Consider the following 144,179-nt stretch of genomic DNA (forward strand, 5'->3'; position numbering starts at 1 on the left):
ATCTTCGTTTGAAAACCATTTAAACAAGTTCCGACTCCCATCTGCCTCATGATTTTGCACTGCAGTATCCTGACGTACTCAATCGGCCTATTATAGAGCCCCCATGATTTTACAGAACAACCGTTACTGTTTCACTTCAAGTTCACTTCAAGTTGGGACTCCCCCAAACTGACAACACACCCTGTTTAATTTTGATATTTTAACAGATGCTAGAAAAAATTTCTTGCCGTTTTTTTAATGTCATCACCATCAATATATTTTTTCAGAAAGCCGGATTCAGTTTTTGCAAGGGTGAATTAATTTTACTTACCATGTTTACTCGATTAATGTTGTAACCTGTAATTGGTAACCATTCAACTCTTCTGGAAATGCCGTATGTTTCAACCACATGTTTATCAAGGTCATCAGCTTAGGCACATGATGTATTGCTGTTATCGTATCACTTAATAATAGACACGCAGTACGCCCCTTGTTATGTTTGTGTTTATATCGTTATTCTTTAATTTTTAGATGCAGTCAACAGTTCAAAAAAGTAAAGGTGAAAACTGTGAACTCCTCCATGTAGCGATATCAACCCAAGTTTCAGATGAGAAAGCATCATGAATGTTGCGTTTTAGATATGTAAACGCTTAGCAATGAGAAAGAAACGTCATGTCACGACATTGACTTCCCTGCATCTCGATAAAATGGCAAATTCGTCCCATGAAAATTTCAGACTCTTTTTACAACTCATTAATGTGAAAACAAATTAACTTCAAAACTGCTGCATTTTTACAACTCTATGAAATATGAGAATGTGGTTGTGAAATAGATAATTCACACCCTCACGCTCTGAAAAGCAAACAATGTCATTTTAATATCATTTTGTTCATCAGCAAATAAGAATGCTTAAAGGAAAGTTGAAGTTACAATAAAATTAAAGATCTTTAAAGATCGGTTGGTAACGGGTCGTGGATTGTGCTGTAATTTACGATCAGCGACACATTATGCTTCCATGCCCGAATGACCCATCACCACGTTCCCATTGCCGAGCGATTCGTAACTGATCGCGAACATGTTTGAACCATTCAACACTGTAGGAAATGAAGTGCTAATTTAGCACTTACAGGCTTGTATAGTGACTGCACGACGAGTGCTGAATGTTATACCGAGGGTTTTTACCTGACTGCTAGGAAAGCATGAATGCCCTACGTGAGCAAGCAACCAGGGGACCAACGGCTTAAGGTCCTCTCCGAGGGACCTGGTAATGAGGATAAATGCCTTACCAAAGGGCACTAGCGCACCACTTGGGATTCGAACCCGGGTCACCGGAATCCGAATCCCCCGCTCTACCGACCGAGCTATCGCGCCTCGTGTTCTAGTTCAAATTTAAACCAGAAAATCAGCACTTGCAGTGCAGTCACTATACAAGCACTGTAAGTGCTAAATCAGCACTTCATTTTTTACACTGAAATTGTTTACGATCAGAACGATTTCCTCAACACTGATCTAATACGATCTTATTCGATGTGATACGATCATTGCGATCAGTCCACGATTAAGACCGTGGCGCCAAACGTGACAGTGGGTACTAGGTATCATCCCTCAACTAAGAAAGTTGGGTTGATTGGGGATCAGTCATTTGTGCTTTCATTGACGCATTCGTGATCATCTGATCATCTCGCGTTCAAGTAACAAACACGATGTTATCCCCACGACTTGATTTATTTACGTTAATGTATAGCGCATTGGGAATATAGGAAAAAGGAGCGAATTGCATGAATGCTCTGTGTCGTAATCATGGTCCCATGATGAACTTGATGGACTAGAGGCGCTCCCTCTAATCTGACTAAAAATTGAGGAAAGGGGGACTGATATTTGAATGAATGGTAGTGAATTAATTGCGTAATTTGACGTGGGAATAAATATTCAATTTATCATCTACTTGACTTGGGGAGAAATTGGCAGATTATATACCGTCGCCAGTGGCAAATAAGATACTTTCATTCTCCGCACTTCGGGTCATAAATATATTTTGGGCCAATATAACCAATCGAAAGGGGGAGATAAATAGAGTCATTCATTGAATGAGGATGATTGAATGGTTATGAAATTTTGTTTAAGTGTTACCAAACTTCTTCTCTATGAAGAGAAGAAAGGGGCCTTGGTCTTTATTAAGAAAATTAATAAAATTCTTGTCGGCCTACTGACATCGAATTTCTCCTGAAATCTTTTCAAAGATTGATATAACAAACTTCATTTGAAATATAATATTTCATCGCGTTTTACTGCTGAAGTAACGAAATATCGGTGTTTATCCAAGTCATACAACGTGATGCAGACTATGATATAAAGAAAGAAAGCCATTTAATACAGCTCTGGGTAATTTCATAAAGCTGTTTGTAAAATAAGAGCGAATTTAAGAACGACTGGTAATGCTTTCTTTTGGTAAATAAATGGTATAATGAATTGGCCATGGTTTAGCGCGTAAGAATGGTTCAGCAGTCGTTTCTTAAAGTCGCTCTTACCTTACGAACAGCTTTATGAAACGGCTCCTTGATCACAAACTTTTTATCAATTATCATCATCAGCAGCATCGTTTTAATTGTTGGTTGATAATACTATCTTTTACAATTTTTACATTGACATTAGTATTATCATCATCATTGTCATCATCACCACCACCACCAGCATTATATATGGATTTTATCCATATATTTCTCATTGTTAGCCTCCCATCCCCCCTACTCTACTTCCTACAATTTTATAAAAACAAACTCTTCATATTGATCATTGTAGAATCATGAAAGTGGGAGTTCCTTGGTAGAATGCACATGAAGACCAAAAAAGCCCTCTGTATTAAATCCACAGATCAGAAAACAAAATAAATACGGATCATAAGAAACGCGGGAACGGTCACTCAATCTCTTTCCAGCTACAGTCATTTCTTTCTCCCCTACTATTCGGTAGAAATTGGAAAAGTGTATCCCATCGTATAAATATTTAGCATTCTGCTGATCATGTAGCTCGTCGTCTGCAAATAATGCAGTAATTACGAGATCAGATTGAAAAACGGGAAAGGGTGAGCCGTGGGAGGGATTGTGTCACGTGATGTACTCTGGAAAATGAAGATGAGCGATAATAATGATGATGGCCGGCGTATGTCCGCTGTCTGTGCATTAACCAGAGTTAAATACCAAGAAATTGAACGTATTCTGAACTGGGCGATGTGGTGTGCGCCTGTAATCCAAGCTGTGGGGAAGTTACAAATTGATGCAGAGGTTCGAGGTTCGAGCCCTGATCACGTCTTTCGGATGGTGACGTTAAAGGTCGGTCCCAGACGTAAATAATCATACCTGATTGATACACGTCTGTCAAAAACTCAAAATACGCATATTCTGAAGTCAAGTTTAACTCAGACTATGGTCTATGTACCTAAATTAAGGGGAGTCAAAGATGAATAAATTTGTTGATATTGTGTATTTGTTAGGCATACGATTTTGTTTATTCATGCTTTAACGATGAAAATATCTGTTAATGTTATTCTAAATTCCCTGAAAGATATGCATGATTCGAGTGTCAAATAAGTTCATATTTGAATATGCGCCACAACTGGCTACCCATAGACCAGCGTTTAGATTAAACCTGAGTTCAGTATATGGACCATTGTGGGATTTTGGTTTAATTAACAAGAAAAATATAGAAAATTGAAGGTGGGATGCAGTTTGATTTAAACTAATTAATTTCTCTCCTGAACCAGTTCAGCTTGCTCTCGACAATAAATATGCATCTGTGCGGAATGTTGAATACAATGCAATATCATATTCAAATTAATCAATAAAGTGAAAATTGACTGAAAAGAATGAAGAATAAAAAAGAAAATCATCCTAACGCAGATTTTGATTTCATCCTTTCAAAAATATATCACTCTGTCATACTCAAATTTTCTTATACTCCCGTCAAAAATATCTGCCACTGTGGCTTGATGGATTTTGCTCAAATTTATCAAATCAGTTTGTTAGAATGGATTTGCCCTTTAAAGTCACTGATAGTGACACTATATGAATTACCCCTCACGGTTCGTTGAACGAGCCACTAGGGTTAATTACATTCCTTCTCCAAAAAATGATTTTATGTTTTAGTAAATAAAAAATGAAAAAATAACTCGTGGTTCTTAACAAGTGCTATACTACAATCCCGATTGTTTGCCGCAATTCACTTTCTTCTCTATGGGAGTACATTTTCCTGGTTCTGCTATTATACTTTTCCTGCCCATTCATGGACATGATGGAGGTAAAAAATAAATATATAATTGATGCAATAAGTGATTGAATTCATTTATGATCTGATATGCAAGTTCATGAATATATTCAAAACAGGTACTAAACGAAGTATTTTTGGCAGCTTGATAATTAGTATGCTACCGATGTCTCTCGAGAACGGAGCTGTATTTCATGCCGATTTCATGCAATCCTCTTTAGTAATTCACAACGTACAGTGAAACTTCAGCACACATTTCTTTAGAAATCTTTATTATTCTAATACATTATCAATTCAATCGTTTCATTATGTTATAAGTAGTGGATCAGAGAATTAACGATATTAATCATGTTAATGCTTTTAGGATGACGACTTCCCCTCCCCTCCGCCCCCCCCCCCTCCCTCTTTTCCCTGTCTCTTGCATGATTATGCCAAATTCGAAAAATCATCATCTACCTCGCCTTTTGTAAGAGTATCAATCCCAGATTAGAAACGAAATCAATATTGCAGTTGAAAATCACTTCCCTATTCAAAAAAGCGTATAGTATAACAATTTAACAAGCTCGGAGGCGATAAGACAATTTTTGTCAACATCATCCCACCTCCAAACGGCGTTGTACGTGTACTTGAACTAGATGTGTGAGAGGCGGAGTAGTATAGGGAAAGTGGCACTTTCATGAAATACACTTTAACCCAATGGACGCTAAGCACGTTCCTGCAATCCATTAATCTCACATTTGAAATGTTTCAATTTCTCCGCCAACTTTGTCCTTAAAAAATGACCGAGTACATTGTATTCTTGTAAAATCTACAGGATTGGAGCAGTAGGTAAAGCAGTTGTTAAGCAGGTATAAAAGAAAAATGTCTTTCGAATAAATTCAGCTTACAAAGAGGTAACTGGTGTATGGCGAGTGGGGAAACAACAGAGATAACGCGACAAAATGGAAACAATACAATGCATGAAAAAATATTAATTGAATTATATAGGATCCATGGTGAAGGTTTCTTTCTGTTATTTTGAAACGCAACGACCTTGTATTGACAGAAATGCGTCAATCCCTTTTCACTCTTGGCGTGCTTAGCATTGGCAATAAAATAATTATGTCGAAATTAAAGTGGGATTGAGTGAACTTTGAGTTGATTAATTAGCTGGTATGTGGGATGGTATCTGATTTATTAGTCAACCCCGTTGGTACATAATTTGCAGAATTGACGTTGTCAATTTTCACAACCTTTCTCTCGTGCATGATACTCTACACCATTTTCATATTTATATTTAATTATTTTCTTTAGAATATTTTATAGATCTGGAACAACAGAATCTCCTTTCTCTTTTTACGTCTTTACCCCTATCTCTCATTGAACTTCCTTGTTCCTTCCTTTTTCCCCTCTGTCATCACACATTAAAAACTTTCTCACTCTCCCACCCAGTTCTCGTTATTCCCCCTTATTTCCCTTTTTCTCGATTCTTCTGCTTTTCATCTAATTTCTATCCATTTATAAAATTGTATAGTCGTATGGCATGTGTCTCTCTTTCTTGCTCTACCTCTGTCGCTTTCTGAATATCTGTCTACATCATGAGTGCATTCCTCTCTCCCTCTCCCAACACGGGCGCTCACACATTCAAACACATCTGTCTTCCTTTTCTCTCCCTCTCTTCTCCCTCCCCCACCCCTCCCTCCCTCCCTTCTGTAAAAACGAGATGATGTTTTATCCGGATAGATGACTGCGATATCCAAATGAATTATCCGAAATGACCGATCAAGATACAATCGGATCGAATAATTGGCTTAGTCACAGGTCAATCAATCTCTTAGTTATAAATATATTTTTAATGACAGATGTACCGAAATAGATCGAATCCCATTCAAGGTTGTCTATACCTTTTGACAGAAATCGATGTTTAATGGGTTAACGCTTGAAATAAATATGAATGGTAAAAATAGAGAAGTAAAAAATGGCAAAGAATGTTGTACTTGTAAAATACTGAAATTATTCCTTCATCAAGAAAGGGAAACGGACATCTATTTCGTTGAAAATATTCACTTAAGGGATTTTTTTTTTAAATTACGTCTTATTTTGAAAAACACTTTCTGACGAATAAATGGTTAAATTTTAATTTTCAAAAGGTTGCAACCTAATCATGACAATACATAAAACTGCAAACTACCAATGACCATTGCTGTGTTAAATATATTTCATAATGATTTCATGTCATATTCGATCAAACTGTTGATATACATGTCAATGATGTCCAAAGAATTTATACAAATCCATTATTACAAGTACCGTTGGTACAGAATTACTGATACCCCGAATGCCCTTAGTAATAATAAAAAAAGGACATACTTATAGTTGTTTCGCACAGTTATAATGGAATAGACCAATATCTGATTATGAGAATGATCGACATTTACAAGGGCGATACAATGTTTAATAATTCAATGTGACACCGTAGGAGAAGATGGAAAACGTGATGATGGGGAATACGAAAGGAGGGGATATCCATATGCATGAAGGACAACGTAGTGATGATGATGATGATGATGAAGAGGATGATGATGATAATGGTGATGATGATGGTGATTATGATGATGATAATAATGATTATGGTGATGAAGGTGATGATGACCACGATGACGTTGGAGAAGGACATGGTGGTGAAGATGATAAAGATGATGATGATGAAGAGGATGATGATAATGGTGATAATCATGGTGATGATGATGATAATAATGATGATGGTTATGATGACGGTGATGATGACTACGATGACGTTGGAGAAGGACATGGTGATGATGATGATAATGATGATGATGATAATGACGGCGACTATGATATGATGATGGTGATGATTGCGTTCCTGCTGATCGTGTTGGTATTGGTGAACATGTTGACGGTGAAAAATGAGTTTTCATTTTGCATAATTATCACTATGATGTTGATTTGATGGTGATGGAAATGATAAAATTATGTTGACGATGATGCCAATCAGTGGCGTACCGTGGGTCACGGCATTTGGCACCAGCAAAAAAATTGAGTCACTTATTTGTCGCGTGAAGCGCGCTTAGTTGCCTGGAATACTGACCTAATGGAGACACTCAAAAGACTGTGTCATTAAACGGATATGTATCTCACTGATCAAAATAATGGGAGCGCGAAGCGAATGCTGATTTTTTTTCATATTCAGACCAAATGAATGGACATTATAAAGCAAATTTTTGTAATAATGATACACACCTTTGTCACTTAACAAACATTGCGAGTGGGAAGTGAGAGCTGAAATTGTATATATACTGAATCCAGACAGGAAGATTTTAATGACCATGTTTTAGGAATTCATGAAGAGCATACATATCTCACCACAGTCATCTAATGTGAGAGCCAAGCGCGTGCTGATTTTGTTTTTATTACACCTAAACAAATGACGCACTTTTTGTAGTAATTGTAATCGTGAACATTTTATACGTATCTCACTAATCAAATATTGCGATCGCGAAGCGCGAGCTAAAAACTTTTTACATTTAGACCTGAAGAGGGACATTCTAAGGCTTGCTTGTAGATGTTGAAGGTATTCACTAAGACCATACATAGTTTACTATCCAAACGATGCGAGCGACAAGCGCGAGCTGAATTTTTTTGATATTCAGACAAGAAAATTCCATTTAAAGACTGTTTTTATGAATTAATGAAGAGCAGGCATATATATCTTACCAACTCATTAATGCGAACGTAAGCACGGATTTTTTTTAATATTCAGACCTTAAAAGGGGGCAATCACTTTAAGAAGTAATTAATAAGAAGCATATGTCATTACAAAATCCAATGACAGCTCGAAGTGCGAGGAAATATGTTTCGTGTATATTGACTTGATAACGGGGTGTTTTAGTACAACAGGATTATATTATCCCATTAAACAGACAATTCGAGCACCAGGAATGGCGAACACATAAGCTCTAAGCAAATTATGTTTCATAAAGTTATGAAAAAAATATAATGTGATAAAATATATCATGATTTAATATACACTAATTTCTTCCCCCACTACATTTCTGTCCCCCCCCCCCTTTGGAGGGCCAACCGATTGGGGGGTACATGCCCCCTCCCCCGTAGTTATGCCACTGATGCCAATGCTTGACAGTTTTCGTTCGTCTGTATTTTAGTTCATCCATACTTTCTGACCATACATTGTTTGAGAAACATCAGGTATGCATGGATGGAAATTATAAAGGCAATATGCATACTATTAATGGGCTAGCTGATCTGACGTGGGTGTAATAAGTAAAATAAACACACGAGCAAGCGCCATTGACGGCAGGAAGTGGAGCAAGGGAATTACTAGTTCAAGGTTATTTCACGCCGTTACTATCATTAAAGATGAATAATGTAAGTGATCAAAACGAGATGTGATTAAAATAGGTATACAGTCGGCTCGAAAATGCAATGGAAACTGGTGCTTCAAGAAATGCAAATTGAGTACGTGATCTTATTATCCATTGCCAATATTTGGAAGCACATTCTTGGAAGGAACATATTCAAGCTCATCCACATACCCTTATGACCGCACTTATTCTCTCCTCTCTTTTCTTTAGGCCCCCTCTCTAGAATATATATTCATCTTCTTTTTTTTCGATTTATCTCCACCTTTTCGCATCTAACTTACTTGCCCCCTCTCTATATCTTAATACATATTAAAAGACGTCCCTTCTCTTTGTGAGTGTAAAGGGCTTGGTTAGAACATTTGTAACTCCCTCTGCTTGAAACGTCCTTCGCTTGGAACGTGTTAACGACGGAGTATACAGTAAAAGTGAAGTACTTAGAATTACTTTTTATCAAGCTGTACGGGAGGGGGGGGGGTGTTCAAATATAAATAGCGTTCGCTTGTCAAGAAAAATCACAACATTCGTTACAGATGTCACTTTGAGTTAAGTAGATAATTATTTCAACTGAAGATACGAAGACAACAAATTATTAGGACCAATATAGCGCGGGTAACGATATGTCATTACGAGAATGACACTCTCAATTACATATTTAATCGTGTCGACATAATTATAGACGATAACGATAAGGGGGTGATTATTGCTGTCGACCGAAGATAACTTTTCGAAGAGAGAAATAGATGGGATGAAAGAACCTACCTTCATACATTTAATGTTGTTCAAGGGAGGGGGTGGGGTGTTTCAATTCATTTCGAAATAAATGCAATGAACAATGGAAAGGTTATTTCTGATCAATTAAGTGTATTGTCGATAAATCTTTTTCAATGTTTGATTGAACTTCCGCACGAGAAGTTTCTAGCATAAGATGACATAATACATGCATTACTGGATCGGAATTATAAAAGTTCAAATTGAGGTAATTGACTCTATTCCCCCAAGGAATTGAAAATGTGCATGAGTCGCAGATCGACGCAAGCTGCTATCCGGGCAATAGAGATGCCGGGTATATAACGCTTTAAACACTTATGTCGACCAAAATAAACCCGTTTGATATCAATATCACTTTATCGAATTTGCCTTGCTGGCATTGTATTCTCTTACATACCTTCATTCATGAGACAACAAGCCATAACGACCCCTTTTAATCGCCACTATACACGCATTGTTGAGTGGTGCCAGCTGACTGTATGATTTTACATAACTTTTACCGGTCATTAGTAAGTACCATTGACCAGTCATCTTTTCATATAACAATGATAACTGTTGAATATTATCTTAACGAAGGAGGTACGGTCGACTTTTAGAATAGAGCCAGATGTGATGGTTGATCTGTTAAATCTTATGGTATCATGCGAAAATTGATTATTGCATAATTGCGACCAGCATATTGTTATACTATGAACTTGCAATAAAGCGCAATTGGCAAAGGTCAACTATTAAGATCACTATTTTGTCTGGATTTTAGGAAAAGAAACCATGCAGAATTGTTTTATTTTTTTTCATTGTAAACATTTATGTTACAACTGGTTACCATGGTTACGGAACCCTGATGTCCGCCAACGCTCATTGACTGAGACTAATTGTAAAGAATCTTATAGGAATCTTATTCGCTCTTACCTCCTCATGAAGTGCGGGAACCAACAGATGCCGAAGATAAAGACCAATACAAGGACAGCCTTGGCGAGACGTCTCCTAGCTCTTGCTTGCTTACTTTCTTGATGACCTTCGCCAGGCATGTCTCGGGAACTTTGAAAGAGCTGGATTGCGATGAGGCAGTAATAACACGTGATGATAGTGAGTGGGATAACGTACATGACAAGGCATCGGGCGACCTCATGGATTCGAGCTTGGAGGGTGAAGTGCGGCAGGATAAAGCAGAGCACATAAGGGTCCATCTCGTAATTGAGGTAGGCAAGAAACATGGAGGGTATCCCAAGGCATATGGCTACCACCCAGATACAGACCGCCACCACGCAGGTGCGACGGACCACTGGGCTGCGCCGCCTCTGTATGGGCCGGACGATGGCGTTGTAACGGTCGAAGCTGAGTGCTGTGAAAGTGAACACAGAGACACCTTCCGAAACAACCGGGATGAACGCCGTAACCTTGCACATGGTGAGTCCTAGAGGGAAATCGTCCTGGATGTACGACAGGATGGTCAAAGGAACCGAGAAAGACAGCACTAGGAGATCTCCCACGGCAACATTGGCTATGAGGACATTGGGAACACTCCGCATGTCCTTGTTCATCAGCACACTATAGATCAATGTCCCGTTGCCGACCACACCGCAGATACCTATCACCACCAGGACAAAGATTTCGAAGTATTCTTGGAACCCAAGCGGTGGGATATTACTATAGGTCACATTGCCATCGGTAATGTTTCCAAGAGCCACATTGAATTGGTTACCGGGTGGCATTGGATAGGGTGTGCTCCCTACCCGAGAATAGCTCACTCCTTCCATCCTAGAGCGAGGCTCACAACGTGAATGACCTCCAAAGTTGTACACAGGAACGTTGTTTCCAGATTACGATGTCTTTCTTGAATAATATATGCAACACTGTTAAAACATTTCAAGGTCTTCTGTAAAGCGAGATTTCGAGGCAAACTTGAACGTATCGTTTTCGGATGTTTCCCGCTGGACAAATATATAAAAGCAGGCAAACATTGACTCTGAGCACATTTGGATTCTTTCAGGAAATATCTCAAAAATATGATATTCTTACATCACATGAAAGTATACATCACGTACATGGAACTTATCAGTTGCCTCTCATAAAGATCTGAGGAAACATCCTTTAAATTGGTGGCATTCCTAGTAGCACCGATGCTCAATAAACTGAACTATCAAGTGACCACATGAATTCGATCTCTCCATGCATGCTCTAGATCTTGTTCCAGTTTGTGTTCGGGGACTTTCCTCGGCAGAATCGATATCACTAAGTTCTGATACAAGCTTCAATATTGTGCGATTCGTAATTAAAATATCGCTCAACAGTGATCACTGGATTAAACAGAAAATCCCTTTTCGGTCACTTACGAACTGCATATTTTAAATCCAGGTCGTGCTTATAGGCATTTCGGAACCATCCAGACATTGTTTCTCATTAGCATGATTCGAACACGTAAGCGAATCGTATAGTTTGAGTTTAAAATAATGATACAAACTTTTCTGCTCCGCCCTTTGCTCCTTTAAACTACTGTTATTACTTGTTTACTGAAAAGAAAAATTATCAGCAAACTCGTCTGGCTTCTTTTATTTTTATCGTCTTTATATGTCAGTTTCCATTTCTCACAGAATTCTTTCGTAATATTTCAGTCTTATAAAAATTGTAGAAACAGTGGATGAAGATTAGATATTGCGTATTATTACTACTACGTAGGTGCTTGATATGAGAAAATCGGTTGTGAAAATAAGAATGAAGGATTTCCCGAAGATTGTCAGTTTCCTATTCCAAACCTGCAAATATTTCTATATCGCGTGTTCTTCCATTGCCTGAGAGAAGGAGAGCTTTCGTTTGTTACCTGACGGTGTTACTGTCTTCCAGTGCGTCACTGACAAAAGTTACGGAAAATCTCTGGAAAATTGACTTTTCCTTTGATATCGCTTGACAGCTGCAATGATTATATCACGAACTGAGGATACTAACGAAGAAGCCTTTTGAAATCATCAACACCAGCCTTTTTGGGGATATACATTAATGATCAATTAATGATAAAATATAAAGGATCGAATGTAAAATAACACAGGGACCTACTGCAAGTTCGTTTCTCGTCATTCAAGTTGTAAGATACGTACACCCTTAATCATGGACCATCTAGAGTTTAATAAATCCGATGAATTATTGGTATCCCTTTTCGAAAGGAAAATGATGTGTATTAAATATCTTGGATTTACCGTTCCAAGGGGAAACGCGGGTTAACATTAGAAAGATTTTCAATTTGAATACGATAACTGATATGCAGATTCGATGAAAGGATGATACTGAGAAGCATTTAGCTGAAAACAGTTCCTTGTTCAAAAAGAACATGTGAAATAAATATTCACACGACAGCATTCAAACTGCATTCTTTATCCACGACATGACTTGTATTATTTGTTCCAGCGAATATGAATGGTCTTTGATCCCTTATTATACGATTTATGCCTGGTATAAGCAAATATGAGACACGGTCATTTGGCTGACTTTCAATACATTAGCTTCTTGCTTCAAAAGTTGTGCAAATAGTAATAAAAAGATTTCCAATTGATGTCTCGATGTTGTATCCTTCACAAGAATGTAATGATGAGTCCACAAAATAATGTGTCCACTGCAGCATGCAGCCACTGTGGATATGAAGCAGTTCTTCCTTGGTGTTCGAACCTTGATAAAGAACTTTCGTCGATTATAAATCCTTTCGTATGAATTTACCACAGTTGGAAATTTCATCCGTTATTACCTACACGGACAAGTCTACAACCGCAACTGGGACTCTGGTGGATCGGAAATGATGAATGAACAAGTTCCCTTGTGAATGACGGTGACAATTTCTAGAGCTGAGCTGCAGTCAAGTCTCCGAGCCGTGGTTGATAAAAGCGACGTTCACGGTTGTGAAATCGGCGACCATCTGAAAACTGAATCCACGTGGAAAATTAACGTTTCGGTTTGATACGAAGGACATTGCATAGGGTGCTTGATAAGCGAGTGCGTTTATTTCTTTTTTCGTACCGTGCCGCCGTTCACTCACTTACCCATTTCCGTGCGTAACGCCCCTCACATCACGTTGATATGATGGACAAGTTAAGACTACACCTCCTCCAGATCTTTGACCAATCACAGGCGAGCTGTTACGGCGAGCGCGGGAAAGAGCATGTAAGTTGCATTACGGTCAGTGCCCGCAGCAAGCATGCAAACTTTTGTCTGATCAATGAGGATGTGAAGGACAGCTAATGTGCAATTTTCTCTTCAGCGTTGTTGTTTTTTGCTTTTTAAGTTATGGAAATAAAAAGTGTCCATAATGATAACTGTTATCTTGGTCCTTATAGGCCGCACCTTGCGTGACAAACAGGAGGTAATATTGATTGTCATCCACAATTTTATTTTCTGAATATTCATAAACTGCAAACGTTGAAAGAGCACAAAAAAATTATCTCTCAACGTCTGTCTGACTCTCCCCTCTCCCTCTCCACCTCCTTTTCTCCCCTTTTCGTCCCGTTCCTCTCTCGTCCATATGCTCTTCTCGCTGTTCATAGGTGCTTCATGAAATCATTATCTTCATTATGTTTCGTCACTCTTAATCTTGAACAATATTATCCTGATTACCGTCCCTTGATAAAAGTAACATTAAGAAACTATTGTCCGTTGTCCATTAACCAAGACTTCATTATATATATATGTAGACACGATAGAGTTCTTGATGATCTGAAAGCCCTCTCCCATTCAAGGCTTCCTTACATAACGAACAGAAAATCATGTTTTGTTCGCGTTCACATTTATTTCTAATTACGAGTCCATGGGTGATAGTTGTCGTCCGTCATTTCAATTAGGGAGCATTGTTACTGTTTCAAAACATCTGAATTACTTGGACTTGATGAATAGAGAATCATGCACTTTTCTTTTAAGGAATTAATTGGGGAGACGTGAATAGGGAGGTTTCGTTCAATCCCCTAAATATAATAATGATCTAGTTTTCCTCGATAAAATTTTGTGTCAACACCGTCTTCAAAAGACTAGTTAATTTCTTTGTGTGTGTAAAGTCAATAAAAAACAAGTTTAAAAAGTGAGCATGGTGGAGGACCATAAAAAAAATAAATAAAAAAAAAGAAGGAGGAGGGAGGGAGGGAGAAAGAAATTAAGGAAAAATTAGTAAGGCGCTTTGGCTATTCAATTATTTCATCAGAATAATTTGGCAATATTATGGCCTGTTTTTTTTTTTAAGAAATAGAAATAACATGCGAGACGGGTGGATAAATTGGTTCCCATGAAATTCGAAGGACAGATCTGTTTCAATTTTAGGAGCTGAAGTCGGTGGAGTTACCAAACTCTTTTTTAACTTAACGTACGATGCCATTGAAGGGCGGCTCCGTGATTTCACAGTGATTGGGATGGGGGACCGGGGGCAGAAGAAATAAAAATGATTGATCGTTCGGCAGTTTGTTATACGGGCAAAAGATAATACAGTCCGTGGCTACATAATAATTGTAAAATGTTAGAGGGGGTCAAATACAGTTATCTACACTTTTTATGTAAGTACATAAGTATGTATGTCTGCCCACACCCCCTCTTTCTTTCCCACTTTCATTGCGCTACGCAGTCCCACCCCCCCCCCCCTTTGAAAACTTACATTTTTTTTACTGAAAATTTGCACAAAATTAACCAAAAGTAAACACGAAATCCTTTAATTTTACTACACAAAGTGCCAAAACGCCCCAATGACAAGCTCTGTCGCTTCGCTCACTCGCTTTTAAGTTTTTTTTTTCGAAAAGGCTGTCCCACAGCGAAAAAAATCTTCCTAGGGCTATGCACACTTTTTACACGTTCTCCGCTCCTAACGACTTCCCACTTAAAAAAATAATATATTGTGGAAATTAGCTTTGGCTAGAAAAAATATTTATTTAATTAAATGGATAATATCAAATATACTTCGACAGGGGAGGAGAAAAAAAGCCTATAATTGTTTTATTATAACCATTAGAAGTCGAGGCAAGTATTTATTAAAGTATACACTGTAATACATTACCGTTTTTACGGGAAAATCGTATATATTTTCAGCCCAATTTTACAGTGAAAATAACGTAAAATCTACGAAAAACCCAATAAAATAGTGAAAATAGTGGAAAAGCTCGAACTTGCTGCGGCAACATTGTGATGGCGCCGTTCGTGTTTGGAGGTAATGCGTGCGGGAAATCACTTCCCCATTTCCGAACTCGGAAACAGATTTTTGTGGCCATGGGAAGCTTAGCAGGAGTGCTAGCGGTGCTGAAGGCCCGAAGCACCCCCTAAGAAAAGTCAGGGGGTGCTGTGTATGTTATTTATCAGGTAGCACCCCCTTGGAATGAGGAACTGACAAGCAAACAAAAGTTGTACCAATGATATAAAGAAGTATGTGATTGCTTCCAAATGACGGAGATGTAGGAGAAATCACCCCTTTTTTGCTTGTCAGTTTTTTTTGTATAACGACACCCCCCCCCCCTGAACAGCCCCCTAGCGCCCCCTATTTAAAAATCGTTTGCACGCATGGCACTGTTAATGGTCCTCATTTTGTCTTTTTTGTTTAAAATATCTTTCTTTGGACAAGATCATGATCTGGGCTCCGTAAATTGCAAACCTTTGTTTTACGGAGCCCAGATGATAATCAGCATTATATTGACAGATTTTTGCTAGAAACATCAGCAATTTTCACATCATGTTTCATACTGCTGTCTAAACAAATGAGAAACTACAATTTCAAATTATATTTACTATGGGGTAGGGTGAATTAGAGATGAAAGTCTTACGTGTCGTGCGGGACATTTCTGAGTCCTGTACGACTCACAACATTTTCACCTGTAATTCACTCATAATCAAACATTTTTTGTTAGTTATCGGTTTTTCACATGACTACCCTCTATAACTTTATCACTGACAAAAAAAGAGAAATTTTGTTACTCAAGCATTCAGCAAAGAGACTGCATGGACATTGTTGTCGAAATGTCCCTTACGATACATGGAATAAACCTTTGAGCATGTTTAGACCTATATATGATACTTAGGTATTTGACGTGTTTCCCACTTCCCCCACCCCTTTCAACATCTACGCCAGTGTTAGCCCCATATTGGATATGATACATGATTATCTTGGCTCTTAAATAAATTCTTATTTCATATACATTCATTTACTAAGATCTTTTATTTTTAAATCATTCTTCATTATTTTCTTAGATTTTCTACACACCTTTAGACTTATTTTTATCTATTTACTTACTTAGGTCCATATGCCTGTCAATCGATCAAATCGAATTTACTTATATTAATTTCGTTATTTATTCATTTGTTCGTTTATTGTCATGAATCGCGGGCCGGAGTTGGAATCGATGATATTCGTAATTCTGATACCTTGGATGTTGTCTCGTAAAACCTTGCGATGACGCTTGGCACCACCCTTTCCGTGTGGGTGCCGTGGCCGAGTGGCTATACATGGAAAGTCCGGGGTTCGATCCCCGGCCGCGGCAGCTATGCCCGTGAGCAAGGCATTTAATCTACAATGCTCTTTTATCCTGCTTTCAAATAAATGGAAATGCTATATGCATTATTGGTAACTAGGTGTGCACTTGTTAAAAAAAAAAATCTGGACCTTCACGTTCATCATCGGATGAAAACAGATTGTGCATAGACCTTGTCGTAGATGGGGTGGTGTCATGAAGACAGAAAGTTGTCTTCAACGTTTTCGACTTGATTCTCCACATGATAATTCATTTTTGTTTAGAGTAAAGTACAGGGGCCGCGGAAGCGGGGGCTGGGGGGAGGGGTTCACCCCACCCCCTCCATTTTTTTTTCTAACCCATGTACAAAAACGTAAAAATTACCATATGATTGTGATTTTTTTTTGCATGGTCTGCCCCCCCCCCACTTTTGGCTCAGCACCCCCCCCCCCCTGTTGCACCCACAAATGTAATAACGCCCACAAATGTAATAACGCCCACAAATGTAATAACACTTTACCCACAAATGTAATAATTTTTGATCGCCCACAAATGTAATAATGACTTTACCCACAAATGTAATAAATTTGAAGGGATTTTTGGCGAATCCGTTCTAAAATAAAATCCTATAGTAATGCGTTCATATAGCACAAAAGTGCAGTCTTTTTTTCAGACCGGGTTAATAAAACAAAGTACAAGTCCAAAGTCTTTTTTCCAGACCCGGTTGTTTAAAAAAATATAAGAAAAGTCTTTTTTTCCAGACCCGGTTGTTTAAAAAATTGTGATATAAGTCCAAAGTCTTTTTTCCAGACCCGGTTGTTTCAAAAATTATAATATAAATCCAAAGTCTTTTTTCCAGACCCGGTTGTTTAAAAAATATAATAAAAGTCCAAAGTCTTTTTTTTTCCAGACCCGGTTGTTTCAAAAATTGTGATATAAGTCCAAAGTCTTTTTTCCAGACCCGGTTGTTTCAAAAATTATAATATAAATCCAAAGTCTTTTTTCCAGACCCGGTTGTTTCAAGAATTTTAATAAGTCCAAAGTCTTTTTCCAGACCCAGTTATTTCAAAATTTATAATATAAGTCCAAACTAAGATACGATAATGATATTCCTGTGGAAAAAATGGGAATCGAGCTTAGTCTTTTCTCCAGACCCAGTTAATTAAAACTGGTGGAATTAATGTCTTTGTTGTTGTTTCAACTTATACGGTGTATATTGTGAATATGTGCACTAAGAGTAAATTGAGAATCAAGCGTAGTCTTTTCTCCAGACCCGGTTACCTGTTATTTAAACATTATGAATAACAGTTTAAAACAGTATAAAGACCCCATAATCTTATGAATGCTGAATATAGCGTAGTCTTTCAGCCCGACCATTTTTTCTTAAAAAAAAAACGCTAATAGTAAGAATTAAAAAAAATCAAAGTCTAAGACCAAACATACCTTCAACCTAAGAACCTGTTTTAAAAGAGGTTTAGAGTGTTGTCTTTATTCCATACCTAAAACAGTTACGAAAAAAATCTAACATAAGACCTTATATTCTTATTCTCGTGGAATAACACGAGTTTTAGAACGTACTCTTTCCTCCAGACCCGGCTATTAAAAAAGGAACTGAAAAACTTCAAATCTAAGACCAAATTTCCAAAGTTTCACCCAGTAAAAATATGTCTTTTTTTTAATAATACTACTACCCCTACAAAACATTGTAATAACGCGTGGGTAAAGCAGACATCCTTTCTCCAGACTTGGTTACTATTTGAAAAAATAAAATAGTTTTTACAAATATTCTAAAACGAATATCCAATAATCTAATTACTGTGGAACAACATGAAGACCAATTGTCGAAGATCGACTTTCCTCCAGACACAATTATTTCAGGAATAAAAAATCAATAAAACTCAACCCCCAACAACGAATCTAAGAACCAACAATCCTCCAAATTAAGACCATGCATGTAGAAAAGCACATGTTTAGAGCGTTGTCTTTATTCCAGACCCGGTGATTTAAAAATGATTTAAACAATCCTAAAAACAAAAGACTCATATTCTTATGCCCTTTTTACACAGGATTTTCTTAAAAAGTCAAGCCAATAAAATGTTGTTTTGGGAAGAAGAAAAATAAATTAAACAGAATGGCGAAAGTTTGAAAGAAATCGGACAAGCGATAAGAAAGTTATAGCTGCTTTAAAATTGAGATCACTAATAGTATGTAGATTTCAAATTGGCAACTGGGTAAGTAAATTATGACAAGGGGCAAGGACAACTATCCCATAGGCCATGTACTTTATTATCAGGGATTTGTGGTTTTCTCTTAAGTACCTATTCCCCTGGGGCAGTAATCTAAATATAACCCAGGTAGTATATTGTTTTATGTCCTCATGAAAGAAAAATATAATTTGAAATAAAACTTTTGGGAAAAATGACATTTTAGCCATAATATGTATTGGAGTACATGGAAGAGTAGTCCTTGCCTTACATCACTATGACATCCCATATGCGGCCAATTTGAAGTCTCCATGGGTATAGTGATTACCAATATTTACAACTTTTAAAAATTCATAACTTTCTTGCTGTTTGTCCAATATTGTTCAAACTTTCACCTATTAACTTGTCTGATTTTTCTTTTTCTTATAAAAACAAGTCTTTATATGGGTTGGATTCCCCTTTAACCCCGGACTATCGCTAACCCCGTACTATCCTTAACCCCGTACTATTTTTTTTCCTTTTCACACATGCCAAATTATTATTGCTAACCCCGGCCAGGAATGCTTGCTTTTTACACACGAAACACGCTAACCCCGGACTAGTGGTTTCTGTCAATCATTCGTAGTACAAGTACTTTACTCGTACACTTTTACACACGCTACAATTTCCTTAACCCCGTACTATATAGGTGGGGCCAAATTGCCATTTAGCCCCACCTACATGTATAGTACGGGGTTAAGCTTAGCCCACTTTCGTTTTACACATGCGATCTTAACCCCGTACTATTGCTCTTAGCACCGCAATTGGTGGGATAACCCTGCTTTTTTGCAGGGCCAAATAATCCCGTACTATAGGTGGGGTTAGCCCACTTTGCAAAAACGCTGTGTAAAACGAAAGTGGGCTAAGCTTAACCCCGTACTATAGGTGGGGCTAAATTGCCATCTAGCCCCACCAATAGTACGGGGTTAAGGAAATTTTAGCCTGACTAAAAAGGGTATAGGTGGGGCTAAATTGCCATTTAGCCCCACCAATAGTACGGGGTTAAGGAAATTTTAGCCTGTCTAAAAAGGGTATAAGTGGCCCCCCGGGTTTTTAAGTCAATATACAAAACATAGTTTAACTCGGACATCGAGCTTTCATTATTTTCTTCTATTTTTTCATTTACAAATTTTAGTGCTCTGTAAAATGTCCGTTTTATAACATATCAGCATTTTAAGCTCACGCTGTTTGTTTTGCCATGCTAGCTCCATGCTAATATTATCTACGTGTAATCCATAATGTTCCATTAAACAAAATGTATTCAGAATGCTCAGATTCAGCCTAAATCTAAAACATGCGCGATAGCCTTCATGTTCTTTATTTAAAATGTACTTAAATTATCCAGGTTGACATCAGAACTAATCAATAATTGTCTGCTCACACCACTTCACGATCACATTATTAATGATACCCAATGAACTATATCCTATTTATGATTTACAAAATATGAATAGAGTGTCCCGCTTTTATAGGTCTAAAATCCCAATTTTCTTCCTCTCGCGCTTCGCGCTCGCATCAATGGTTTAATTACATACCTATCCCATCTATTAATACAAAAATTGCTTAGAATGACAATTTTTTGGTCGGAATGTCAAAAAAATTTGCTCGCGCTTCGCGCTCCCATTGTTGAAATATATACCGTCTTCGTGGGTAACTGTAAGCAGTCCTTAACAGGTCCATTTTCGATAATGCAAGAACAGTTTCTGCTCGCGCTTGGCATTCGCAGTAACCATCTACATGTAGTTACATACGAATCTTGTTCAGGATCACACATAACATTGCCCAGAATATTAAATTTTCAGGACAAAATACATGAAAGTAAAAAAAAAAAAAAAAAAAAAATCGCTCGCGCTTCACACTCGCACTGTTTATAAGGCTTATGAGATTATTTCATGTTTAAGTTGTTTTATAAGAATAAAACTAAGAAGTGACTGATCGGGGAAAATATAGGTGACGATAATTTCGGGCACCGTCCCCTATTGGTGAAAGTCGGATCCGCCCTTGAAACACATACACACACACCGGAAAAAATGGCGCCCCCCCTGAAAAAGCAAGGATCCCCCCAGTGCCCCCTAAGGAAAAAAAATCCTAGCTACGTCACTGGTAATGAGTCATGGGTCCCTATGTCTGTTAAGCTGTGAAATATTGCTTTAGTTGCTTTATAGTTTCCGAAAGCCCAAATTGCCATTTTTTAGAGTTCTGACCACAGGCACATTATTTTACAAAGATCAAATTATACGTGTATTTTGTGATTTTTTTCCTTTTGTGCAATGATTATATCACTATATTCACAATATTATGACTCCATGAAGAGTCATAATATCATATCTTTATTTCTGATCTTCAATACAGCCATTTGATTTATTAGAAAACAATTACTGAATAGAAAGAAAATCATTCCCGTACTATTAATATTGTGTTTGATTTGGGAAGGAAAAATAAATCGAAGAGGTCTTGATAAAGACTATATAATATATTGATTTCGCGGTTTCTACAAATTCAAAACGGTATGTAATTTTTGACCCTGTTTTTAGCTACCTTTATAGCCGTTTCATTAAATTAGAAGCAACTTTCTGGTAAATTTTCTGTTGCAGAAGTACGTGAAGCTTAGAAATGGATGGGGAAAACGTTTTTGGTCAACTAAGACGGATCGCAAGAAACGTTCAAAATGAGAGCGCTCTCGCTGAGGAGCGGATGAAAAGGCCAGTTGCTCTTCGTTCAAGCGGGGACTCCGCCCGCCCAGTTCTGCGACGAATGCAAGCAGATGCCCATAACGTGAAGGTAGGGAGTGTACCCTGGCACTCGGGTTACTTTTTTAGTAGATCTATACTAAACATAGACATGATAATCTACTACTTGACCTCGTACTAGTAGTAGTGTCACTAGTGTGAGTGACTATCACTAGATTGATATTTTGTCAGTGTCACTGAGCTGAGCCGGATTGGATTTTGGCTTGAATTCTTGTTGAACTTCAACTGAACTAGGTAACTAGGGCCTAAACTAAGTGACTTCAGTTGAATTGATGATATTGATAATGATATTTTAAAGGAAAAGTTCACCCTAACATTACAAGTCATGACTAGACATTATTGAGTGTCGATCATGACTGAGTCTGAGCTGAGGTTGAAATTGAATTGAATTAAAAGAGAAAAATACAACAAACATGACAGTTGACATGGCCTGGTTGACACTGAAAATTTCATCAAAATTTAATAAAGCTAGACAATGCAGTTTTGCTTAAAAAATTATTTCACAAAACAGTTATGTACATCCTGGTCAATGTCAATACAATATGCATTGAGAAGACTGGTGTCGCGTCATCCACTCACTATTTCTTGTTTTGTTTTATTATTATAGTATACGAAATATTCTAATTTTTCCTCCTTGACCTTGTCAAGTGAAACAACGATTAATTCCTCACTAAACATGCATGTGGAAATATATCTCAAGTGATGTTCGTGCAGGCTCCACTCCACTTCACTACCGCTACACTACACTCCGCTATCATTACCCGAACATCAAGGTTGTGAAGTTGCTCGAATACTGTGAGTGGCAAAGCCCAGGAAAAAATGCATGTTTATTGTAAAAATTATACAACGAAAAGGCATCAGAACATTATAAAACTTATTCTTTTATTTTATTTTAAAAGCTTATTTTCTCAACTTACACTCTAATTTCACTCCATATTATCCATCCTCCAGTTAGCCTCAAAATTGGTGATTTAGAGCCAACATGGAGGTCCTCACACGTATAAATAAATTGCTGCCGATTTCAAAACATCGCATGCACGAGGGTCTGCTTTTGATAAAATTTTCAGTGCTATGCTTGTTTGATTTTTCTTTATTTATTCAATTAAAAATTGTCTGGGGTGAACTTGACCATTAAGGAAAATCCACACTGAGTTAGACAGAATTAGAATAAGATTTTGGTTTTCATAAGACATAACAGTAACACTAACAGTTCTTAGAATGAAAATAAAAATTAGAAATAATATAATAGAACCTCACAGAAACGTAAAATAATGATTTCTAACATTTATCCCTTTGCTCGTCTTCCTTATAGCGTGAAGCTGGAAACATACAATCCCATCTGCCTCCATCATCAGAGTTCAACAAACTTCTTGATTCTTGCAGTCAGCTGTGCGATGCATACAGGTCAAAGGTCAATCTCCTTGAAGGGTATCTTCAGCAGTATGGCTACCAGCCACAGCCAAGTAAAGTCAAAGGTAAAGCAAATTTGAAAGAGGAACTTCATGTAATTTTTAAAGAATGAAATATGATATGGGCACAACAAATTTGCAATAGAAGTTACAAGTGATTTGCTGATAGTAACTTTGTTATAGAAATTGTGCATTTGTTATAACAACAAGTCTTTATTAAATGGAACCATGTTATAATTGTATACAAGTCATGAGATCGAAAGTGTTTGATTTTGTGTATTGATAAAATGGTTTTACAATGTGGTAAGAGACCCTCACACTATTACATGTACATGTAGAAGTATTGTAACTACATGTACATGTAGTATTGTTTACACAGAGATGAATATACCTTCAGATAGACAATGTTGGATACAGTCAAGTTTTGTTGAATTCATCATGTAAAAAGTTTCAGACTTTAAAAAAAATGGGGACTTTATTGTTTCTTTTGCTGAAGAAAATAATGCAGTTTTTGCATACTTAGTTTTTTTCTGATTTAGTCCAAATGCTTCTTGGTCTTAATCACTAGTTTGTCAGAAATTGCCTACATGTATGTGGTATTACATGTAGGACCAAGGTTCCAGAATGGGGATACATGCATGTACATACATGTAGTTCAAATCAATTCCATTCAATTTTAGTTTATTACGTAGATATAAAATAAAATTATTCAACTTTAAATGAGAAAATAGTCGGTTGATTGAGACATGCATAAGTGAGATTTTAATAGATGATACAAGGCTGGGATTTTGATAATTGTGTATTGGAAAAAAACTATTTGAAACTGAAGATTATATTTAAACAAAAATTTTTGAAATATAATTCAGATTTGATTTGCATTTTATGAAGCTATGAAATAGAGATTTGGAATCAAGTTATTGCAACAGAATTAGTTATACTTGTAGTACTAGAACATTAAAAAATATATGTATAAGGCGTATGGCCAAATGGTAATGAAATAAAAGTATTACAATCTGATTAAATCATGGTACAAGTGCTGTTCACACTGTTCATGTTTTGTTCATATTTATTCTCAGGGCTTCCTGTTCTTCGTTCCATTGAGAAAGAAGCAGTTGGGACTGGATCACAACATCCACAGGGAAACCTTTCTGCTACCTCTGCAAATGATACTGAGGAAATGAAAGAAAATGTGTAAGTTCTACATGCCTACTGCTATTTAATGTACAATATAGGAATTGATCCAGGAATTCTGTGAATTCTGCTTTTGGTTCACTTGGTTCAGTTAGTCCAAAATTTAAGAATGTCAACTGTGACTAAACACATGAAATACAATTATAACACAACACAAAGTGCTGAATGAAAGAAACTCTAGGAAAAAATGAAAAAAGAGGAAATTTAATGAGAAAAGGGATGGAAAGAAGCGATATAACAAAATTTGATAGATATTGGTCATGAAATGAGAAAGTTATGTAGATCTGAAAAATCTCAATTTGCTCTATATGATAATCTTTAATGTGGCAGTATTGCTTCATAATTAGCAGTTTAGTAGTAGAATTTTCAAATCATTTTCTCAATGAAGTCCAATGATTCCGCTTTTTTTATGAACTCAACACACTGCCATGATAATGTATCTTGTTTTACCTCAGGAGTCAAGCTGTACATTTTGAGAGGGAGGAGTATTTTTTTCACTCGCTCACACACACCTCTCACAATACATAATTTCCAGTGTGTTAACCAATGCACAGTCGATATGAAAAGAATTAAGGTTTCTTGACTATTTTAATCCTGGCGCAGACCAACGACGCCATCCAACAAGCCTAACCGGGGATCCTCCTGGAAGGGGGGAACACCTCGACTGGAAGATTTTGGATTGAGCAGAGGCTTCTTGGATCAGGTGTCAAGGAGCAAGCACCAGGACAACAAAGATCCTCAAGAAGCTGCAGAGAAGCTTCCTCAGCCTAAACCTGTTGACAAACTCAAGTGAGCTGCGATCCATTTACTCTGATGACCTAGACGTTTTAAATTGTGTGTTTTATTTTGTGAATGTAATACTCTTGTCACACTTGGCAAGTTTCACCTTGGTACACCTGGGTAACCTTATTACCTGGTTGGAATGTTTTATACTGCCCCACTCTTTGACAAAAAAGAAGCAAAATTATAAACAAAAGCATAATTTGTGTAAATGAGCAAAATGTGTACGTTCCATTTGCAAAGGTGCCAATGTGTTATGATCTTTAATAACAATAATAATAGGCATTTGTATAGCGCCATCTATTTAGAAACAGTATTCTGAGGCGCATTGTTATTATTATTACTCCGGCGGCTTTAGCTCAAGCTGCCTTTCAGCGCTCGTGCATTCAAGGAATGAATCCTGCCGTTACCCATTCTACTCACCTGGGTAGAGTGCGGCACAGTGTGGATAAATTTCTTGCTGAAGGAAAAACATGCCATGGCTAGGATTCAAACCCACGACCCTCTGTTTTAAAGGCAAGAGTCAGAACCACTAGACCACGATGCGCCCACCAGCAATAATATCATAGCAGGAAGAGTGTTTATCTGTGAAATCTGGCCTGGGGGGAGAACTAGATTTACAAAATCACTCAAATTGAAAATTCTCTTTTCGTTGATAAGTCACTTCTGTAGTCAAAGAAGGGCAAAAGCCGCAATATAAAATAAACCATTACCACAAGGTGCGATTGATATGTCATTGGTTTGAATGTTACTGCAAGGGTAATTAGCCATGCAGTAACATTTAAACCAATGACATATCAATTTGCTGATGTACCTTGTTCATCTGCAAAGGAGGGTCGGGGGTTGACTTCTTCAAAAATTGTTGTTTCCGTTTGTTAAATACTGTGTCATTGGCCAATATAAAGTTCACTTTGACCGTTTTATTTGGAAAAACTAAATCATTCTAAACACTGAATGATCATCAGTATAAAAAATCATACCTTATATGGACTTCCAAAATGTTTTGTTTTATTGTTTTTTTTTATGAAAGAATGACAAAAATGTGTTCTTATTTCAATCAAATATCAGACATGCTACACCAGCAAAGAACCCACACTTAGCTTTGCCAGAGGTTGGAGGCACTCCAAAACTGGAAGACTTTGGTCTGAGCTCCAACTTCCTTGAAAACATCTCCAAGAAGAATCTTCATAATCAGCAGAGGCATGCTGCAATGCAAGGAGGCACCCAGCTCAGTTCCACTTATAACAGCAAGTATGTACCATAATCATGTGACATATTGGGTGCTTTCAGTAAAAAGGCTTGAGGAGTTTAATCAAGCTTTGTGTTCTGAAAAGTTGAGGAGAGTGCTTCATTGACTTAATATATTGATTTTTTTCTACTAGTTATTTACATCGTATAGTTTCTCTTCAAAGCACTTTGAAGTATAGGCATTGTTCTGATGATGAATTGCTGTATAGTGTTGTGTCATTATTCTTGCATAGAAATTAAGCTATCTCTGCACAGTCATCTTCTCTTTCTTTATACTTGCCAGACAAATGGAAAGAGCCAGATCCCCTGTCGGTGCCCCTACCCAGGCCAATGCATGCCCATTCACTCCTATCGGGGTGACAACCACCCCCTCAGCCAGAGTCACCGTGACACCTGGGATCTTTGGGGGAAATGAGTTCCCTGAGGAGACTCCCACCAAGTTTATAGGTAGGTTACAAGTTCAAATGGATTTTATTCCTACATGTGCATGCAGTACAAAATACATTATGGAGAGGGGGGGGGGGGGGGGGGATATTGGTTCCTACCTGACTACAGTACAGTTTGAAGCAAAAATTTCAAAATCTTATTGATGTATGAGTCAGGGTACCCTGGTTAGTACCCCCCCCCCAAAAAAAAAAAAATTGTGCATTTCCTATCTTTGTAAATAGCTTCATTCTTATATTCTACAGAAATAAAGCAAGCTATTTATACTATCTTTCTCAAAGGTAAAAGATAGTAGTTACAGCAAACAATTATTTCATGAGAAAGTCTTTAAGATCAAGGTTAATTGTCACCATATTATCATATATCTAGATCTGGTACACTAATGTAAACTTACCTTTGTGAAATCATGAAATCTTAGCTCAAACCTGATAGTTCTGACAATCACTAACATAGAAATGCATATGTGGGACAGTGTATTCATATTGCTCAGAAAAATACCCTGACATTTAATGGAACTCTGTACTTATTTTACTCATTTCTCAGCAGATACCCGTTTTCTACCAGAGCCACTTGGCACATATTTTTTATTCATACATACAAACACTTGGGTGGTAATTTGATGGGATTCTGTTCCAACTCATTTTGAGATCGTTACCACAACTGGGGCCCGTTGCAGAAAGAGTTGCGTTCAAACGCAAGCCAAAAAATCAATCGCAAGTCCCAAATGCGCGCTGTTGATTGGTTGAAAATCAAGTTACGCATGATTTTTAGAGTTGCGATTGATTGCAACTCTTTCTGCAATGTGCCCTGGTATTTATTTTTAATGAACCCCTTTCTCGTTCAATCAGACATGGCTTGTGATCTTCCTCGCGGTCATGCTGGACAAGCCAATGAGTCCAGTGGATACCAGGGAGCCAAGAAGTCTCTCCAATATAAATCATCAAACAAGAATGGTTCTGCATCTGTACTGGATGCCATTCCAAGCAATCTAACAGAGGTAAGAGCACAGTACATTAAAGGGGTGGTCCAGGCTGAAAGTATTTATAGTGAAAATTTCGTGAAAATCGGACAACAAATAGCAAAGTTATTGAATTTTAAAGTTAAGTAATATTTTGTAAAAACAGTCATGAATATTCATTAGGTGGACTGATGATGTCACATCTCCACGTGTTCTTTTGTATTTCATTATATGAAATTAGGTATATTCAATTTTTTTCCTCCAAGAGCTAGAAAAATTTGATTGACAACTGATTTAGTGCATTAGATATTTATTGCTGCAACTTATTTCATTATAAGGGAGACATATTATTCACACAAGTATGAAATAATGAAAAAAATATGATTTTATGTAATAACATAAGAAAACAGAAAGTGGAGATGTGACATCATCAGCTCGCCTAATGAATATTCATGACGACTGTTTTCACAAAATATTGCTAAACTTTAAACTTCAATAACTTTATTATTTGTTATCCGATTTTGATGAAATTTTCAGCATTTTGCTCAGTGAATTCTACTCTGTGTATTGAGATATAAATATTTTCAGCCTGGACCACCCCTTTAAGATTGTTTGATGGAAGATGTTCCTTCTGGGACCCGTAACACAAAGATAAGGAATCATCGTAGAACATATTTTTATGATTTGTTGATTGACTACAATGTATAATAATGGCAATATTAATGAGTCAGAAAGAAGCGGATCGATGGTATTTGAATTCCAGTTCATTGTGATTTAGCCGTGAACCAGAATAGCCTGGTGGTTAAATCGCTGCCTGGAAATCAGTAGATGGCAGGTTCAAATCCCACTGGTTCCAATTTTTTCTGACTTATGATTTTCATTAAAGATCGAGCATGCGATCTTAATACGTAGGAGTAATGCCGAAAAATTTGTTTACAAATTATGATTTCCTCACGTTAAAGCCTCATTCACTAATGTATAATAAATCGCAAAAATCAAGCCTAAGTGTAATCTCTTATAGAACCTTGATCGGATGCAAGTCCAGTGTGTGGGTAATATTTATTAATGACTATGGCTTTGTAAGTCCCCTCCCCCTCCTGTAAATGATATGTCTGAATCATGAAAAAAAATTTGCTGTGAAATGTCATTGTTCCTTTCAAGTATCGCACATCTTGCCCCCGTGTCTGACAAGACAAAAAATAATTGAGGGCTAATAGGCTGGTTAAAAGTAGGTTTGCAAGGATCAAGGAAAAATATGTATCGAGACCACAAATCAGAATATGTGTGTCTTCATTCATTGATGTATAGCAGAAGATAAATGTCATCCAATGTATGTATTACACATAAATAAGCACAATCAATTAAAATAATGAATTTAAAACAACTGAGTATGTAGTTTTGTAGATTATTTTATGGGGAACTTGCATGCAAATGTTTGGTGCAAACTTGTGGTTGACTGCCTTGATTTTAGCTCCCCACATTCGCTATCATCTATCAAAGTAATGTAGCAATAATTATGACTATTATTGGGGTGTGTGAGAGTGAATAGAGACTTCGCATTTACTACAGGGAAACTCTCTTCAATGCATCAATTCCTTTGGAAATGCAATTAAAATCACAATGGAGAGCTGAGAGGCTTTTGTCAAAAGTTGGTGGACTGGGATAGCAGATTATCCAAAGTTTTGCACCGGACGAACAGTTGCAAATATATCGTTGTCCAGAGTCAAGAAATTTCGATGCTGTCCCGGTCCACCAACTTTCGGCAAAAGCCTCTCAGCTCTCCTTTGTGATTTGACTTGCATTTTCAAAGAAATTGGTGCGTTACTGCATGGTGAACGCAAAAGTCTGGATTGTCATGTCAGATCTCTTATACGGTATACGTTAAAGCATATTTCACATTCAATGACAATTTGAAACTTTGAACTTCCAGAATGATGACCAGTTTGGGACTCCTCAACCTCCGGAGCTTACGGCTAGATGGGATTTCACCTCTATCCAAGCACCAAACCCAAGCCAGCCAGAGTTCACCATGACTTCAGACAAGCCACCAAACAAACCTCATATGTTTGCTAGTCTGGGCCATCAAACCGATACACCTCCCACCCCAGAAATGACTGCCAAGTGGAATATTAGGTCAGTTGGTCCTTTGTGTGATTTTTACTTGTATTTCTTTTCTGTGGCTACAGATTTCATGCCTTAGATTTCACTATTTCAGAACAAAGCCACTTTTTAAAAAGTGTATGTATTTCTATATTACTGTAAATGGAAAACTAAATTTAAAAAGAGTGCTACAAATCTCCAAGCCCAGTGAAGGGGCATCAAAGCCAGTAAAAAGGGCATCCGCAGTATGAACTGTAATGGCCTTAGATTAATTCATTCCCTTACTTTATGGGATAGAGTGGGATTCAATAACAAAAACTGATGTATTAGACCACCAGCTACTATGATGAGCTTGAAATTCTGCATGTTTTGGAGTTGAACATGCATAATCTACTCCATGGCATTAGTTTTTTGCCTGCTTCATGAACGGGATGTTGTAGGTTTATTTTTTATTTTTTGCTGAGTTACTGTAGCAAAGACCTTGTAAATGGGAAATTCTGCCATTCAGTGAGGTATTCAGCGTAAGATTTGAGAGGGGTAAAATAACACATTATGCAGGTCCTGCTAAAGCCATCTACACGTAAAAGCTCGAGTGGCTACCCTGGGTAAATAATAGATATCATTATTGTTATTTCAGCCTTTCTATGTTTTTGACTCTGATCTTTCTTCTTACAATCAGAACCACCTCCAAAGCCTTTGGTGACCTCCTACCCTCTGAACCCTCTTTCATCATGGAGGAACCTGTCCGCCTGACCTCAAACGAACCCAAACAGACACCAGAGGAACCGCAGCGTCTCTACATCGAGAAGCCTCAGCCTTCTCTGGACGACATGCCGGAGACGCCTCCTGGACTCTCTGGAAAGCTTGGCGACTCCAAGTCGTTTGATCTTTCAAGGTTCATGGCTGATGAGATGCCGAAGACACCTGAGCTTACCATGTCTTACACCAGGTATAGATGAATTCTCCTTTCCCGTTCACTATTGAATTATATTTGTCCTGTAGGCTTTGTACATGGTCCATCTGGGTCGAGTAGGCAATTGGTTCAACAAGAAGGAACCATGAATCTTGTCTGTTTGATTTACAGACAAGTTCCTTTTATGTCAGTCCAAGCATCTTTGAGACCAATTATGATATATGCCTGGATACATATTTGTCATGGTGGTGTTAATTGTTAATTAATAAGAAAGCATGAATGCTTGTAAACAAGCAACAACAGGACAGGCTTAATTTGAGGGACCTTGTAGTGAGGATAAATGCCTTATCAAAGGGCTCCAAACCCACTGCTCTACTGACTGAGCTGTCCCGACTCCATGTTTTGTTACCACATAGAAAATGGAAGACACCTTTAACCCTTATTAAAAAATTGACCCCCCCCCCCTCGAGAAATAGTGAACTCTGGCTGGCTTGGAATTGAAATTGTCATGACTTTCATTATTGCTGTAGTTAGTGTAGAAGAAATAGAGAATTTAATTGAATTGTTTCTCCCATAATTAAATTACTATAACTATGTACTAATTCACTTTTGTTATTTGTATGTTTTACACATCTACTGTATGATGTATGATTGTGCTGAACATGTCTTGGTGGTTTAATTCTATGAAATGTTAGCACGAAGAGTAAAATTAACTTGTTAAAGATTTGTTATATTTAAATGTGAATTTCAAGTCTTGGAGCAAACTATTCAATATTTTGCATGCAGAGTGATAATTCAAATGTTTTTTATTTTTCTTTTCCTGTCTTTGATATTTCACAGATATGTTGATCCACGGACGCAACCTGCTAATGTGTCAAAGTCAGTTGTAGACACCATCCCTGAGAGACCTTCAGGTCACAACCATGCAGTGAAAGTGGAAGAACCTATGCACAGCCAATATCCTGAACCTGAGGAGTATGTATACATTGAAATGAAAACAAAACAAATAATACACAGGGTCTGATGGCAATGTTGCCCCCCAAATGCTCTAAAGAGCCATGGAAAGTTAAAAAGAGCCTCTTAATATCCCCATTCACTTCCATGTTATATCTTATCCAATGTTACAGATTTAGGCAGTAGGTTTTGAAAATAAAATCTAAAAAATAATATTTTTTGCCTGTATTGAAATCATGTTGTGGATAACAGGAGGACAAAAAAGGTCATCTAGTGAAAGAGTGGTATGAAACAATTAAATTTGGAAAACATAAAAAGATGATAATAAATGGTAAAATGGATAAAATAATCTGATGTAGCAATTGAATTAAATTGAGCCTGACAGACAGGCTTGGAGATTTAGATAAGCAATTTAACCCTAAATAGACTGGGATATTTTTTTATGCTTAAGAAGATGGGGGGGTGCTGATTCAGCCGCACCCCCCCCCCCTATGATCTCTACCATCGAATGGGCAATTGTGAAAAAAATTGGGACGCTTGTACCCATGGCATAATCTACAAAACTCTATCAAATTCTGTGCAAATATCTCATTGCTAATTAACTAGATAATGGCTTTAAAATGCAAATTTTGGTTCAAACAAACTTTATAGGAATCCGATCAAATATACTTTAAACAAAATTCGGCATCACATTTATTTTCTTATGTAATTTATTGTTTTCTAAATTTCTTATGTATTTTCTTGTTTTTTCAACTTTTTTTTTTATTGGATTTATTTAATGGAAATTGTTGGGGACTTTTATTTTTACCATGAACAAGATGAAATGATTTATTTCAATCAGTAAAAAAGAAAAATAGCAATACATTTATGAATTTGGGCTAAAACACTATTTGCATTGGATTTTTATACAAATTCACGTATTGTAAAAGCAATTTTGGGTCTGCGTGCACTTACAAAAGGTCGTGTAATTTCAGAACCCTGTACCTGGGGTTCGCTAAAAGTCAGCGTGAGATGTGGTAAACAAATTTTACTACTACTACTACAACTAGTATTAGTAGCAGCAGTAGTAGTGGTAGTAGAAGTAGTAGTAGAAGTAGTAATAGGAGTAGTAGCAGTAGTAGTAGTAGTAGCAGTAGTAGTAGTAGCAGCAGCAGCAGCAGCAGTAGCAGTAGTAGTAGCAGCAGCAGTAGCAGTAGTAGTAGTAGAGTTACATGTATAGAGTAATAGATTTATTTACCAAATGTATAAGGAAAATTGATATATCTTTACCACCAGTGCTCATTGATATTTTATTTTTGTTTTTACTTTTATTTTCATACATGTACTTCTCCATAACTCTTTCTGTCATTCAGCATCACCTTTGTTGCCATGGTAATGGATGATGAGTTCTCCAAGCAGTCATCTCACATGAAGAGAATCCTTCCTCTAACCCTAGTCAATGAGACCATCGACTGCATCAATACCATCCTCAACATCAAACACAAACGTGGTATGTAATATTTAATTCCAGAACTTTCTTCATGATGATCGCTATGAACTTCATCAGCAACCATGTATGGTTATGGCCTCGGTGACAATTAGGCAGTTCCAAATTTCTTCTTTGCCCACTGTCCAATGCGTTGTATCATTCCTTTCTATGTGTATGCAGAAAACGGATCCTTCTCAATCCCCCCCCCCCCCTTCTCCTGCATGTCTTATTTATATTCTTAGTTTTCTGCAATATGAAAAACATGAAAAAAAACAATATAGCCGAAAATGAAATCTTTCAATTGCACAAAACTGGATTATGATTATCGGTCAAAATTATGCCAATGAAAACTATTCTCAGTGTTTAGCATGCATTCTGCGACCATTATTTCCAGTGTTCAAATAATTGACACATTTTGTCTGAGGCCATAGTAACAACTAAGCTGAGTAGAATCGATTTTAAAATTGGTGTTCGATCGATGTCATCGAGCGCCGGTGCAGATTTTAAAAAATCGGTGCATAAAAAAAAATGTGTTGGCCGGCCGATTCGTTTGGTTTATACAATCAATCATCATAATTAACAGAAATGTCCAACTAAACTATCGAATTAAAGCTGTTGAACACCGTTTTCAAAATAATCGATATGACTCAGGCTCGGCAACCGGGCAGGTTGCACATGGGTAATACCCACAAAATCACTCACTCACAATGCTTGGAATGATGTGGCAGTGCCTTTACTATGTGATTGGAAAGAAAAATATAATAACATGCTGTTAAATTTAAATTTAAATTTTCTAATACATTTTTGTCATCCAGGTGATGGTGTTTACTTGACCGATGAGGATGTCCAGATGCTGAGCCTGGGGTCAAAGTCTAAGGCCATGCTTCTTTTTCTCATCACCATCAAGAGACTTATGAGTGAGAAGCAGCCAGGCACATCAGAAGTACTATATTATCCAATCTTCTAGAGCAAAGCTAAGGTCATGCTTATCTTCCTTATCAGTATAAAGAGACTTCTGAGTGAGCCTGGCACATCAGGCCCTCTCTTACAAAGAGTTACGATTGATCCAATCAATCACAAATATGGATGGCCAGCAATGTCAACATCTAACATGCAAATTTGTTCAAAATATTTCCTAGATACGATGTATATTAATGCATTCATCGATCTCTTAAGATTTGCATTCCTGACCTTAAGACAAAATGGTAATTAGACCATCCAGGCATTAGATTAGACCAAATGATAGTTAGAAAAGGTGATGGTTTGACCAAATTAATAGTAGACAGAATGTGTTTAACCATGGTTGTGTTAGATGATCTGATAATTAGAGCATCTGCTAGTAGAAATAGGGGATACAAATCGTTTTCATTACTATCAAGACCTTTGGGTTGGAAGCAGCCAGGCAAAAGAAGAGAAAAGGAAAGTCAGCAATGACGAAAATAAAAGAATGTATGAGGAGAATTCTATGTCAAAACATTACTGGGGGTAACTCTTTATTGGAAATGTTCATTATCTGTACAGGGAAGTGTCCCATGATGCACCTACTCAGTGATTTTTTTTTACAGATGCAAGGATTTCAGTAGCTTATAACAATAATCATTTGAAATCATTGACTATTATTTTGCTTCATGAAACAACCCCTTGATCTGTTTTTTTTTTTCCTGGAGTTATCAAATTATCCTGAAATAAAAATGGGTAAATCCAACAATTTTCCCATAATTAGTAACCCAGTACCACTTAAGTACTAAAACAGTCAAACTTTTAAATTTTCATTTTTTAAGTTGCCACAATGACTTTTCTCTTGTCATATGTATCCTGAAAGTGTACATTTTTTTTCTACATGTAAGTAACTTGCAGGTGCCACATACAGAAGATGTGCTGTAATCCTTACCTCTTGTCTGACTTTAATCCCCCTCCCCTTTATAACTTTGTTTAATTGATTCCCCCCCCCCCCTCCATCCAATTAGAATGAACAGGATGTTCTTATTGTGCTAACTTTCAGAAGAATGGGATGATCCCTTTATGCAAATTACCCTGAGATGTAATCCACTTTTTAACACCCCTTTAGTACTCAGAGTACAGAAGTTATTTTTTTTGTTAAGGGACTGAGCACAATTCCTTTAAGTTGTATACTATACAAGTTACTACCTTACTACAGGTTAAACGTAATATTTTTCAGAACAAATTTAAACCAAGAATAAGCTTAATCCCAAATTTATAAATTAAAGATGTCTACATGTATATTTACAAGCTTGAGTACTTTGCTTGGTGCAACCCATATTATACATCTTTCACTCATGAATGAGTAAAGACACATTGAAGAAAAGATAACTAAAGTCATTTGATTGCCAGTAGGGGGTATGATTTCACTAGAAGTTGATTCCAACAAATGTTAGAAGGGACACATTTTTTTCTACTCCAGATGATGTTTTCTTGAGATATTATTATAATTTGTTATTCAAACTTAGGAATTATGTGAATTATTGTAATTTCATACATTACATCTATAAAGCATTGGCCAAAGATAACAGTATTGTCTACAGACAGACTGAATTATATATGATTAGCCACATTTTTGTAATGTAAAAATGATGTGGATCCTAATTAAATTATTGGTTAAAATCTGTCACATGACCTGGCAAGTGTTTCATGAAAGGATTTGTGGGACATGTACCATAGTTACATTGCTTCTCAGCCAATCAAAATCCAGGAAAGTTATCAGATCTGACAACTCGGACAAAAATGTTGATGAAATGCTTCCTGTTTATTTTAGCTCATGGGCAAATTTGCTCATGATTTGCACCATTTTCTAGGTCTAGGTCATATATTTATTTGGGCATTTGAATAATTACCCACTCTTGTTACCTCTTTAATAGCCCAAATGCCCTTGGCTATACCTAACTGTCCAGATGTCACCTTGTGTATTACGATGCTGTTGATGATGTGTATAATTTGTATACAATTTTAATTTCAGTTTCAACACTTTTAGGTGTGTATCAAAGATATATTAAAAACGTATTAACAAACAAATACTAACTATCATTTTTACTTGTCATACATTTGATTTTTGAATGTGTGTAGTCTGCTTCAGTTGCTTATATTAGTTGAATATTCTAAGATGGTGTCATTTCAAGAATTGCAAATAAATAACCACATAGTTTAATCTTCCTCACATATGTAAATGAAAACACAATAACATCATGAAAATAGAAGCGACATAGCAAACTGTTATATGGCATAAATACACAACTGTCCCACTTACCTATAATTAGTTTATAATTATACCTTTTTATTGTGGGAAGGAACATAAGTTAATTTCATCTAAAATTACCAGATGTGACTAGTAGATTAGTTCTATGGATTTACAGAATTACTTTGTGAATTACATGTACTTATCCTCCAATCTTCGATTGGCATAATCTTGAGAATTCTAAACAGGTGACGATATCTGATCTGTTATGGACCATGCAAGTGTGGAAGAAAAAAATTATGATAAAGGATATATCTCATGTAATGTTGTATGTAGATGTGTACCATGTAACAAGAATTATTCCCATTGTGAAATATTTACCCATTCTGTATAAGAATTTTCATTATTTTCATTTCAATTTGTTTTGATTTTGATATGCTATCACATGCTTTCATGTGTTTTCAATGTGCTTGGAGGGCAAGATTTTTACATGTGTAATTAGTATATTCTATGCATGTATATGTTTGTTCATTTTCTAAACTATTGAACCTTGACCTTGATGTATATAATAATTGTTCCACAGAATATGATAATATACAATGAATTACAGTACCATAATACACATAAATAGCAATTCATTGTAAATTCATTTAATAACAAAGAGAAGTGTGTATATAATAACACTTGTACAGAGATATGTTGTCTGTGTTTTGTTTCATTTTAGTTGCTGTGCTATTTCTTTTGTTTTTAAGGGAATGTTGAACCTGATAATAAGTTGGTTTTAAAAGTAGAAAAAAATAGAGAAAAATCTTGGTAAATGTTTGATGAAAATCCATCACAGAATAACAGAGTTCAGAATTTTTTAAGTTTATATTTTGTGACATCACATATGGTCAGCTACTTCGTAAGCCATGTGATATAGATTCAACAAAATGCCATTAGAAAAATGAAAGTGATTTTATGTGTGGATGATATATAATCAGACACATTTTGTACCCCTTTCTGTATAATTTAATATTTTAATTTATCATTTCAGTTGAAACAGACTTTATAAATTATATTGTATGATGACATGAGAGCTGCTTGCATATGATCTCACAAATTGAACGCTTTTAAAATCCTTAGGTTTCTTACTCTTTGATGGATTTTCATCAAACCTTCACAAAAAAACTTCTCAAATTCTGCTTTTAACGCCAGGGTGAACTTCCAGTCTAAATGTCTTATTTTGTATAATCATTCATCTAATCTTTATGTATTTAGGTCAATGTGTTTTTGGCACCACTGAACCACCAAAAAGTTGCACTTGGTATTTTAGTTGGAGCTCACTATCAATTCATTTTTTTTTTTTTTTTTTTGGGGGGGGGTTCTAGTTATTTTTATTTCATTTTTCTTTTATAAATTAGAATGGAATTGAATTCATTTGTATGTTCCATTCTCAACACTTCATACAAGGAAATAAGATACTTTTACAGACATATATAATATACACAGAAAAGAAAAACATTAAATGCAATCGATCCAAAACGTTATCTTTGACAGTTTTTGTATTAGATAATCTTTATGAAAACTAAAATTGTCAGTGCATGTATTTCCTTCACCTTCATTTCTTGTTTTGAAATATTACAATGAGCACACATGGATTGTGCTCGGTTAATATGTTATGAGAAAATTCTATTGCATTCTGTTCTAATCTGTCATCTTTTTCACAGTACTGGGACAGTCGGAGTTAATTCAATAGTTTGGAAAATCTCAATCTGTTTTTTTTAAGCTGATATCCCCATGGTAAAGTAGGTTAGGATCATATAATTATGTTTATTAAACTTTATTTCCCATAATTCATCTAAATATTCATTTCTGGCTACCGATTCGGTGTGGATTTTTCATTTAGGGGGTGCCAAGTTTTAGTAAAGGCCTTGAAAAATGTGAAGTACGAAAATATGAGACCGAAGTTTTTCCTTCCGCTTTAACAAGGTTTGATGGTGTTTATATTTATTCTTATATCAACTGAGATCAATACATTTAGCAACAGCAATATGAGTTAATCATGATATACATTTTAAGTATCTGAATTTTTTTTAACTAAAAAAAAAATGGCTTGACAATTGCGGCTTGTGCATTTCCTAAGCTATTCACAAATTCTCTCTTTGTTTGGTTGTGAAACATTTGGGGGTCACATGCCCGTCATCCCTCCATCTATATATACATCAGGGTTTCCACAGTATGCGGTAATTGAATATTCTGCCCAAAATATGCAAGGTGGAAAATAAAAAGGGACATAAACACCTGGACAATTTTACATTTCTGGTCATGCTGATCAATTTTTCATAATGGCAAAATACATTCAGTTGGCATTTTGGTGATGGGGTGCATGCTTGTCTGCATTTTTTCAGACCCCCACCCCTCTCTCTATAATGAAGCTAATCTGATGGGTTTACATTCTTTGTTTCTCTTCAAATAAAAGAGCGAATTAGGGAGCGATCGAGAGAGAGAGGTGTGCCCTCGTTTCAAAATAAATATTGTACCATAAAACAATTAGGAATATCTGCTTATAATCTACTCCAAAGGGTGAAAAACTTTCTATTATTTTGAAGTTTGCACAATATCGATTTTTTTTTCACTCAGTACAGAAAGGTGAATAAAATTTTGTTCACTTAATGATATATAATCAATATTTTGCATATTTTATTTTTCCTTCGCAGCCACCTTCAATATTGCGTAATTTCATGTCTGTTGCACGTAACCGGTAAATTGCTGAGCTTTGCTTTGGAGGAAAGAACCAACATATTTGTGATATCATTGGAAAGAGGTATTTCAATGTCCGGGGTTTTTTTTTTTTTGGGGGGGGGGGGCATGCATGGGATACTGATAGATTATTGACTATACTCGAATTGAGAAGTTGAAGATGATCCCCGCAACTCGCGATCGCGCTAGGCCAGGGCCATGCCTTTTACTTTAGTTTCGTATGCGTTACCGTAGGCCGTAGGCCATCGGCAGCCGCCTCGCGTACAGGGGGGCGTTTCATGAAAGGACTTGTCGGACGTTTTATCCGACAAGTCCCATTTTATCCGACAGTTACCATATGAACAGTGCCTCTCAGCCAATCAAAATCATGGAAAGATGTCAGATCTGACAACTTGTCGGATGAAAATATTGATGAAATGCTCCCCAGATCGACTGACGACTCGTACAATCTGACTGGGGCCGATTGCACGAAAGGGTCTCTTTTCCAAGGACCGTCTTTTGTGTCGCCCATCTTTTATGATGCGCTGTATGCGGGAAATTTCTGGAATGTATGATAAACAAATAACATTTGTTAGCATTTAAATAAATTTGTAAACAATTTCATGATAATTAATTGATATCATCACATTTTATAAACATTAAACAAATATTTTGATTACTTATTACGGATGAATAAAATAATGGCAGTGTATACAGCCACATGCGTGTGTCTTTACCATCCAGCCACACGCGTGTGGTTATATCCAGAACACCTACATGTATCTGTGGATACCGCCACACGCCGCCAGTAATAACAGTAAAACACGTACCGCGGTATGTAGGTCTGACCGTCTATATCACGATCAAAATAACCTCATTTCTTCATTAAATTCTTACATTCTAAACCCCTTTGATTTCTTTAAATCGTTTCAATTTCATTCTCACCGTCTTCTTTCCTTGCTTTTCTTGTCTCGTTACAAAAGGCCGCCTGTTAAATAGCAAATTTCCACACTTTTTCTACTTGTGTCGATTCTCTACTGAATCTAGGCTATGTGCGCGTACGTACGAAACCCAAACTGTGTATGTCTACTATACTGCGCTGCGCTAACGCTGTATGGGTCTGCCACCGCGAAGGAAGCCAGAATCGACACAAGTAGAAAAAGAGAATTTGCTGTTAAACAGACGACCGTTTGTAACAAGACAAGAAAAGCAAGGAGAGAAGACGGTGAGAATGAAATTGAAACGATCTAAGGATATCAAAGGGGTTTAGAATGTAAGAATTTAATGAAGAAATGAGGTTATTTTGATCGTGATATAGACGGTCAGACATACATGTTTTACTGTTATTACTGGCGGCGTGTGGCGGTATCCACAGATATGTGTTCTGGATATAACCACACGCGTGTGGCTGGATGGTAAAGACACACGCGTGTGGCTGTATACACTGCCTAAAATAATATATGTTTGCAGGTAATTTATTTAAAATGCGTTTCACGTGGTGCATCATAATAAATAGGTGACACGAAAGACTGTTCTTGCAAAGACCCTTTCTGCCCCTGGTCACTGCTAGCTGCTCAGCCTGCGCCCGGCAGTTTTTATAATAAAATTAAAACATTACTTTCTTTTCAATTCCACAGACTTGCAGTTGAAAATTTCCCTTATTAATATCGGCATTATTAAGTCACCACTCCAATCACTGCCATTTATTTTGTCAGCAGCGGTGTCACCGGTGACTTTTCCTATCCCATATTGACTTATTACACAAGTTCAAACAAGCAAAAACACAAGAACTGAAGAGAGGTGACTTATTTCAGGATAAGGCCATGTATCCTTAGATCTATATGACTATATTATAAGAGTTAGTGTGTCAAAAATCTTACCCCCCCCCAAAAAAAAAAAATGAGAAAAATAACGTGCCCCATGCCATGCCATGGAATAGCCATGAGACATGTCTGCACACCAATTCACTGTACATGTACACTCGATTCAGGAATCATTTTTACAAGAATAGGTGCATTTTGATGCCAATCCACAACGAAAGAACTTGAAGTTATGTATTTTTCACCATTTTGATCTGGATTAAAACAAATAATAATCTGCAGTCTTTGTACGCCAGTGTTAACTTTGTGGTCGTTACTGGTCTGCGTAGATCTACATCGTGTGCGCAGAGAAGGGGCAGTGCAGAGAATTAAAGAAAAGTGGGCTATTGGGCTGACTACGAGAGACTACATGTACTTGCGACATGACAAATAATGTCATAACCCCGCTCATTGCACAAGCATGCTGTTAACAGAATTCATGCACGTCTTTGAATTGTATTAAACTTTGTTGCTCTTCCCAACTTTGAAAATCTTCTTGTTTTGTTTGTTGATTTTATTCTGTTCTTTCAAACAATAATCAGCCTGGAGTACCCCAGTAATTTTCTCAAATAGTATTTACACCAATATTGTTCATTTTTATTGTAATGTTTAATCTACAGTGCATATAAAAAAATGGGACAGATTTGAAGTCTAAAATTTTTGTTTCAAATCACGATCTCTATATTTTGGTGTCAATACGTGCTCTGGAGTCTTATCCTTCAAATGCCATTAAAATAATTTAGTTTCGTTCGTGCTTGAGCGAACACGGAATGTTTTTTCTGGGGTAAAAAAGGTTGCTTGCGCCAAAATGGCATAAAATGATAAATATGATGGTAGGACTTTTTGCTAATCAGCAGACTTCTCATAACTTTTTATATCTTTGAAATAATTTTCGAATTATGCAGTCAAAATTAATTTCCAAATCTACTTGTTTGCTTGAATAGTTCTGTTCCTTTTTAATATGTTCTCTTTGAGCTTGGAATATTCCTTTAGCAAGAACATTTTTTGTTTAAACCAAAGTATGGGAGGGCATGTGTTTTTTTTCAAATCCTTTCATTGTGTGCTAAAAAGATTATGGTGCCTTTGAACAGTGGCATACATGTACTGAGGGATGGGGGCTCAGGGTGCTCCCCCCCTCCCAATACAAAATTATGACCAGGGAAAAAAGTGGAAAGGAAAATAACAGAAAACATAGAAAGTGAAATATGATTATCATTTTCTGAGTATTATGTCAAAATCACAAAATTTGATATTATAATAAAAATGTGGAAATGTTTTGCTTGCTCGCTTCACAACTTTATAATACATTTTACCAGATCTGCCATATCTTGCTCCTTCAAAATCGACTCAATACACCATTGCCATGAGACATGAATCCTTTCCTGTTTGTCCTGTCAAGCACATCATTAAACTTGGTGAAGGATTCAATAACCCCTTGAAAATAGGATTCATATCTTTTATAGGTACCATAAAATAATTTGTTTCACATAATGAATATTAAAGGTACCATAACATAATTTGTTTCACATAATAAAAGGATTTGAATAATTACAAATACTCCCAATTAATAATGCAAATCTTACTTGGGTTGACAAAAAGTTTCTTTTCTTAAATATGAAGGAAAATTCAAAGGTAAAAGAAGTTTAAATGAAAAAAAAAATATATAATTCAGGTAAATAAATTTGTAAATGAAATTTGACAGCATAATTCGAAAATTATGGCAAAGATAATGAAAAGATTAAGAGGAAGTCTGCTGATTAGTCAAAAGTCTGGGGTGGTCATCTGAGGTCATTTTATCTTTAAAATATTTTATTTTATCTCTTAAAATGAAATTGGTATTCTGAGATGAGATTTTATCTCTCAGATAAAATTTTAGATTTTATCTTGCGTATAAATTTTATCTTGCGTATCTACAGATGATACGCAACAACAATGCCTGCGTACACATACCCATCGCGTATCTGGCCATTGCAACGCAGATGATGTGCTTGCTGCGCCCATGTTACTTTGAAGAAAAAATAAAATAAACTTAAAAGAGGGTAGAGGCTATTTTATCTCTGCGACGTTGATTTCACCAATATTTCTAGGAGACATAACCCCAAATCGTGACATGAAAATGAAGAAAAATTATATATTTATTGAGAATAACACCTTTAGGTTGTTCCTGTACAATCAAAGAGTTTTTCATAAGACTTTTCTTGACTAATATTGTCTTTGAAATGATGCTTGAAAACATGGGATAAAGACTTCGAAAAAAGATGAGAGTATTGTCCTTTTTGTTCCATAAAGACGCGTAAGCGTATAGTGCAAGCGTATTTGAAGTCAATAAATTGACGCAATCTCACCCCTTTGCCACACCTCCTGGTGGAATGGATTTTAATTGGTTGAGTGATATGAGAGAGCTATAAAAGCGCGTTTCTAATTGGATATTGATTAAAAAATAGGTTGTCTTAAAGAGATAAAATGAGGATAAAATGGTTCTCAGAATACCAATTTGGAGAGATTTTAAGGGTATTTTATCTCACTGATTTTAACAGAGATAAAATGGATCTCAGAATACCACCCCTGATCATCAAATTTCTAAATTCTGCCATTAATGGCGCAAGCCTCTTTTTGAACCCCCGACAAAAATGTCCCATGTTCGCTCAAGCATGAACAAAATGTATGTTTTAAAATGGCATTGCAAAGATAAGATCTTAGAGCATCTATTATTAACATCAAAATAAAGATATAATTTGAAACAAATTTTTTATAGACTTCAAAACTGTCACGTTTGTTTTGATATGCACTGTATAGGCCTTAGCCTATATCTATTTTTCAATATTTCATCAAATCTAGAGATATATCATCATGTAAAATCTTGGAAGTGTATCACCAGGTCTGAATTAGAAGTGATGAAGTGAACACCTAGACACTTTCTGTTCAATTCTTCAGTTAATTCCTACAAAATTTCTTGCAAAACAGCTTCAGCACTCTACAAAGTGGATTTGGTGTCAAAGTCATGATTATTACAGTTATAACTATACTTTTTTATTTTCAGTCAGCTATCATTTAAGCTGTGGATCAAGATAAGCTATATGCCATCATGAACTTCACCTCCTTCCATGTGCCATGTCTATTGAGACATCAACTTCTCCGGTCTAATCGGTTGGTACTGAGAAGGACATTCTGCTCTACTTGTACAAACTGTCACAAGACACACCAGGATTCATCAAGTGCTCAGAGACTATCAAGGAACTCGCAAATACTGTCATCGGGTTATCATGAAACCATTGCGACATTGCCTTGTGCGACTTCATCAGGGAATCTTGTGGCTAGAGCTTTCAGTGATAATGTAGGACCATGGCTCAAAGGACAAACTGGTATAACAGATATAGGGTTAAGGGGATCAGGCAGATCACGGCAGCCTGGTGGTGAAACTGTGCTGTCTATGCCGAGCAGAGACTTCATGAATCTCTTTGGATCCTCCCAACCTACAGAGTGGGCTAAAGCGATATCAGAAGCAGAGAAGGTAGTAGGATACTCCACATCATTTATGAGTCTTCGATGTCTTCTGAGTGACGAGTTGGCAAATGTAGCCTTGCACATGAGGAAACTTGTAGGTTCTAAACATCCACTTCTCAAAACAGCCAAGTAAGTACACGTACACCATAGAACTTTACGTCAGTTCAACTGAAGTATTTTAGTGTTTATGATCTGGACGGATTACATGTCTGTAATATTTGTCGAGCAGTATGTTCCATTTTTTATTTTCAGGAAATGTTTTTATCCTTACATCAATTTCAATTTGCCTTTGATATATGGATAGTAAAGGAAGTAAAGAAATTCAAATAAGGGGAAAGAATAAGAGTTAAAATGAAGTTTATTACTGGTGTAGTAAATTCTGTTCTGATTATCAAATTTACTGACAGAATTTCTATGCATGTAATGATCTCTTTGTGAAATGGGACAATAATAATAATATTTCGCAATTATATAGCGCTTAATACATTGGAACAACGTCTAAGTGCTTTTCAGACATAAATGATTGCAGGTCAATGTCTTATTTTTAATATGTATTTTTTTCCTTTTTATTTCCTATCTTAATTTGAAGGAACTTTCTAACAGATGGGAAGCACAGTCTACAGACAAGAGGCCTGATCATCCTCCTGATATCCAAGGCAGCCAGTACTCTGACCCACCAAGCCCCCAGAGACTCAGGATCACATCAGCTTGAGGATACCTCCTCTGATCAGGGAGACCAGATCAACAGCTCAGTGGCACCACCCCCTGGAGGAATATATGCTAGGTAAAGCTAGGATTGCAAGACTGCTAAAAGGGTCACATGACCATTTGCTCGTGCGACAATTGCTCTGGGTTTTATTTTGTCTTAGATGTAGGGTCAGGGTTGCGATAGGGTTTTATGTTGGGCTTAGTGTTAGTTTTAGGGTAGGGTATAGTGTTTAATCTAGCATTAGAATTTATCATTTGATTATTGTATAGAATTCATAGCGGAGCATTTGTCGCTAAAACCCTTAAATCAATTTTTAGTGTCTTAAGATTTAAATCTTCAATGAAATGGAAAATAACTTTGATAAAAAGCCTATAAGTAAATTTCAATGTTTGATTTACCTTTTGAAACCTACTGTCATTACCAAAAACAGGCTGGTAAATTGAAAAGGATTACCGGTAAAGTGATTGAATTTTTACTAATACTGTTATGCTTCAATCAGTTCAATGTACTACAATTACTAATACTACATAAACCATACTCCTCTTGTACTACTACATTCACAGATCTTGTATGTAAGTAAAATACATATTAGGACCGTGGTGTAGCGGTTCTGACTCTCGCCTTGTAATCAGAGGGTCGGGTGTTCGAATCCCACCATGGCCTAATGCCCTTTGGCAAGGCGTCAATCCACACTTTGCCACTCTCACCCAGGTGCTAATTTGGTACCAGTAGGAAACAACCGTCATTGTGGTTGGTTTAGCAAGTGTGCACCTAACAGGCTGCTTGAAATGCTATGAATCCAGTGACCGGTAATGATAATTGTGAAGCTCTTTGAACAGATGTAGATTGATAAAGTGCTATATAAATGCCAATTATTATTATTATATATTTCATGTTGTCTTTTGAACAGCCAAAGAGCACTGGCTGAAATCTCAGAGATGATCCACACTGCCTTTCTAGTCCACCGAGGGGTCGTTAACCTCTTCAACCTTGATCCCACTGCTGGACCAATCAACGTCATGGAGATGGGAAACAAGATGGCCGTTCTCAGCGGAGACTTCCTATTGGCTAGCGCTTGCAAGGCGCTTGCAGGGCTACGCAACACCATTGTTGTTGAACTCCTTTCGAAAGCCATAGGACATCTGACAGAGGCTGCTTTCATGAAGTTTGGAAACGCTGACTTGAGTCCCGTTTTAACAATACAGCCTGATTTGACTTTCCGGGACTGGGAGAGATACATTTATCTTTCATCAGGCACCCTGATTGGTCACAGTTGCAGAGGAGCTTTAGAACTGACCAATCACAGCCAGGCTCTGACAGAGAGTGCATACAACTTTGGAAAGAACCTTGCATGGGCACAACAGGTAATTGATAAAGAAGAAATTTTTAAGGTCATATTTGCTCACATGATTTTCAGAAGACTTTGTTCTTTCTTGGAATATGGAATATTGAGTTCTTTACATGTAGCTTCCTTCTTGTATGTCTTTACTTTATTCTATAATTCATTTATTTTTTGTGACTGGCTATCTACTTCAGCAAGAATTTATGCAAAATTTGAAACTGACCTGCCTAAAAGTTAATTTACCCTGGTTTTATCAGTGTGTATTTTTACTAAACTCCTACTTTATATTTTCCATTCATTTTTTTTAACCCATCAAAATGTACAAACATTTGTTGATGACAGTGAAAAAGTGTATACAGTGTACAATCAAACCTGTAGGAAATATGTCCGTTGCTGTGTTTTGTTATGTATGGATTTCGGGTAAGTATTATTCCAGTATAATTCTTTCAAAACATTTAAAGAACAGTAATAAATACTTTACAACACAAGAATGGATATATCCTTATATTGTATGTTTGATTGTATACTCCCATGTCAAATAGATATGGAAACCTGGCGACTCCTGTAAAAAGACCAATGAATTTGCAAGTTTCCAAGGATTTATTTTCATGAAAGTTGTCATCTGACCTGATGATGAAAGTAAGACATCTTTGTTTCTCAGCCAATCAGAGCATGCTAGTTGTTTGGTCTAAAAGGTCGACCCACACCAAAGTTCGATGAAATGCCACCAGGTTATCATTAAATGTTTCTGTTGGGGGCAAATTTGCCAAGCAATATAGTGAGTCTTGAGGAATCCTTGATTTTTAAGAGTTGTAGCCATGGCATTTTTTTACTGTGTTACATGAATGTGTACATGTAGTTGTGCTATTTACCATAATACTACACTTTTTTTGTAACAGAATACAAGAGTCAGTGGGTCAGGCATGATTTTTAAAGATAACTCTTTTTTTCTATCTCACAGCTTCATACAGAGCTCCAACCTTTCACATCCAGCTCGTCATCAAGAATTCAAAGTGACATTGATCTTACGTCTGCTCCTGTATTGCTCTACCTGGAGTCTGATCAGGGTCAAAGGTCAGAGGTCAGCTCATCACGTAAACCAGATGTCAAGAAGGTAAGTCGTGCTCCTTGTTTAAATTTCATGTAAATGTTTTTCAATTCATTTGAAATTAATATTAAGCCAAGAATTAGAAATAAAAACCAGCCCACGCCCTGATATAATTGAATTTTTGGACATGGGAATAAACACAGAAATATCAAAATTCTGACCCAAAAGTATTTGAATACAATTACATTGCTGTTTATAGTCAATGAAAGCAAACCTATAATTTGTTAGATTTTTAAAAGGAATTTCATAGTGATTAGTCCTGCAGCATGTGACAGGAAGACTGAAAATGTAATAGTGCTTTTTTTCATTTCATATTGCTTAATCATTATTTACATATATGTAGAAATAAAAACTTTTTATTGGCAGTGCCCTGTTATGAATGCTTTCATAGATTAGTTTGATAATTTTGGGCCCCAAATTGCCCCAAAGTCAAAATTGAAGTTGCCAGCTTTGCAACATTGTATCCATCCCTGAACCTTGTCAACCTTATTTTCTGTCTAAATAGCTGATGCGTGAGATTCGCCAGAGCCCTGCCCTTGATAATGCCAAGAGTCTGTGCCTCAACTATGCTGACACGGCTCTTCAAGGTCTTTCAGTGTTCCCTGCTTCTGACTCAAGGACGGCTCTACAGAACATGGTCCATGCAGTGAGGATATGAACATTTGACGACATGTATATCCTTGATTAAGATAACCTACTTGTCATAGTCTGATTCCAGGGGCCCGTTTCATAAAGCTGTTTGTAAGATACGAATGGCTTTATGCACAACTGGTGACCCTTTCTTGTGCTAAATGATACATCCCTATGTAGCTGACCCGGCACCTAAGAACATGTTCCAGTCATTCGTAAAGTTGTACCTAACTTTATGAACAGCTTTATGAAACACCACCCAGGGCTGTTTTGGTCATAGAGCTAAACAGCATGTAGGTCTTAGTCATGATCGTTTATGAACAGGAACCATTTCATCTAGATCTCTGTCCATGCTGTGAGGATAAAAACAAGTCATGCATGTGATTTGAGTCATAAGGTGATTGTTCTTCTGCACTGCATTACCAAGCTATTGTGATGAAGCTCCACAATCCACATATATGTTCATGTTGTGGGGTAATAGACAAGTCTCTACCAGGTCAGGATGTCTGTCCCACACTATCCCTTCAAGACATGGCTGATTCAGTGAGGATCAAGGTCGCTTCCTCTACCACTATAGCCGAAATCAGATTACAAAGATGACAAGTCCTCCTGAAACCAACAATTAGTCCTTTAAACTAAATTATGAGATTTTTATTGAGCATGAAAAAGCATGTAATTAAACTTCAAAGTGATGCATAGCTTGTCAAAATTGCTTAACTCTGGCCACTTATTGTTGGCTTTGGGGTGGATGACCACACGTGCCTTGTATGACTGACATGTGGGGGAACTGGCATTGTGGTCTAGTGGTTATGACTTGTCTTTCAATCAGAGGGTCAGGGTTCAAATCCAAGCCATGACACTCTTTTTTTCAAACATTTAGAAATTTTGTGCAGTGGATTCCAAATTCACAGAGATCCTGTAAAGTGGGTTATTTCAAGTGTGGTGTTATTAGCTGATATACATGTAGGTGGGTCAAAACAAACACCAGCCTCAATACTCCTTAAACTGGTTTTGGACTTAATATCAGTCGGTGTTTGGCCCATTGTCACTTGGTGATACAAATATCATTTTCTACACCTAAATTCTATAAGAGAGCATGGATTGGCAATGTGGGGAGCGCCTCATCAAAGTTCATCTTCAGAAAATTTGTCAGATCTGGCAAATTTCCTTGAGTTATGAGTGGCTGAGAACCACTGATATCAGAATTTACCACTTGTGTCAGAATATGACTACATCTTTGGATAATGAAACTTGTCAGTATTGGCAACTTATATTGAAATAGACCCCTGATTATCCTCTGAAAACCAATACTAGCACACAGCACCGCACTTGAAATAGCCCAGTTGATACATGTACATGTATAAATCAAGGGTCAACAATTCTATATCCTAGATATTAATTGGTAAGAAATGATTTGAGTGGTAGCCCAGAAGAGATATTTCAAGTGAAACCCATGAGAGCAACTAACCAATCAATCAGTGGAAAGGACCATGACCTTCACAGTTATAGACTGCTGTATGGTCTGAGCTGTGGTCTTCCTACCAAAATCGCCCAATTTATGACTTCACTACCAAAGGAACCAATTTCATGATGTCAATATAGGAGTAGATGACTCCTATCGTGCATGATGCACCCCACCCTGGAGCAAGTGCTTCAGTTGTGATTTTAGTATTTGGGACAATGCAGTTCATATGGTTTATGAATTGTGCAGTTGCTGAGGGTGACAATTACAATCACACTGTTGTGGGATATAATTTTTCTCAATTGGAATTATAGCTATTCCACATTCTCTATACAGATTTCAGAGCATATTTGGATGCTTTACATGTAGATAGGTATGTGTCATATTCTGGTCATAAAGATACATGTACAAGTAGCTTTAGATTTCTTGGTAGCATTTATAATTGAGTTGTAGAATTGAACCAAACATAACTTCAGAGGACAATTCATACTTGTGAACTTGTGTTCTGGTACTACACTAATACCTCCTTCCATTCTCAGATTTGCTTGATGACTCAAAACAGACTTGGACTCTGTCCCTGGGCGGGGGGGACATTTATTGTTGTGCCCCCCCCCCCTCTGCTCTGCCCTCCATGACTCTGTCCATCATCAAACTTCATCACCTATCCTCCCGTTTATACTTACGAACTTGTGTTCTGTACTACACTAATAATACCTCTTTCCATTCTCATATTTGCTCGATCACTCGAAACAGACTTGGACTCTGTGCCCCTGGGCGGGAGGGGGGACATTTATTGTGTTCTCCCCCCCACATCTGCCCCTCCATGACTCTGTCCCTCATCAAACTTCATCACCTATCCTTCTCCTGTTTATAATTTATAGCCTAACCAACTCTCTTTCTTGTTACCTTACCCCTTATTCTCTTTCTGTAACCTCTTGTTTAACTTCATCTCTTGCCTATAACCCATTTTATACACCTATGCCACATTTCTTCTCTCTCTCGATTTCTCAATCTGTAAATTCTAATCCACTGCACGTTCCTGTACTATTCTCCAGCGTCCCTGCTGAGAAGAGTTTGGTCAATCCAGTTCAAGTTGGACACAGTATGGCGAATTACTAAGAATTGTATGATTATGGCAGGGGTTGCTTCAATTGGTGATCTTATCTGCAGAATATGACATTGCGCCATTATGATTAATGAAACCTGAACATTAATATGGGATCTGTAGTTCCATTGCTCTTGACTAGCATATGGTGAGGGCAATCTTAGCTCCATATTTCCTATGAGAGATGAGGTGAATGAACTGCATGTTCTGTACCACACAATCATTTGGTAGCCATGCAATATATACCAAATCGTCGCACGCACCACGAACCGTCCTCTCTGCGCACTTCGCTGCGTAAGTTAGTTTTGCAGAGAACTTTTTAAAACCAGCAATAAGTGCACCTACAAGGAGAGCAAATTATTTAACGGTCTTTGTTCGATAGTTCAGGTTCCAAAGTTTCATCCCGTATCTTTACATTTTCTTGAAGTGAATTATTTACGCCACAGTGGGCATCATAACAGAGAGGACGGTCCGTGGTGAAATCGCGATGCGCGATAGCGCACTGTATCTGCGCAGAGAGGACGTTTCGTGGTGCGTGCGACGAAATGAGTAAAATGATAAAACAATAGATGCTTGCATTTTTATTTTGTGAATTTTTAATATCAATCCCAAGATGAATGTCCATTTGGAATTCTTAGTAATGTAATCATGACATGTACAAATGAAAGAGTGTATATTGAAATAGCAAAATATTTCTCAAGTTTGTACTTCTTTTCAAGCTTAAACTTGAAGAAAAACAAAATGACAAATAAACTAAAACATAAGCAAAGGAAAGGTGCTAACTAGAAGACATCATTCATGGTGGATTGGTGAATTAAGGGCATGAAGGAGATGAGAGAATTGTCAGTATTGGAAGGAATAGTTAATGGATTGTAGCCATGTAGGGATGGAATAGGAGATATTTGTGGAGGTGTGATAACAAATGGATAGTTTGATGGTTTAGATAGAGATAATGGAGATTGACAGATGGAGGGACAAAGGGACGAATAATCAAAGAAGATGGGGAAGTCGAGGTGATGGGGAACCTTATAGTTAAATGGATCAAAGAGGGAATCAGTTAAGGGGGGCTGTTATAAATGCTACCCAGATAATTTGGCTTTTTCAACTTCAAAATATGACTTTAAATATACTTTGAAGAAGGGAAACTATCATAATTGCCACCCTTAGTAATGCGATTGCAATTCTTTGGAATGGAATTCTTGCATTGTCTCTTATACCCTTGGCAACTATTACATCTCAGTTGAGGTGTATGGTATTTGAAAAATAGTTTCTTTTGATAGAAATGTCATGAATAATGATTTGGCAGGAAAACCCTCAACTTGGACGGGTAACCAGGCAATTTTGTGAGGGTCAAAGTTCGCCCATTGATGTAGATCATCATTTGCTGAAGGACAATTTCACATGCATAAATCTTCTGGGCTGCCATTTTTATTTCATATAATTTGCATTTTACCTCATATTAAGTCATAGATCAATCATAAAAATCTTGTTTAATATTCTAAAATCTGCTAAATTGTTAAACGGTATATATCCCCCAAATGGAGAATGAATATTATTTTACACCTTCATTTAAAGGAAAAATCTCCCCAAGTTCAAGTGAAGGTTTCGAGAGGGGAAGAGTTTTGAGTTATCCAACAAAAAGCTCTTGTCACATTTTTTTTCCAAACCTTCATTAGTATTATTCCCCTTTTTGAACTTTTCAATACAAATATCTAATTTTGTAATAGAATTTGAAATAAAATTCAGAAAATGATATCACTCATTTTACTTAACTTTTCTTTCTTTTTCTCCCTTTCCTCTCGGACATGAAAAATGTGGGCCAAGCAGCCCCCCAGCACCCCTCCCTTATTTGTACACCTGTGTTGCCTATTGAAAGTGTTTTAGAAGTGTATGAATGAGCAAGGACTGGGTCAGAGTGAGGGTATATTTTCAAGAGTGCAAGCACAAGATAGAAAGAACTATGAAGAGTAAATGAAATAAAGAGAGAGAAAATGGGATGGACCCTTGGGCCCGTATTCTGAAGTCAGGGTTAACATAGACCATGGTCGAACTCTGTGCTAAAATTATGGGAGCCAAAAATAATTTAAAAATATGTTTATTTTGTATATTTCTTATGTTGACTAGTTTGTTTTCTTTTGCTTTCATAATGAAGAAAAATACTTGAGTTATCATTACCAGAAAGTGTCAAATGAAACTGTTAGGGACTTATGCCCCAATTGGCTATCCATAGTTAAACGACAACTTTAAACCAGGGTTTAATTCAAATCCGAGTTCAGAATAAGGGCCTTGGTGCATGTGACATGAGTGAAATGTCCGAGCGGAACGGGGAATGCACTTGGGGTGCTGGAAGAAGATACATGTTCATAAGAGAGATTACCAATTTGTGATATAAGGATGCTAGGGATGAGTGTTAAAGAACATAATGAAATAAACACAAGTACTAAAAAAACCCCAAAAAGTCACTTCAAATTGCCATAGCTATACCTCAATTTTGTCCTAAAGGAGCCAAATTCACTACATGGTGCAATCCAAAGAAACATTTCATGATTCATAAAAAATCTGTGATTATGTTATCTTGAAGATATGCTATACAGAGATGTCATATATTACAAGTAAGAAGTACCTAATCTTTGAAAGTGGATTAAATTCTCATTGATCCAGCAAGGAGCTCTCTACATGTCTATCAGATGCAATTATCAAAAGGTACTAATCAACAGACTTAATTTATTCATAAATTATGATTAATAAAAAGCAATGCATTCAAATTTAGGCACTTGGTGATGAAATGCAAAATAACGCTACATATTTCTTTATATTCACTCTAACCTGGCGATAGTAAATACTTTCCTTTATAACCTAACAGCTCCTGAAATGACTACATGTAATTACAAAGTCTGCAATATTGACATGAATATGGTCATCAGTGGCATAATGAGCCAACAGTTTTGAGGAAGCTAGATATGTCGTATTGGGCATGATTTATAAACAATTTGCGAGAAAGCAAAGTGAGCGAGTAGAAATTTTGTTATTTCTATTACCAAAATCCAATTTTGTGATAGATTTTGTGAGATTGTGTTGAAAATGATATATTTCCCCCTTCTCGCTTTCCTTTTCTCTCTTTTTTTTCTTGGGCAGGCAGCCCCTCCCCCATGCCCCCATATGCCACTGATGACATCACATGATTTTGTCAATACATACAAATTACATAAATAATATGTATGGGCTATTCAAATCATCTGTAAGAAAACTCTTCCCATTATCAATTTGATACATGTAGCTTACAATGCAATTATATGGGAAAGTTGCCTGGAAACAAACTTCTTTCATTTACTATTTGCACAATTATCAACTTTGGAAACCATTAGACAACAGGTGTTGTAATATGGATCAAATCAGTTTAAACATTTTCAGTATTATGTCAGTCCCTTGTGTGAAATAAATATTTGATAAAGTATACTAACTGCAAAGCTCATTTTCTAATTGTGGAAGTAATGTACTGTCATAATCTTTGATTATACATTATTGTGCACCATTAAGGCAAAGTTAGGCTGATAATTGCCTTTTTTGTAAAAATAATTTTTGAAGGTAACAAACAAGTGTAAAACATTATATACACTGTACACATAGTACCACTGCAGCACCAAAACATTATGTACTTGTTAAATACTGAATGTAGTAATAGCAGGAATATATACCAACACATTTTACTTTTCATCATTTTTCATCCAATAGTAATTCAACTCTCCTCAATTCGATCCTGTGCAATGTATATATAACACTAAACTTTGTTTCATGTCTAATCTACAATGTATTTATATAAGACTTGAGTAATATCTGCAAGTGGATAAAATCATATCTCTATAATACAAATGATTATAATCTACTAATCAAACAGCAATACGTCCATAATAAATTTAATTAGTTCTATTCTATTGAATGCCTCCATAGGCATTGTTCACTTTTATGCCTCTGGAATATTATGCCATCACAAAATGTCATTATTTAGTGGGGGTAGAAACTGCCAATTAACATTACCAAATGGCCTGAAAAGGATTTTTTTTCACTGCAAACATTCATATATAATCACACTTTCTTTAATGCAATAATAGAATGACATGTTAAAGCTGAACGCAAGATTTCTTCCAGGGGGGGGGGGGGGAGTTGTGGCACAACATGGGTTATAGCGAAAATTTTTTAAAAAGTGGCGAAAGAGAGAAGCAAACAAAAATATTTTCCTCATCTTGGTAAAAATGATAAATTCTTTACTCCTAACACTTTTCCTTCTACTGAATTTGCAACTCTCATTTTAGCCTCTATTACAAAAAACACATTTCAATAGTACTCGACTTGTTCCAATCACTCCCCCTGTGACAGTGGTTAAAGTTAAAAAGTTGAACCCCCTTTTATTAGAGTGATTGCCCAAGTCGACAGCGTCTCCTGAACAAAAACCCAGATATGGCATCATGACTTTCATAAGTTATGAGTTATTCATTGGTTTTCCTGCGTCTTCAGGAGGTCTGACGGACCGCGTTCTCTCGCGCTGATCAAACGTTGATCAATTCACCACTGTTGGAGGTTGAGACTTTGGAGTCACCTGGGGGTGACGATCCTCGACAGACCCTCAGAAGAATGGCCACCATGACCCATCTCCTCCGGACTGCGCATCGGGTGAACTTCCTAACCGCTGCGATCGCCTCGACCCGAAGTCGGCCGCCCCTCTCCCCGAAGCTATACTGGCCCGTATATCGACGATCGACCGGGCGGACTTGACGCTGACGTCGGAACTCGTGCCGTCATGGCTAGCGGGGATGCTGAGACGCCCCTGCAATGGTCCACCCGGCCCTCCACTTCCTAGCCCTGCACCTTCCCTGACCTGACCTGGGTGCTGATGGGTGCTGGAGTCGTCGTCTTCGGATATTACCCTCTCCCATTTGTGTTGAAGTAGCTCCTGGGAGTCGTTGTCGCCCGTCTCGAGGACTGGGTCAGCACCGGAAGATTGGGCGACTAGAGAAGGGAAGAAAAAGAGGTTGAGGTTTTAAAGGTTGGAAAGTTATATAGATGCCACTTTGATTTTAAACAAGCTTTTTAAACTAATGACTATGGGTTCGACAGGTCGGAATAGACGTTCAAAATTCTGCCCTCCCACTGATATGTCCAAACCATACATTAGAAATACATAATGTGCAACCTTGAAGGAAAGTGTACGTGATATATCACTTGTGAAGCAGTTGTTGTCGCAAGCCTACAAACTGGATTTTATTGCAATAAAAACTATCAAAACACAATCACAAGCAGTCAAAGATTGAAACGTGTGAATGTCTACATGTTTTTATCCATTAAGAACATATAGCTTGTGGGTGGTTGGTACTATCTCATTCATATAGGACTTATGTTCACTTTGATAATTAAAGTGACATTTTGATCTCATGACTTGAAATGATTACATATAGGAAGCGAAACAGTAGTATTCGTCAAAAGAGATTGAATAACCTAGGACTTTTACGTCTCCGTTATCTAAAATAATAACACTGAACCGTTTAATCTTGTTAATAGTACAGAGTTTCTTTCCTCCCGAATTCGTTTTTTCTTTCTATTTATACTGTCTCTGAGAACGCAAAATTTACATCTCCAATTTACATGATTTTATTTGGACTTCAGAATCAATTTGCCACTTCACCATGCCTACCGCGTAGAGAGCATTTTTTTTTACAACGCCGTTTCTTTATAAGCAATCTAATTTGTAAACCTATAGCGTGCAGACATAGAATAATTACAAGATCGTTGGTTTAGAGTACGCTATTTGCTCTGAATTTCTTCATTGCTTCATTCCTATTCAATTTAACATCCTAACAATCAATTCATTACAGCTATCATGGATCTCGACGGTTTCGTCACTGAAAGTACTTGACTTTATTGGCTCAAACGATAGAAGGCTCATGGATATTGGGATGCAAACAGAGAAATAACCCGTTTGAGAAGGGCAAGGATAACGGGAGGCCTAAAGGGAAAGAACACTATTAAAATAGGGGCTGAATAGAACTCTCTTTTCGTCTAGTATGTTTTTTTATGGAACCATTTACAGTTCTTTAACAAATCAGATTTTGAAAATACTGTTTACAGTTCTTTGTAGTTCTGTAGAACTTTCTTCTTCTTCAAGAATCCATTTTTACCTTAAAAGGCCAAATTCATAAATGTATCATTATTTCTATTTTTACTGATTAAAATCAATTAATGTTGTCTTGTTTATAATTAGAATTAAGCTTCAACAATTTCCATCGAAAAAACAAGAAAGAAATAAAAAGTCGAAAAAACAAAGAAATACATGAGAGATTAAAAAAAACAATAAAATACATAAGAAATTTGCGATACCATTTCTTTTTGAAGTACATTTGATGGGGATCCTACAAAGTGTCTGTGAATAAAAGAATTTGCAGTTTTCGGGGCGTATGATACTTGATTAGAGCAAATGTTTTATTTCATGCATAAATTAGCATAATTAAAATCTTATTATTTGAAAAAAAAATAACCATACAGCCTTGTAGATTTTAGGGTTAAGGGTCTTTATACAACCTATAGGATTCTTGGTGGTGTAAAAACCTCATACGAAAATGGTTAGGTTTTTTACTACATCAAGAACCCCATAGGCTATATAAAGAACATATAGAAACCAAAAGAAGGCTTGAAACAACGCCCTCCAAAAATGAATAAACTATTAAAAAATGCAAGGGTATAAGGTAATGTTCAAACCGTCATTCTCGCTGGCTTCGACGGCTTCCTTGTCAATGCGTGCTGGTGTTATGGGTTGTTCCATGGGCTCATCGATGCCGTAGAGCTTCTTGGTGATGTCCTTCCCGATGGTCGTCTCGAAGACGGATCGAAGGAAGGGCTCGCGGCGGAGGAAGTTCTCAAGCTTGCGACGTCGCCACTGGATGTACCGGCAGTCGACGTCTGCCGTGATCGTCACCTGGATGGGAGGAGGAGGATAAGTCTGTGATGAGGAGGAGGATGGTGACGACGGCAGTCAATCAGTTGGGTGGGTATGTAGTGATTCCAGGAATGGGGTAGGGGATTGGAGACCATTAACAGGTGCAGGTCCAGGGTTTGCCATTAAAGAACATGCAAGTTTATGAGAAGGAAACTAGGAATTGGGAGACATCAATTTTGTAAATATCAGTGATTGGGCATTGAGAATGATCAAAATGAGGGGTAAGGGGTGGGGATCGGAAAGAGTGCATGGTATATGAGGATAGCGAATTAGGAAGGGGTTAAGAGTGATTTAGCAAATAGGGTAAGGGGTAAAGTGAAGGAGTAGCGATCTCTCCAGTGGGGTGCATGGGTAGGCGATATAGATTATAGCATTTAAGATAGAAGTGAAAGAAATTCTTCGTTGTCGGCGTGAGTGTTTGTGACCAGGGGAAACGTTCATTGAATGTTAAGATAAAAGGTATGGGAGAGATGAGGGGCAAACACGCAAATATTCAACGGGTGTAAAGGAATAATTATGTTAAAACATTAAATGTAGTTTGTGCAGTGATGAGATGTCCAAATCATAAGGAGTAGAGATTATGATGATGAAAATGTTTTCAATCATGATGGTGTTACAAAAATGCAGGAAAACCCAGAAATCGTGGAGGGGGGGGGTCAAAATAAATTTGACGACAGAAAGGAAGGTGAATATTGCAAGTAGAAAAATGGCATGAAGAGGAGGGGAAAGAAGAATGATGTTCAGTTTGGATTCAATATTCTATTCTAACTGGAAATGTTTAGTTGGATTATCCTCACTTATAACAAAAGAAAGGTGTATGGAGCATGATTTTTTTAGATTAACATGTTCACCCAAATTTGACACTGGTTGCTCCAAAATGTAACTTATCTCTAGTAAATAACATGTTTCTAATTATATCCGCCAAGAAGTCCTGATTCGGATTAAGTGTGATTAAACGAACCTTTTGAAGCAAAAGTAAATGCCCGTATTATATAACCCACAAATTGCCTTATGAATCGAGATCGCTATAGTGACTGGAAATTGGTCAATGAAATAAAAAATCTAATTTGGATGTTTCCATGGTTACATTGACATACATGCCGAAAAGAATTTTAAAATGATACTTAGTTCAGGTCGTTTAATGGTCAAACCAATCATGTCAAGTTTGGGATAAAGGATTATACCTTTTTAAGAGACGCTTGCTTTTCTTTTAATAAAGAGTGATGCATGGGAGAGGAGAGGGGGAGAGGGAGGGGGACTGAGGATTGAGCTGGGGTACATGAAATTTAAATATTTTTTTTCGGCCCATTGATCACATTCTTGCAAAAAGAACGATTAAACTTTACCATTTTAGGAAAAAATCACGAGCTATTCCTATTTTGAATTTCGTCTTATTTTTTGTCCGACAAACGTGGAAAAAGATGGAGCACCTTCAGTATAGGAAATTTTGTTATTTTTTTTCAGAGAAAGCATGTGGAAATCTGCAAATTCGGAACCAATTTCACCAATCAAACTTGCTCCTTTTTGAGTGGTTATGAAAACCTACCGTGTGGGTACGTGTGTTTGAATAAATTGAGAGCCAGCCCCGCCCATGCCCCCACCCCTGGAAAAAAGATAACTGGGGGTTACTTTCCCACCTGAAATTTACTCTTTGTTCCATCGCTGCTAGCCTCCCATTCAGGGGAATCAAGAAACTGCGTAGGATGGATGTAGTGCAGAAATTGGCCTCCAGCGGAAACGATCATTCTTTGGAGTAAAAAGAAAAAATATCTTTCTAAGAGATATATTGCATGAAACAAACCTGCGTTATAATTATGCTAATTCGATGCATATTAAACCGAGGCTGTAATGACGAGTTCGAAAACTTTTTTTTTTAATTTCAAGTGACCAAGAAAGAAATTTAAGTACGACACCGCATAATATTCAAATAAATAATTCCAACACGGAAAATACACTTTGGATGCATCGACAAAATCTCTCATCAAATCCCGGGGGCCACTTCCATTCACGAGTGGATACCATGCTGACCATGGGGTCTCGAAAAGCACCCTAAACACGTAATTTCCATATTCTGAAAATGCACCCCTTGACAAGTATTGGCGTGTGAAACCCTACCCTTAACAATTAGTATTGGAAACAAAACGATACTCTTGGCAAATATTCCCTGAAATGAACCCCTAAACAAGTACAGGAATGTTTTATTGTTACGGGTCCTTCGGTCGTCGGCTTTACCTTATTTGGTTTAGTACGACCCCACCTTCTACACCTCGCGCAAATCGGACTCTAAACACGAAGTGTTGGGGCAAAAAGGACATCCGTTATAAAACATTTTAATTTTGTTTTATCATCCCGCAAATTCGACCCTAAACACGTAATTTTCCTAGCGAAATAGATACCTTTTTTCATTATTTATGTGTTTTTGACACCCTTATCACGTTACGTACGTAACGTGCCCTACCGTGAAAAAGACATCCTTTTTACGTGTTTTTTGGTCGCGCATGGTATCCACTCGTCAATGTAAGTGCCCCCCCCCCCCGGCATCAAATACAGTTCTCATAGTGACATGAAAACCATGAACCTGAATAAGATGGAATGCGGTAGCACTTTTGCAGGAGCAGACGGGATATTCGAGCGGTAATGATTAGTGGTGTTTTTTTATTGTTCGCCGAGCTGCTGCCAACAACCAAGAAGTTTCCCTTTTTTAAATAAATTTTCATAACAGTTTACGTATGAGCCACAGTTATGGGTCATTGGATAGATTAGATAGATAGATAGATTAGATAGATAGATAGATAAGATAGATAAGATATCTTTATTTAAATATTTACATCACAACAAAAATGTTGAATTGCAAATATTTTATTGCGCTGCTTTGCGAACAAAGTAAATAGCATGCTGACGATACTCAATAAATATCGGGAAAATTGCTTAGGTTACACAGAAAATTAAGCAAGTGACAGTTTGAAGAGGATTGTAGAAGTAGCAGAAATAGAGGAAGAGAGAGAGAAGAGGAGACCAGACGAGTGTTGCCATGACAATATTTGTAGATTAGAGTCATAGAATGTCATCTTTCATTTCCAAGCTTGCCTGCACCAGGAGTGAATTAACAATAAACAATTTCATGAATTATTCTATTCACATGACACGAGTTCGGGTTGGAGCGTGGGAATAACAATCGAAACAACTGATTAATTTTTATTCAACCCTTTGATCAATAAGTGTGTGCCTGTTTTTTTTGTGCAATCAAAATGAACAATCGTATTTACTTTTATTTCCTTCACATGTGTAACTTTTTACAAGAGAAACTAACTCCTATGGATTCTCGTTCATATACAGTATTCGAAATTGATGGCACCCTTAACTAGTCGCCACCCCGTCGCCACCATACTTTCAGTAACGTACCTAGAAAACCCGGTAGGAGGGGGGGGGGGTTTGCTTGGCGGTTCTGAGCTTAACATAAAGATATGATATTCACTCTACACCTTGAGCGAATTACTTCATGAGAGCGCCCGAAATAGCACATCGCCGGGGCACAACATTTGGCTCGTAAAACAAAGCTTAGCAATGACCGTAGAACATTTTTGTACAATTTATTTTATTTACGAAAATTACAATCAATCGTGAAAATCAAGTGTACGATTTGATCGCGAACGTTTGGGTTACGGGACACAGGACAGGTCCTCTATTTTTGTAAAAAGTAGGCTATATATCTTCATGGTTTTAAAGAACTTTTTAAGTTGGAGACGTAGATTTATTTCCTTTTCTAGCCCCCCCCCCCCCTAAAAAAAAAAAAATAAAAAAATCTCTGTACATATTTTTTTTTCTTTAAAATGAGTACGTTTCGACCATACACAAACTCATCAAACTATCATCTTAAGCGGGAAGTTTGCAATCTGCTCCAGCGTATAAAATCATGACGTCTTATAATCCCCTAAAGGTCTGTGAACACACCCATATACGGCTAATATAATTACAACACATACGAGATTGCAAATCCTACAGGACACACTCAAAGACTTCCCAGGAGATCCAGACTGGTGTTTTCTTTCATCAAAATGAAAAATTTAATCCCCTTTCACTTAATATTCCATGGCTAATGAGCTTGTCTAGATTCGAAGGTCGATAAAATGCTAAAATCCCGAAGAGTCAAATGAGATGAAATATGCATTCACTGGAACGAAGATGTAGACGTCCCGGCATTGAATAATGAAAATTTGAGAAGGGCTCGAGATTTTGAGATGGAGGGGGATATTTTGAGAAACAATCGGTCAGTTGCGTTTCTATAGGAATAAATAGCCGGGGAAATACTCGGGGAAATTGCGATCTGCTGCACCACTTTCAAAACCTTGGTTAAATAAAAAATCTTTCGATTCTTAATTCCTGTTACTTTTTCCCAATTATGTTCCTCTCTGGAAAAAGAGGCAAAAAAAAATATCGGTGGCGAGTAAAGACAGTCAAGGTAGAGAAAAATTATTTATTTATTCGAAATGTCATTCAGTCTCAACATTGTAATATCCGATGAAAATATACACGTCAGAAGGAAAAAAAATTGTCACCCACTTTTGTCAGATATTTTTAAAACGGTTCTAACCACACGCTTAAAATGTTGGGCAATATACTGTCCACTCTGTTGGGTAATGTATGTTGGTAAAAAAGATTATAATATTCTGGGCAATTATTATCAAATCGAGCGAATTTATTTCCCAATTTCAGCCAATAGTTGTGTGGAAAGGTGTTGCCCATGATTAAGTTGGGCACTTTTGCCCAACTATTTTAAGAGAGCATGTTCAACAACTTAAAACTGAAATTAGAAAAAATGACATTAAAATAATTTTATACAAGTCATTTTTTTCATATCAGAATTGAAGTAAAATCGTTTGCTTGCATACAACTATTTTGAAAATAAAAATGAAGATTAAAACCCGCTTTATGCACTCGTTGTAACACAAGATACGTCGTCTTCAAAGAAATGCGGGAATCATCAGAAGTCATTTTTTAAAAAAAAATAAATTTAATTGTTTTCAGGTAATTTCATCAAGATCGCATTTTTCATTGGGCGCGTCTCCATAATAGTTTGATTAGAAAAAAAATGGAAGAACTAGATGAGAAGTAGGAATTAAATTGGAATAAAGGTGGATCGGATGGACATTGAGGAATAAGGATGGTTGCATGATGGAGGGCATGAAGAAAAATAGTCTCATTGTCAAGAGACATTATGAGCTAAATGGGACGAGCTTGAGATTTTCCAGGCCTGTGGAAAATCCTGATTTAACGTCCGCTATAATTCCAAGGGGATGGAAATTAAGTCGTGCCCAAAAGGCGTTGAACGTCCATTGATTAAAAATATGCCCCATTGAGACGTAAGATGAGCGCGAACGGGAGCACTGCATGAGCGAAATAGAAATATTTTTCGCATGGAGCAGTATGTTGCGGCGCAATTTCATGTTACAAAATAGTATGTAACAATGATGGCACGTGTGCAATGTTGAGTGGGCGTGATAACATTTTAGCAGTTAGCATGGAAGGTCCACATTCATCACGGTGGCGGGAAGTGGTGGACAGATGGGGGCTAGGGGGATATCCCCCCCCCAAAAAAAGAAGAACATTGAAGAAGAAGAGATAATGTCCAAGAAAAAAAGGAGAAAATGAAAGAGAGAAGGTTGAAATATGATATTATTTGCTGAATTACGTCAAAATCTATCACATAATTTGATTTTTGTAAATGAAATATCACAATTTTGCTCGCTCGCTTCCCCCGCTCTCAACTTTTTTGAAATAAATTTTGCCCGATACGACATATCTGGCCCCCTCAATTTATTTCATCATGATGCCACTTGGGACAGGGACATTGTTAACATGTCTTAATTATCAATGTCTCACATAGTTACGGTGTGCAGTGTCTTATTAGAAAGTGTATATTTTCCCCTTTTAAGAACAAATAGATAAACGTATTTTAGCGTTAACGTGATTCGAAATTTTACACTTTGTGAATCATAATTCAGCTGTGTACCGAATGACAGATGCATCTGCACTGGCTAACTAGGAATGAATAGTGGTCATTTTATGGCGTAATGTTGATAATTATTGATGGGTCGTGATCAAAGTTCTAAGATTGTTTGCCCGTCAATGGGACTTCGGTTCTTTATGATTTTGTTTTCTCAAGTAGTTTCACCAAAGCAAGTTATATATTCGTTGGCAGATATCATGGTTGTGTGTGAGAGTGTCTGTGGGTGTGTAGTATACACAGGGGACCCGGTGCAGAGAGAGAGTTGGAATTAAACACAATTTCATAAATCAAACGCAATTTTATTTTTAACCAATCAGAACAGCGTATTAGAATTTCTGCTTGTTATTTCATTTTGGAATACTACGTAGCCCTATTATGATGCTGTTTGGGACCGGGGTCAGGGGGGGGGGGGGCGGCGGGTATGCACCGTTTGACCTACGATCTTCCAGTAGAGTCGGTCCTGATGATGTACAGTAAGTGAGATTGATACTGTCTAACAATCTCTCCCTGAAACTATACGTGATAACCGGAAGAAGATATGGGCATGAGGAAATTATAAAAGTAAAGTGAAACCTTACACAGTCATGTTACAAGATAATGAGAATTTCATGTAGCTAAAAACAGTCACGGCATAGACTACAGATGCGAAAAACGACATCAAGTCGGCCAAATGATTTCCACTGATTCTATTGATCCCACTGCAGGCTTAGCTGTCAGAAAGACTATATCCCAACAGGAAATTGGTCAGCGAATTCCACGCTGTGACATTTTTAACTTTGAAATCAATGAAATGAATAGTCTAGAATGAAAAAAATAAGAGTAAAATAGAAATTCAAGCACAATTTCGACGCAAACTCAGGTATCTTATGAAGATATGAAGTGGTCTCAATCATTAATGAGAAACTCACCGGCGTAAATGTGGTTTGGGTGTAGAGATCATAGTGTCTACTTTCTCAAACCTCATCGTAGACTAAATGCTTGAAATTCTTTATATTCCAATTATCCTGAATTTATCCAAAGACGAACAAATGCTGATTATCTAATATCATTAAATGTTAGGGAGGTTAAGGTCTTAAAATGTGGCTACAATAAATTAGCGCACAAAATTATTATTTTTATTACCACATTCTGATTTTACGAGCAATCGGAGTATAAAGCAAGCATAAACTTCATGCCTTGATCTACCCAATCTAAGATTGTAAAATTTTTTAAACATATATTTTCACTGTTTATGGGCTATATTTATCGTGTTTGAAAAATTCAAGACTCCACCAACCTTGAAAATATGGATAAATGTAACGTATGATATTCATATTAGATTAAAATTCCCGTAGCTAAGATGTACCAAGTATCGGAGGCCCTTTCTAGAAGAGGATGCACTGGTCAGCCATCATTAAGACGAGCATTCAGCTCAAGCATTAAAGGAGTAAATGGAACCTCTTTCAACCCACGGGCCTATAAAGCACAATCATCCTCACCGTTTTGGGTTCGGATCTACTGGTCATTTTGACTCGGAAACTGAAGGGTGTGGAAACAATAACACACATTTTCCGGGTAAATCCACGTCAGAAGGGGCAAGCAATTTCTGACAACAACAACAACAAATGTCACCAGCATTTCCGGAAGGAAAATCGTAACTATTGAAAAAATTGTCATGCGCAAAGATGAAAACAAGTCAAACTTCTATTTCATACGTATCTCTTTTTCTTGGCCGTGTCATCCTTGCCCCATTTTGTTTTATTTTAACGGCCAGCATTGTTATCCGACACCGCACCTCTACTAACCGAAGAGCAGAATACAATGTCTTAACATTTCGTTTTCTCCCTAACAATAATATACGCCATCCATACCCTGGTCGTGCTGGTGGCTTTTCTTGTCAATTTCTTCCAGCGGCAAGGACGAATCCGCCTAGATCTTAATACTTTGCACCGATCTTGTAAATGGATAGGCATCTTAAGTCTGACCTATGGGGATAAATTCCATATTTCTTGATATGTTGGGATGAAGCGAGAGGTTGGAGGAGCACATATTACGTTCAACAAGCATCAACATGAACAAGGTCATGTGGGAGAATAGAAAATATGTCCGTTGTCGGGTAGACCGATGGTGGGAATGTCAGTGGTGAAGATGGTAACGGAGATAGAGACGGCGATGATGGCGGTGGTCGTGATGGTGGTCGTGATGGTGATGATGATGGTGATGATGATAATGATGATGAGTTGGTGGTGGTGGTGGTGGTGGCGGTGATGATGATGATGATGATGGTGAGGATGATAATGTTGATGATGATGATGATGATGATGGTGCAGAAGATGGTAGTTGGGATATTAGTCAGATGACGACGACGATGATAATGATAATCATGATGATGGTACATGATGGTAATGAAGATGATGATGTCGATATCGAGTTGGGAAGATGGTGGGGATATTAATCAGATGACGACGACGATGTTGATGGTGATAATGATAATTGATGGTGTGCATGATGATGATGATGATGATACTGATGATGATGATGATGATGATAATGATGAAGATGATGATGTAGATGATGATGACGATGATGATGATGAAAATGATAATGACGATGATGATGATACTGATGATGATGAAGATGATGATAAAGATGATAATGATGATGATGATGATAAAAGTGAATGTGATGGTGTTAGTGATGGTAATATTCTTCAGATGATGATGTTGGTCATAATAATCATGATAAAAGAGATGATAAACATTTTCGACAAAAAAGGCGTGAGTTGTGGTGGTACGTATGCGTCTACATCCATGTCATTTAAAGATGGCGTGCATCTTACCTTGATCCCCATCAATCATTCATACAACATTAATAATAAACCAAGTAGCATGCCATTAAAAGCATATTCCCCATGTAATACATATCATACAAGCACGCAACGTGTGCAATAATATTACGTAACATTATGACGTGTGCAACGGAGACGTTGACAAATCAAACTCCGTACTGTCGATTTCTTAAACACACAATTCGTTGAGAAAAAAAAAATCAATTACTGATGCTCAATTGTCTTTTCCTTTTATTGCCAGCTTATGAATTAATTATTCTACGATTCCTAATCAAATAAAGCTATCTTCTACCTGCACTTAATTATCCTGCCCCGCTCTCAAGTCTAACTTATATTAGATTAAAGAAAATGGACCTCCTAAGACTGTTGGAGTTACGCAAACACATCGACTGGTCCTTAATAAACTTAGCATGGCTATCGATGGGTTACAAAACAAATGAGCAGAGCTGTGCGTATTTATCATGAGTAATAAAATGTAATTAATGCTGTCTGGTCCCCCGGTCAGCACGATTTAATGCTTCATGGTGGGATGAAAGGGAATAATACCATAGATGTCAATGGCTAAGGCATAACTAATAGAGCACTTAGCAGAGGTTGTGATAGGGATGCCCCCCCCCCTGCCCCGCCGAGATCGAAGGGTTTAAAGTGTAAGTATATAAGGACGAGCGAGCAAATATTTTATAGTGAATTCCCCCATCACCAATCGCCTTTCAGGTATATTTATAAATACATATTATATATAAACGTATTTTTATACATAAAAAGTTAATTGTCTCCGTTTTTATAAAATGCCGCCCCCCCCCCCCCGTGAATACTTTGTTAGGTGCTTTGGTAAATGGAACAGATGATATGCAGATTATATAATTTGAATTGATTTAATTGTGAACTAAGTAAATGCGTCAGAGGGAAGTTGATTTGGCATTTATAATGTCTTCAACGATGCAAACGCTTTTACATTACTGCTATACCCGCCAAAAATGACAATAACTCATAGATAATGAAATAAAATAATAGATAATGAAATAAAATGGATAAAAAAACCTTATTGGGGGCACGGAAACGGGGTTGAGTGGGTGGGGCTAGGAGGGGCTTGTCAAAAAACGTATATTAAAAAAATCAATAATATTTGATTGTGATGATAACTATTATGCACTGGCTCCCCTCCCTCCCTACACACACACTTTCAAAACCTGTCCGCGGCCCCTTCATAATAAAGCCGATTCACACGTATGATGATAAAGAAAGTCATCATTGACAGGGTCGTTTACTTTCTGGCGGTTTTCACCCTTTATATTTGCACAAGCCACGTGTAATGACTGGGAAAGTATCTCATGAAAGTTTACTCTTTTGATTTGCCGGTCAAAGACAAGCTGCATAGTACGCCAAAAGACACGTTCTTGGACGAGCATTTCTGAAAAAGAATACTCTTCCACTAATTTATTTTCTGGTGAAAAGGACGACTTTGTGCAATGCCTGCGAGAGGATCACAGATTAAGTCCATTCTTTCAAAAATAATTTTACTGGTCAAAGTGATGCTCACATTGCTACGTCACAAAAAGCAACAAACCATAAACGGGAAGAATCTAACAGGAATTTACTCTCACTAACGGTTCATATATAGTTTTAAAACTTAATCAGATGACGAGTAAAAAATTCAAAGTCAATAGGCATACTTCACTGTTAGAAAAAATAAAAGAAGTTCCTGCAGCAGAGTCTCGAGAACACCTGTAATCTTACCGAATTGCGTAATAATCATTCTGTAAATTCATAAAACAAGAATTTTTCTGCAATTTAACAGAACAGGTCTGTTTAAAAAGGGAAAAGGGTGTTTTATTCAAGGAAATTTGTAAGATTCCATACATCAAATACCAATTTCCTGTAAGATTACGCAATTCGGTAAGATTACAGGTGTTCTCGAGACTCTGCTGCAGGAACTTCTTTTATTTTTTCTAACAGTGTTGCCTACCTACAAATGTCTTTTTTTACACATGAGCAGTCGGAGAAAAGATAACTGGGTATATTTTTTTTAAAGATTACTTCTTATACCATTTTTTTCTCGTACTAGACTGTTACTATTACTTCTACCCCTCCTACTACTAGAACATGTTTAACTACTACTACTACTACTAATACTACAACTACTACCACAACTACTACTTTACCTACTACTACTACTACTACTACTACTACTACTACTACTACTACTACTACTACTACTACTACTACTACTACTGCTACTACGCTAAAACTACTGTTACTGCTGCTGCTACTGGCGCTACTATAGTATAGTACGAAGAAATAATAGACAGAAGTCTGCGGAATATAGTAAGTGGTTATAGCAATATGTTTCTATTTCGAATCACAACTACCTCTTCAATTACATGACATTCCACGGGGAGGGTTTTTAGGAATATCTAAATGGGGAACAAACGAGTCAAACTTGATGAAGCAGGGACAATTACATGCAAATTTCCATAATTCTTAATTGCAACGACCCTAACTCAATGCGCTGATGGGAGTGGGTGCGTTGTCATGTATTTTGTCCTGAGGTTTGTGTAAAAGCTGAAATCTTGCGAGCGATCGACAAATCTTCCGAGACATTTGTCTTTTTCCCACCAGTTGCCATGGTAACCAAGGAGCAAGATTATTTTCTCGTTTGCTAGTGTTCATTCGTAAACGAACACCTGGATTTGTTTTGTACACAATACTGCGCATTGCCATTTGATATGACCAACAGACAATCATGACAATATTCCGCAATGGCGGTTTTGAAAAAGCAGAATGTGTGAAAATAAAATAAGAACCAATGAGTGATTTGCGAAACAGAGCAACATTTACTTATTGTATTGCAATATATCATCTGTGTGTGATTAATTATTGTTCGTTATTGGCAGAGTTAGAAAACTAAAGATGAAAAAGGCGATACTAGTGTCCTTGGAAAGGGGGTGGGGGCTATATTTATGACATTGCACCATCGAAAACTCTTTTTTTCTTATATCATTATCCTTTGAGAGGGGCGGCTCCAGAGCATTTTGATAGGGGCAAGTTTTGTTTCTCAAATGAATTAGGGCGGTATACAGAGTTAGACGGCCGAGACCTCTCCTGCGGACTATTATCCCTTCTTCCTTTTCTTCCCTTTTTCTTTTTTTATCCGCATTTTTATGTATTTCGACTTCTTAAAAAAATATATATAGGGCGCTGCCCCTGCCCCCTCCTGAAGCGGCGTCCCTTTGTTTAGAGAGTAATACACACATTTAAAATCAATAATCGCACCTGTGTCCAGCTTACCATTGTTTGACAAAGATCTTGAACTAAGGTTAATCTTTAACTATGAAGTGCAATTAATGATTTATTTCAATGCAAAACATATGAAGCAAGTCGCAAAGGAAGAGTTGTTTTTGAGATTAAAAGAAAAATGCGAGTTCATGGGGAGGGGGAAAAAGAGGAAATGATTGCAACTACTCGTCTCATCGAGCTCATTTTTGAAATTATTCCTCGGAGTAGTTTACAAGATGGATAAACATGCTTGCCATGCTTTTGGATATCAAAAACAGTCTCTGGTCATGAGAGATTGATACGTTCCTTCTATATGCTAAAGGCTTCAAGATGTTTATAATAAACAGTTTTCCGTTCACTAAAACGCCTGCGATATTCTCTTGGAAAGGGATATCCAGTTTCATCTTCGTTCTTCTTTGTCGAAGAGAAATGTATGAATATCTTTTAATCTTTATTGTACAAAAATAATAATTTCACTCCCTCGTGTCTGTAGAACTTCCTGAGGGATACCGTATCTGGTGATAATCCTCCCATCCCACATGTGATCAAGTAAAAGAGAGAAAATGAAAGGGAAAACATAGATCTAGGCAAAAAACACAATAAGTGCGTATTCATTGCCTATCTCGTTACCTAGCAACGCATCGTCGTTGAAATGTCTTCATGTATAGTATTCAATGGAGTCCATGACTGGATAATACATACACCAATGGTTTTTAAATTGAAAGAGTATATAGATGACGTTTCGTTTTCCTGATTTGTATTGGTTTATATGGCTTCACAGCTCCACTTGCTCTTACAATAAGCCTTAATTTGCTTCATAAAAAAACATGTACCGATTTACGACCTTGATTCTCATAGAAATGAGTTCAGTTAGCACATATCCAAATTTTATTGTTTCCTTATACACACCAAATTGAAGGATGATATCATTAATCACCATCTGCCGGTGAAATATTGTTGTTCAATTTATTCGATATGCTGATGATACGTTTATGATGTAAAGCGAAGACAAATATGTTGGATAAATCGTCCTCGCTCATAAGTATAATGCGATTTACCATTCAATCAAATTTATTCTACAGACGGAGAAAATCAATTTCACCAACTGTCAGCGTAGATACAGAACGACCCCCTTCTGTTGATAGAACAAGCAATAAAAGACATCCCCTTGTTTGTAAGTCAAATGCCTGTTTCATTTCCCCCATGTTCTTAATGAAAGCGCAGATCATCCCAGATGGATTCGAAATTCACAGAAAACAATTCAGTGATATAAAACCTGGGTAGGTGAATGTTATCAAGATGTCGGACTCAGGACTGTTTAACCTGGACAAGAAACTAACTGAAATTGATTTTTCATTGAATGCAATATCCAAGTGGCTTCGTGGCTTTCATTAAAGCCCCATCGGTAGATTTAGAATTCACTCCCTTATAAGAATATTATTTACCTGCGTTACGGTTGTATAGCAGGTAAATATTGTTTGTTTCGTTGATGTTCGTAAACCTTGCAGGAATGCATAGTCAATGGTGTTCGAAGCCCTGGGGTTCGAAGCCTCCGTGGAATGTAATTACAAGTGCATTGGTGCATTGGAGCGCGGAAAGAATGGATAACGCGCGGTAAGGATACGTTGGGTGTATCATTCTAGCTTGTTCTCTTCGTTACGACAAATTTACAGAATTAAAAATTTGCAAAGTGAAAGTATTCAAATTATTACAGTTCATAATAATCTGATAATCAAAGTTAAAAGGGGGTTTTGTAAAAGTCTTTCACAGTTTTTCCAGAGTCTTTTGCTCATCAAGTTTTATCTCTGTTTTTTTTTTTTCAACTGGTCTGACTTGTCGCATAATATAGGGTAAGAGGTCGGTTCATGTGTCACTATAACTCTACAAGAAACGGTGTATATGTAATGTCATTATATAGATTCAAATATCTATCAAGAACGGAGATCTGCAAGTTTGATTTTTGATTTATCATATACAATAAAAACGGTCGGTCGGCTCCTAGTCGTCGGGCAAGCTATATCCATATATTGTGGTTAGAAAGTCTCTTTTATGTATTACTAAATGAATGAATGAATGAATTCAGGATGTGTGAGGATTTTACAGAAATTATAAAACAGACTTAGTGTATTTTGTTATTAAATTTGGAAATTTGCGATATATCGATATACATGCATAAACACTGTGCTTGAGAACAGATTTATTTGACGTCTTTGAGCACAACTTAATCACCCCCAAAGTCCAACGGCACAGTCAGAGTGACACAGGAAATGCTCAGACCTAAGTCATACTACATTAGTCATATCATTGATTTGTTAACTTGGAGTGGCGCCATTTTCATGATTATTAACACAAGTCAGATAAAAAAAAAACTTGACATGATATTGTTATATAAAAGGTCAAAACTCATTCACAGCACATCCTAGACGATGTGGCGATCTATGACAGGTAAAGGTGTTGACATTCTGTATCAATCATTCTATTTTTATCAAACCCACAATGACAATGGTAGATATTTATGTATGTTTATAAGGAAGTAGAAACTGCGTAGTTGGGCGAAGATCATCCGCATTCCTGCGTATATTGATTTTTTTCACTTCCCAGCATAACGCAATTCTTCCATGTATCATTTCATTCATTGCACTAAAAAATTGAAACATTTATTGAAATCATTATAAAGTTTTGTTTTAAGGGTAACTGATATAACCATTCACAATGATATTTTCATGTCCATTAGGCAAATTAAACGAGCGTACCCGTGTACACATCTGACCGATCCGGGATCAAGGTAATAGCGGCTTCTTGTTTTCATCAAACAAAATATTGTTGCCTAGATTTCTTAAAGGACAAGTCCACCCCCAGCATAAAGTTGCTTTGAATAAAAAGAGAAGGATCCAAAAAGCATAGCACTGAAAATTTCGTGAAAATTGGACATAGAAACTTATGAAATTTTAAAGTTTCGCTTAGTGTCACAAAACTGTTGTAGGCACTGTCTTGGTCGGTATGCAAATGAGGGGACTGATGACGTCACCCAATCACTTTATCTTTTGTATTTCGATCATGAAATATGAAATATTCTAATTTGCTCCTAATTATCCCGTGAAACAAGGTTTTCTCCTCACTGAACATGTGGAATTATCATCGTTTTAACACGTAATGTTTCAGTAAAGTTGATCCTTATTGTCAAATCTGTAAAAAAAGAATATATGGTATAATTCAAACAATAAAAAACAAAAGAAATAGTGACTGAGGGACATCATCGACGCTCTCATTTCGCATTTCACCGAGTTGTGCTCATAACTGTTTTGAGAAAAATAAGCAAAATTTTAAAATGTCACAACTTTCTTATTTCATATCTGATTTTGAGGAAATTTTCAGCATTATGCTTGTCCGATTTTTCTCTATTGATTCCATTCAACATTTTTCTTGGGTGGCCTTGACCTTTAAAGACTCGCTGGAACTTCAAATCACAAAGCAGGATTGCAAAGGATTATCCAATATATTGGGCATTAACAAACAACGGACCTTACAGAGGGAGAGTGAGATATATTATATGGAAAGAGGGGAGGGGAGAGGGAGATGGGGGAACTTGGAACGTGGATCAGTGGTAGAATGTTAGGTTTTGGGTTCGATCACTAAACGAGTCATACCAAATATTTCTTTTCAAAAAATGTACCTTGTGCAATCGAGCCAGGTGCTCAGCATATTAGAATGGAGATGGATGTTACTGTTAGGCAGCGCCTGCTGGAAGACCGGCTTATGTAAATGAAAGGGAATCTTATTTTTATCAACATCAGGAAGGCGAGATGGCCATAGGCGAATAGAAAAGCGTCAAAAACGGTGGAGAATTAACGAAAGAGATGACAAATCTAAGAAGAACATATGGACGAGTGCAAAACTGTAGGGACAACAAAGAGTGTGCACAAGGGAGCGAGAAATATTAATAGAGAGAGGTGGGAGAGAGGAGGAGAAGAAGAGAGAGAAAGAAAGGGGAAGAGAGGGAGAGAGAGAGAGTTCTTGCATTTCATACGAGGCCCTTGGCGCAAAGATAGAACGTCAACAATTTACAAAAGGGTCACTTCTACAATTATTGATCCCAGTGGAACACCTCTCGCCTCATTACAGCAGGCTTTATACCAGCGACCTGTCGCCCAGAGGATGTGCCTACTTGGTGTCTATGAGGAAATCACTTTCCGTCTCTAATATCAGTGGCGGGTCCAGGGTTTCCGGAACGATTGGCGGGGCGGGGGCATGGGCGGAAGTCCCAGGGGGAAAAGGGGGGACGTGTCCCCCCTACTCAAAATAGTAGGGGGGACAATATCAAATGTCCCCCCTACTATTTTGGGTCTTTGGTGGTGCTAAGAAATATATCACTGAAAATGTAAATAAAACGTGCGTTTTCGGACGAGAAGACCTTATTTTTTTTGCTTGTCAAATATATTTTCGTCGAAATGACCTGATAATTTAGGTAATAGCCTTTTTTTTGCTTGGTGTCAAATTTTCCAGACCCTTGTCCTTGTCCCCCCTACCTTTTGGGAGAGATTTCCGCCCCTGGACGGGGGGGGGGGGTAGGGAAGGGGTGAGTGCGGGAGCAGCAACAAGGAAGCAGTTCCCAAGTTTCAATCATCAGGAGATTTCCAATATCTGTCTCGCTATTTTGAATCTTTTTAAACAGAATCATACAGGCACCCACCTTGTAAAACGTATCAAATACGGAGAGGGGAGGGGGTTCCGCTCTTATACCCAACCCTACCCCACAGCGAGACACAGCCATTAAATTCTTATCTCTGTATACTCTAAAAACCTAAAAAGGCGAATCGGGTTAAAAAGCGTTGAGGGAAAGCGTTTTCAACCATTATCAAAACCAATGTCACTCCTTGACCATTACACAGAGTTAATCGCCCCTTCCACACCTTTCTTTTTTTATATAAAAATAGATACCTTTCTCCCTCCCCTATGCGAAGTTTAGAGATATCTTCGGCGCATCCTTACATCACAGAGCGCCCCCATAGCCTCTAAATAAAATACTCCCCGATCTACCCTTCACACACATATACGCACACCCACACCCTTACTCACAAACGTACACTGAATGTTTGGTTAGGCCTACATCTTTCCCATAGGCCTATATGCGATGTATTATCGCCTGACATGTTTACTTCGCACACGCCGCAGACTTGATTAAGAATGATGACTTTTGACAGATATGATACTCATAAAGGTCGACATGTGATAACTGCATATCTTCCCAGTCCCTTAGATGACCGTTAAAGACAAGCTGCGCCAGCTTTCATAATTTTTCTCACGTTCCCCTAAATAAATCATGAAGCGAGTACCGTCACTTATTTAGACAGAAAGAAACAAAATGAATTCGAATTTAAAATGACGTAACGAGAAGTTACACACGAAAGTTCAATACACTACAGAGACATCGAAACGCACATGAAACATTTGTCCAGTTTGGGGGTTATTCGACGAAATATTGTCTATATAAATGGAAAAAAAATTGCTACCTGATAATGAAATATCAATTATAACATATTTAGTCTGATAATGCTTTAAACAGGAACAAGACATTGGTATTGAGTTCGTCCCTTTAATCATTAATTGTGGCAATGGTTTGTCATTAAGTCCCTGAGCAACTGTTCGTGTCATATCGCTACCCACTTACATTGACCTCCCAAAGCGAACCCAAGGAGAGGACAGAGATTAGTAAAGCAAGTGACGGCTGGGGCTGATATAAACTAAATACCGTTGCTGTGACGGGGGAAAGTGAGCTACCACTTCCCAATTTACTTAGGGCAGATTTCAGGAAAAGCGTTAGCATATTTAAAAAAACCCTGAATGTCGTGATAGTATTGGTAATACTTATCATTTTCTTTGACATCATCACGTGAAAGGGCATCATTATAAAAGTATAATGAAACATTCTGCCTAATGATTTCAATAAGTAAGTTTTTAGAATTACGCTGCTTTAACACTCAAATCCCAACATTATATGACGGCATTACAACCGAGAATTCCCTTCACAAGGAGCAAGTTATTGTAGGTATTTTGTTAGCTAGGCACACATAGCTTCAAATAATTTGTTTGTTATCGTATTTCGTCCTTCTCGAAGTCTTGTACATATTACATGATGTTATGTATGGAGGTTAGTTGTAATGGAAGTGAATACAGCATTAGGCGTACAATTTTGAAGCCCGTAAAACCAACCATGTATATTTATAAGATTATAAACCCTACAAACAATCGGCTTCCAATTCCTTGTAACCATAGCAACCATTTACAAAGCTTTGTTGGCTGCACGAGCCCATCTCAAAGGTGTAGTTCTTTGGCGCAATCCAGGGGTGTAAAAGCGTTTCATATCACATCCCTTTTGAACATTACTTACACATATTTGCCAGTAACATTTATTCGTCTGCGTGTGACTAGAAAACGACTGTATGCAAGGAATTTATCCACGATGGGGGAATTTATGTTTTGGATATCAATGAAACGTCAACATTACGGAGCTATTGTAAGCTCTCCTTTCCATTAAAAATTAACAATCTGGTACCGGAGAGGTGTGCAAGTGTTTAATTGTCATTGTCATCACATAGAATTTTATCATTCTATATGTGATGTACCTCCGCCCCATTTTTTTTCACACCGTCATCATTTGTACATCTTAGCTCATTAGAATAGGATGAGGAGGAAATTAACCACGCAGGTAAAATCATCATTTTGAAACACACACACACACATATATCCTCCATTTACATTTTATGTTCTTCTTGACTGCAATAATATGCGATTAAAAAAAAAAACAGGTTAACCATCTCAGCACTTTGCAAACCTCTCCCTTCTTTATCCAAAATTAGTATATGGGATGACTAATAAGTATCTTGTTTGTGTGTGTGGGGGTGTTAACATTATCAAGTAGAAGAAAGAAAATGCCCGTCAAAATGATATCTTACACCGTCAGACAGCAGTGAAAGTACAACAATCACTCCCATAGTGCAACCCCCCCCCGATCAATCATTCCATTACCCTTCTGCTTTAGACTTTTCTTAGGGCTGATTTAGAAGAAACCCAAAGTGGTTACGAATAGTGACCGGCGGATGATTGGATTGACTATTTTGAAACAGCATATTTCAATTATTTATTATTTCATTTGATAATTTTTGTTTTCAATCAACCTTTTGCATTTTTAAAATTCGAATTCATTTTTTTAAAATCGAAATTGTATTGTATTTCGCACTATTCAAAACCGCTTTGGATTTGTATTAAATTTAAAGGTGTGGTAATCTACCGTAGATATGAATATAGAGCCTTTATGTGATGAAATTAACAAAGCCAAATGGCACTATATACCTGACCATCCAAAACAGATAAATTCAACAATTCCACAAACGCTGACGTGTCACCATTCATGCGCTGGTGGCGATGGGGGGGCACCCGTCGATATTACGCTCAAGGCATATGACGCCAAATTAAAACGTTGAGAATAGGCCTACATGTAAGTGGGCGTATCCACCACCTATGTAATCTACACACCTGACTCTGACCCCCTCTCTCCTCTCTGACACCCCTCTTGCCACCCAATTACCAGTATAATCAATTTGGTTTGTGTTTTGCAATACAATCTACAGTAGATGTAGACATGCCACTATCCGTGTCGTCGAAGTCTGATAAAAGTCGATAGAAAGAAACGGCTTTATTTCGTTACTACGAAGGTTTATCCATCAACCTTTGACCACAACCTTTGTATCCTTTTATAATTGTCCATTTTTGATGACTGAGCTTTGAGATTACATTGTAAATTCTTACTCTGTCTCTATAACAGTGAACGATCAAAGGTCACAACACTTCATCAGACACATATACACGCACACTCGCACCCCCCACTCACGCACACTCACCCTCACACACACCAAAATGCATGATCTTGCCGTCACTACGTTATCAGAGGTCCAGATGAAGGTGCCGCCCGAACAACTTGTTAACTTATAACTTTTCTATATCTTCATTAGATGTGTACCTATTATCCATAATCAGAGACGTAGACATTAACAGGGCCATGGGAGCTAATTTTTTTCAGCAGGGGTGGTGACGTGGACTGAAATCTCCCTTCAAAGGTGGGGGGCACAATTCAGATTTCCATTGTTCTTTTATATAAACACACACATATATATATATATGCAAGGGCATCCCCCCCCCTAAAAATTGAACATTTTGAGCAAAGTTTGTGATCCTGAACAAGATGCCTATATGTAACAAATAAATACTGCGAGTGCGATCAGCGCGAGCAGATATCTTTAATATACGTTCTGGCCTGATCGAAAAGGGACCTGTTATAAGGACTGTTTGGAGTTACCAATGAAAACGATACATATTACAACAATCAAATAATGCGAGCGCGAAGCGTGAGCTAGAATTTTTGACATTCTGACCTAAAAAATGGACATTCTTAGCACTTTTTGTAATCATGTACAGGATAGGTATATAACTATACATTAGCACCCCCCCCCCCCCCCGCTTCCCAGGGCCATTGACATAAAAGACTTTAAGGTATTTTATAACATGCAATGAAAGTCTTGGTTGTTCTTGTATGCCCTTTACACCATGGAAGGCCTAGCAAGGCGTAGGGTAATGATATAAAAATGACCTCGGGGCAAAAAGGGTGACCGAAGCATGTGTTTGCTAAGTGTAAGATACACTGCGATTTCAAACATCTCATGAAACAAGGTGTTAGAGCAGTTACCGACAAGAGCACTTCCGCAAGTCTCAAGGACGCACGTTCATTCGCTCTCTTTTTTTCATTAAACGATAGTGAGGAATTGAAATGGTCAGAGGTGTCATAAAAAACATCCTGTTTAATACAGTGTAGCAATCATTGTGTCCAATTGACAGATTTTTTAATGCCGATCCATCAGTGTAAAAGTATCATTACATTGTCATCAATGACAAGTTGGAAATCAATGAAAACTACGCTGGATCCTTGATGTTGATCGGTCGAGATTCAATTTTGCCATGGTAACTGATGTTGACCGAATGGAAATAGTGAGACAGCAGATCAATGAATTGCCAGGTGGAAAGTCTTGTATATGGATCAACTTTTTCCACTGATGAAATAATAATGATAGTAATAATATGCGTTTAATTAGCACCATCTATCTAGAAATAATCTATTCCGAGGCGCATTGTTTATTATTTTTACCCCGGCTTTAGCTCGAGCTGCCTTTCAGCACTCAGTGCTTTCAATGAATTAATCCTGTCGGATACCCATTTACCTCACCTGGGTCGAGTGCAGCACAATGTGGATACATTTCTTGCTGAAGGAAATTACGTCATGGCTGGGATTCTAACCCACGGCCCTCTGTTTCAAAGTCAGAAGACTAACCCACTGGGCCACAACGCTCCACGAGGGGTTCAACATGATGCGAGAAACACACCTTTTTCGATTCCCGCTAACATCATCTTGGTGTTTCATAAGTCGTCAAAATGTTTGAAAGACTTGATTGTAAGATCCCTGATGCTACGATCTATTTTTACCAGTTTCGCCTTTGCAATCTTACTGAATACTTCTCATTTTACACGAATCTAAGAAAAAAAAACAGTCCCTTACAACTAACATCTTCGTTAATAATATGTCCAGCTGCCTTAGGGGAAATGTGCATGAGAATGAAATTAAAGATTAAGGGGTGTTCCATGAAAAATTAAGTTACATTTGACTTAAAAGATCACTGTAATATAAAATGCAAAATAATGAACCTAGGTTGTTTTTATAATTATAAACTATTTCACTATCTACCAAGGAAAAGATAATTTGCCTTCCTTTAGCAATGTTGAGATACAATCTGACGTGCCCATTATGCCAGTCGTCGTTAGGTTCTGCATAAATTTAAAATGGCTTAATATTGACACTCCATTTCACATTAAAGATTGTAAATCAATCTAAGACTCACCTTCCTGTTAGAAGCATGGCTATCTGTCTATCTGTTCTCGATTTGTTCTCCATCGCGTACCGTCCGGTTGCATCTAGCTCATAAATTTCTCCGTCGCAGTCTAAGATCTTCTTAAATTCTTTCTTGGTAATATTGAACGGTTTAAAGTGGGTCTCATACACCTTCTCGATCTCTTCTTCAAAGTTAGTCGGGTACAAGAGGTAGATAAGGTACAGAAGGTGAGCTAGGTTGATCAACAACGATGCCATGTTCCAGCCGAAAGCATCGGGCCAACATAGAACGGCTCCGTACCAGAGTACGTAGCAGAACCCACCAATCACCAAAGCCGATCTGAGCCACAGGGCCTGGGCTATACCAACGTTCGGCGGTACCAGGAACCCATTGAAGAGTATGAACGATCCGAGTTGGTAGACCGAGTGCTGCGGCAAGAACATGTCATCGCAACCGGTATCGGGATCTATAACAGGGTCCGACCCGTTGTTCTGCATGTTGGGTACTGCGGTAAGGCTTTAATGTGTTTGGTTCTGGACCGTGTTGCTGAAGGCCGTAGCTTCTGGAAGAGTTTGTCTCATCTATGGAATCCAAAAAAGGTTGTAGAGGCACATGCTGATAAATCTCGTCGCCAGACTTCCCTCACTTCTCCTTGTTATCCTTCCTGAAAAAGAGTGAAATAATGGTAACATACATGTTAAGACTTGTCTATCAATCAGCACTGGCCTTAGTTGCTAGTTGTTGGACCTGTAATTCGTTTGTTCGGGAGGCATATGCACCTATAAATCTGATAGGCCCAAGGTCGAGGCTTGTGTCCGGTATTCCCCATAATGTGAAAATTATGATAATAAACGGGAGAGGAGATTCGCCCCATTTGACGAATTTAGGTTTATAACTAGAAAGAAGGGTTGTCAAGACTGGAAGATCACTTTGTTATGGGGATTAAATATATAAGCCTATTCGTAGCGATTCTATAGAAAGCCCCTGTCATCTATATTAACACTCCACACGGTCGAAACCTCCGGTACCCTCGATAGTCCTACATCATAATTATACATAAGAATCGATATAAAAATGTTCTATGTTTTGTATGTTTAACTTCCATATGTATTTTAACTACCAGTAGTAATCTTACTTAACCATTCTTTTTTAAATCATTCATGAAAAAAATAAACCCAGGAATGGGAAAAAATCCCTTGTTTGACTGACGGGCTTTAAAGGACTCTTTTCTAAACAAAAGTAGCATACGGGCATATACAGGCTCTACCGCTTTGGAGATATTGTACAACTTGGTATCAAGTTTCAAGCAAGACTCTGATGAAGAAATGAGTTACAGTGATCGAAAACGTGGCTATCATGTTAACAAACCCACCAAAGAAGGAGTAGGTTAGAATCACCTCGATCTCACTATAATACACTGAAGGTAAGGAAGCCATGCGTTATACGAGAGCCCCATTAATAAAGGTAGGTTGTGCCAGTCGCCCACGTGCGCCTGAGGTTATAAAACCCATCTCTTTGCCAAGCCTTATAACAGCTGGTGAGAAGCAGTTATGGGAGAGTTTAATGACGAAGATGAGTGATCGCAAATACAGCTTCCATCCTCTCATTGTTTCGATTCGGGTATCACAGAAGAACTGTTCACTGTCTTCACTAACTCTCAAGATTAAAGAGCGATTCCGTGATACCTATTCTGATGAATTTTTTTAATATCTATTTACGTGTGTTGTTTCTTAAAGGTTCGTATCAGTGCATATTGTTGAATTTCTTTTCTCATTTTTTAATCAAAATATCAAATCACCAAGCTCTCTTCTTAGCATCTATACACAAGTCCTGATCGTTCAGAGTTAATATTTTTGAAGAGTGTTTGCAGTAGATTTGATCGTATGACAAATGGCACATTTTAACTCTAAAACACTTCACTTTGTCATGTTTATAGGTTTCCACATTAAACCCCAAGTGGCTGGGTCGAAATATCTTCAGCCCAGTCGTCAGACATATTAAACGCTGACTCGCATATAAGGTATGTATATTGTGCTACCATGAACCTACTGGAATGTCTCCATGGTGCTATGTAGCACTTTTTCTACATCTTCACCATGGTTAAATGGTTACATGGTAAAGATGGCCGAAGTACCTTGGTACTGGGAACACCTATCCCTTCCGGGTCAAGGATGTAGGCCCTTTCAAAGCAGTTTATGTATCTTCAATTAAAAGCTGCGTTTGAAATTGCAGTAGGATTTCAAGACTTGCAGGACGGAACCAACGTCACGCGGTCGGCGCCACACGGAGCACAGGTCTATATCGCCCCTCTCATTTTTCAAGCGATGAAAAGGGGGAAAGTGGAATAATAATAAAATAAATTAAGGGAGGGCGGAGTTGTACAACTTTTTAAAATAAATTTCAAATAAGGAATATTTCCTCATCCTAAGGATTAACTGTTTCAATCAAAATGCACCGCCTTGGCAACAAGTGAGGTATGCAAACTGCATTAATGCTCCAGATATTTAGTATAATTTTATAACAACCATAATAATTTTCATTATCAATTAATACTTTTAGTAATGCTGCCGATGTTATTGTTGTAATCATTATCATGAATATTATGTCATCAATATTTTCATTAAAATAATTATTATACCATAGTTGTAATGTTATTATTGCTCGTGTTCTTCATCATAATCATTAAAGTAATTATTGACAATAGACTAATCACCAATCAAACATGTGTTAATTGACATAAAGAATATGCTATCCCCTATTCTACCTTTAACGTGGACGAAATAGAAAAGTATTAGCACACAAATAGAACTTGACTTGGAATTGGCAACAATGTCATATCGAGATCTCTAACATCTAATATAGCCTTCAATAGACATCACCGGCGACAGGAGTGAACTTTCACTCCACCGTGCTGTAACCGAAATCATATTTCATGCGTTTTTCTCCCGCCTTCTGGAGTGTATTAGTGCACCTTCTTCTCAATTTCTTCCCCATAATTTTTTACCGCTTCAAATAATGGTGGTCGAGACCCGTGGCAGAGCGTGCATTATTATCCAGGGCAAAATGACACTTTATGAATTCTCTATTTTCCAGGGTTGACAATTGAGGAGAGTGATTGCGTTTAAACCGTGAAGTGTTTGCAGACATCACATGTCCAGTAAGGTGAGAGAAAGAGAGAAGGGAGGATGGGAGATAATTTGATAGTCACCAAGTGGAGCTACCGTTTTTTTATATTGAAAGCCTGTTGACTTCTCTTGCAGGGTGTAAAAAGTAGTATCCCTTCCATCTAGTCATCCCAATGGTTTACCTTACAGGCCTCTAGAAGAATCGTGTCGTAACCTATTTCATCCGAAAACAAAAATGCATTGTCAGATTATCAGGGAATGTAAAGTGGTAGATCACAGTGATAATCTAACACCCAAAAAGCTAGGGTTACGCCATAACCGAATTCTCCCGCTTCACAGAGACGTCTCCCTGGTTTAGACCGAAGGAACTTATATGAAGGAGAGGTTTCCGCGACTGTACACTCTGGGAGGCTGCAGAGAAGTCTCCTTATGGTTAGATAGGGCCTTTGTTGTGGATATACCAGGGGGTGTTTCATAAAGCTGTTCGTAAGTTAAGGGCGACTTTAAGAACAACTGGGGATCCTTTCTTACGCGCTAAACCATCGCCTATGCGGTATATCATTTATACCATTTACCACAAGAAAGGATAACCAGTCGTTCTTAAAGTCGCTCTAAACTTACGAAGATCTTTATGAAACGGCCCCTGGAGTGCTTCCAAAGAAGAACAAATGCGTTTGACATTTTCAATGGGTTAGTTGCTATGTCAGTGAATACATCATCTCATGTTAGGCATACAAATTTTCTAGTTGGAATGTGCAGTAAAAAAAAAACCAGATTGGTCTCTAAGCCAAATGCGCCGCATTCTGGTTATTTCAAATATTTTAGGCCATGCATTTATTAATTATAGGCCAATACAGGGTATTCTGAAAAACTGGAAAATCATGTCATTTTAGCAACATTTATCACCCTGGGTAAAACCCTTAAAAAATCACCAACACTTTCATTTTTACTTTGGACTCAACTTCCTTAAGCCGCCCCGTTCCCTTCTCGGTACACCGATGGCGGCCGGCATATTAAAAATTGTTATAATATACTCATGTAATCCAGGCACGTGTCATTTTATTAATCCACATAGGGGAAAACGTCAATCCCCAGGGGCATCTTCTCTGTGAAATGTGAAACATCACTGAAAACAAAACGTCATTTACAAGATAATAAAGAGGACAATATTTACTTCTTGCGTTAGGCAAAATGCAAGAGATAGATTAGGTGTGGATCACTAATTCATGATGACGTATGTGCGCTTCTGGTGCCGAAGGCTTCTGTCGAATAATTTGTATTTTTAATTGATCAAATGTGGGTGAAGGAGACAGTGACTTTAATAGATGAGAGCATACGATCACGTACGAGTCGTCGTCTTGGTCGGATAAGGCAATTCATCTTTAACAAACACCTCGTGATATTTTTTTTTATTTATCCAAATGTTAAAAGTTCAAAGTAAAGGCGAATTCGACGACAACTTAACATGTACAATGATAAATGTAAAAGTTTGGGAGGTTTGCAAATCTGTTCACTTAGCAATTGGGATATATTTTGGCATGCCAGGCTGTGATTTAAATGAAAAAAAAAACCAATATCGAAGGAATCCTTTCATTATGATTCCTTTTCATAAGGAAATAGACAAGCAATATAGTAACGATGATCTTTAATTTCATTGCAACCTCAACTTGTGAAAAATGTACATGTAGTTACTATTTTGTATGAAAATATGAAGTAATTATTATTTCATGTGGTAACATTATAAAAAGGAAAGTGGGGACATGACACCAGCGACCCACTTGTCGCATTTTCATGACAGCTTGCATATCCAGAAAGTCCTAAATTGAACAGGAGATATATATATATGGTTACACTTCGTAATTCCGAAGATTCGTAATTCCGAAGATTCTTTATTCCTAAGGTACGTAATTCTGAAACACGTAAATTGCCTATACCTCGATGTTCGTTAATCCGAAAACGTAAAAGGGTTTGTTAATCCGAACATTTGTGGCGTTATTCCGAAGGTTCGATAATCCGAAAAAGAAATAAGGATCGATGTTCCGAAGGTTCATTAGTCCGAAAACGAAATAAGGTTCGTTGTTCCGAAGGTTCGTTAATTCGAAAACGAAATAAGATTCGTTTTTCCAAAGGCTCGTTAGTCCGAAAACGAAATAAGGTTCGTTAATCATTACAATTTCGGACTAACGAACCTTCGAAATTACGAACCTCATTTCGTTTTCGGATTAACGAACCTTCGGAATTACAAACCTCATTTTGTTTTCGGACTGACGAACCTTCGGACTTACGAACCTTCGGAATTACAAACCTTCGGAAATACGAACCTACGGAATAACGAACCTTCGGAATTTACGAATGTATGCGTGTGTATTATATATATAGCGACTAGGATAAAATCAATGCAATTTTTTTTTTCAAGTACATTATCTTTATCAAAATGCTGTTCTTCGGAACCTGATTGTCGGTCAAAGACTGGTGCTGTAGTTACTGGAATGATGGGACAGAGTTTTGGACCGAGAGTTACATGACTAGACCATTATTTTGGACAAAAAATGAGGGGGTTGGGAAAACTACAGCTAAAAATAACCCAAACGTTTTTACGAGCGCGTAGCCAGCAAGTCGAACAAGTTTGTTACTTCAGGGGCCCTTTTTCCTATTTGCGTGGTATACAATGGAGGCAAGTCAGATTTTCTTTAGAAATCGTCTTTAAAAAATGTGAGTAAAATTCAATCCTCAATTGATCAAAATCACGAGGCTAAAAATGCGATAAAATGGATTAACCAAAGGAATACATTCGAGGGGGGGGGGGGACACCAGGCCTCAGCCTATACCATCCCAACCAGAGCGCTATTAAATGTGAGTAAAGTGATAGTCAGTGGTGGGCCTGACACACCCTGTCAGAATAGAGGGGAAGCATGGGTATTGATTTTCCTGACAAATACACTAGTGGGTTTGTCACCCTGCTTGTTGACAAATGACGACGACGACGACGACGATGGTTGTGATGGTGATAATTATTGATAATGATGAACAGTATTTGTCCATCGCCAGTATCTCTCAGAAAACGACGACGACGATGATGATGATAATGATGATAGTGATAATGACAACGATGCAAATGGCGATGATGATGAAATTATTACGATTATGAAAATGATGATGATGATGATGAAGATGATGATGGTGACGGCAATTGTTAATTATGATGAACAGTATTTGTATATTGCCATTATCTCTTAGAAAACGACAGTAATGGTGATAATGATAATGATGTTGATGAAGATAGTGGTGGCGGTGATGATGATAAAACAACAATGGTGATAATTATTATTTAAAAAAGATGACGATAACGGTAATTAAGATGATAATGATGATGATAGTGGTGGTGGTGATGATGATGATGATGATGATAAAACTATAATGGTGATGATGATTATACTGAAGATGATGATAATAAAGATGATAGTAATAATAATAATGATGATGTTGAAGAAGAAGATGATGATGAGGATGATAATGATGATGGTGATGGTGGAGATGATGGTAATTATTATGACGACAACGGGGATGACGTTAATGGTCATAATGGCATTGATGACGACATGGGTGTCGATCACGGGGGGATGGGGGATATATCCCCCCAATATTTCAAGTGGGGGATGGCCTGTATTATCATCCCTCCAATAATTTGGGTAGAAAAATTATAAAAATGATGAGGAAAAAATGAAAAGTTTGATCATGATGATTATAGTGATGATTATAGTATGCATTCAATCAGTTTGTTTCCCTCGCAATTTGTGTATATTGTTATTGAATAAAAACATTCTTTTTCAGGACTATTAAACAGATGGGTGGAGGTTCAAGATGAAAAAGAATGAAATATCTATGTTTATGATATTTTTTAACACATGACATAAAAGGACCCCAATGAAAAACAACTTTTGTTGATAGGGTGTTCCATCCCTCCAGTGGTGAATAAATTAATTTTAATAAATCAATTAATTCAAAAGGGTGGAAAAATAAACGGGAGTAAAAGGGTGGCAAGATAAATCGTCTAAGGAATGACCATATAGCTATTACAGTAATAGCTCTATGGAATGACGGTAAGCCCGATGGCGCACGAGAAGCCACACAGTTTGTAATTTGTGCTAGTCTTAATTGGTCCGAATCTGCATGTTATCATCATGCATTAAGAAAAAAAGATATTGCCAGTTGGGTTAGATTTAAGAGAGAAGTTGTATACACAGAGACGTCGATTCGGGGGGTGGGGGGGGGGGCAGGGGGGCGATCGCTCCACCAATGAAAATATTTTTGGGGAACATATCGTTTTGCCTCCCCCCAAAAAAAAAATAATTCTGCATGTGCAACTAAAAAATAAGATTGTAATGCTACACTGAAACCAGCAAGCGAGATTGAGATACCAACTCGATTTTGATTTAAAATCGTGCTCAAAATGTCTGCTTTTCAGATTGGAATATAAAAATTTTCAGCTCGCGCTTCGCGCTCGCATCATTTCTGTACCAAAACCCCATACTTTTCATGATTAAATAGGTGAATAGAATGTCCCGTTTTTAGTTCTATACCTCAAAAGAACTCCCGCTTAGATTTGCAATAATCTTTTGTTGGATACATATCTTGTTCTTTATTAAAAGCGTCCATTAAACTGTCTTTTTTTCCAGATCGAAATATCAAAATGTTCAGCTGGCGCTTTGTGCTCGCATCTATTGTTCTTCTAGATACCATCTTAATCATTGGTACCAAAAATGCTTAGAATATCAAGCTTTCACGTCAGAATATAAAGAAATTTCAGCTCGCTCTCTAGTGAGATACATGTGCATGTATCTATGCTCCTCATGAGTTACTACAAACAAACCTAAACACGTACATTTTTCCTGTTTTCATGTCATACTAAAAAATTTCAGCTCGCGCTTCGCGCTCGCATTGTTGGTGAGGGTGAGATATTTGTCTCTTTTTCATGAGTCATATATATATATTTGCATATATACATAAAATATAGGCCTATGAGTGTGGGGGTGTAGGGGTGTGTGGGTGAGTTTGTTCGTTTTGTATGATTAAGCGCCTTTGGAACGTTGATTCATGATTTTGTCCCCCCCCCATCTGAAAAATGGATCGACGCCCTTGTGTAAACACATTATGCTCAATAAACAGATCACTATGTACATGGTCCAGACAATTTTTGTCATTTTTTTCTTTCGTATGAGTTTAGAATAGGCTTACTTGTAACACAAATTGAATTAAAAAAAAACTATATAAGTACAGTACACTACAATGAAGGAATTTCCAACAACACCATGCATATCAATCACTCCCAAATGTCCTAACTTGTGATTTTAGTGGGGGTAATGTTGAAAGATCCCCATCCACAAGAACCTTTGTGTCAATCACCCCCCCCCCCACCAAGAATACCGATCGACACCCATGGATGACGATGAAGATTAATATGAAGACCACTATGATCAAAACAACGAAGTCTTCAACTTCCTCTTCTAATTTGTCGTCCACTTTCATTAAGAAAGTATCAATAAAAAAGAAGAAATGAAAGGAAAAAAATATTGAAACTAAGAGAAAAATATCATATTGTTTGTATTTGTAAGTTGATTTCAACAATGACAACGAAAATGAGGATGCACGGTTTGAAATGGGGAAAATGAAGAATAGAATTAAAAAAATAAATAAAATAAATAAACAAAGAAATGGATAAGTGAAATACGGTAGAGACAATGGAAGGATGAAAAGTTAGATACAGGGAATGGAGGAATAGATCTGGAGAGGATTGATAAGAAAATGAACATGAAGAAGAAAAGGGTGGACATAAAAATAACTGGAATATATGAAGATAAAGAATGAAAACAAGGAATAAACATGGAAAATGAGTATGAAGGCGACAAAAAAATGAATGTGAAAAATAAAAAAAGAAAAGCAAGGACTAAAACAAGAAGAGGAAGGGGAATAAATAAGATAAATATAAAAGAAGAGGAGGAAGAGAAAGAGAAGACATAAGCTTAGGATACACATAGAAAATGATCAATCAACAAATATGGCAACTTCAAACACGGTAGATCATCGGATACACCTCGTATATGCACGAGTTACATCCTGTATAAAATGCCACGTTCTTTAAATGTCTCTAGTAAATCCCGGTACGCTTTGCTTTGATTTGAAATCTCCCCAGTAAAATCATATTAGAAGAAACGCGGTGTGTTAAGATGTCTGTCTGGTCTTCAACTCGATTAAGAATCAGGCATGATGAAATTGAATTAGTTTTCTCATGGATGACCTATTATGTAAGTATAACTGAATTTACACATCACTCTACGGTTAAATACTGCACTTACCTAATACCGAGTATGCGCTGTAAGTCAATAGCCGTGTGCAAATTGGTTGGTGATAAATAGTGTCGTTTCAACCCCAAAACTGGTACTTCTCATCTGAATTTACCAACTTTATTCCCAAAATGCGTAGTAGCGCTTTGAAAACCATGAAAATCCTTTCAAAATGTAAGTTGTGTATCCACATATCCTATACAGTATATCCGTGTGTCCACAAACGAGCTTCCTTTCATTGCAGACGACATTGAAAACCCGCGGTTTTTTTCGTTTTCGCTTCGGCTTGAAAGGCACTCGAAGAATGCGCGCTATGCGAGGAGTATATATTGTGTACGGATTGTAAAGTGGAGATGAGTCCGTATACTGTCCACCGTGTGCATGTAAATACACGTGACGTATTTCACGAACCTTGTACTTGCGAATCTGCGATGATTGTACAATCAATTTGCACTTTTGGGCTACGGAAGCTCGACTTGTTTTCATTTTCAAACGGTTTGCTGACCACTTACTTTCAACGTCAAGAAAGAAGTGAAAACAAAAATATCTATATTGGAAATTATAATATGTCGAAGAAGAAAAGAGCAAATTAATTATTGATTTAATAGCTTACTCTGTGCACCTTGACAACACTCTTCTTAATATGAGACTAGTTCTGCACGGAAAAGAAAGGTTCTTTCAATAGGAGATGCAATGAACAAAGAGTAGGCCTATTTCTAAGTCAGTGCATATTTATCAGGCATATTTTACCCCCCCCCCTCACCTCCAATGTTTCTTTAAAAATTATCATACACACACCTAAACTAAAATGATCTATAATAATTCATAATAACGCAGAATGACTAGATAACTCGTCATCGAGAGGATAGAGATAAAAAATAGAAATGTGCAGAAACTTAAACAAGCCTTCATCACCTGATCACCCTTATTGTGTCATTATTCCCTTTTGGTGTTTCAGAACAATAAAGTCTTAGACACATTGTCACGAATTTCAATGGAGCGTATCCAGTCTGTATTGAGATACGTAGAAAAGTAGCGTGGCGCCGCGCCGTGTATATCTTCGTTCGAAGATGGCGTCTCGTGGCGTCATCGAGGTGCGTAAAACGTTACAGGAGAATGATGGACAGAGGCGAAGATTCCATTGGCGTTCGACACCAGTCACTTTTTCAAAAGATGAAAAAGGTAGGAAAATATAACAGTAAAAAGGTAGAAAACTTTTTTTCTGCAATAAATGAGTACAAACACGTAAAAGGGACCATCTGGTTGTATATTATTGCATGGCTAGCCTCCCTCCCCCTTTCAAAATTGCTCGACAGCCCTTACTATAGTTGTAACTAATAATTGTAATTGTAAAACCCGATTTGTTTTAACTTTTGTTTGTGCTTTCCATAAAGTACCGTGATATCAAACACCCTCCACATTTTGCAACGGCTAACCTCAGTTTCATTTAACTCGTGTGATAAAAACGGTTCTCCCAAAGGCAGGTGGAGAACTGTGCCATGAATTCGGTCAATTTCTTTGCTTTCTTCTGGCTGTATGACCCACTTTCTTCGATAATAGCCTCAGCCTATTGTTTGATGAAGCATGCATTAAATATCTGAATTTCAAAACATCGTTGCATGCGTGGTTTACATTCGCAGTTACTTCATCACAGTACCTTTTTAGATTATTGTGCAAGGCTTGCTATTAAAATGTTAAAAATTGAAGAATCCTCAATCGACTGCAATGGATTTTTATCTAAAAAGTGTTATGAATACGACTTAAGCTATACATACAATGTATCTATTCAACATTTCGAAAATCAATAGCTTGACTTGATATTGTTTAAATGAGCTTGTTATAAGAATTAAAATTATTTTCTTTTAAAAATTTATTAAGCTATAGAAATTGTTCCCAAAGTATAGTTCTTTCTTACTTGCTTTATTATTAAATATTGCTAAAGATAGGCTAAACTCCTTTGCTCAGATTTCTCTTTTGGTCTAAATCAGCCAATGGACACAACATTAGCCTCTCGTCGATATACATTCAAAGATTATCAGCTGCATGACATTATGAGCAATCGATATTGTCAACGTGGTCAACTTCCTCCAAAATTATGATGGTTTAAGGGACAATGCACTGTTATATTAAATTACCACTAACTTCATCACCAAAAGGACTGTACTTATTTTATTTAGATGTAGGCTTCTGTATTCGTTTTCTGGTATGTATATTCAAAATGATGGAGGTTATATAGCACTGGTTATCTCCCCCCCCCCCCCAAAAAAAATAAGATAAAGTATTCTCCTCTCCCAAAGCCTCCTTGTTCGACCTTCTTCCATCCGTCCTTTCGTTCTTTTTTCGTTCTCTTCCTCTTCTTAATCTCTCCATCTACCTTTTCTTCTTTTTCTTCTTCATTTTCCTCTTTTTTCTCTCCTTTTCTTCTCCTTCTACTTTCTTCTTCTTCTTCTTATTGTTGTTGTCGTTATTGTTATGATAATGATGATGATGGAGAAAGTGATAACAATTTGATAATTCATTTAAAGACTACCTTTATGTGTATACATTATAATTTCGTATATTGGGTATAACTATTTTTATTTAACTATACCAGATAGGCACATTCGCTCTTACTATGCACAGACATACAACGCATGCAGACGACAGACGAAAAAGGCGGGAAACTCAGCAGGAGATGGCAGATGCATTCCATTCGTACACCTTCTAGAAAAAGTGCGTCGCCCTACCCCTCTTCATTACGTAAGCAGGTAAGTCAACCAGGCTGTTCCTCTCCGTGTGACTTTGCGCCATTATTTGAATAGTATCGAGTTCGTTTCTTCCATTCCATTATTTCCTCTTCCTTGTCTGTTGGAGCACACAGGGCCATGTTTGTTCATATTTTGTTTTCACCCAGGGGTTTTCCTTCAGCTCCCCGAGAGTTGGAAAATGTATCTCCTTTTGCGATGGCTAGTCTGGATATGAAGCCATGGGTGTTTAATGGACGGCGCTGATTGGCATACTGGGTTTTATTTTGAAACGTGAGAGCTAGGGCTGGGGTTTATTATGGTGGCAGGTAGGAAAGGGAAGTCGCAGAGGACGAAGTTTTGGTGTGTGCACTGCAGTGCCTTTATTGACACAAGAAGACATTGTCACAAAAAAGAATTCCTGTAAAGGTTATGGAATACAAAATGTGCTAGAGGACAAGATACTGGTGTAAATCGAAACATAGCGAAGACACCCCCATAAAAAATAAATCAGAATAAATACTATTTCAATATTAGGTGGATGAAATGTATTTCAAACATCGGGAATTTTTCGTGTGTCATTAACGCAGATTCAGTGCCTTCTTTCTTTCATGTACCAGCGCGTATACAAATTCATTATGAAATGATTTCGTGATTACGCATTTCAGGTTAGTGATAGAGTCATGCCAACTTAGACTCCAGACCGACCGAAGCAATAAATACGCTAATTTTACTAAGGAATAGTATCGGTTGGTCTCTCGGTGTATTGGTGTGAATGTGGTATTGCGGCCAAGAGAAAATTGTTCAGGCAGGAAAGGATACTTGCTATGGGATTTTTGAAATTACTTTTTTTTAAATTTTTTATCATGTTATCAAACTTCCTTTAACATCCCTTATCCAATAAAGGCAGACATTGCTGTTCCAAATGAGCAGCTACCCTGATTTTAATTTTCTTTAAACATGGGTTTATTGTGTGTAGGATGAAATATTAATGTACATTTTTCTACTAACGCATAATATTCTTCAAAGAAGCTTTTTGGCAGAATATAAGTGTTAATTCGAACCGAACCATAAAATTCCTAAAAGGCTTTGTTATGCACTGTATGTTCACAGTGGGTGCATATAGTTTGTGGTGGGGTCTCAAGAGAGACCTATGATTCAGACGAACTGTTTGAAAATTGGCAGTGCCCGAAATGCATTCTGCAAAGTGTATTACCTTTTTGGAATGATCCTGATGTATCTACTGAAGTCATGTATAACTGTAATAATATTTCTGTTGACGCAAATGATGATATGTCAACCGAAACTAATGATTTTGCTCTAAAAGGTATTAAAGGTATTAAATTAGCTCATCTTAATGTCAGAAGCATTGTTAATAAAGTTGCTGATTTACAATGTTTGCTGAATAATAACCCTTATGATCTACTAGGAGTGTCAGAAACATGGTTAACAAAAGAACATTCTGATAGCTTGATTTCTGTTAAAGGTTATAAGTTTGAGAGGAGGGATAGATGTACTCATGGAGGTGGAGTGGGATGTTTTATATCAGAAAATTTATCATATATAAGAAGATTGGATCTTGAATCTGTTGCCTTAGAAATAATTTGGTTGGAGTTGCAACGTAGAAATAGTAGCTCATTATTTATTGGTATATTGTATAGAAAACCCGATAATCATTTAGATTTTTTTGACAGTAATCTCGAGAAATTGTATACAGTTACAAACAATGTCATCCTTCTTGGTGATTTTAATTGTAATATGCAAACCGTAAATAATCTTTCTAGAAAAGTTTCCAGTCTCCTTACTACAATGCAAATGACACAGGTTATATCTGAACCCACTAGAATTTCACCACATAGCCAGTCAGTAATTGATTTGGTATGTATTTCTGATTCACTTGTTGACAATATTATTAAATCAGGAGTGCAGTCAGCTGGACTTAGTGATCACTCTGTGATTTTTACTGCAATTAAAGGGAAACATCAACCCCTTTCTCCCAAAATAACTAAATGTCGTTCTTTCAAGTACTTTGACAGTGAGAAATTTAAAGATGATGTAAGGAAAGTTGATTGGCATGAGTTTTATTCCTGTGGGACTGATGTTGAAAAATTGTGGCACTCCTTTAAAAACGCACTCCTAGACATTTGTGACTGGCATGCCCCCGTGATATCAGTGCGGCAAAAACAAAGAGGGGTACCTTGGATAAATGATGATTATTTGGTGTTAGCACGCGAAAGGGATTATTATCGAAAGCAATTTAGAAAAACAAGATTAATTCATTGGTGGAATAAATTTCAGTCTTCCCGTAACAGAACTAATAACTTGATTAAAATTTTTTATGTCATTTCCGCATTAAAAAATGCGGAAATGACATAAAAAAGAACTGGAACATTTTATCGAAGCTTCTACCTAAGAAAAATAAAACCACGAGTCATGATGTTAAGTTAACAATTGATGATGGTCAAATACCTAACAATGAAATAGCTCACGTTCTAAACAAAGCCTTTAATGAAGTCGGCTCAAGGTTGCAAGCCCCTTCGAATAATTTCTCGAAAGATTTATTAAACAATTTACAAACTCTTTTTATTCCAGATTGTGAATTTAAATTTTGTGCAATCAAAAAGGAGTATGTTTTGAAAGAGCTATTAAATATTGATTGTTCGAAAGCGGTCGGAGTAGATGGTATTTACCCTAAGTTTCTTAAGCTGGCAGCAGAGAGTATAGCTGGACCTTTAACCCATTTATTTAATGCAACTTTGCAAACTAGTGTTATTCCAGAAGATTTTAAGACAGCAAGAATTACTCCTGTACATAAGGGAGGATCTTTTGATATTGACAATTATAGACCAATATCTGTGCTTCCAGTCCTGTCCAAAATACTAGAGAGAGCAGTACATGATCAATTGTATAAGTACTTAAATGTAAATGATCTACTTGCAAATTGTCAGTCTGGCTTCAGACCGTCTTATTCCACTGCCACTTGTCTAACTGAGATTACAGACTTTTTGTATGATAAAATGGACCGAAAACATGTTACTGGTGGTATTTTCTTGGACCTACGCAAAGCTTTTGATGTTATTCCTCACAATTTTATACTTGCAAAACTTAAGTACTATGGTATTACTGGCAATGAATACAACTGGATGGAATCGTATTTAACAGACAGAAGGCAATTTATAATTATTAACAATTGTCGCAGTGAATTTTTAAAGACAAAATCAGGTGTTCCACAAGGATCTATATTGGGTCCATTGATATTTTGTATTTTTATTAATGACATGTGTAATTTGAAATTGCATGTACATTCTAAAATGTCTCTTTATGCTGATGATACCGCCATTTTTAATCACGGTGAATCAATTAAGGAGGTACAAAAGTATTTGCAAGATGATTTTGATTCAATATGTAAATGGTTAGACTTAAATAATATGCATTCACACCCGCACAAAACAAAAGCCATGGTATTTGGTCAAAAGAAAAAGTTGAGGGGTGCTCATTTGCCAGTGAAATTCAGGAACATACAATTAGAAAATGTAAAAAAGATTAAATACTTAGGTGTCATGCTCGATCCGGGCCTGACTTGGTGTGAACATATTACTAATATCGTTTGTAAAATATCTCGAGCAATAGGTTGTATAAGGCGGATTAAGCATTTACTGTCCTTTGATATCATGAAGAAGCTGTACTTTTCTATGATTTTACCTTACATTGATTACTGTAGTACATCTTGGGGAAGCAGTGCAAAAATACATTTAGATAAGATACAAAAACTTCAAAATAAATATGCCAGGATGCTTTTGAAAAAAGATTATAATACATCACAAATATCTCTGTTGCAGTCACTGAAGTGGCAATCAGTAGTTCAGCGTATAAAATATCAGTATTGTGTTTTTGTATATAAAATAATGAACAATTTAGTTCCAAATTATTTAAAACCTTTAGTATGTAAACGGCCCGTGAAATACAGGACACGGTTTTCTTTGCGATGCCCCCTTCAGCTTCCCAAAGCTAGAACTGAATATAAAAGAAAATCTTTCGCATATTTCGGACCCAAATTATTTAATACACTTCCTTCAAATTTACAAGCCTGTACGTGTACCTCCTTGTTAGTTTTTAAAAAATTATGCAAAGCCTTTCATACGAATTGATGAAGAGCGAAATAATATTCCATTGATTTACAATGCTATGTACTTGTATGTTTAGATTGTCACTTCCCACTCTAAATTTTTTGATGTTAATTGTTTCTGATGTTAAATAGTTTGTATTTTGTATTTTTGACGTTGAATGTTTTTTGATGATATATTTTATATTTATCTTGACATGTATTTTAAACTGCAGGGCGCCTTTGTAAAGCAGTTTTAAGAACTGAACAGGCCTACCCTGCAGTATAAAATAAATAAAACAAAATAAATAAATAAATATAAAATAAATACTTGCAAATATGAATTTCTTTAAAAAGGATTAGGATGCGAGTAGACAAGATAATATATGAGCTTTATTTTATTTCATTTTGTAGACAAAGACGTAAGCATATGAATTCGCGCTCCTTTTGTTGAAACAAACACGAAATATTATATGTAAGCTTAGAAGAAACATCACTGTGTTTTCGACACAGAAAACTGATGGAAAGTTGCACCACGTCGATCCATTTTTTAAATGGCACAATGCTAGAATGTAAAGCGCTTAATTAACAAGTGTCGCATCGTGTGACAAGTCAGGTCTACAACTTTCATTTATTTTCATTTGCTGAGAAGGGAAGGTGTCTTAATGTTACTATGGTAACTGTCTGGTAAAACAGGTGTTGAATTTTTTATGTTGCTCATGATATATGCTTCGTATTCAACAAATTCTTTATTTATTTATCAACCCAGACAAGAGGACAATGGCAATCAAGATATGCTTTTCATGATTTTAATGTCATATAAAACACTTTTCAACCCGATAATAAAAAAAAATCATGATATCAAAACATACAATCATTCATATTGCAAACAAAACTGAAAGATGGTGATAAAGTAAATCCATTAACATGATTAATATGTGTAAGTCGAAGGAATAATATGAATGAATTAATCTATGCTGCATAGTGCTAGAAATACACGTCATTGCAAAAATGTTTACTCATTTTGATAATGATTATACACAAGCTAATAATAATAATTTCTAATCATTCAGATAAAAGAAAAAAAATCCATTCCATAGACGTGTATTCGATGGGGGTGGGGGTAAATTTATTGTGCCAGCTGGATTATTCGGAAATATAGACTAGGAAGAAAAAAAATGAAAAGATATAAGAAATGTGTATTTTCTGAGAAAATCCGTAACACCATTTTCTAACCCGTTTGTCATGACTTGTGTGGATGTGTTCAAAATGACCAACATCCTCAAAAAAAAAAAAAAATAAAAACAACAACTGCAGGATCTGCGCAACACCCTAAAATACAAAAAACACACATACAAATTAACTTTGCTCTGTAGACTTAAAGAAAATATTTCAATGTGATCATGGTTTGACACGACAGAGTTTTCGATACGCGACTTACAAATTCAAGAACACAGCAAATATATTGGAAATGCCTGTCAAATAACAAAGACAGCTGGGAGGTCTTTGTCGAAAATGGGTGAAGCAGAAGAGCTCGTATGTCCTTACTTTCGGAGCTGACGGAAAACTGCAAGTATGACATTGCCAAAGGGAGAATTTGCAGTTTTCAGTTATGATTCACCAATTTTCGACAAAGATTTCTTGGTTGTCCTTAGCGCATTTGACAATACATTTTCTCTGTTCATGAACACTCCGTAGGTCGCGGACCAAAAGAAAAACCCTATGTGGAAATGTGCCACACCCATTGTTTGACCGTAATACACACTCTCAGAGTGAAAACACTATTATATACACAGTATATTGGTATCCATTTCGTCTGGCGTATACACTTATCCATAATAAATGTCCGTATAAGAGTATACACGTCGCACTTTACGCATTTTACCCATTACGCATGGGTTTGAAATGTGGTGGCTACTTTAAACATACTCTATACCATGGGAGCAAATACATTCTCTGCATATGTGTAATGGTCTACCAATATTTCGCAATGACATTATTGTGCAAGCAAAGCAGGAAGGCCTAATTAGGTGGTCTGTCATTTATGACAGATCACCTTTTAATTTCGTCAGAATTTTCTTTTTATTTATTTATTTATTTATTTATTTATTTATTTTTACGGATTTTCTTGTCGCCAAGTTATCTCAAAATGGATTTGGTCAATTTCATTGAATTTCATGTCATCTATAGGATCTGTCATGGACACGTCAAAATAAGCTTTTCAAGGTCATCAGGTCATGATGACGTCATCTAGGCGCCATTTTGTAAAATCACATTATCAATCATATCTCCATTATCAATTATCAAAAATCAATCAAATTAACATCACATCAACTTCAGGTCAAGGGTCATCAGGTCATGTCATCAAAGGTCACCTGGAGGTCACGACGCGCACGTACGCGCGCGTCAAAATTTCAAAATGCTCAAAATCATTTTTTGACCAAACGAGAGTACGTTTTAGGTCATTTTAAGCATTTCAAAAATTTGCGCGCGCGCACATATGTGCGCGCGTTTTCCTCGCGTAACACCTTAACACAGTGCAAAAACACCGTTTTTTTTACATCATTGCATTGATAATATAATTCTGAACAATTTGATACCTTGATCAACCTTCTACGACCATTAATAACGAAATTAACACCCGTTAAAGTTTGCAGCACGTGTGCGCGCGAGCTCTCACTATAGGCCATATATGGGCAAAAACATGCCTATTTAAAATTCACTGTAACTCTTTAAATAGTCCATTGACCCCCAATTTTTTTTTCATATATCGATAGAGTATGAGTTGTAGATTTGATTTCATGTCACCATTGTCCCTAAATTATATCATGACGTCATCAAAATGGCGCCTAAACTAAAAATTTCATTTTTTAAAAAATGACGTCATCAAATTTATGCAAATTTGGTTGTAACTTCTCGAATATAGATTGTTTTTCGCCCAGATTTCGATATGTTGTAGTTTAGAATGTACTCTTTCTCATTAGTCGTCATGAATTTTCGTTTTGAGAAACGCATCATTGCGTAAAACAGCGATGAAAAGAGGCATGTCATTTTTCCTCATTTTGCGTGTAATCTCTATGGGACATGACTTTTTCTCAAAACCAGATTCGACATTCCTCTATTTCGTGAGCCATATCTCCATTTTTTCTTGTCAGTTTTCTTTAAGCTTTTAGTATGTTGTAGCTGAGATTCTAAGCTTTCGGAAGTGTGCCCTCCATTTTTTGATCAGATGCCGGGATCATGCCCGTATTTCACTTGCAAAATTGGACTTGTAATTCTCAAAATTGCTTACGTGTATTCTCTATGGGGAATATCGTGGCTTTGACTGCTTTCTAAAGGGCGCGGGTTCGAGTCCTGGGGTGAACAAGATGAATTTTTTTTTTCACTTTTTTTTTCTTTTTGCCACTTCTTACATGATCCTTTATGATAATTAAAAGGTATAAAAGTTTAAATTTAGCAAGATAAAACAGATTATAATTGCTTTTTTCATATCACATGTATTTTGCGTGTAATCTCTATGGGACATGACTTTTTCTCAAAACTAGATTCGACATTCCTCTATTTCGTGAGCCATATCTCTATTGTTTCTTGTCAGTTTTCCCTGAGCTTTTAGTATGTTGTAGCTGAGATTCTAAGCTTTCGGAAGTGTGCCATCCATTTTTTGATCAGATGCCGGGATCATGCCCGTATTTCGCTTGCAAAATTTGAATTGTAATTCTCAAACTTGCTTACGTGTATTCTCTGTGGGGAATATCGTGGCTTTGACTGCTTTCTAAAGGGCGCGGGTTCGAGTCCTGGGGTGAACAAGATGAATTTTTTTTTCACTTTTTTTTCTTTTTGCCGCTTCTTACATGATCCTTTATGATAATTTAAAGGTATAAAAGTTTAAATTTAGCAAGATAAAACAGATTATAATTACTTTTTTCATATCACATGTATTTTGCGTGTAATCTCTATGGGACATGACTTTTTCTCAAAACTAGATTCGACATTCCTCTATTTCGTGAGCTATATCTCCATTGTTTCTTGTCAGTTTTCCCTGAATTTTTAGTATGTTGTAGCCGAGATTCTAAGCTTTCGATAATATGCCCTCCATTTTTTGATCAGATGCCGGGATCATGCCCGTATTTCGCTTACAAAATTGGAATTGTAATTCTCAAATTTGCTTACGTGTAATCTCTATGGGGAATATGCTAGCTCAATGGATAACGCATTTGACGTGTTCGTCCGTATTGCATACGTGTAGGTCCGTGTTGCTGACGTGGTGGTCCGTGTAGCTGACGTGTAGGTCAGTGTTGCTGACGTATTGGTCCGTCTTGACGACGTGCTCTGCCGGCATGATCCGTGTAGATCCGTGTGAAGCTGCCGTGTTGATACCGTGTTCACAGTCATCTGGGGCAAAACTATCCCGGACCTCCCCGGATCATGCCGGCATTGCCGTGTTGATCCGTGAGGTATAATCATCTATCTTGTATGTATCTGTTTGAAGATGTATGTCTGACGATTGTCATCACCACATCAATAATCACATTTAGTAATGGTCAAAACTTATTCTTAGGATGTCTACGATCAAGATTATCAATGATATCTAAATGATTTATTTCATACATCAGCCGACACTGAATGACAAATCATGACAGACCACCTAATTCGTCCGCATGACGAATTAAATTCTAGTTTTACTTGAAATGGTTACTACGACCACTCTGGCAACCTTCTCATTTGCCTTACCAACTTACCCATTAAAATTAACATCAACTAGACTGAATCTAGATAAAACACAGAGATGTTTCACTTGAGACTGCTGTACTTGAGTCAGACAAACATGACAATTATTTCTTATCATGTAAAAAATCCCTAAAAGAATTAGACCTTTGTAAAGAAAAAAAAATCGTAAGTGGGGACCATCGAGACCATCATCTTGTTCCGAGAAGCGCTCTATATGCACTTGCGCATCGCGTAATGGCATTTTGTGTGGAAACGTGGAGCTAATTGATTTATTTTGGGATTGTTTTTAATTTTGGGGCAGATACAAGGGACTTTTTTGATGGATGAGAGAGTTCACGAAGTTTCCACGTCTAGTAGTTCATGACAGATCGGTCTTACCAGCAGTGATGTGAAATCCGGTAGGTATATTACTAAACTAAGTTGATGAGATCGTGGTGTTTTGGTAAGACGTACATTAGATCCCCATTTACAAGCTCTGATAGAAGGGTTCAACTCATGGGATTCATGGTCGCTTAATAATACGCTACGTAAAAGAACAACAAGAACAACTAACTTTTTTCGTTTCATCTTCAAAACTGTAAACATAAAATGTTTCAAAAATTGAATTATTTGCAGTCAAATTCAAATGAAATATGAAAATACTGAGAGATAACAAAACATCAATGCTCATTCAAACTAGATTTCAAGAATTTAAATCAAATCCAAACCGTATATGGCCATTTACCATCCGAAAGTCATTCAAGATTTAGGAATTAATCATAAGGATTTTTATTGGATCCAGAGTTTGACTGGCCAGTGATCACTTAATCACTAAATATCTGGACCTATTCAAAATCCATGTGACTATTATTATTTTTATGTAACCTATATACTCAACTTAAAATGAATAAAATAATATACACTGCAATGATTATAAATCACAATCACATAATCTCCAGTCGCCTATACCACGTACATCATTAGCATAAGCATTGAAACCATAACAAAGTCTGACAAAAATATGAAAAAAATGAATAGTTGAAATTACTGTTTCGCCTCAACGTGTTGAAAAATATGGAAGTGAATATACCGCATGTATAGAATTTTTTTCAAAGTCAGTGTTAATATAAGACAGGTCATTCCAGTTAATAAGACGACGGTGCACCTACCAACGCGGTGGTACTCGATCTTGTGTATATTTACTGGACGTGCAATTTCTCGCAAATACGGTGGAATTTTAGTATGCTTCACAGCGTACCCTCTTCACATTGAAACAATCATACACCGATCTAACTAAATAAATACATTGTCAAGTGGGTGTTTAAATAATCAAATAACTCAAACACCAATCAGTCTCTAATATCATCTACAGTGCAAGTGCATGATAATAGTAAATCAAAAGCAATAAAAATGATGATAATTCGATGAAGAACATGATCATTTTCACGAGACAAACCTGCACGGAAAAAAATCTTACACATTCGACTTTAGACAAGACTCGATTAATTATTCTTGGACATACTAATGAACCACACTGGGTTAAGAGCGTAATTACAGTTACATGCATTAATTATTTTTTCATAACTCTTTTCGTGATTTTTCCATAATGACTAACAAACTGCGATAAAAAAAGGTTCGGCAAACGACGTCAACCTTATGCTAATGAGCCACAAACGTGTAACTGCCTGACACAAATTTGTATCTTTCTGTATAATTGAAAACCATGTTACTTCTTCATGAAATTTAGAGAAAATTTCTGACACACATGTCTACACTTTGAACATATTTTATTCGTAAAGATCCTGCGCAAAATAACCAGACACATGCTGCACCGCAGTCAGTGTTAGTCACATGAACAAAATCGACTTCAAACTGCTCGATGACATATCATTGGAAGTAACATTATCCATTTGATCGGTCTCGAGTCTTCTAGTCGATATGACTGTGACATTACTGCTGACTTTAGTTTTCAAATGTGAAACATCCCTTGCACAGATCGTATGCAGCCACTGACTTGCCCGTCGCAGCGGCGATCACATTTCCCTTAATCCCATATTTACCACTAGCCGCCTGACACGACCAAAACGTGAAGGCGATCATTTGTCGCTTCATTTGACAGCTTTGTGGTGATGCCTCCAGGCTTTCTGATCCTCATCGTATATCTTAAGGGGAAATAAAAATGATGGCAATAGTTTAAAGTTTAAGACGGACCTTTACAAATAATTTCTAAATCGACATTGATTTCTTGCATTGTTTAAAATAACCTAAAATACGTAGATTAATAGGCTTAAGCAAATTTTACACTCCTATCAAGGCGTCAGAATAAAATCTTATAAGAGTTTGCCTGTAATACATTGTGCTATATATATGAATTCTGCTGTCGAAATGATAAATCAAAGGATTAAGCTGGATGTGTATTATGGCACATCACCTATAAGGCACGCAATCGTTATTGCTGAAAAATAAAAATTTGATCTGAGCGAACATATTTTTCGGTGACTGAAAGATCTTTGATATGTTCTTTGAGTACAATCAGTGAATAAATAAAAAAAAATGATGAGGGCGCCTGAGGGTGGTCGTCATGATGACATCATTCGAAATGTCTAGGCATGCAACAGAATGTATCTCGCGCTAAAAGATATGACGTCACAAGATGTACGTTAGGACCTCCGCCTAACGTTTATTTTAAACACGGGAAAGCTTTTTTACTGGCTTTACAGCAAATTAGTCACGTACTCCGAAATGCGCAGCATTTGTAATGTTGCTCAAGCTACATTCCATTATTTACTACTAGCGATAAAATAACAAGTGTATTGTGCTTAGTGAGCAGGCTTTACTATGAAATGTTGATGATCTAGATGCATATAACTGATAACTCTCATACACTTTAACTGCTAGTATCATGACCATAACAATTATCATTTACAGGAAAGATATCTGATATGCTTACAGTATTTCTGAATGCAATCTCAATCTGGTTGGCGGGTTCTCTACTCTCAAATGATTGAAGCAGTACCCCATGCACAGGTAACACGTACACATATGATATCATTGTTACCTCACATTCATACGCTGTTAGCATTTCACATTGAATGAATTGACATTAATCAAAACATATTTCTTTCTATAATTAGGTTTTTCGGAAATGCTAGCACCTGTCGCTGTCGAGACGAACACTGCATCCGACTGTGACGTGAATGTGACCCTGACAATATGTATCTGTTTATACGAAGAAGGGGCGTATCAGGGGCGGCTCTCGGGAATTCTGATCAAGGGTAGAAATCTGAAATATGAGTTTGATATAAAAATGAAAGATATGGGTAAGTGAAACTTAAACTAACAAGCCATCTCTTTTCCCATTCTTTAAATTTTCCTCTCGATTTTTATCATCCCCTTTGTTTTATCCCTTTTTCAGCATTATGGTCGGTTGCCCCTCCCCTCTTATCTACCATTGTTGCTCAAAGAAAAATCAGAGGCCGCGGGATTTAAGTGGGGGAGGACTGTTATCAAAAGTGGGCAACTTTGTCAGGGTTTTTCTTCACATGTACGAACAAAATAATGCACCCAAGTCTCCACCAGCCCCCACTTCCACGGCCTTTGAAACTCTAAGGATGTTTTCATTTATATCTGTTACCGTTTATGAAAATGTAAAGAAATTTGGAAACTGGTAACTATTGTTACTTTAGTCAATTTCAGCAGTCCAATTAAAAGATAACATGGGTATACCTTTAAATCTCACCCTTGTCATCATTCATCAAATATGTTATGTTATAGGAGATATAAAATAATTACTCTTGTGCACCTGCCTAATCTATCGGCAAGGCTGACGATGCTTATGTGAAAATTTAGACAACAAAATGAAATTTTAGTTGGTGTTTAAAAATACATCATTATGTTACGAGTAACTTCACGTGGAAATTAATTCTTACATGCCATGTGTATTTTTGATCCGTAAGAAGCTGGATCTGAATGGAATTAACTTAACGATGAGCCACAATACAACATTTTATGATTTATTATGCTCGTTTTCCACGTATCTACAGAAAATTGTGGAATGTGAACATTAATCACGAATAACCATGGATTTTCTTTTGTATGTGTATTTTCTTTTGTGTTTATGCATGCATTAATAATAGAGCAACTCCACTCTTCTGATCATTTGTATTTTATTACGACTATGCTTTATATGTACCACAACACACCTTCACCTCAAAATAATAACTGAAAATAATGTGTTAATAACTATCTGTTAATACATTGCATGACCAAACCTTGGATGGATGTCATACAATAATTTCACAAAGAATCTTAAAAACATCACCTTATTTTAGAAAGAATGAAAAGATAAGCCGAATTCATTACAAATGTTCACGATTCGGGCTGAAGGCCTACTTTGACAACTACATTGCTAGAAAGCATGGTGTGCTTTCAAATATATTTCTACAGAAATACAGCCCAGAAAAAAATTCTTGCAAAGGACACTCTAAAAATTTGTAGAGCAAAAGAACGGATCTTTTATTCGGTATCCGAGAACTTTTCCCAGGAATTGGGGAATTAGATTCGAAGGTTTGTAACATGCCAAATGCAGCCAAGAAAAAGGATGGTACATTTCTGATCCTAAAATACTGGAGATTCGTTCTTTTTTTATTTCATTTTTACCTGGGCTCCGTAACACAAATGTTGGTGACCATTTGCTTTTTGGCGATGACCAATCAAATTCAGAGGTACATGTGTGATTTGTTCCAAACACTAACCACAGATTTGCTATCCTTCCCAAACCACTGGTAACGGGACCATTGGTCTTTTTTCTGTATACTTCTTTTCGTTTTGTGAAAAAAGTGCAATGTTGAAAAAAAACTCATAACATAAAATCAGTTTGAAATTGTGGGAAAATGAGATCCTTCAAGATTTCGATGTCATGGCTGAAGAGTTCGGCCAAGGCATATGTCATATTCACAATACATGAAATAAGTTATGTCTCCTTGGTCATGTTCATCAGACTATTGTCTATGTGAATCTCCAATATATCTTCTTTGTTCTGTGGCATCGAAAGCCGTCCCACAATAGCGTGTTTTCGCACCGCCACGCAGGACGATTGCGAGATCATAGTATATGTATTGAAAATGCAAGTCAAATCATAAAGAGAGGTTTTTGTCGAAAATTGGTTAACTGGAACAGCAGAACGTCCGAAGTCTCGGAGTTGACAAAATTGCAAATATGTCGTTTGTCCAGATTCACAGACGGCACTGCTGATTGGATTCTCCAACTTTCGACAAAGACCACATTGTCATGACGTGCACTTGTCAATATATTTTCTACGTTCCGAAATCCGTCGTGTGAGTAAAAACTCTCTAATGCTGACACTTCGACGAATATCCGACTTTCAGAACGATCGATGTTTCATTTTCCTCCTGGTCAATGTAAAGTCATAACCTCTTTAAAAGTCCTGGCACTGGGTGACACATGTTGAAGAATTCTTCTGGGTGTCCAGCAGGCTCCCATGCATGTGACTGATGTCCAGCATCGAATCTATATCACTCTTGATAGTCAAAAAGCACCGAATTTGAAGTTGATGAAGACGTCATCATTGTTATACTGGGAAAATAATGATAATGACAAAATATGATGTTGGGTTAATGAGTTTAAAGTAATCTAATATCGGCTAAAGTTGATTTCAAGTGTTACCACAGTAACAGCAGTTCTTTATAACACCAAGCCAGAACTATCACAATAATTCCTAGAAACAATAAATCGTGAACACAATTATCATCATCTCATCACCATCATCATGATTGTCATCTTCATCATCATCATCGTCAAAATCACCTCCATCATCACATAAAGTTTCAAATATGTGGAAAACGAACCACAATGTAACAAAACCACCAGAAACTAATACAACATAAACCAAAAACATAACCGACAAACATTCAAGCAGCGACGGCCAATATTTTTCCAGAGCGAGGTACATATCAGCAAATCCCGGGTAGATTTATTAGGAAGAGTTACTTGGTGGGATGCCAGACTTTATTTTCAACTTCGCTGATCATAATCATGAAAATTGATTCTTTGAGTCTTTGAGTGCGGTTGGCACTAAAGATTGCGGTCAAGTACATAGCTCTATATCCAGATATAATGGCAGAACGGTGTAGATATTACGAGGATGAACAGATATGTTCTTGTGGGAAAGCAAATAGTACACTGATCGACTGATGCGGCAATTTTTTTTTTTTTTGTCAGACGGATTTAAGCTCTTCAATCGGCATCAGCAAGCTCCGTTTAAGTCTCTCTCGGATAAAGATTTTGATGCAGCTTTGGTAACGCTGTTGGGGTCAGCAAGATATTTTGCCGAGGCCTACATGTAGAGTGAAACACATCAGCATATTCAGTACACTTCCCTAAAAACCTATTTGGCAGATTAGACAGTTCGTATTACCGTATATGGCAACATATTAGGGGTTTTACTATTCATGATCGAACACATTTCATGCTATTTTCTATTCTACTTCTACCTATATACGGTGTTTGTACAATAATTGGAGCTTTGCGAGTGGTCATGTGCCCGGGGGGCACTCAGTTTATAATGCATAGTGGGTATGTGCCGCGGATGGGACCCCATTTTTACATTCAAATTTCCGTTCCAAGGCACAGCATTTTTGTCTTCTTGAGAAAAGGAACAAAGAAAGCCGCTCCAAAGCATAGCATTTTCTTCTTATCGACAAAAAAGAAGAAAGAAATCCGCTCCTAAGCTTCGCATATTTTTCGTTAGACCGTTCCGATCGCATTGATCTCTGCTATGAAAAGCGGCCGCAGAGCGCTGTCCGACCATCGCCGCTGCGCGAGCGCACCCGGCGGAGCCGCGCTAGCTGCATCATGCACGCTTGCCCGTTATAGGGATGTATACGCACTCGCACGCTGCATGGCGATCCGTTCCAAGGACCCCCGTTTTCACAAACATTTGTAGTTCCGAAGCCCGTTCCGAGGACCCTCCTTTTTACAATAAGCCCGCTCCAAGGCCCCCGTTTTTTGTCTCGCCCGAGGCACACCCCTACCACTTTTTTGGTCGAGTGCCCCCCCCCCCCCTGGGGTCATGTGGTAGAGGTCAATGTGCTTTGACCCGAGCTCTTAGGCATGCCAGGTCGCGATTGCATTCCATCTTTCTGGTTTCCATGTCATTAATGCTGACAATACTTTGGTTTTGTGAACATGATTAGATCGTGCTCTAAACAAGACCCAATAACACTGTAAGTGCTCCATAGGGTGTGTTTCCACGATTGCTTTGCTGTCCGACAAACTCCGTCTTCGATCATGAAGTCAGTCCCCTGTTGCACCACAAATTGTCACCCCTGCACAAATTGTCGTCTCGTTTAGGCGACAATTTGTGGAGGACGGGACACCACAAACAAACAAAAATTTAACAAACAATCAAAATAGATCATGTAAAGTTGCAAATGCAATTGGCTATCAGACCAAGGAGTTAACTCCTTGATCAGACGAACTGGTCATTAGCCCAAATGAGAATAAGATCAGTTGTGTATTAAACCAATTGCAAAGACCAATAGTATACCAAATGGGTTAAGCCCATGTGTTATTAGACAAACTGAGAAGTCCGACTGCTGTTAGACCAAGTGAATAAAAACCAAACTTTCCACGGGCTCTACTGATGCTGTTCTCAATTTGGTCTAAACCCGATTTTACTAATGGCCGTTTTTATAGCCTCATCCTACATGGTCAAATTTCATTTCGTCTACAGCCAGTTTAACTTTTAGTCTAATTGTAACTTTGCCTATTTACCATTCCGTCTAATTTCCATTTGGTCTAATATTCCTGTAACCGATTTGGTCTTGAAAAATTGGGGGGGGGGAGGAGCAAGCGTTCCCCAGGCCCCCCATCTGTACGTCACTGCTACTAACCTAACAGTGTTTTCTCACCTGGTACGATATCCCTTCCCGATCGACCAATGGGGCGGTCATCTCCAGCACTGGTCCTGTGAATTACCGGAATCCCAGTACCACATGCCCCACGTGTGCCCGCAGCTAGGTGGCCCGACATGTCGTAGTTATTGGCCGGACGTCTGCCTGCACTGGGCAGCCTTATATCTGCTCGCCCTCCCTGAAAAGAAAGGAGAATAAAGTTACGTAATCCAACTGAATTTAGACCACTATCGTGACCGGTCCACCATCACAGAATAAGACTTGATCCAGAAATTCACGGAATCAAGTTTGGAAATACAGAAGTTAAGCAAATTTTATACGCAGATGATATGACAATTTTTGTAAAAGACACTCGGTCCATTGAAAAGTTAGATATGCTGTTCGAATGTTTTGCCGAAACGTCAGGTTTGAGGATGAATAAAGATAAAACCTTTATTATGTTACTGGGACACCATGAACAAATAGATCAAATTTTACCTTTTGGTAAAGTGGAGCAGATGGTTAGGATCTTAGGTATATATTTTTCATTAGATAGAGAAAGTCAAGTAAGAATAAATTACAAAGAAATACTTAGTAGAATAAAGAAAATTTTGATGTGGTGGAAGCAAAGGGATTTGACATTAATGGGCAAAATTCAGTTAATTAAAACATTTGTACTATCTAAATTGATATACATTTCTTCTCTTACCATTGTCCCGACATGGGTAATAGAGGATCTTAATACACTGATCTTTGGATTTTTATGGGGTGGTAAAGATAAAATTCAAAGAGACATTGTTTATTTAGATTATGGTCATGCTGGTCTAAAAATGACAAATTTTCAGTTATTCATTAAGACACAAAGAATTATGTGGATTAAAAGACTTATAATGGGAGAGCCAAAAATGAAATGGAAACAATATTTCAGATACTTAGCACACGATATGGGAGGATTGCTAATTTTTTTTAGTAACCTCACAATGAATTTGATAGGATTTGAACTGCCAGAATTTTATACAGAAATGTTAGATGTATGGTTCAATAAGAAATTGTTTTTACTTAAAGAAGAGAAGAATAAAAGAAATGAGATCATTTTCAATAATAGGTTCATCCGTTTGAAAGGACAAACATATTATAATGAAAAGCTGTTTTTAAAGAAAATTTATAAACTCCATCATATTGTAGATAAAGATGGGAAGATTAAGTCTATTTCGACCTTTCAAAAAATGGGTTTGGATCGTTTTGAAATAGAAAAGATACTCGAAATTTTTAATAACATTCCATACTTTTGGAAGGACTCGCTGAAAAAAGGGGGTCAAAGTTCTATAGATAGTGAGTTAATTTTGGATTTTCAATTAAAAGGCAGGACTTTTGACTTGCAAGACATCACATCAAAAAGAATATATGATATTCTTGTAAGTATGAAATCGGATATACCCCAAGCATTTAAAAAACTTGAGGAAAAATATAATTTAACAAACAAGGATATATCTGATATTTTTCTAAGACCACGAAAATCGACTCTGAACAGCAGACTCAGAGAATTTCAATTTAAAATATTACACAATATACTATACACAAAAAAATATTTATATTTATTTAAAATGACAACAGATGATTTATGTTCATTCTGCAGTAAAGAAGAAGAAACATATGATCATATATTCTTTTCATGTGATAAAATAAAAACTATATGGATAGAATGTGGGAACATGCTTCAACTCCCTATCATTACAAATATAGATAAAAAAGGTGTACACGTAGGCGTGGAAGGGTCAACTAAAGGAGAGGCTCAATTATTAAATCACATAATAATCCTCATAAAGTATATGATTTTAAAAAATAGTAGAAACACAAAAGATCCACCGACCCTTAACCATATCAAGGAAAAAATACAAGAAGATAGACTTGAAGAAAGAAAACTAGCTGAACAGAGAGGTCTATTAACAAATCATTTCAGAAAATGGGACAAGTTTATTTTCTAGGGATGCTGAGGCTAAGAAAGTTCAACCATACAGTTAGACTGAAATGGAGGGTAGGGTTGAGGGGAGGGAAGCAGGTCGCGCTTCCTGGGCTTGGATGGGATGTGGGGGGAGGGGCAGTTGGGATAGGAGGGCTTTACTTTGTTTTACTCATTCAGTTCAATTGCGTCACTATGAATTATTTTGTTATAACTATTTTGTTCCTGATGACGCGAATGTTATATTCTGTATTTTTTTTTGTACAATTCTTTTTTGTATTATGAATAATTATTTATTTGACTTTGTGAACAATGTTTTGTTAATTTACTATTGTATGTATGATTTTGAACTGAATGTTTTAATAAATACTACTTCAAAACAAAAAAAAAATTATAAAAAAAAAAAAAAAAAAAAATCACACTGCGTTCTTTCCAGCACGATATATGATAGAAAAAACCGAAATGGGCCGCAAGGAATTATTTTTTTTAATTAATTATCACATGCATCCGGGCAGTGCTACGGGGTGGTGAGGACCCCCCCCCCCCCCCCTCCACCCAGTAATTGTTCAAGTAGTGAAAGCGGGCGATGTGAGAAAGAGGAAAACAAGGAGAGGAAAGGGGAGAAGAAAGGAACTAAGAAAAGCATGAAAAAGAAGAGTATAGGTCGTTTAAATCTATATATGAATTGAACTAAAATAGCTCGTATGCCCCCTCCCCCCTCCCATCAAATTACCCTAGCACAACTCCTGTATGCATCAGATCTCTTTTGGAACCAAGCATATTTTACTCTAGCTTGTTTCTGTTCTCTGTATCCCTGTAAATCATCCAATTATCCAATATGTCAACAAGAAAATGATTGAATATTGGATTGTGCTTTCTGGAAAGTTTATACTTTATATCCCAACTAGATGAATTACTAACTAAACAGTATATATACAAGGACTTATTTAGTGGCAATTTCTTGCTTCGAGGAGAAAATCCCCTTAATAATGAGCTACTGGAGACGCTCACGAGCGCAATATTATGACAAAGTTACTGCTATGTGACAAAATATTTCAAAGTTGTAGGCCCTTATGAATGTGTCCTAAAGATATATGAGCTTGCTGTGAGTGTACGTGAGGTACATTACAGTGTAATCAATTCAACATAATTTTATATCTATTGCTTATATCCCAAGAAAGTGTGTTTTGCTGAGACTATGTATTATGAATACTATGTTCCAATTGGTAAAGACTCATACCATATCACGAAATTGAATACGTATGCACAAAAGTATGGCACTCTACCTGTAAAATAGATGGAAAGGGATTAAAAACCAATAATAAATCTTTGAAAAAAATAATTTATCACGTATTACTAACGTAGGTCCGTATAATCATTTATAATTACAACCGTAAATATCAAACATAATTCATAGAAAAATTATTGACTATGAAGCTATCATATTCTGTCATATTCTGTAAATAAATTTGTTTTTACAAACTAAAATTATTCATTTGCATCTTTCCCCTTTCTTATTTGCATATTTTTTTCAACTCATCTATCCCTTTTCCCTTTGGGCGCCCCTGACGCCTCGGGACATCTGCCCCCTTGCCCAAATACACCACTGCATGAATATTATATACATGTAGCCTCTGTCGAAATGGGGTAGCGCTGAAATCTTCCCCGTGCATTCACAGCGTCCGCTCGCTGTACATTGCATTGAGATACTCCCCTTCCCCTTCACCAGAAACCCCCCCCCCCCTCCCCACGAACCACGCTGACGGGTCTCTCTCAGGGTAGCGCGACATTTACATACATGATGATGCCCGTATATAGACAATGAGGCTTAGAACATCTGGTTTGTTTGCGTAGATAAGAACGGTAGGAGGGAGTATATAGGGATGATAATTGCTACTCTAATGCTGGGTGATTAATCATTGAGTTAGATATGGGGGTGATGAACTGCCACTTATCTCATTGAAAATGTCCCCTGATTTTCAATTTATTTTAACGGTTAAAGATTGTATTTCAGTTGTTTGAAAATTTCCCCAATTATTAGCACATAACTTTATTACGTCCCTAAACTTACGCTCTGTTATCGTATTTGGTAAGTATAATAATTATAAGATATAACTTGCATTTAAGAAATCAAAGCCATTAGGCGTATCTATGCTTATCAACAAAAGTAAGATGAAAATCATTCTTTCAAGCCATGAAAGTGAGGAAGTTGGGAATGAAAAACTACAAGGTACGTTTCAGTATAATTATTTCAAGATCTTATTTACTTCATTCTCATTTTTGTTTGATTATTAATGCATAGCACTTTTATCAATTTATTTTCTCAAAATTATTCATTATTCAAATGTACAATGATTCATGTTTATAGCAAACTAAATATTCCATTATTTCTGGTAATGATATTGTCATATTATTTATTTCAAAATTCAAGTATTTTGTTAATATTCTGATGTGAAATGCTAAATATTTCACTTTCATTAAATTTGGCATTGACTGGCATAAATCAAGACATAAACGCAAGCAGAAGTTTATATTCTTCTTATTCGAAGGTATTAGAAGTTTATATGATTGAAATGTATCCTGCGATCCTATCTTCACCACGGAAAGAAATGATGCGAATCTTTTAATTATATTTAGCACCACGCTTAAAGTGATCATTACACTATGTTCTGATAAAAAAAAATCTCAATTTGGTTCTTAAAAATGGGCTAAACATTAGGCTTATAGTGTAAAAATACAATCCATGAAGTTTCAAAGTATCTTATCAAAAGAAACTATTTTGAAACTATGGAGATGTAAACCAAAGTTTGAAAGTAATGGGGTTGGTTTCAATGAATAGGTGTATACAGCAAATCTGTGCACCACAACACACCAACTCTAGATGAAACCAGCATGATCTACATTCAGTGTGTATGTACACTGAATGCACAATGCAGCCAATAATGGTGTGTGCAAAGGAGATAAGCACAGCAGAAGTGAGTGAACACAGCTAACAGACTTTTTGAATTTGGGAAACGGGGCATAAGCTGAATGCGTCTTATAGACGGTTCTCAAAATCAGGCTAATAAATTTTTACTTGCGTCTAAATTAGAGTTTTCATCCTATATTGTGATCTGTTTCAGGGTTTTGTAGGACAAATACAGGCACTCATGCACATGTTTCATCTTAGTTTGAGATTTTTTTTTTAATCTGCTGGTCACAAAGTTAACGATCCTTTAAAGCTATCCAAATGATATCACCGCTATATTTCTAATAACATTATGTTGCCGAATTGAACATAAACACATTTTAGTGAAATCATTAAGAAGAGCGGATGGCAACACTTTCCGTATTAATGCATTTCCAGCACCTATTAACGATTATTTGAAATAAATTATCATGTACATTACCACTTCAAAATGGAGAAACCTTCGGATTTATAATTACAATTATGGCGCCTGTTTTCAAGTACCCACTTAACACTCCTAATACATGTAAGTTGAAACCCAACATTTTAACAATTTGAAACTTAGAGTGGAGTTTGGACTTTATACTCTGTAATTGCAGCATTTGACCAACATGTTAATACTTCATATTCCTATCGTTTATGAAAAGTTAGTGTAACTTTAGGAACATCTTTATTAAACAAATCTTCACCGAATGCCATTTTTCTTATCTTTTTCATGATTATAGATAGCACATTGCAATACCGATAACAATAGTAATACTAGTATTGAAAATAATAATAATTACAACTTGCCTACTGGCACAGTGACGCGTAAGTCATTTTCTTTCGCTGACATTTTAATTGTCATATCAAGGGAACATCCCGATTGATTGAAGACAGAAGGGGTTTATTATACACTCGATATCATTTAATGAACACGCTTAATTCATTAGATTAAACCGAGGTCATTCAAGAAGATAATAGGATTCATTCCCCGTCTTGGCGTCAACCTCATCCCCATCATGTTACCAACAGTTATTACCATGCAGCTCTTACTTAACGGTTATGGCTTCCTATTATGCAAGAGGGGTGTTTCATGAATCATCTTGCCAGGGATATTCACTGACAAATTTACTGACAAAAATTAGATGCAATGATTTCAGTAGCTTATAACAGTAATAAAGTGAGAAAGTACTGGATGTTTGTTTCACGAAATGCTCTTATGATTACCGATATGTCCTGCTTCAGTCACACCAACGAAACCGACTCCAAACCGACCGACGGTTTGCCATTGGTAATAACGTAATAGATTTGATCAGTCTGGAGTTGGTATCACCGGACTGACTGTGGTGGTACGATATCATTGACATTCAGCCATTGATGTGAAAGGGCCACCTAAACACAAGTCAGAATACGAAATCAATGGGGAGGGGTGTTGATACTAACTTTTAAACCCATTTGCCAAAGGTTGTGTATTTACTTGAATTATGTAGTATTACATATAAAGATGGAAAGAGATGACATATTTCGTCGTTTCCGAGGAAGTGTCAATGATTACGAAACGGGTATACCATTCAACGTGTACTTTCATATCCAAATTACTAGATTACGATCTATAGCTCAGTTACCTTGAACAACTGATCCATTGATCATATTTTGTTTGAATTAAGATTGAATTCCTTATCATTTAAAAACCCACAGGGAAGAAACAAACGGACTGCCAACGTAAACATAATTTTAAATAATAATCAGCAAAATTAATAAGTGGGCTCTAATAACTATTGATGAAGAGTAAGGCTCATTATTAAACTTTGAATATAATATATATATAGGTATATATATATATATATATAATTATTGTTATTTCTCATTTTTTTTTGGGGGGGGATTTTGTATTTACTTCATCACTGTACGTAATACAAAATCATCATTGTAAGTGTAAAACATATTTTTCACAAAACGTTATTCCGTCTTGAATGAAATATCTTTTGATTTTTTGTCTCTCTTCTTTCTTCATCATGTTTGTCGTTTCCTAAAACTCTCCTCTGGCGCATTTTAGACCATATTTATTATTATTATTTTCGGTATTACCAAACACAAATCGAAAAGATATCACTGCCTCCAAAGCATTTTACTCTCAAAATATCAAAAGAACCGATTAAGTATTTCCTCCACCCCATTAAAATCTTTCTTTCCAGTCAGCCTTGCTATTTAATGTTTTGAAACGGAAACCAACCCGATCAAACAGCGGGTCTCGTTTCCTGATTTGTTTTCAAAATGGGAAGGGAGAGCCTAAAATCACTTTTTGCCATTGGCCAAACACGTATAATGATTTTTCCTTTCTGTTATGACTCTGTCTCATAATGACCACGTTGATTGTCGGTAACTTACAAAGCGTCCTATCCAAAAGAACCACTTCCAAGACCACAATCTTGGATTAAAACCTCGGAGTCATTGGAAGTTGCCATGGAAACTAAGACGCACCAAGCAATATTGCAAATAGATTATAATTATCCACTCGATCGCTAACGAGCAAGCGAAAGTCAGTGCATCACCACGTGCGATGATGTGAATATTCAACGCAAATCGAATGTCACTGATAATAATAAACAAATTGATTAACACTTGCATATTTTCTATGATTACATAAGGCAATAAACAATTATAATTTATAAAAAAAGTTATTCAGCTAAATGCGCAAATAAATTCCTTGACAAATACTTTCTTAGGTAATAAAAATATTTTTTGTAATAACAATTTTAGCATTCACCCTAGACCTCGCCTATCTTGAACACAATATAAGAAGATGGAAGATAATTGAAAACTCTAATTTTTCACACAAGTTCCCTGTTCAATACTTTTATTGCTAGATTTATGCTTGTGTTGTAATGTATATTTTAATTAACACAGTCTTATCGTTTTTTTTTCTTTAATTACCCAGCACATCAATGGCCATTGATAGGAGTACAACCTGGGTCCCATAACACAAAGGTTAGTGATTAATCGTACGCTTGACTTTCATGACTATTTGTACATTGTGGTCTATGCAATCAAACGTAGAAAAATGTTCTACGACCTTTCTAAGCTTTGTGTTACGGGCCCCTGATCTGTCGGATTCATGCGATGGCGTTAATTTTCTGGCTAGCGAAACCTTCGTGCTCATCAAATAAATTAGCAGGAAGAGGCCCAATCGTCTCATTATCAAGGAAGCAACTATTTATGCTTGTCATAGGACCCATTTTATTTGCACTTAAACAGTTGTCATAAATTTGAGTGCCCCTTCTTAGATTATAACACAATTTCTGTGTCTGAAGAGTCACAAGATAACAGTATGGTTTCGTACAAATATTTCCAACAAAAGGTTTTGCTCAACATAAGTGTTTTGGTATTTTATTGTTTGTTATGAATTTAAGACCGTTATGCTTTACTACACCCTACGAAATACACAACCTTAAAGAAAAATATATAGAAAGACAAGCATGACAAGAGTATATATATCGCTACATGTAATATTAGAGGCGCAAATTATTAGTCAACTGCGATTGAGTGCCAAACACAACTTAAGACATACAAAGACCTTATTTACAAATTTGAAAGATTATTTGAAATTTGTAACACACTACTACATGCTTCAGGCACAGACTTTTCCTTTAAATTATCAGGGGCCCATTGCATAAAGAATTGGAATCAAACGCAACCAAAATATTCAAATCAACCAATCAAAATTGAGTATTCGGGATTTGTGTTTTGATTTGTTCAAATTAGCAGAAACGCACCTCTTTCAGCAACAGTCCCCGGAAAAAGTAGATGTACAAGATGGAATAGACTTTGAGAGACTTTGTCTCTTTCGATGAGGTTACGCTCTTTCATTTTGAAAATAATTTTTACTGATAATCGTGGAACCGTAGAAGAAATCATTACAATTAAAAGCTTCTTGAATTCCACCAATCAAAAGAGCTTACATTGTCGACTGCGTTTGGTGTCATCGCATGCGTTCAAAACACTCTTTCCGGTAACAGGACCCCTGCAGAGCGTGTAGAGTCTGTCTCAACTTTTGGTTGATATTGAACTGAAATGCTTCTTTCTGATATAAAATAATCAGGGGCTCATGGCAAAAAGAGGTACAATTAAACACAACTCTAATATTACCGAATGAAAATTAATATCCAACCAGTCACATTGCACCGATTTGGGCTGCTGCACTTATTTTTTTTATGCGTTCAGATGAAACTCTTTTAAACGAGGCCCCAAATCCCGTGCTCACCTTTTGGTTGAGGTTTCGCTCAGTCAACATAAAGAGCTTCTTGCTGATGTCGCTTCCGATGAGGTTAGTGAAGACCTGCTTCAGGTAGGGTTCGTTCTCGAGGAAGTCATGTAGTTGATCACGGTGCCAGGTTATGTATCGGCAGTAGGTGGAAGCCGTCAGGGTCACCTAAAGATGTGATGGATGGAGGTATAGAATGGAAGGTTGAGTCCACCCAACAACAAACCGATTATGAATTTTAAAAAAATCAAAGAAGAATAACAAAGCAAATTTCACCCAATTACAATGTAAAACTAGCAAGAAATATAATCGATTAATCTCACAAAGCAGATTTATTATGCATAGCTTGATAGGTGATTTCCAAATGAAAGAGCCTGTTATATCACACACTAAAATGTTATAATGCGTTTTATACGAGTTCTATTTATAGATTTAACAGCAAAGAAGCTAGTGATTGAATGAATATGAGTTGCAAACATGGCAATTGCACATGTTCAAACTCATATAAAACTATGTTCTGTATTATAAATAGAAGTAATTTTATATTTCATATTCGTATGATAAGATATAAAAGCAAATGTCGTGAATGTGAGTGCTTGGCGTGGTTGGTTCTTTGGGTTGAATACCATCTGTGTCGTGCATGCATGATTATATCTGTTTGGTTAACCCCATCAACTCTTCGGATGTTAATGACATTCTCATTATAATGTCGATTAAACTCTTTCTTTAATTATTCAAAGTGGCGGGTCCTCACAAATTTGTGATATAATCGAACATATCCAAACATCATTGTTCACCCCGTTGTTTGATTTTCATAAAATAACAGTAAAGATTTTAGTTGAAGTAGAGTAAAGGTAACTCACAAAATTACAATTAGCGCTAACCATGGTAACATTGAAGAGTTTAAAAAGGAGATGTTTGCATGCTTTTCCCTTTTCCCTTATGTCTACTGCGAAACAGGTAAGTAGGCGGTAAGAATAGATTACTGAAAAGGAAATTGAGTGATGTAGAAAAAATGGAATTAAAGGAAGGTCTTTGGATCTTTAAAGAATTTCCAACGACATCTAGATCGTGTACAAAAGGACTCTATGCATACATTTTTTTGTAATACAGTGTCATGGGTATAGCTATATGACATAAGAAGTGTGTACAAAGTATGAATTCTTTACATCATAAGGTAAATAATTATATCCATCAGTCACATTAAACGAGAGTATTGAATCTCTCATTGTTTCTTCAATTCATTATCTGTCTTGCCACCAATGAATTAGTTTATTTAATAAATCAATTGAGGTAATAGATTCTTTTGACGCAGATGATTGTATAATTGGATTATTCCTCTATAAATTATGACCAACGGCACGATGATTTTGCGGGGGGGGGGTCACTTACCTGAAAAAGTTCTGCTTTTTCACTTTTCTCACATGAATCCCACTCGGGAGAATCTAAGAACTGTCTTTCCACAATATGATGTAAAAACTCCCCTTCACAGAAGACCTTTACTCTGCGCATGATAAAACAGTGATTTGGCACACAAAATTAATGGAGAAGTGACATTGGGAAAGAGTGATGGAACCAAATAATTAAGAAATAAATTCAAAACTTTGAATAGACAGATCACAGGGCAGGGTTTTATTTTGTTATATAGGCGAAATCTAACATAATTACAGTATGTACCGTATGAGCACTAGTATTCAACCCAGCATAATTCAAAGATTTTGACACATTCCCGAAAATATTTAGAAATAGGGAATTTATCTTAATTTCATACCTTTGTTATTTCCAGGGTAATCTGTTGTAGGTATTTTCTTTATCAATCTGTCGACTGTATGCGCAGAGGATCGAATTATGCGGCGATGTCCTTTTGCACTGAATGGCACTAGTAATCAACCTAGTGAGGACAGATACCAAATCTCAAAAGGGATTAGATCGCTAAATTAGAGCTAGATCTATGTAAGTCTCTGGCTTTGATTAATTCCTTGTTTGGTCTCATCTCAAATGGTCTAGTCTATAGTCGGATGGGACAAGGGCAGATTAAGAGACAGGGCCTTCTTTCATTGCTAGGTTGAATACTATTGCCGACGGATTGAATACTAGTGCCAAAAAATATCGCCATATAATTCGATCGCCCGCGCACACAGTCGACTGGTTGAAGAAAAAATAATGGAAAAAGAATAACCAGCATTTGGTCTTGGAAATAAGACGGGTCTGAAATTCAGGTTAATTCTATATTTCTATATATTTGAGGAAACTCTCCAAACGGGTTGAATACTAGTGTCCTTACGGTAGGCACTGTTACAGAATTATGTGTCTTGTATGATTCAATGTTCATGTAGTTTAATACTTTCTCTACATGCTGCTACTTCGATAAACCACTATTCTTCTAGTTATGTATGCAAATTTTCCCATAAGTGCCATAAGGGACCAAAATATTTTTTTCATATCTATTGCATAAGGATTTACATTGAAGAGATCCAAACAAATCAACTCACTTTCCCATTAAAAGCATCGAAAGGCGAACGCACTGCGATTTGCCCTCTTCTGAATAATGTTCTCCAATTTTAAGAGAGGTGATTTTTCCATAATAGCATAGTTTCTTGAAGACATGTCTTGGCACTTTAAAGGATTTGAACACTTTGTTGTAGAGTTCTCGCTGCTCCGGGGTGAGGTTCACCGGTCGCATAGTCCAGGAGAGATAGATCGTGTGACATAGATTGAGAGCAGCGAAAACAAGGCACCAGCCAAAAATGTCATGCGCGCAGATGTAATGCCACGCCCACGCCGCCATGATGACGAAACCCACTACAAACAGAGTGTGTGTCACCAACTTCGCTGTGCCGTTCGTAGAAGGAGCAGCGAAAGCGATAAGGAGTACGACTGACGCCAGTTGGAAAACGATGCTCTGTGCCGTCTCCCATGGTGGGCACGATGACGCGCTCGATGGTGGTGGAAGCGACGTCGGTTCGACGTTCGAAGGCGGGGTTGTGACTAAAAACGGATTTTCCGACGGCGTTAAAGTCAGGGACGCCATTTTGTGCGTCGATAATTTAGTTAGCTGGAACTACCGAAGAGGCTGGAGGGATTACTTGATATGGCATCTGACTGACTTAAGATGATTCTTTCATAATTGATCCAGCGCCCTACCCAAGCTGTATTGGTAGACAAAAAGAAATATAAAAGCAAAATAAATAAATTGATTAATTAGATAATGAAGGTATACTGCTATACACAGGACCTCCTCTCGGCGTTAAGTATCTATCCTATTTGCACTTAATCAAGATTTAATCAAACTACATGTATATGAGGCACTGATTATTTTTATCAATTTAATTGATAAAATTATTTTTAACATGATCAAACAAATTGATAGAAGTATGATATTGGTTATCTTGATTGGATATTACACCTCAGCTACATGCATGTGTTGAACAATAGTGGACTCAAACATGTTTTCCTTATCAGTTTTTGTATCGTGCTTGATTAGATTCTTGTATTCCGTTATAAACATGATAAAAGAAAAAAAACGTTGCGAAAGCTCTCAATCAAAAAACAACTTATGGCTTCCAAGACCCTAATTATGAATCTTAAGGAATTCGATCTTGCTCTAATTCCTTGTCTTTGCTATTAATCAAAGTTGCGATCCTTATCTTCCTGTACGGGAAGCCATTTTTATAATGAGGAATGAATCCAAATAAGCTTGATATTCAAGGGTATATCCTTCAGCTTACCGGATTAATTTCTGGGGAGCGTTTCATGAAAGGACTTGTCAGACGTTTTATCCGACAAGTCTCATTTTATCCGACAGTTGCCATAGTAACAGTGCTTCTCAGCCAATCAACATCAAGGAAAGTTGTCAGGTCTGACAAATTGTCGGACAAAAATGTTGATGAAACACTCCCCGGCTATTTTGTTATTATCATCACGATCGTGTGCACACGAAAAAAAATGCTTGACATGGTTGGGGAGTATATAGTAATCAGGGGTGTTTCACAACCACTATGCAGGCGCTCTTTGGAACGTAGATAATCTATTGTCGAAAGCCCTTCATGACAAAGCAGCCGTTGTCGAAAATCTGTGAAACAAAACAACAGCGTCGCTGTGACTCTGGAAAAACGGCGTATTTGAAAATTTTCTTCAGCTCCGAATCTTTGGACGATCTGGGTTCACTAATTTTCGACAAAGACCTCGAAGCTGTCCATTGAGATTTTACGGGCATTTTCTATAGATTTGCTTTCTATAGAATCCGTCCCTGTTGTAAACTTGCTAATGTTACCCCGGCAAGACGTTTGATATTCTGCCATTTAAAGGTAGTCGTCATGATCTACATTGAAAAAAAAAGTTCCTTAGTTCCTTACTAATGTCAGTCATATCAGTGAAACCGACTCCATACCGACCGATGGTATATCATTGAGCATAACGTGTACTAGTTTTGGTCGCTCTGGAGGCGGTTTCATCGATGTGACTGCTAGATTGTAGATTGAAAATGGATGGTAGTTGTTTTGTTTTCTAATCATTAAAAAATCAACAATATAACTGTGCTGCAAAGAAATAAACGCCTAAATGAATATTTCAGCACGCTATAGTAGATTCACACATGCACATTCCCTTTGAAATGTGACGTCGAAGAGAGTAAATTCTTATGAAAACTGATTCAAGCAATTTAAAAAAATATCCAACCCACTGAATTGTGGCTAAGGATTTTTTTGTGGTATAAAATATGCTTTGTTACAATGAAGAACTTTAATGACACTGCAGTGCACTAAACATGCTAAATAAATTATGATGTACTGCTGTTCTTCACACGATTGGATTTTTCACGCAGTAACTCCCACCATACATCACAATGTCAAACGGTTCGATATGTTTCATCTCACATCCACCTCCCCCAATGATAAGTTAGTTATCGCCTTTGATGTCTCTCAGGCAAGAAATTGTGACAAACCAGATAAGACGTAATGAAACAACCCACGTGATTTGATTGTCGTTTCTTTTTCATATCGGTCACATGATAAGTTGAAGTGGCAACGGAAGATTGGAGATTACAAGCAAAAGATTTTCGCAGCTGCGGATTGCCATTCTAATGTCACAGCCATGATAGCGTAAAAGATGTTATTTCACAGGAGCAGCTAAATTTCACCCCACTATTAAAACTTTTCTACAGAGCTATCGCCTGAATCATGGCCGTTATTAAGTGCCCCCCCCCCAAAAAAAAAAAAAATAACTTCAAGAAATCTGATAATCAAATGAAAGAGTTTGTAGTAGCTATGAAATAGGTTCCGTTGTAATTGTTGAGAAATTTGACAATAAATTGTTTTCACTTTTAAGTCTCAGAAAGAGCGAGGCATATCCGAGCGGGGGATTAAGAGGAATTGTTCCTTTGTGCCATCGTACATCTACATCTGAACTAGCCTACCCATAAAATATAGTTGACTGCATTATCTTCCCAATTTCTTGTGTCTTTTATTTAATCCCATAAAACATTTATTCACTTAACTCTATATCAATACAGGAATTCTACATCTACTTTAGATAACTGAATGGAATCATGGCTGGCCCTAGATAGACAAGAGCCTAAATCTTAGTTCTGTAATATTGCGTCACTACGAGAAATCACGCAGAAAGGCTATATATATCTATACCTATATGAATAGCAGAACTGATGAGCCTACTGAAGAGCCTCTCTCCAGTGTTGACTTTGAGAAGGTTTCTTTATCTATCAGCGAAAGCATCTGCCAAGGTATATTTGTTAGTGTTAGTTTGATAAGGTTATTGCCTGCGCCTACTTTATTCTCTATCACGCTGTAGCAAGCAGGGATATATCCTTGGAAGATACCATTCTTAGGATTGCACGTCAGTAGAAAATCCTCTTGACCATTTCCATTCTCTCTACCCCCCCCCCCCCTCCCCCTTAACCCTCTTTACCTTTCTCCCATCTCTCTCTCTCTCTTATTTTTTCTGTGTTTGTTTCTTCATTGAATTTTCTTTCTTTCCTTCTCTTTTTTTTCTCTCTCCCAGACACCCTCGATTTCTCCCTTGTCTTATATATCTCCATCTCCTTCCTGCTCTCTCTCCCAAACACACACACTCACACCCTAAATTCCCCTCTCATTTTCTCTCCCCCTCTCTTCAATTTCATGGCGGGTAATGGCGAGGAAAGGAGGGCCATCAGCAGTTTTTATCTTCTTTTACCTGACAATAGCTCATAAATTTGTTTAATTTGTATCCTCCGACCCTCCTCTCTTTCTCCCCTCTCTGTCTCCTCCCCCTCTCCCTCCAGATCCTACTTTCTTTCTCCCACTTTCTCTTTTTCACCATAATGCGTCTCTCTTTAAATCTTTCTCCTCCATAAACTAGACAAACATGAAAATAGTTCATTAGTAAGATATATAGCCTTTGAAAGATTATAGATAAGCATTGTCCAGTTCATGCAGGCCTTACAAAGCACATTATACAAAGTATACGCCCACGCTGCTATTTACCAGGGTATAGACTGACGATGAACATGATAAATATGGGTCAATCGACTCGATTTCATCTTTCTTTAACTGTTTAATATTCTTCCTCGACCCTAGTCTTTTGTGATTACTTCCATCTTAACCAAGCCGAGGTAATCTTAAAGGGTTTCGTAAGTATGGCATGAGGCCTATGGGCCTATCGTTTTCCGACGTACCGTAATAATTCTGGTTTCAAATTTAAATGAGCAAGACATTTAGATTTCTTACAAAGCTTTTAGCACCTTAAGTTGTTGATATTTCAACGAAAGGAAAGATAAAATCCTCTTCATGTTGGCATACTAACATGACTTTTTGAGAATATAGTAATTGAATAAGAATGTAAATACAAAATAAATACAAAATATTATCTTGCAATAAAATGAAAATAACCCTTCTCTAACGCAAAAAGGACTTAACTTTTCTCGATTGTTTTAAGATAAGCTAAATGAATCCATGAACTTATGGCATATGGGCTTCTCGCCTCACACACACACACCCACACGTCTACACTAGCGCACACACGCGTACAAATCTTCCATTATTCAAAACAAAAATATCACATGAACATCGAGTAAAACAAAATATTTCGCTAGACAATACATAGAGAAAACAAAACAGCACCACAGCAGACCCTCAATCCACCCACACACCCACACGGTTTTTTGATACCCAACGCAACTCGATCCCACTTTAGTGGTCCAGATACATTTAAATGTATTGCTACATAGAACACGACCCCCAAAATATCGATAAAAATACAAAAGCTTAAAAACTGTGTGTACTTTCACATATTGGCCTAGTATATCGTTGTCCGGTGACATCATTAGCACTACGACATTTCGCTTTTGCATTCTCTTCTCTGTATATTATCTGAAAGGTATAACGGGTATGTTTTATGTTTTAATAAGTTTTAATAAGAAACAACTGGGGTAATATTATTGAAATACTAATTATATCATTAAAATTTAAGGTAGAGAAAACTGAACCATCAATGAGACTCATACTCACAAATTCATCGTTTACGTGGCCATACATCGACGAGTGCACATACTCGTATCGATGGTAATATATCACATCGCCTGACACAACACGTGCTCTCCGCCCAGCTATTCATAACAACAATCGCTTTGATACTTACATGGCTTTTAATTCCAACCGTGTGTCGTTCCCTTATAGGTACTCAGAAAAATGCAAGAAGGTGTATATCAAAGATCCATACACTTCATCAGCAAGCTTTAAGAAAACACACGTTTCTCTCTTCCTTAACGATTCGCAAATGAAGCATTTTAAAAGAAAACACACACAAACAGCAGACGACCTCGGCCTTTCTTTGCAAAGCCTCAATGGCGACTTCGTATGACTTACGGATATGTGGTCAAGTTTTTCCCGCGTTAATGAAAGGATGCATTTTTGTCCGGAAATGATCTTAAAAAAACATGAAAAAACACAGGACTACCAATCAAATAATTAGGCCATCATTAGTGTCTTTACCTTGTTAGCTTTCCCGTGTGACTTCTATGGGTGTTCTATAGATGCTTTAGATTGGTATTCATTATGTGACGATACGAGCTGTATAACGTTCGGCTGCGGAACGGTAGGAATGCGAAGAACGTCATATAAACTCTTTGCGAAACAGATTGAGTTTATATCGGATACAATCCATGTAGAGCGAGAGCCTTCCATACAGAAACCTTTAATTCGTCTTAGTAAAATATGGTTGTAAATGGAATACTCCTTTACAATTATATTTATTAGTAAAATGAATAATTTACAATGATCTTAGAAACTTATTCATATAGTTTAAATGGTTTAGGAATTCATTCTCCAAACATCTGGCAATTCATTGTTTTTAAATAGAATTCAGTATCCGATTTAACTAACTAAATGTGTTCGTCCGCACTTCCCATCGTTTGAAGAAAAATACAATGGTCGTGATGAGAAGAAAAATATCGGAGGACATTACAGGGAAGAATACTAATCAGCCTGAAATACAGAAAATAAAATAACGGCGAAAATATTCACTTCCTCTCAAGAACTTTTGCTAGTAAAGCGTACGTTTCTCAGTAAGTTAAGGGAATTATTCGTATAAATTGAGTAATAACAACGATTTTAATGACAATTAATAAGTACAGGTGACAACCTTTTATGCTCTTTGGGAAGATAGGAAAACATCTCATTGATTTTGAAATGCACAATGACAAATTCGACTTACACCTCATGTCATGTATTGTCCTAAACAATGACTGCGGGTTATTTTGCTTTCGATTGCAAAAAGCAACTGGATATTTAATCTAATTTATTTTTTGTTGTTGTTAGTGTCCTTGTTTTATTCACCAGTAAACGAAGTGAAATGATAAAATTCAGCGGTTTTCATATATTTAAATATTTGAATGAATAATGCATGAGCTCCCCAGCCTCCCCACCCTAAAAAATAAAACAAAAAACATTAAAAGTGCAACCGTCCATAGTATTAAGAACAGTAGCATGAGATAGAGCATCCTGATAAACTTTGTAAAATAAAAACAAATTATGAAATGATGTATACATATATATATATGGAAAATAATTCAAATGTCAAAATCATGATCATACACAATGTATGAATCATTACACATTTTAATGTCATTTAAGAAAATAAAAGGGAAATGGAAGGTTTAATTCCTTCGCTCATGCGCTTCTTAACAACAGTTATGTAGTACGAACAATAACTTACGAAAGATCTTACAAAATATTTAGACAACAACTTTCACAAATTAGATTTGGTGTTGTATAAAAAAAAAAAATAAAGTAGTTGTAAAACGAGTACTCGAAAAAGCTAAAACACGTTTTTATTACATTATAGTGAGCACATAAGATGGACTAAGACGATCTTTGCTCGGGGCATGATTCGTAAAAGAAACCGGTTGCTATGGAAACGATTATAGTCACCTTTTGCTTTGGGTGTAGTTAGATGCTTTGCCCATAGGTGAATTTAAGGTGTTATTGACCATCATGGTGGAAATATAGTGTACTTATATAAGTTCACGACCCCACTGTGAATTCATACAATACAGTCTGCATTGCCTGTAGCACGTTTTGATAGGGGTGTCATGTTTTCCTCCTCTAAATATCATGTAGGAGTTTGTGTCACATGATCAGTGGGTGCGTTGCCACTTTGCTTATTAGAACTGATTAGTACGAGATGCTAGACTGACAGAGACCCACACATAATGATTATTGATGACAGACAATGAGGTGCTACAAAGGGAGTTAATTCAAATTATGGATATAATATACACAAAGTCATTCGTTTTTCTTTGCATATTCTTATTTGTTTTAAATCTACGTTTATTAATTTACCATTAATGTTATTGATTAATTCCATCGGTTACTTTACTAATTTAGTTTTTTATGCATTATTTCATGCTTTCAATATTTTACTTAGAAGATGATAATCATATATTGATTTAAAGATTTGTTTTATGATAAGGGACTAATGTGATACAAGTATATAAACCCCTCAAAAAAAGTTCCGCAACTCAGGTTGAGTGCTAATAAATTTCTTAGTATGCCATCATCATATCTAAAAATGGTATCATTGGAAAGTATGATTATTCCTCTTTACGATCATGTGTCATTTGTAATGCTAGTATTATCATGAAATACACAGACATGATAAATATGCAGCAATGTAAAAAAATGAAATGTTGCAAAATTCGTTGCCATGTCATGTTTGAGTTCTGCAACTCAAACTGCAAGTTTGAGTGCTAATGAATTTCTTAATGTCCCATCATCATGTGTAAAAGTGATATCTGTAGAAAGCATGATTATTCTTCTTTACAATCATGTGTCATTTGTAATGCTAGTGTTATCATGAAATACACAGACATGATAATACGCAGCAATGTTAGACATGAAATGTTGCGAAATGCGTCGTTTGCAATAGCGAATTTCCAATTGCTTTGAGGATGGACCGAGTGCATTCACTGTCACCTGCATGGTGGAAATTCTATAGAAATGGAGACTCTTGTTAGAAATCAATGCATTTTGCAACATTTCACTTCTGACTTTTCTCGATGTTCAGGGTGATTCCATATTCCATGATTACATAATCACAGCAAATGGCATGTAATTGTAAAGAAGAATAATTCAGCTTTCCAATGATACCAGTTTCATCTTTTATATTTCATTAACCAAAAAGATATCATCCCTCAAAACTGAGTTGCAAAACTTTTTTTGAGGGGTTTATGTATATATATACATACATGTATATATATGTGTGTGTATGTGTGTGTGTTAGGGAGGGTGTGTGCGTGTGTGTGGTTGTATATACAGTATACTAGGTATTAATCAAAATCTTCAAAGTCATTTTATTCGCAAGGAAATATTAACCCATCCATTCATTCCAATTCAATCACTAATCTGCTCATTTATTGATTTATTTATATATTTCTTTTTAGATCTAGAAGATAGATATCATAATCGTACAACAAATCCTTCCAAAAAAAATGAATATTGCAATGTTTTATTGTGAGCTTTACTTGGGTCCCATCGGTGGAGAAACTATAAAAAAAGGTAATCATATGGATATATATAATCTCGCTTAACCAGAATGTGTGCTTGCTAGTGCCTGTTGAAATAATTTTCTGCCATGACCGGTTTTACTGGTTATATCATTCAGAGGAGCCCTGATTCATATCTGAAAATATGTTTTTCAATATTCTTTTTAAACTTTTAAATATTGTTGGTTTCATATCAATACTTTATTTTTCTATCATTCATTTCTAAATTTATACGCATTTTTCTCCCGTTGTTTATTTTTCACATTCACTTTCATATTTCATTCATCCACTCTTGTTTGCTCCGTGTATGAATGAGGAAATATGATAGATGTACCATTGCTGCAATTTATAATGAGAGCACCATTCCCGAGTTAAGCTCTACCTATATACTGGAATTCCTTTGAGAATATATCCGAGAATATTACATATAACGGGACTTCAAGAGATATTCTTAGAATAGATCCGCTATAAACAAGGAGTGCTTTGTGATGGCTGTTTCAGTAATAATCGTCCATGAATGATTTCACAGTGTCCATCGTAATTAGTGAGGTGGAACTTGAATGGATACTCTACTCATGATTTAGTTTCATCTATTGACTTTTAGCATCATTGTATATATTCATTCATCATCATATGTTTATCATTTATAATATAGTCTCTTATACTTTGTCTTGGATTTTCGTTTGTTCATGTCTTTATTCTTACAAAATAGGCCCCAAAGGGTTCATTTGAATAATCATGTCTGTAAGGCATTTGACAATACATTTCCTTGTTCTTGAATCCTCCGTAGGTCGTTGTGCAAAAACTCTGTACATATGATATAGCGAAGGGGGAGGTGTAAGGCCGTTCTTAAAGAGTACGTTCATATCTACTCAAGATTTCGCGCGTTTTTTTGTAATGCTTCAGATCGAATTTTCTTGGGAGGGGCGGATTAGGGTATCTAGGTTAACACCAAAACAAATGATTTATATACCGTTTTTAGGCACTTCTCATCTTGGGTTAGTCGAATATATCGGATTGCTTTCTGTTTTTAGAGTAGGCCCATACCAACGCACTTGACTTTCCACTGCTATCTATAAATTAATTGCTGCACAAGTATACTGATATAGCAACACACATCGTCGAACTACCAATTTCATATTGTCTTCTATAAGAAGCCAGCCCATGGATAAGGCAAGTGGAGGCAAGAGTTTTAAAAGTATTAAAAATAATGAAATTGGGTGTGTGAATTAAAGCACCCCTGTGTTCAACCGCAGTCCGAACGTCAGACTTACAGACAAACAAATGTAATGTCAAACGAGTTTCGCAAATGTTAACCGTGAGGCCTAATTACCCGCCGAGCCAGGCAGCCCTAGACAGCTGTGTAATCTACCATGCTATAGACATGCCTTGATTTGGTATCTGACCTTTGACCTTTTATCAGTCTGTCATCAAGCGATGAGATTTGTAATGGATTTGTGCTGTGGTTGGATTCCAGTGAGTTGGATGCAACTCTATGCCTATATAGACGTGATCCGATCTGTTTAAACTATTCCGATCAAGTTTAAAGATATGAGTAGGACTTTACATATAATATACAGTTGAGGCCAGAAGTTTACATACACCCAGGAAATTCAAAGAAAAGCTGACATTTGTCAAACGTCATAGAATTTACTGTATCTTATAAAGTATTTGTGCTATCATGACAAATTTGATATCAAATTAATGAGTGTGTCATGCCCCTTCATCACATTGCTTTGTCACCAGGAGCTGAAAAATATTTAGGTGAAATTTTTTCCCCAAAAACCTTCATATTTTAGACGAATTAAAAATAAAAACATGACAAACACATTTCATATTTGTGCTAGTTACTTCTCAAAACAAGCATTTCAGATTACACATTTTTGTTCAGTGGTGACATATCATGATAGAAAATGTAATATAAATCATAGATTTGACATCTATATATTTTTATGAAACGATGTTTGAAAATATAAAAACTAACAATAGAATACAATGGCATTAATATTACTTTTTTCTTCAAAGAAAATTCCACCTGAAATATTTTTTGATCTCAACGGTATTCCAATCATGTGGAAGAGCTCAATATGCTCTTTCATTTGATACTAAATTCTTCATGGTAGTATAAAATTATTGAAGATATAGAAAATTTAATGATGTTTGGCAAGTGAACAAATTTCACTGAATTCCATGGGTGTATGTAAACTTTCGGCCTCAACTGTATATCCTCGACCCAACAGTTGATCACAAAAATTATGATGACCATCATTAGTGTACCTGAGTGGAATAGGGTAGTCAAGTGCCCTGATGGAATTTGAATATTTGATTGTAAACATTAAAAAACATCTATAGTGATGACCACATTTTGTTGCTTTTTCAGAAAGGTTTGCCTCTCCTGACGATGTTTGTCTGCCTATTATATAGATACACTGCTTTAAACACTATATATATATATAAATACATTTACTTTTATATTTTCCCAATCGTGAATATAATTATTTGCGATTCTTCGTATTTTTTCTTGATTTCTATCATTAAAAACTAAAAGATAAAAAAAATGATTTTTTTCATATGAAATCTGAGATGCAATTCAGCTAACTAAAGTTCATATTACACGTGATGTTGAAATCATTGAATTTAAGTGAATTATGATGTTGATATAGTACTTACTTGGTGTATGCATTACGAGCAGGGGTTGAGTACAGTAATGCGATAGGTCAAAAGTCAAATACCATTTTCACATCGGCGAAACCAACTCCTTCACGAGCGCACCTATTACGTTATTTCTAATGACACATTATCATCGATCGTTTTGGAGTGGGTTTGACCGGTGTGACCGTAACGCCAGCCCACTCTTTCAAACATGTATGAAAATACCCATGAGTCCAGTCCTAGATTGGAATTACAGACTTCGATTCCTGTACGTTTAAACTGAGAATCAATCTTCATCAAATACCCATACGCCACCATTTTAGTTGCAGGAAGATTATTTTTCATGGCTTCCGTTCCTAATGAGGTCAATCCACCAAGGATGGCCAAACCGAAGAGGTTAAGAAGATTTAGGAATATACTAATCCCTTCTACCAAGGTAAAAAGAATAAGTAAAAAGCTTAACATGCTGGTACGCTCCTTTAATTGTCATTTACTTCATTAAGCATCGTTTCAGTATAGACGCATAAGAGAAAACAACTGTCAGACCATTAGGTCCGTGGTCAGACATTGGGCCGCGAAGTGACTGATTTTTGTTCTTCCCTGAAAGAGCTCCAAATATCAAGAAACACCATTCCTTGGTATATTCGTTTTAATGATAGCCCTCATTTCTCTCATCAAACCCTTTTAAAAGCTACTACATTGTATATACAGTTCAAGCGAGAGCACTTTTCATTAATCATGATTTTTTTTTTGGGGGGGGGATGGGCTGACACCTCGAATACTTTTCGGATACATCTGTGATTTCCCCTTTTGAATTAAAGTCTGATTAAAGTCAGGGGATAGACAAGCTTTCCATTACACAACTGACATGGCAAACACAAGTCGATCCAACATGTCTGCTTGTCTAATGAGATTTGTCCTAAACCAATGTCATCTAAGCTTGGAACTTCATCTTGTTACACAGTCACCACAACCCTTTAGAGAAAACCGAAGTAAGACAGCCGTCACTCATCCATGTAGATCAAGCCTATTTTCCTGACCATTCTAACCAGAAATAAACCAAGGGTCAATGTAGGGAACGTGTTATTGCGTCAATGGATTAAGTTTTGGGGTAGCCAACTAGCCTATAAAGTAATAAAAACAAAAACAGATAAATTTCCAAGAGACAGAGCCCCACGTCATTGTTTTGTTTTTTTGGGGGGGGGTTAATTATATTTCTGATATGATCTGTGAGGTAATTCACTTTGTCGGAAAGTGATTATTTAACAGGAAAAATGTAATGACCTGTAATTCTCTAGATTTTTTAACCGGTGTAGAGGTGCCACTGTCATACTGAGCCAATGAGTCAATCAGGGTAAATAATAGATAATTTTGACAAATATAAGAAATTCACCAATGCAGAGATGGATGTAATTATGAATTCATTTACCTATACGTAAAAATGCGATACAATTCTTTATTTTTTCATAGTATGAAACACAAATCTTAAATTAAGAGGAGGAAATACAATAATTCGAAGACGCTAACAAAATGGAACACCGGAACGTTCTGCTCAGATGAAGAGTGGGGGAGGGGCTAATCTTGCCTCGGACTTCAATCAGTGGTGCGTTCTCTTTCTGGTCCTGGTTGGAGTGACGCTATTTGCTCCGTGCTTATGTTAGGTTTAGAATAGGGTATAGTGTTAAATCCAGGATTGAAGTTGGTCATTCCATTAGTGAGTGAAATTTACAGAGGAGCAATTGTCGCCAGAGCAAATGTCATGGAACCCTGTTTGGACATCTTATGATAGTAAAAGTTTTCGATTGTCATGTTTGAACCATTGAAAAAAATGCCTTTAGTTGAAAAGAATCATTCAAACAAGAGCGGCAAAAGAAGAGATCTAAAATGAATGAAAAATAAACATGATAAAAGAAGATCTTTTGAAATGTCAAAAAGTCAGGCGTTCCATGTTATCATTGGGAAATGAGTGACTATGTTTGTTTATCAATGGAGAGACAAATATTCTAGGTCGAAAAAAAACAGGTGAGTAACATTGTCTATTCATGCTATAGCCTACTGTTCAAATTTGTCATCTTTGATATTTGCATTGAAATATACTCCGTTCACACCGCAAGATGGCGCACAAAATATGCCAGGCAAAGAACACGTTGAGTTGCTAGACCTCATTACGTTTCACTGCACATCTGAATTCAGCCAAAAGAAAAGGATTTTTGATGATCTACAGGTTTCTGTTATGCTTTTTGTATTTTTTGAAATAAAAAATGATTCTGCTATGTTAGGCATTTCACTAGCTCTTTATGTTTTTCTCCTCTATTCTCCTTTTCTTCCTCTGTTTCTTCTCTCTTTTTGTAATTCACTGATTGAAAAATAATAGGGTGGTCTCCCCTGCCCCCCCCCCCTCTGATTTTTGGAGATAACTTTGATTGTAACTCTTTCTACAACGTGTCTAACGTGTCATTTATTTCATTTTGTCCCTACTAAGAGAGAAAAATATACAACCTTCAATGATGATCAGACTCTCTGAATGTATGCAGCTGAAAGAGAATAACATAGAGCGCCCTCAATATTCAAGATCACATTTATCTCTACTCATCTTCAGGGCCCCGTCTTACAAAGAGTTACAGTTGATCCGATCAACCACAAAGCCAGCAACGTCAACATCTAAAATAGATATGTGTTCAAAATATTTTCTAGATATTATGTATATTCATACAATCATTGTCTTCTTCACTCTAAAAACAAATCAGTCAAAAATGACTAATTAATAGGGTCAGCTGGGTGCAACTGTTATTCTAGTCATATTTGACTATTTTCTAGTCATATTTTACTAGAAAAGAGTTATTTCTGACTATAATACATGTCAGAAATGAAAATATCAGTGATTGCCATATCAGTTGCTCCCAGCTGACTACTGGTCAAGTCGATTTGACTGATTTGTTTTAAGAGTGTTGAAAATTCAGTTTACTTTATTTACAAAGGACGTTGTGAAAATTTCCTGGAGAAAAAATGTAACACTTATGTATTTCCATAGAGTTGAGTTTGACCGGATCAATCTTAATTCTTTGTAAGACAGGGCCCTGGTCACACAGGTCTTGCAGAAAAAGAAAATACAGTCTTACCAAGAACCACAGAGGATACCGCCGAGCCACCCGCACCTCATGACAAGCGGTCATCCATAGACATTATGCTTCTTCCAGAATCTTTAAAGATATGACTGGTTAAACTTTTTGATTCCCTTTTGGAAAGGATGACATCGAGATTGCCCTCCTTCCATTGCTTTTAGAAAGAAATGAAACAAAAATGAATCCATGAATTATAGGATTGCTAAGGGAATATTTGTAAACTTCCGCAATTTAAAAAAGTCTGGAAAAATAGTAAAAAGCTTTCACCGATTTAATCAACGACAGAACATGATTCATTTTGTTAAAAAAAAGACGAACTTTAAGGTAAAGGCGTTCTGGCCTTTATCAAAATTAGTGCATATTTTTCAAAAACTAAAACAGGGCAACGGGTTATTGCACCATCAACTTTACGGAAACTGCAATTTTCTAGCTGCAGCTGCTAGATTTCAAATCGAGACAAATAAGGATCCATAGCAGTGGGAGCGTGTTGGTGCATTCTTCTTCAAAATACAGGAGAAATGTGTTTGCCCCCAATACACTCTAAAAACAAATCAGTCAAAAATGACTAATTAATAGAGTCAGCTGGGTGCAACTGTTATTCTAGTCATATTTGACTATTTTCTAGTCATATTTTACTAGAAAAGAGTTATTTCTGACTATAATATACGTCAGAAATGTGAATATCAGTGATCAGTTGCTCCCAGCTTACTACAAGTCTAGACAATTTGACTGATTTGTTTTAAGAGTGTACACCAACGTTTGTTACGTCCATGCAGTTCTCGCCGCGTCAAAGATATATGGCCATGACGCAGTGGGAAAAGTATTAAAATATTTTAAGGTAAGACAATTTCCATGTTCAAAGTTTGACTATAATGTTAGAAATAAAAATAAAACTTAAATCTGTAGTATAATTGACACATTCAATGTACAGGACTATGAATGAATTTTCGTCGCAGTATTTTAAGCACGAGAACAAAAAAAAAACATTTTCAAGGAAACTTTATCTTAATTGATCAGTTTTCAGGAGGTAAAATATTGAATTCTCAGTCGTTACTGAATGATTATATCCTAACTGATTGCTGAATAAGAACATCAAACAAAGAAAATTCCCTACGATTTTTAAGAAAACATTCCTGGTTAATCAACGAATAACTTCTAAACGAGTGACAAAACTTTCCAATTCCAAACTTAAAAGGAAATGATTTAGGAACAAATCATGTTCAAGACTTTTCTGTCCGTGAGCAAAAAGTATCTTTCCAAGTAATACTTCTCCATAAATGCACGCCTGATTAAAAAGCTTTTAGACTTCGGGCTTGATATTTATATTGATTATTGAGCGATTCCATCCTTTTACTGGAAGTGCAATAAGATTTATTAGAATTACTATACCAATACAAGTATAAGCCTCGGCATGAACAAGAATGTCTTGGATTATGTTTTGAAAGCAATGGTAAAGGGATGTGGAACAGAAAATCATTGAAGACTACTTAATATTGACATTGAAAATGAACTTGGCCTTGGGAAAATATTTGCCCGTTGTGAAAGTAAAGTATCGGGATTGGGTATTGAAATTGGCAAATGGAGATGCACATGATGCAGGAAGAAAAAATGTCATGTTAGAAGAAATATGATGAGGAGAGGGGGGGGGGGGGCAATAATGGATTTAGGCATGATTGAGTGAAGGGGCAGATTGAGACGTAACCGGTGATACAGCAGGGAGGGGACAAGATAGAGAATAAACTATAGAGAGTGGGAAAAGGGGGTATTGGAAAGAAAGAAAGAGTTAGAGAGTGAGAGAAAGAAAGAGTTAGAGAGTGAAAGAAAGAAAGAAAGGAAGGAAGGAAGGAAGGAAGGGAGGGATGGAGGGAGGGAAGAAAGAAAGAAAGAAAGATAGAAAGAAAGAAAGAAAGAAAGAAAGAAAGGAAGGAAGAAAGAAAGAAGGAAAGAAAGAAATGATGGATGGATGGATTACAAAATATTGATGTGACAGGGAAAATAGAAAAGTTAGGGAGAGGGGAGGGGGGGGGGAAGGCAGTTAGATAACCTTGATAATAATGATTCGGGCACGCGATTCGTGGATGATTGAGTTTTTGTGTTACAAAAAACCAGGAGCATATTTATACTACTTTAAGATATCCATATTAATGGCAAGTTATATAAATTTATATTGGAAATATCTTACTGCCTATAATGACCACTTTAAAAATGACTCCATTATTCATATCAAATTCTTTTGTTAACGAACTTCATGCCTCTGATGCGTTGGTGTCAAACATTCACAATACATGTATGTCTATTATTCAGGTTTTAAGTATGTCTGAGGCAGGAAATAAAAATGATAATCTGTAATCCGTTTTAAACCACTCATATCATCGCTATTTCTAACACTGGAACTTTAGCTGTTGGGGTTTTCCCATCGTGGAATTCGAATGACAGATTTACTTCACTACTTTTATTTAGTACCAATGCCTGGGGAAAACATTTGTTTTCTTATTATTTTGCAATTCTGATAACTATACACGTGGGAGCAAAAGGGGGTTAAGAAGACGGGCGATCGATTCAATCTCCTTTTAAACCAAAATATGATCAACTCCACTCAAAGGATAGGGATGTCTGCCATATCGATTTATAGCTATCAATACTTTCACTGGAGCCCCGTTAAAAGGTATTTTTTGCATATTGTGATTCCGTCTGCAATGCACTGTGACATCATAAACGTTACAAGCAACTTCCGTGCGTTGATGTTTATGTGGAAGGTTGTGATATTTTTGTCACGCCATGTTATGTCATGTTCTGATATGTAATGTTTTGTTACGTTAAGCATTGTTATGTTGTGTAATGATTTGTAATACGTTAATGCTTATTAAATCATTTTTTCACGTTATACAATATATATTATAACATTTTTTTCATTCTATATTATTCCAGGTTATAATAATTTATTTCATTTTTGTCATTATTATGTTATGGTCTTTAATGTTGTGGCTATGTTATGTTTTGTCATCTAACGTTTTGTCATATTGGTGGTGGTGATTTTGTACTTGATTGCTAAGAAAGCATGAATGCTTGTAAGAAAGCATGAATGCTTGTAAGCAAGCAACCAGATGACCGACGGCTTAAGGTCCTCTCCGAAGGACCTGGTACTGAGGATTAATGCCTTACCAAAGGGCACTAGCGCACCAAGTGGGAATCGAACCCGGGTCGCCGCCTGCCGACTGAGCTATCGCACCTCCTAATCATCTCGACAGTGTTGTAGTCAAGGCTCAAACCTCCAAGGCCAAGGCCAAGGCTTTAATACCCAAGGCCAAGGCTTCAATAACCAAGGCTGAGGCCAAGGCATGGAAACCCAAGGCCAAGGCCAAGGCCTGAAAACCTCAAGGCCAAGGCCAAGGCATTTCAATTGTACAATATATGGAAAAAAAATAGACAACAATGCTTAGGCGGCATACATGACACACAGGACCAAATGTATAAAAGGTGTGAGCGAGCAAAATTTTTGACCCTTGTACATTTAAAACGAAAATAATTTCATGATAGATCATGTAAATTTTGACATAAAATTAAAATAAATATGTAGTTACCTTTGTACATTTAATTATTGTTCTAGGCGATTCACATTGCAATAATTATTACCAAGGTGATCTGATCCTGGCATGCCCATTCTCAACATATGTCTTTCTCCTCTACCTGGGACAGGGGAGGCAGAATGTATTTTTTTTTGGGGGGAGGTCAAAGCCAAAAATGCACTCACAGTATAAGTCAAAATGAGAATTTTGGTGCAGTTCAGCAAAGCTTTTTTAAGTGATTTCTAATTGATAAGACAGATATTTTGATTTAGGCTTTAATTTCCCGCTATAGAAAGCATAGCGAGCAAGTGGTTTTGATGTAATAAGAAATGAAATTTAAATATTTCGAGCTGTTTTTGTAATCATGAAAAAGGTGTGCATCTTACTAAACAAATTAACGCGAGCACAAAACACAAGCTGAAATTTTTACTGACCAGAAAAGGAAGCTGTTCTGGACTGCATTTAGTGACTCATAAATAGGATACATAACTCACCAATCAAATAATGCGAGCGCAAAGCGCGAGCTCAAAATTTGTAATATTCCGACCTAAAAACTAGACATTCTAAGCATTTTTTTGTGTGTAAATTGAATGCGAACCTTACTTAACAATAATTTATGCAAGCACAATCCAAAATTTGTTGATTTTAAAACCTAAAATTTTGCTCTGTATGCCATCCTTGGCCCCTCAAAATTGTTGGGCTCATCATGCCATTGATGCCATAGCCCATTTGGAAATGACGAAATTGAAGTTTGTGTTCAAGTTTACCGAATCTTTTCAGAATATCATTAAGACTTGTTGGTCAAAGAAAATAATACAAGGAAAACCTAATGGAATAGAAATCAACCTTGTTATCATTCTTTAGAGTAAGCTATTTTTAAAGTATGAAAATTGTTGTCAAAATTGCAGTCAGATCTGTCAGAATTATTCCTGTCATAAAATCACTATAATCAGTGGCATACCGTGGGTCACGGCATTGGGGGACACCAGCAAAAACTTGGAATTGCCTAGTGAGCGCGCGAAGCGCGCCCAGTTGCCAGGTATACTGACCTAATAGAGATATTTTTATAAGGACAGTGCCAATAAACGGACATGTATCTCACTAGTCAAATAATGCGAGCGCGAAGCGCGAGCTTAAAATTTTTGATATTCAAACCTAAAAAGGGACATTACAATCAATCTTTTGTAATCATGATACGTACCTGTCTCGCTAAATAATGCGAGCGCGAAGCGCGAACTGAAATTTTTGTAAATATTGACCCCAAACAGGAAGATTTTAAGGACTATATTTTAGGAATCTTATCTATTAAGATTATACACATCTCACCATAGTCATCTAATGGGAGTGCCAATAAGCACTTGCTGATTTTGTTAGAATTACATCTAAACATGCACGTAAAGCACTTGTAATCATGATTAACATACCCATCTCACTAATCAAATCTTGCGAGCGCGAAGCGCGAGCTGAAAATTTAGGAAATTCAGACCTGAAGAGGGGCATTTTAAGGCTTGTTTGTAGGAATTCAAGAAGACGTTACGTAGTTCACTAACCAAATGATGCGAGCGCGAAGCGCGAACTGAAAATTTTTGATATTCAGATCAGAAAACAGAAAAAACATTTTAAGGACTCATTCTAGGAATTGATGGAGAGCAGACATCTTTCACCAATCCACTACTGCGAACGTAAGCACGGACAGGAAATGTTTTATATTAAGACCTTGAAATGGGACAATCACTTAAAGTATTCATGAAAAAGAAGCATACTATTGTACATGTAAAAGAATAACTCGAAGTGCGAGGAAATATATTTGGTAGTTTGGTGTATATTGACTTGAAAACGGGAGGTTTTAGTATAACAGGATTATATATCTCGGTAAACAGACAATGGGAGCACCAGGAACAATGAAGACATATGCCCTGAGCAAATTATGTTTCATTTATATGAAAAAAAATGTTTCTTATGTAATGTAACATAACATAATTATAACATTATAATGAACATTAATGTCTTCTTTCCCACTACGTTTCTCTTCCTTTCTCCCCCTTTTCCTCCTTTTTTTAGTCAGCCGATGGGGGGGGGGGGCACGTGCCCCCATGCCCCCTGTAGTTACGCCACTGACTATAATCCTAATCATAATTATTATCATTATTATTGATATTGTCATTATCCTTATTAGTCATGATTACATCATATTACCAATAAATAATATTAATTTTCATCACTTCTCTTTGTTACATAATTATGTGATGATAATTGCAATTGATGGCAATGCTAAGTACACTTACTGCTTCTGCTGCTGCTGACTGGTAGTATTTAGTGTTATTAGATGTACAGAACAATTGAAACATTTATAATTACTTGTATAAAACAAATGAAAGTACAAAATACAAAATGCCTTGAAAAAGCCTTGAAAATGCCTTGAAAATGCCTTGAAATTTCAAGGCTCAAAATCCTCAAGGCCAAGGCCAAGGCCCTCTCAAGGCCAAGGCTTGAATGTTCAAGGCCAAGGCTTTGAAAAACTAGGCCTTAAGGCGCCTTAAGGCCAAGGCCGAGCATCAAGGCACTACAACACTGCATCTCGATGATATGAATCGAATCTTGAAGAAAAAAGATAACGAGACAAATGAAGGAGAGTAATAAGAGAAAAGAGGAAGAAAGAGGAAAACTAGAAAATGTTCCATCATATCCTCTGGATAAGACAGGCAAGACAGGTGCGTTGCGCGGGGAAGAAACTAAGAAAAATAGCGAAAGGGAGATGTTAGACAAGCAGTGAAGGAAAAAAATAGAAAGACGGTGAAGAGAGAGAGAGAGAGGGGGGGAGACAGAAAAAAAGAAAGGGGGCGAGAGAGAGAGGGGTGAGGGAGATCAGAAAGGTTGCTGACTTGAGATATTTTTTAAGCAAATAATCAATTGATGTGTATCGTTGGAAATCGAGTAAGAGTCAGTGAACGTTTACGGCGAGGACATTCAGCAAAACATCCGATGACGAACTTGCCCAGGGTACATTGTCCTCATACCCTTTGGACATCAAAATACAGGGGGCGTTGCGCGGGGGCGGTGGATGGGGCACCCCATTTAAATGGATTTAGAAGCGGAATGAGGGGCCGGGCGCTGTATAATTTTGTCATTGTCTCTTGAGATATAATTATATTTGTAAGTATGGCACAGGCAGGGGTGGTCATTAATGGCACAGATAATGCTGTTTCTGTATATGGTAACTCCCGTAGGAAGTCGGTAAGACAGCTTTTTGCTGGTAAACGCTAAGCTGGTATATAACCAATTATACCTATAGGAAACATTTTTACGTCTAGGTTAATCAAACATAGTGGCTGGCCTATTAGACGGCAGATATTACTCTCGGGTGTTTTTTTTATCAAATTGGAGACAATGGCAGAGTGGGGATTCGAACTCACAACCTGGCGGTTATGAGTCCAATGCTCTAACCACTAGACCACATGACCCGTACAGTACTAATAAAATTTTGAAATGACTGACATTAAGACCTGCAGTCATCTCATTTAGTGGAGATAGTGAAGAAGCGAGCGATTTATTAAATATACATATTTTGAGTGGAGATAAATCAACCTCAGAAGTTTTAATTGCTAAAAAGAGGGACACGAGGAATGAAGAAAGAAAGAAAGGAAGCAACTGTAATAAGAATACAAAAATATATAAATATATATTTTTTAACAACGGTTAGATTCATCTTTTGTTTAATAATGATGATCAGTCTCATGTTCAAATACGTCACTGACGATCATGATATTGTTGACAGCCGAAGTTGTGACGTCATGTCATTTGGACACGAAGGGTGCGGTAAAGGAGAGTGAGAGGAAATGGTAAGCAAGGGCCGCCGAACCAGGTGGCTGGGAGCTTTAGCTGCTCCCCCTATCCAGGAAACATGTACAAAAACATAACAGTTTGAAATTTAGCAAACGAAAAAATGTTCGCCCCCCCCCCTTTAAAAATAGTCCGGCGGCCCCTTGTAAGTTAACGCCCTAACATGAAGCCCGCAATTTCAGTTTACGCGCCATTAAGTTATAATGAGGACGAAATAACGTTATTGCTACAAATGCATCATACATATACGATAATGAGTCTATGGCACAAATAGCACATTTGCAAAGAGAAAAGAGAGTCATGTAACCTTTGTGATTGGAAATCAGGCGAATTAAGTAGGATCGAAAAACGGTCAAATTGAAGATGAAGTCAAACGATAGAAACAAAAGAAGAGGATGATTTGATGTCCCTATTGATATGAGTCTAAAGCAGTTGTGCAGATGTCTGGACGTGACCTTTCTGATGTGGGATGAAAGATGATTTTATCCACCTCGATATTGGTTAGATTCCGTCAATTACTGTACGATTTAAGTAGGTAAGTGAACCGCCTTATGTGTATGTGCTATGTTTGTCCGTTTGTTTGTTTTTGATAGCATTTCGTGTATCGAGGGTAATCGATGCTATCGAATGCATATCGATACTTTGCTACCATGTTTAAGGTGCTGTGGCCTAGTGGTCTAAGGCGCCTGCAGTCTATACATGAACAGCCCGGGGTTCAATCCCCGGCCGTGGCAGCTATGCCTGTGAGCAAGTCATTTAATCTGCAATGCTCTTTTATCCTGCTTTCAAATAAATGGAAATGCTATTATGCATTATTGGAAACTGGGTGTGGACTTGTTTTTTTTTTTTAAAGTCTAATACTTAAGTAGTATAGTCCATTGAACTAATTCAGGATCATGATAATCATGTACTATTTCCAGATCGATTTGCAGCATAGACCAATTTGTACGAATAAAATATTTAAAAACACGAACACTGAAAAACGTATAATAATAATAATCAAAACAATACACTAAGCATCAACAAACATGAGACCAAAAATATTAATTTTGTTTCAAATTTCGCTTTTTATATTACTAATTATTTTGCATTAAAAATGGTCCAGGCTTGGGTCAAGGGTCTTCTGAATGTGATGTCAGAATGTTTCAGGTCCATTTCTATTAAATTCAATGTTTGATTGGCATCGATGAAACATTAAAAACATACAACGCGTACACCATTAAACAAGTAACTTTTACCCGTTCATAATTTATAAAGCCCCACATTTTTTTCAGAATCTCCTTACATTAAAAAAAGAAGGTTCTCTAGAATGCGACACAGTCATACAAAAATACAAACAAAGAGAAGAGGTGTATTATTTGAAAGAAACATTTCTAGGCATGTCTTGAACCTTGAATAGCAATCCCTTTCCGCAGCTTCAAAGCTATCCCGGGATGAACACATTATGTGTATCAGTGCGAGGTGTATGGAAGCTTAAAAGTGCCACCGAGATGTTGAGATAATTATCTCGGGAAGTCGACATCTTGATATCAAAAGATAATATGACGAGATCCCAGATCTCATCATGTCGACATCTTTTAGAAGAGATGATGAGATGACAATCTCATCATGTTGACATCTTGTAGAAGAGAGATGATGAGATGACAAGATCCCGGATCTCATCGCGTCAACATCTTTAAGAAGAGATGATGAGATGACAAGATCCTGGATCTCATCATGTTGACATCTTGTAGAAGAGATGATGAGATGACAAGATCCCGGATCTCATCATGTTGACATCTTGTAGAAGAGATGATGAGATGACAAGATCCCGGATCTCATCATGTTTACATCTTGTAGAAGAGATGATGAGATGACAAGATCCCGGATCTCATCATGTTGACGTCTTGTAGAAGAGATGAGATGACAAGATCCCGGTACTCATCATGTTAACATCTTTTAG

At 36.8% G+C, this 144,179-nt stretch overlaps 5 protein-coding genes across 8 annotated transcripts; 2 read left to right on the plus strand and 3 right to left on the minus strand.

The window, feature by feature from the left end:
• Window positions 1-8,991: 8,991 nt before the first annotated feature.
• Window positions 8,992-11,151, minus strand: LOC121412607 (phe13-bombesin receptor-like). Its single transcript, XM_041605387.1, has one exon. It carries the CDS (start codon window positions 11,144-11,146, stop codon window positions 10,295-10,297), a length of 852 nt encoding a protein of 283 aa, XP_041461321.1. The 5' UTR covers window positions 11,147-11,151; the 3' UTR covers window positions 8,992-10,294.
• A 10,401-nt stretch (window positions 11,152-21,552) lies between these two features.
• Window positions 21,553-34,476, plus strand: LOC121413645. The gene is made up of 13 exons (XM_041606553.1): window positions 21,553-21,593; window positions 21,681-21,867; window positions 23,149-23,311; window positions 24,322-24,436; window positions 25,040-25,225; window positions 26,285-26,467; window positions 26,748-26,911; window positions 27,757-27,905; window positions 29,797-29,999; window positions 30,646-30,915; window positions 31,720-31,854; window positions 33,186-33,322; window positions 34,117-34,476. Exons 2-13 carry the CDS (start codon window positions 21,700-21,702, stop codon window positions 34,266-34,268), a joined length of 2,025 nt encoding a protein of 674 aa, XP_041462487.1. The 5' UTR covers window positions 21,553-21,593; window positions 21,681-21,699; the 3' UTR covers window positions 34,269-34,476.
• Window positions 34,477-39,223: 4,747 nt separating this feature from the next.
• On the plus strand, window positions 39,224-48,522 carry LOC121412608 (all trans-polyprenyl-diphosphate synthase PDSS2-like). Its single transcript, XM_041605388.1, has 6 exons — window positions 39,224-39,297; window positions 44,112-44,704; window positions 45,165-45,359; window positions 46,195-46,648; window positions 47,588-47,740; window positions 48,240-48,522. The coding sequence occupies exons 2-6, from the start codon at window positions 44,157-44,159 to the stop codon at window positions 48,390-48,392; spliced, it is 1,503 nt and encodes a 500-aa protein (XP_041461322.1). The 5' UTR covers window positions 39,224-39,297; window positions 44,112-44,156; the 3' UTR covers window positions 48,393-48,522.
• Window positions 48,523-55,138: 6,616 nt separating this feature from the next.
• Window positions 55,139-89,754, minus strand: LOC121413646 (popeye domain-containing protein 3-like). Its single transcript, XM_041606554.1, has 5 exons — window positions 89,440-89,754; window positions 79,971-80,625; window positions 59,554-59,662; window positions 57,679-57,895; window positions 55,139-55,935 (listed from the first exon to the last, which is right to left on the minus strand). Exons 2-5 carry the CDS (start codon window positions 80,456-80,458, stop codon window positions 55,553-55,555), a joined length of 1,197 nt encoding a protein of 398 aa, XP_041462488.1. The 5' UTR covers window positions 80,459-80,625; window positions 89,440-89,754; the 3' UTR covers window positions 55,139-55,552.
• A 16,013-nt stretch (window positions 89,755-105,767) lies between these two features.
• Window positions 105,768-126,132, minus strand: LOC121413647 (popeye domain-containing protein 3-like). Of its 4 annotated transcripts, none has more exons than XM_041606555.1 (6): window positions 126,008-126,132; window positions 120,515-121,171; window positions 119,415-119,526; window positions 118,023-118,190; window positions 108,891-109,071; window positions 105,768-106,554 (listed from the first exon to the last, which is right to left on the minus strand). In XM_041606555.1, exons 2-6 carry the CDS (start codon window positions 121,051-121,053, stop codon window positions 106,550-106,552), a joined length of 1,005 nt encoding a protein of 334 aa, XP_041462489.1. In that variant the 5' UTR covers window positions 121,054-121,171; window positions 126,008-126,132; the 3' UTR covers window positions 105,768-106,549. The 4 variants fall into 4 exon arrangements, with proteins under 4 accessions (XP_041462489.1, XP_041462491.1, XP_041462490.1 ...); XM_041606557.1 differs by lacking the exon at window positions 126,008-126,132 and adding an exon at window positions 125,882-125,993; XM_041606556.1 differs by lacking the exon at window positions 126,008-126,132 and adding an exon at window positions 125,655-125,875.
• Between the last annotated feature and the right edge of the window lie 18,047 nt (window positions 126,133-144,179).

The sequence above is a fragment of the Lytechinus variegatus genome, chromosome 4, assembly GCF_018143015.1.
Source record: "Lytechinus variegatus isolate NC3 chromosome 4, Lvar_3.0, whole genome shotgun sequence".
Classification (NCBI taxonomy): Eukaryota; Metazoa; Echinodermata; class Echinoidea; order Temnopleuroida; family Toxopneustidae; genus Lytechinus; species Lytechinus variegatus.

Coding starts and splice junctions, on each gene's coding strand:
- LOC121412607 (XM_041605387.1), bottom strand. CDS start 11,146: ATGGAAGGAGTGAGCTATTCTCGGGTAGGGAGCACACCCTATCCAATG.
- LOC121413645 (XM_041606553.1), top strand. CDS start 21,700: ATGGATGGGGAAAACGTTTTTGGTCAACTAAGACGGATCGCAAGAAAC. Junction 21,868..23,148: donor CAGATGCCCATAACGTGAAG/GTAGGGAGTGTA, acceptor TCTTCCTTATAG/CGTGAAGCTGGAAACATACA. Junction 25,226..26,284: donor AAACCTGTTGACAAACTCAA/GTGAGCTGCGAT, acceptor ATCAAATATCAG/ACATGCTACACCAGCAAAGA.
- LOC121412608 (XM_041605388.1), top strand. CDS start 44,157: ATGAACTTCACCTCCTTCCATGTGCCATGTCTATTGAGACATCAACTT. Junction 45,360..46,194: donor CCTGGAGGAATATATGCTAG/GTAAAGCTAGGA, acceptor TCTTTTGAACAG/CCAAAGAGCACTGGCTGAAA. Junction 46,649..47,587: donor ACCTTGCATGGGCACAACAG/GTAATTGATAAA, acceptor TCTATCTCACAG/CTTCATACAGAGCTCCAACC.
- LOC121413646 (XM_041606554.1), bottom strand. CDS start 80,458: ATGCAGAACAACGGGTCGGACCCTGTTATAGATCCCGATACCGGTTGC. Junction 59,663..79,970: donor GCCATGCTTCTAACAGGAAG/GTGAGTCTTAGA, acceptor TTTACTCCAAAG/AATGATCGTTTCCGCTGGAG. Junction 55,936..57,678: donor CGAAGCCAGCGAGAATGACG/GTTTGAACATTA, acceptor TCCCTTCTCTAG/TCGCCCAATCTTCCGGTGCT.
- LOC121413647 (XM_041606555.1), bottom strand. CDS start 121,053: ATGGCGTCCCTGACTTTAACGCCGTCGGAAAATCCGTTTTTAGTCACA. Junction 119,527..120,514: donor TCGATGCTTTTAATGGGAAA/GTGAGTTGATTT, acceptor TATCATGCGCAG/AGTAAAGGTCTTCTGTGAAG. Junction 118,191..119,414: donor AAAAAGCAGAACTTTTTCAG/GTAAGTGACCCC, acceptor TCACATCTTTAG/GTGACCCTGACGGCTTCCAC.